The sequence below is a fragment of the Thermobia domestica genome, chromosome 2, assembly GCF_964235325.1.
Source record: "Thermobia domestica chromosome 2, izTheDome1.hap1.1, whole genome shotgun sequence".
In the NCBI taxonomy this organism is placed as follows: Eukaryota; Metazoa; Arthropoda; class Insecta; order Zygentoma; family Lepismatidae; genus Thermobia; species Thermobia domestica.
In genome coordinates this window covers 980,958-1,098,821 of record NC_137455.1, presented here as the reverse complement: position 1 = coordinate 1,098,821, position 117,864 = coordinate 980,958, and the positions used below count along the sequence as shown (strand labels likewise).

General features: G+C 36.2%; 2 protein-coding genes across 6 annotated transcripts; both read right to left on the bottom strand.

The window, feature by feature from the left end:
• Positions 1-20,362: 20,362 nt before the first annotated feature.
• Positions 20,363-39,811, bottom strand: LOC145669771 (PSME3-interacting protein). 4 transcript variants are annotated; one of them, XM_081738115.1, is made up of 6 exons: positions 39,677-39,756; positions 38,722-38,785; positions 35,746-35,845; positions 29,767-29,865; positions 22,704-23,042; positions 20,363-21,003 (listed from the first exon to the last, which is right to left on the bottom strand). In XM_081738115.1, exons 3-6 carry the CDS (start codon positions 35,840-35,842, stop codon positions 20,705-20,707), a joined length of 834 nt encoding a protein of 277 aa, XP_081594241.1. In that variant the 5' UTR covers positions 35,843-35,845; positions 38,722-38,785; positions 39,677-39,756; the 3' UTR covers positions 20,363-20,704. The 4 variants fall into 4 exon arrangements, with proteins under 4 accessions (XP_081594241.1, XP_081594245.1, XP_081594236.1 ...); XM_081738119.1 differs by having other exon boundaries at positions 35,746-35,842; positions 39,677-39,743; XM_081738110.1 differs by lacking the exon at positions 38,722-38,785 and having other exon boundaries at positions 39,677-39,811.
• Positions 39,812-46,332: 6,521 nt separating this feature from the next.
• On the bottom strand, positions 46,333-112,721 carry LOC145669764 (uncharacterized). 2 transcript variants are annotated; one of them, XM_081738103.1, is made up of 10 exons: positions 112,568-112,721; positions 79,351-79,399; positions 74,118-74,241; positions 68,714-68,809; positions 63,186-63,643; positions 62,684-62,860; positions 62,414-62,557; positions 58,180-58,536; positions 56,992-57,151; positions 46,333-50,007 (listed from the first exon to the last, which is right to left on the bottom strand). In XM_081738103.1, exons 2-10 carry the CDS (start codon positions 79,381-79,383, stop codon positions 49,808-49,810), a joined length of 1,749 nt encoding a protein of 582 aa, XP_081594229.1. In that variant the 5' UTR covers positions 79,384-79,399; positions 112,568-112,721; the 3' UTR covers positions 46,333-49,807. The 2 variants fall into 2 exon arrangements, with proteins under 2 accessions (XP_081594229.1, XP_081594233.1); XM_081738107.1 differs by lacking the exon at positions 68,714-68,809.
• Positions 112,722-117,864: the final 5,143 nt, after the last annotated feature.

Below are 117,864 nucleotides of genomic sequence, written 5' to 3'. Positions count from 1 at the left end.
TTAGTTGTTGCTGTGGGTATATCCAACATACTACCTGGTTGTGGCAATTCAGTTACACCGTGAACTTGCGCAAGAAGAGAATGAACATGGGACCTCCACAGAGCGTCATAAGGCCGTGTATGCTGTGCCAGTTCAAACTGGAGTCAAACGCCGCTGCAGTGAGGTGGAAGATATGCCAGGCCTTTGGTGAGGGTGTCGAGACTACGTGGACAGTGCATCGGTGGTTTAACAAGTTTAAGGACGGTGTAACTCGAAACACGAAACACTCGAAGACGCACCACGCCGGAAGGCCAACACATGTACAAAATGAAGATCTTCCGGCAGCAATTGAGGCCAACAGTGGTCTGACACGTGAGGAACTGGGATTAAAATTGAATGTGAGTGGAGAAAGAATTCGGCAGCACCTCCGTCAACTTGGGAAGCACTACAAGTTGGTTCAATGGGTCCCATATGATTTGACTCCGGACCAGAAGCCAACGCGAGTAGACACCTGTTTCTTTGCTCTCCTCTGAGGAAGGAGTCATTTCTGGACAGGGTGTTGACATGTGGTGAGGAGTAGGTCCTGCGCGAAACTCCACAGCGCCGTCATCATTGGTTAGCATTCTATGTACCGGTTCCAAAACAGCCGAAACCAACACTGCATGCACCAGAAGAAGGTCCTCCTGCGTGTTTGGACTGCTCGCGGCATCGTTTATCGGGAGCTACTACCAGCTGGTCAAGCATGAATACAACTGTGTACTGTCAGCAATTGAGCCGTGTTCAAGAAAAACTGAAAACTCTGGATCCAGCACTTCTAAATCGCAAAGGGGTCCTCCTGTTAAAGGACAACGCTAAGCCACGTGACTAGGATGACCCGAGCACTTGATACCTTCGCTTCACTGCCCACCAAGTTCTACCGCGATGCAAGCCATGGCTTTCCAGAACGTTGGCAGAAGGTCGTCGATGCTAATGGGGGCTATTTTTGATCTTCCAGGTACGTCTTAGGTGACATATCGATGTTCGAAGGTGGGGGTGAAAAAGCAACAGAACTTTGTTGGTTACCTTTATACTACATGCTGAATCAATTGAAACCCATTTGTAGACAGTATCTGCGAAATTACTAATGGTACACAATGTAATGGCATACATGTTGAGTGTTTGTGCTTCAGAAGTCGTCACCATGAGCGTTCAAATATTTGCCCCATTGTATGACTAATCAGCGAATGCCATCCTCAAAAATTTAAAAGGTTGGCGTTCGAACTATTTATGGAGCCATCCGACTTTACACTTTCAATCCTAAGCCCAAGTAGAACTCGGAGCACAGTTTTAATGCGAACGGACTAAGCCCGAATATAACTGGCATTACGTATGAGTTTTTTTAGATACCTTCCTCAAGTGGTGGTCTGTTTTCTCTCTGTGAAAAATTTAGTTGGGTTCGCACTTAAAAGAAAATGTTTGCTTGAGATCTATCGATGAAATTGTGAAGATCGTGTGATGGAAACTTTTGTCAGTTCTGTTTTGCGGTTCTTAGAACAAAACATTAGTCTACGTTGGTCAGCGAAGATAGTTTTACTTGTTTTTCCTTCATTTAGTAATATAGAGGAATATAAATAAAGAACCAATAGCAAATATTCAGCATTTTCACACAATGATAGCAATAATAAACAAATTTCGTAACTTCTTAAACAAATTGTAGCACTTCCACTGAAAAACACCGATAAATGTTTTAAAATAGAGGTTTAAAGATTTGTCATGTGTTTCGCATGCCTGTCATTTTCTTCACTACCAAATATACATCTTTTAAAAATACACATCTTTAAAAGATGCATTAATCTGACAGGAAAATGGAAGCCCAAGAAAGGAAGTGACCATTTAGCGCCTTCTTCAGAGAATTAAAAGATGTGAAAGGTCAGGGCTGTAGGATACCTCTTCACAGTTGTCCTCCGTGGTAACATAGCTTGACCAGGACGAGAATAATCACTTGTTCCTTCACATCCTTCACGAAACGTTCTTAACCAATGAATCACTATTGTTTTCGGAACACATGTTTCGCCATACACATCATCATCCAACGAAACTGGATAACAGCACATTGATTTTTGGAGTCGCGCTGGTTCAGTGGTGAAGGATCACCTCGTATGTGGGTTCTCTTGTTTTCTCCCACTTCTTTACTTTAATTCGTCCATTACCATTGCCGTTTCCCTTAGCCTCATAGCATAAGTATGACGTTAAACTTTTTGAAGAAAGAAAAAACACATTGATCTTGTTTGGACGAGCTGTGCATGCGGAATGCCGTCTTTCAACGATTATTCCTGCAACAATAAAAAAATATGAAGCTATTATTTCTAGCGTACATGAACAACAACATGTCATGTTATACAACTATACATTACTTTTCTTGTACACCACATTGTACTGTAGTTACTGTCAATGAACAGGATTCAATTGATCAAGCCTCATACAAGGCGGGCGCTAGTTAGTAATGGAGTTTTAATATATTGAGTCTGTCTGGTATATATCAACCTTGTATATAGCATAAATTACTGTCAAAAACTAATCAATGAATGGACACAATATAGTGAGAGAGATTATAATACTATATCATACAACAATACATTGTGAACAGGGAACATCAATCATTACTGAAAATGACCATCTTTTTTGACGCACGTAAGCCGTAGCTCTTTGTGGCTACGCATCAATTGCATTACACACTGTTTCTAAAAGTAAATCCGGTACTGCCTGGATAAGAGAGAGCTTCAAACTGTTAGTGTTGTGTCTATTGTACTGGTCATCTCCTGCAGTACAACCCACAACTGGTAGTCCAGAAGACTGAAGTCTGATGTTGATACGGAGTCTACCACATTCCTCTCCAACCGCTGCTCTTAGCTTTATGAGTAGATGACAAATCTTGCTGGAAGCTCAAGACCTGGTCATGAAAGAAGGATGTGTTGAGACCCTTCAGCAGTATCCTGATATACTCTGGCTGATATTTGACCCCTTTTTCACAGAAATGGAGCTCGTTCTGGCTTCGTAACTGACTTACGCCATATCATAACTAAAGCAAATTATGACCTTTCAGGAGCGGGAGTCTTTTAGAGAGCTACGTGTAAATTAGCGCCATTAAACCCTTTCATTTTGGGCGTTGAACGCCGCAACTCAAAAGTTTTTCGTTTGTGAAGAGGATTTGTTTGTACCCATTTTCTGCGTAACGCTTCAGCAAGTACTGTGCTTTAACTCATTAGTGAGGATTTGTGCAGTGTGTCTTGTATGCTTGCAATTCCAGGTTACACCTTAACAAATGGACACATATTTTGGAAAATTGCAGTTCATAAGCCATCACAGTCAGTGGTCGAAGTGAGACGGTATGCGGTGGAATGCCATATCACCTCAGGTTTTTCAGTGAAGTAATACCACATCTGTTTTTTTCAGACATAAAGACATACCGTCATTGGAGAGTAGATGCTAAAATACCTTTAATAAATCCATTTTTACACACAGCAATTGATGAATAGCTTTGAACGTAAGATTTTATTTTTTATGTAGAAGTAATTATGTTGACAAAATGGACATTTTTGTTATCTTTTTAAAATGATGTGTCTTGAAAAAAAGATATCTAGTTTATAGTTTGATGTGCCATATTGAATTATTTCTTTCTTATGTATGTGTATGTCTTCTTGCCTTAACGCATATAAATGTCGTGTTTTGACTATAGGCGAATTTAGGGGTTGTCTGCTGTGGGGATGGATCTTCCAGGGATTTGGAATACGCCTCAGTCGAGTGGGGGTCCGAGAGTTTTCCCACAGGAAATCGTTAGTATAAAAGCTTGGTTCCTGAATATTTCCGTGTATAATTCTCTATAATACAGCGTGAGGGGAATTTTTTTCAGAAAGTTGTAGAAATATGCAGGGGATCAAAGTTTCTCCATTTTCCATCCCCCAGTAACTAAAGAGAATCTCTCAAATAGTTTTGAGTCATTATGTAAATAGAAATGCAATCTTTTAGGCAACATACCCTCACTGTATGTCAACATTTCGATATGCGGTATGTCGTGTCAAAATCGTCATAAAACATACCCTAACAGCCCAATTACATAGCAGGCATATGCCTATTATGTTCCCTCAGGTACATGGGAATGTGTCCAGCATGTGCCAGTATGTGCTTAGCAGACAGAAATCACATGGATGGCGCCTAGTATGTTCTAGGTATGTTCCCCATGCCGTAAGCGTCAATGGACCAGAAAATTACTTCCCCAAAATATGTTAACCCAACCTTTAGATTATTGGCCGGGTGCTCTTCCGACTTGGCCACGGAGGCGATGAAGAGAACGTGACTTATAGAGGGATAAATTGTTGAGGTCTTTTGAATTTGGCTAATCAGAGTACTCCTTTAACCGCGTATATTCAATGATAACCGTTAAATAAAATCTGCTCGCCATGTAATTTTATAACAAAATGACGAGTGTCTATTTACTTTATTTCATGGTTCTTCCATATTCGCTTTCAAATGATCGGCGACAGTTGCCATAGAAAAAGAAGCAACAAATGCATCAAATGTGGGAGATGAATTTAGAACACCTAAATGACTCATGCCTAGCACATCTTGTGCTGTTAGGCTATCTTAAACAGTATGTACCGAAAGGACGTACCTAGAACATGACATATATATGTCCCAGTAACGACATAAAAACAAATGAATGTTACAGTGCGAAACTCAGCCAGGTATATAAATGCTACATTTGTGGTAATAGTTGCAAATATCAATTAGATGTAACAAGTATCTAAAAGTGTAGGTAGCTGTAGCACATACTTTGCACATGAATATCATATGTGCCAAGTGTCGGGTACATGAAAGTAGCTGGGACACCTAAATGGCACATGCCTAGAACATCTTGTGCTGTTAGAATACCGCGTCTGACTTGTTTCCATTTCGAACACTGATCACAGTAATTGCCTTCTTACCGGACTTTTTTGCACACGCGCCACCGCCATTGCTTTCATGAGCTTTGGAGTCTGCACTGGTTGCGGTCTTTCTTGTCGAATGCGGTCTTTCACAGTTCCAATCTCTCTGGATATTGTGATAGACGAACTTCTTGGAGAAGTTTGAAAGTATCTTCTATTGCCTTCCCTACCTTATGTAGTACTATTACAGCAACACTGTTTTCGAATTCACCCCACTCGGTGATGACTGTTTATACAAATCACCTTTCATTTTTGCATCTGAACCCGCAATGATTAATGTCTTCCTGCACTCCGCGAGGAGGCGCTGGCCTTATGCACATACTGTTACAGCCTGCCCCAAAGTTGTGACAGTATTTATGGTACTGCTAGGTGTATATACAGAGTGTTAAACGTGCCTTCAAACTAAAAAGTGATTCCTCACATCAAAATAAGTCAAAAAGTATATATAGACCTGTGAGGGAAGAGTGGATAGCTTGAGTTGATTTATGATTGCAGGTTTAATGGCTAGTGCATGTCCGTTTAGTGTACGTGATCCGGAGTTTAGTTCCTAGTAGAAGCACAAAAAATCGTGATAGTGCTTAAGTCTATGAATGCAACACAAACTTACCTGCAAGCATCCAACAGTAGTCAACAGATATAATGTTCTCATGTTCCATGACACTACTTTGCCTCCATGTCACGCAAAGGATGATGGGCAAATTTTTACTTTGACTCAAACAGTGACTTCAACCGATTCATCTGATCCGGTTCCCGGAGCAGTTTAGGAATCATTCCTAAACTGCTCCCGGAACCGGATCAGATGAATCGATTACAATTACTAACACAGTGAAAGTAATGTACGATGTTAAGAATTATACTATAAGTACAAGGGCCACAATGTTACTATACGATGTTAAGAATTATACTATAAGTACAAGGGCCACAATGTTACTATACGAAGTTAAGAATTATACTATAAGTAGGCCTACAAGGGCCACAATGTTAGTAAACATCAATTCAGGTGAAGCGGTGACTATGAATTTTGAGATCTAAATGGGGGGCTACCGCCCCCCAAACCCCCCGCTCAAGTACCATAAAATCATCCAAAATAATAATAAATAATCACACCACTACTATAAAGCTAAGATAAGAAGGGAAAAATTAAAAAAAAAAAACACTCGTCTCTAATCATAAATCAGTGCATGACAAAGAAAAAAAATTACATCTCAACAAAACAATAGGACAAGCAGCAGCAAACCAAATACTTTGCCTAATACTCAAATGCAAAACAAATCAAGAATAAAAATAATATGAATTAAAAAAAAGAAAACACTCACCATTTCGCCATAGGAGAACACTCATGAATAATGAACTCATAACTGCTGATTCCACACACGAAAAAATAAGATACCAAGAACACATGCGCAATACTCAACATTACTGAAAAATGTTCCTTTCTGCACACACGTCGTTTTATTAAACCGAGCACACTTGCTATTATTACAAACAAGAAAAACCAATAAACGTCCACTTTTACCATAAGTCGAAAATATCTTCAGCTTTACACCACAACCATGATAGGTTTTCTCTAACTCAATTCAACCAATTCAATTACGCGCTTCCCGCATGCCACAAACAGCAGCACACATATACATGCACACAGAACATGTGACATCACACTAACAAACTACCATATGACTACACAGACACCTAGTGGGAAAAATGTGAACTAAGACGTCACAGCAAAGGCACGAACAGTTCCAACAAGTGACTCACGCACAAACAGTTCCAGGAAGTGACTGAACCTATAAGAACCGATTAAAGTCACAGTTGGAGTCAAAGTAAAGACTTGCCGGATGATGCAGCCTCTCCATGATTTACAGCATAAAATTTATTCTCACCCATCATATTCTTCCGATTTCACTACTCCCTTCTTGCCAGCGAAGACTTCCCTGATGAACATGCGGTTAAGGATTTCCATGGCAGATTCCAGTAATTTTTCGCCAGGTAATCCCGTCATTGGCTGGGCGGCAATTCCACGTTGATTACCAGATATTGTAGTTTTCTTTTTTGGCCTTTGGAAGTGACGCGCCTGAGGCAGACATCTCTTTGGTAAGATGATAATACGAGGGAGAGTCAAAATATAAAATTTAGCAATAGCGTGTGATTTGATCTCAAAATTAACAGCAATAGGGGAAAGTGGGGTACAGTGAGACATATGTTTTCGTAGTTATTAATTCTTGTATTATATAATACATTAAAATGAACAAAAATTGAACAGAAGGTTAGCGTGTAGGCTATCATACAATATTAGTTATTTTTGTTTAATGCTAATTACTTCTGGCTTACTTACTCAAACAAAATAGAACAATTTGTCACTGTACCCTACTATTGGGGTAGACTGAGACATAGACATAGTTAAATGTTCCTATCTCTATTAGCAAGTTCAACGCAATCCAAAAGATGAAAATCAACAGAAAATGATATATATGACATTTGACGTTTGACTTTCCCGTGTGTTAACCGTTGTGTTAACTTCAGTTTGATGTCATTTTCGTTTACAGTAGCAATATCCTGAAAAACTGGAAAAATAAATTTTCCGTACATTTTCTCCACTTTTTCGCAGAAAGCTAATTATATAATTATTGATCACTATTCAGCTGCAGAACACCCCCAATATAATAAATGTTTTTACAATGAAATTTTGCCCGAACGTAATCTCTATTTTGTTTGAAGGAAGCGTCTCACTGTACCCCAATAGCATGTTATCAATGTCAATCGTATTTCCTCGGAACCACGAAGAAGTTTAACTATTAGCGATATTGTGATAAACATCAACAAATAATAAAGCATCTCATGCTCTGAAATTAATCTCCAATTATTTAATTTACTTTGATACCTTCAGACATAAGTGAAATACAGAAAATTTACTGTGCTTAATTGAAAATCACTGAACTCTCTCACAGCCTGTATCCTCCGAGAAGCCATTTGTCTATTGAGATAATAGAGAATGGTCAACAGACGCATGTCTGTACATCTATCCTTTCCAACTCCTCGTAACAAATAAGCATGATAAGCTCTTGTCTCACTGTACCACACTTTCCCGTATTTATACAAGAAACTCACTGCTAAATCAACTATTCACACTCACTTAATACGCAAAAGAAAAAAAAACGTTTGATATTCCACACCATAGACTCAAGAAAACCACTGCGGCATTTTCAGTATTAGCTCAAAGGCAGGAGCGTACGCAGGGGGTGGGTCCTGGGGGTCCGGACCCCCCGAAATCCCGACTTTTTGTAAATGTAGTCTACTTTTAGGGGCAATTTTAGAAATTTTCATTTAATTTAGCCTCAAATTTTATTTGGACTCCCCGAAACGCTTTAGACCCCTCCTGAAATAAATTCCTGCTTACATCCCTGCTCAAAGTTCATGGAATGCTCTACCAAATGTAGTAAAAGAAGCTAAAAACATTTAATTCCTTCAAGAAAATGTTAAAAATGTATTTACTCAGCCAACAAAATTTAAGTTCAGGTACCAATGATTTGTATTCTATCAGTTCAAGCATGTAAATGAAACCAGACTTGACTTCTTACACTTTTTTCAATATTAAATAATCATGCATTGAAGAAATATTTCATCACCCCCACCCCCACTGTCAATGACAAGCATACCTTATTTTGCTTGTAATTTATCGGTTTGTGTTCATTTTCATGTTTGTATTTGTATGCTTTTTCTTTTATTCTTCACTTACAGTATTTGTGTGTATTTTGTTAAAAGTAACACTTTTCTTTTTTTTTTTTATCATATTAATGTATACTTTTATTTTTTGTATATCACCGTATCTTTTGTGCTCGATTGATTGTATCTTCATTGTATAACGCGAATGTATTTCCTTGACAAGCGTTAGATGGTAGAGCAGCAATATGCTAAACCTCGCCCCTTTTTCAATTCAATTCAATTACCAACAGCACTCAGTAAGAAACAGGGGGCTCTCGATTCAGCATTTCTGCTCTCAATTTTCCCAGGATACTTTGCGGTCGGTGACGTCACGTGGAGATATCGCCAAGGATGTTATAAAATAGAGGATCTGCCCATACGTATCCTATGATTGGTGATTTTCTTATCTGTCCATACGGGAGGGTTACTTCGGGTAATTTCTTCTTACTCCTATTTGTACCCCCATATGTGCAGTATGTAACCACTGTATAATATAAATCTGAAGAAACGACTTAAATAAAAATAAAAGACGGACACACTACATGTTTACATATGAAGATCGCGATGTATTGAGTCAACATAATGGCGGAAACGAGAGTAGACGTGCTAACGTGCCAATGCTAGCTTTTTTTGACTTCTTTTAATTAATAGGATGAAGATAAATATGGACAGACCCTCTATTTTATAACATCCTTGGGTATTGCGAGGTATCGTTCAAGAGAACAAGTGAAATATTGCATACACATTTGTGCTAGTTGGTATACTGTTTCAAGATGGGCAAAAGTCTCTCCACAAGACGTCACGGACAGGGAGCCAATGAGAATGCTAAACGCGAACTGAGGCTACTTGTTATTTTATATACCTTGGTAAGAAACCTCAACGTAAACATTCCAGTAGTTATTGTCTTCCTCAGAACGTATCCTTTACTATGAAAGTAAAGTACACAGTTCCAGAATTAATGTTTTCTCTATTATTATTATTAAACAGCTATTTGTGTAAATATGCCATTCCATATGCTGTGAATGAACCCCTTCCGTGTTAAACTAGCGATTAATAAGTAGACACATTGGGCCTTATGCAGAGTCGTTCTGACTCGTGATTAGTGCTATACTAAAGAGTTCGACTAACATATGTTCCCTGCAGTAGTGAGGCCTTTAGTATGACACTAATCACACGTCAAAACGACTCTGCATAAGGCGGATTGATTTCAAGTTTCGCTTGTGTCTACATTTCACCGCTATTCGGACTTGTGCTAAGCAAATCTGTGCCCTTGAAACCTTGGCTCTTACTAATACCTTTATTTCCTAGATAACAACTGTTTGAATTCGATTCCTTAAATGAACGTACGTTCAGGTTAACACTTCACTAAAGTCTCTGTTGAAAAACCGTTCTCTTTGAATATTACTAACATATCTCATGTATGAATAATCACGTTGTTGAAAAAAAAAAAAAACATAAGTGAACGCCGTATTGTTTTGTATTTATGTAAAATCGTGTCGAGGGTGGTTATGGCAAGTACAGCTTTAGATAGTGTTGAATACACACATTCTAAAGTCAGTAAGTACGTTTGGTTTCAACAGTAACTAGCAGATGGCGGCAATTTCAAAATGGCGACACCACTCTGGAAAGCTAAACCACGTGACGCAGTTATTGAACTTCTTTCTCCACTCGCACATTGGCTGCATCCCTTTCTACTCGACAAATAATGCACGTTACTAATACTGCCCTTGTAGCTTCCAACTTAGTGCTGCCATCTCTCGGGGTCTTTAAAGCATGCCTATCATTCTTGCAAACATTTCTAAATGTCAGCTACTTTTAACGCCCTCATTCGATTCTCCCTCATAATATCAAGGAATAAAAAGGAAGGAACTCAAAGCAGCATGTAATGTTTTTATTTTGATTGTATTCGAATTTTCGAAAGCGATTTTACAGGAATTAAAATCAGTCAGTTACATAACTTGCAAATTTGTAAGCATGCCTTTACACTAGGCACCTCATGTGGGCCAAATGGTCATCACTTTACGAGAGCTAGTCATAGTTTTAATTACCGCTTTTAAAAAAATGAAATCGTTACATGCTTATGCCCTCTAGGCTAAAGGAGACGATGATTAAGGCAAGTGAATGATGGAAAAATTTGTAGAATGAGAATGTGGGAGTACCCGAGAAAACCCATGGACACCAAGCTTACTTGGCCGGGGATCGAATCAGGGACCCCATGCAGTAGAGGTAAGCACTCTACCACAGTCACCGTGCCCCCTATTGCCTCAAAAAAAAAAAAATCAAGCTGCGACCATGAAAGTAAGTGATGGTTAAGTCCTCTGTATACTCACCCTTCAATGCGACGCATCTTTTCTCGACAATGAATGACTTGACGGAGAGCTTGGTTGTAGAAGTCTTCGTTTGACTGTTCACGTGCACCTCGTCGTCATTCTGGAAATGCAATGGTTCCCTCATCCACGGAAATTGAAGGAAGCTTTTGAACAAATAGGTTTTGGACTCTCATAAATTCCCGGATGCAACAACCCCGTATCCCGCAAGAAATAGACCACAACTAAAATATTTTCTATGGGAAGCAGAAATCTGCTACTTTCAATGAGTACTTCATCAATAGCTTTTCTAAGCTTGAGACTCCCCCTCTACTTAAGATCCAATCTGTGTGTTCGCTCTCACTAACTACAATTAAAACCTCTCCGGATGAAGTCAAATCAACAATTTCTTCACTATCTTCTCGCCGTTCTTCCGGTTCAGACAATATCAGTACTATTTTTCTCTGTAATACAGCGCACTCACTTGCCCACCCTTTATCGTTGTTATTCAATACATGTTTCTCGGAAGGTATCTTTCCCAATCTGTGGAAGGCTGCCAATATCATACCTATCCTCAAATCTGGAGACAGAAAACAAGTTTCATTAGACCTATTTCTCTTCTCTCTTCTGTGTCGATTCTTTGTGAGAAAATAGTTGCAGAGTGTACAGCATTGTCAAACCTTTTTTAAGTAGTTCTCAGAATGGTTTCCTACCCGGATGTTCGTGTCTTACAAACTTGTCATTTGCCATGCGGCGCAAACATTCATGGCAAACTCCCAGCTAGATGTAGTTTATTTTGATATGTCAAAGGCATTTGACATCATAAACACCAAGTTGCTTCTTTACAAACTCTCCAATAGATATAACATTCATGGTATGCTCCTCTCTTTCCTAGATTGCTATCTCTCAGGGAGAAAACAATGTGTCACTACCTGGATCCGTGTTTCCATTTATCCGGAGTGCCTCAAGGGAGCGTACTAGGTCCGCTTTTGTTTTAATTGTACATGAACGATTTACCTAGCATCTTCTCGACCTCATCTTCAAATATATTGCTTTTCGCTGATGACTGTAAACCCTTCAGAGTTGTTAACACTGTTGACGATGCTTCTTCACTGCAAGCTGACATAGATATGTTATGTAATTAGTGCTCTATCTGGAATCTGTCTCTAAATCCCAATAAATGTACTACAATCTTTATTTCCTTTACAAAGAATGTTCTTCGACATGTATATAATGTTAACAATCTACACTCATGTCCAAAATTATTGTCGCATGTCTATAAATATGTTGTGGTAGGAATATAATTTGATAATGAATTCGCCCGGTATTTCTTATACTGTTAGTATGTGTATAATCGGCAAAGACATGTATGTGGAAAATTTCATGTCAAAAAAGCAGTAAATAAGAAGAATAAAAAGAAAATACAACTTTCTTGCACATTAAGCAACATTTTGCTTTACTCATTCTAATTTTGGTATGAAAATGACCACATATACATATTTCCCGATTATACACATAGTAACAATATTAAAAGTACCCTGTAAAATCACTATCAAATTATATTCTTACAAGAAGACAGTTATAGATATCCGACAATCATTTTGGACATCAGTGTACCTATCAAATGCGTTTCATCTCAAAAAGATCTAGGTGAAAACCCTCCTTTGCGGATCATATCAGTTGGATCTCATCTAGAGTTATGAAATTACGAGGTCTACTCTATAGATTTCCGGAAATACAAACTCGTCCTGCCCTTATAATGTTTTGTAAGGTTTTTATTGAATATTGTTATTGATTATTGAATATTGTTCACCTGTATGGAACATAGCAGTACCTACTAATTTATCTCGCATTGACTCTGTATTAAACTTCTTTCTTGCTACAGTTAGATTCAGAATTCCCGAGTTACGTAATTACTCGAAACAGGAACTAATGTCTTTAATGAACTTACGTTCAACTGACAAACGACGCCGCGGAGCTGATTTACTTTACCTGTATAAAATAATTTATGGCAAAATTGATTCTGATTTTTTACTATCCGTTTTGTTTCTTAGCGGCGAACTCGCTCTCTCAACTTGCTAACTTATGAGACACATAGGTTTTAGATTGTAAAGCGCTTCTTGTTTTACAGCCTAGCGCACGATTATAATACATTGTTAACAGGATGTAACATTTTTACCTGTGAAAGAAATTTTAGAACTCAGTTGATGAGAACTTTGTATATTGAGAGTTGAACCTTTTTTGTTTTATTCTTTTGTTTTTGTTGTTTATTTTTGCCTTTATGTTGTGCAATTTCAGCTAATTGGCCTAGTGCTATATGAAACCTTGTGAATAAATAAATTATTCTGTTTTATGTGAATAGGAAATAATAAAAAATTACATTTTTTTTGTGTCACAAACAATAACACACAGAAAAAAATGTCATTTGTTTATTTTTGAAAGAAAGTTCTTTGTCGTATAGATTGTAGCTGATTGCAAATATGTTCATGTCGAGTTTTCTATTAAGTACTGAATCCGTAACGCCGTTTCGAAACGCAGAATTGGAATTATGCAGTCTTCGAAGCGATAAGTAAATTTAATTACAAATGTTCATTTTATAACTGATATTTGTAGCCAAATACTACTCGTATCCAGTTTTCACACTTTTCTGCAAGTGGCAAACCATATACTACTACCCTTTCTCTGTTTTCATAGAAAACAGGAGGGTTTAGCAAAAAGGATATTTCTGGAGCAGTATTATGTAACAACAAGATGTGTCATTTTTTGGCGTGAAACTATGAAAAGGTAGGAAACAGAAGAGTGTGCTGCTAAAGTTCCGTGTTTTTGCTAGTGATCTGATTCCGAAACGTCAACGTCAATGGGTCTTGGATCTCGAAATCTCATTAAGATGCTTTATTTCCAGACGCAATATAATATCAAAGTACACAAGATATCTTTGTCATCAACTCTATCACCAATTTCCAGTACTATGGTGTGTAGTCCGTATTGGATTGGTTTGTATTATTGAAAAAAACCTAAAATATACCTAAAAGGGAAAGTATGTGTATTTTAGTGAGGGAATATATATCGCTGAGCGTTTACTAGTATATGAGACGTTGAAAGAGAACCGTTCTGTCTTGAAGGAAAGACAATGACATACTACTACTTTTTTGTGCAAAATAGTCGTATCGCATTTTGTGATACAATATTCGTTTGCATCTCACTTTTATGATTTTGTGTCGCAAACTATGATGCGATACTGTTTTAAAATATTATGATATATATATATATGTATACAGGATGGCCAGAAAGTCCCTTTACACCTGCACTTATTTCTGCTCGACTTGCAGGATGAACGCATCACTGACACACTAACTTCTGGACACATTTTCTTTCGGATTGATGGGCGACCAGAACGAGGAGCATCCAAGCACTACCCAGGCGAAAACCTTTCTTCTTCCATGTGATCGAAGTTTGATGACTTGGTGGCTCCTTACCGAATCGTCCACGAAACCTATCCATCACCTGCGGTTTTTGTGCCTCCATTCATGGACCCACACATTCTCCACTAAGCGCTCGTCCAAAGTGAAGTCTCTGCTATCTACCATTGTTATTCACCAAACACAGAAAGGTGAGACAATGAACTCGTTAACGCACAGACCTTATTCTCCTTTCTCCACAGGAAGTTACACGGTAGTTATGCAGCAATCATGACGCATTGTTTTCATATCAATGATCAGGTTGTGAGGTTTTAATCTTAACTATCGTAACATCTTATGTTGTTACACGCATTTTGTTCTGGTGTAAAGGACTTTCTGGTCATCCTGTATACTGTTATTTTTTCGGTATGAACCGAGGGTCACAGAAAAATGAGTCAAAGGCCGTATGCGACCCGCCACTTTGCCATGTCTGCTTTACACCAACCACTGTTCCCTTAAGTGAAGTATAAGTAAGATGTTTCCTTAACATTCTTGTATTATATTAAATCTCAAGGCTTCTGTCAGCACTCTCTCAATGAATAGTATTCCGCTGCTGCTAAACTTACTTCATTGTGGGAAGTCCGATCACTTGAATAAAACGAAAACCCACCATTCTAAATTATGCAGGACAAAAATGATAAAACGTTCCTCTTGTAAAACCGTTACTATTTGATGTCCTGGAAATGAAATATGCTCCAATTCTACAGGGTTGTAACAGACCGATTACCGGTTGTTTACATTCTGTTTAAGTTGGCTCCCGCAATTTTAATGTTTACCGGTTGAAGTGGAAGTCGGTTCCGTATAGTATTACTGTGCCCAGTTTTGTCATGGGTAGGTTTATATCAATTTTTAATGTTAATTCGTTATTATTGTTAACAAAAGACATGGCACAGAAGAATACATGTACTCAATCTTGATATGAGATATGCACGTAAACACATCCGGAAATTTAATCCAAAATTTCGAACATTTTCCTTTAAACCCAGTTATTACCGATTCACTTCAAACCATGCAACAGTTTCTTTATAGTCTGGACAGCATTCTCAGAACAACTAGCATAAATAAAACTAAATAATACTAGATGTTAGTTTAAAAATTTTACCTCATATACTGCGTGTGATCAGGCTGCTATCTTGTTTACATAATATCAACTGTCATGGCGATTTTTCTGGTTATTACCGCAAGAGGGCATTCGAATCGCTATACGTGAAACTAACATCTCTAAGATGGCGACGATGTAAAAAAATTGGAGGCAATCATTGCTATAGCAACATCAAAGTTTGAAAGAAGTGATTAGGTGAGTTTAAAAATTTTAGCTATGTGATCATTTCCAATAAGTTGAAAATGTCCTTCAATGGATAAAAAGACTGTTTACGTGACTAGATTCTTGTATTGTAGCATAACGGATATAAATTCGTTTTAGTTCGTAGTCGACGATGTAATATTAAAACCGCGTTTATCAAGGCCTGGTTACGAGTGTAAGATGACGCAGTGAATCGCCATAATTGATACGTATAAGACGATGGCTTAGGTCGCTCCTCTAAATGTAGAAATTATGTAACCAAAAGTGAAGATCCGGAAGTTAACCTAGTCTAAATTAATAATTGGAATACCTAAACTATTATTTGGACTAAAGAGACACGGAGGAGTCTGACTGAAGAGAATTTTTTTTTTTTAACCTTCCTTTTTGGACAAAGGCCATCGAGTGTTACTTCCGCCATCATTAGGAACCTAAAGTGATGGGCCAGGAGGTATAAATGGTTGAAGTTAATCTCGTCGGTTTGTTGAGCGTCATCCTACTATGGTAGTATTTGGATCTAACAATTCGGGGATATTGGTGTCGACTCTTCACAGACAGGTTGGATAGCCTAGCTTAACCTGTGGACTATTCTGTGGGACCTTCGCCGCAACGGGTAACATCCATTTCTTATTTTTCATAAACAATATAACAGTTTGCTACATGGATTTCTTAAGAATCAGTATGGGTAACTAAACCGAAGGGCGTTACGCGTCTACATACTCATCATCGTTATCCACTCATATACGTTTACTGCATGCCATAAGCATGTATGATCGAATTATTAAATCTTATGTGTTTGATATGTGAACTTGAAATTTGTATGTTGATACTATGGTGAAGCTTTACTTTGGACGCACATCTCAATAGTAATGTACTCTGAGATTTTTGAATGTTTAGGTTAGGTAGGGTTATTTCAAACATATTGCTAACTTATGTCTCATAATGATGTTTTGTTTTCTGACAGATTTGTTGTAGGTTAGGTTAGATCTGGATTTAAAAATGTGTGTCCTATAATATTTTGGTTAGGTTAGAGAATTTAATTTTGCTTTCAAATCTGATATGTGCTTTTTGTTTTGTCGTGTGATATATTTTGCTTTGCCGGGGAGAACTTTACTTTGAACGCACCTTTGATAATTTGGCGGTTTATGGTAGAATTTTTAAGTGCTCCGTAACGTATGTCATTTGTAAGTGTTAATGATGAAATTTCTTTGAGAGTGCCTCTATATCTATATCTATCTATCTATCTATCTATCTATATATATATATATATATATATATATATATATATATATATATATATCAATGTGTCCTTCTGAAATCATATTTATAATACATTTGTATAGGTTAGGGAGAAGTATGTCGTATGTGTAGAGCCGGTAAAATTGTATTTTGAACGTGTTTTCCCATATTTTGTCGTGTGCCCCTCTGATATTATTTTGTGATATATTTGTGTATACGTGCTTTCCATATTTTATCGTGTGCTCTTTGATATTTTCTCGCAATATATTTCTATATGCTCAATACTTGTAAATTCGGGAAATTTGTACTTTGAACGTGTTTCTACTATTTAGTTATATGCCCTTTCGTAGTGTCTAGTAATATATTAGTAATTTGAAATCTTCTTTCGTGTGTCTTGTCACATTGTTTTTCACCATATATTTAGCCTTGTAGATTAGGGAAAAATCAAAATTAACGTGTTCTTTGATATTGATATCGTATCATGATATAAGTGCGAATAATCGGTCTGTGCTGATCCGGGGAACCTTCATTTTCGACATACCTTCGGATTTTAATATCATTATTTCTAAGAATTATCGCTTCGTGCAATGTTTTTTTTTTTTTTTTTTTTTTTTGTTGTTGTTTAGGTAGATGTTTACTTTGAACGTGCCATGGTTACGGTGCGAAATTAAATGTACGTGCCTACTTATTGAATATATATTTTGCCTCATCGAAAACTGATAACATTAGAATGTGTCTCAGCTTGCTTCGCTCGAGCAGAATATGATTTCTTCTGCGTATCCATCCCTCTTTAAGCTTAACTAGTTATGAACGAAAGCAATAATAAGTTAGAGTGATAATATTTTGAAAGGCGTTCTAATATTTGGACCTGTCGAGTAGATGTAGATTTTTTTTTTTCCGCTCGCTATACATTTGTAGATATTTCATTTTTCATTGATAGTAGTGCCTTTCACGTTATATGTATTATGAGAATGAAGAATAGGCTAATGTAAAGTAATGATGCTACTTATTTACTTTAAATTAAAAAGAATGACGTTGTAGTAGCAATGATATGGCCTATGTTTGTATTTCATTTGATAAACGACAGGGATATCATCATAAGGAACGAACGCCCAATTAAAATTGTTTTTTTTTTATACATAAGTAGAGGGGATGGATCGCCAATTTTGTTTTAATCTTAAGGACTTTCTATATGTACTAACGAAATATGTTTGAGAATATATATATGTTAAACCACTGTGTTAACATAGTTTAATAAGATGTCGATAAAGTGTCTTTGACATACAACGATGGAGGCAAATGTTTAATTTTTTTAAAATCTGTTATGATGTATTTTGTTAACAAATGGCACGAATAAAATAGTCATGAAAATTTAACTCTATGATTTGAAATACAATCTATAAACTTAAACTTATACAGTTCTAGCTGTTCGTTTTTTTTTTTTTTAAATACCATTTAAGTTGAACAATGGTGATTCTTCTTTCATTCTTGGTTGGCCACAAAACAAGAATTTGGAAATCTTCTGATAATAGATAATAATTTCATTTTTTTTTCTTTTCTTTTCTAAAACTAACACAACCCAAACATTTCTTTTATGACCGTAAAATTGGTTTGTTATAAGTGACGACTCCAGTTTCAAGAGTTTTCATTTATTTTGATATTCTCTCATTCCTGAAGAAAAAAAAAAAAAAAAAACGATTTGTTTTAGGGTGATTATAAAGGATTCATCGTGCTTGAAAATAAAAGTATAATGCAGACAATAATGAATGATATATGAAAGTATACAATGTTACAAATGTTCCGATGTGGCTTCCTTTCGTTGCATTACACACATGTATGTATGGGTAGTTTAGTTCGCCCCACACACACTAACATTTCCTACTAATGGTCGTAAATGCAACTGTAATGCAATCCTGGAGCTCACTATAAGTCGTTGGTAGTGGACGCATATACACTGTGTCTTTCACATGCTCTCAAAGGGAAAAAAAATCACAAACTGTTATCGGGAGATCTAAGAGGGCATATGAAAAGCGCAAAGTCATCTTCAGCACCGGCGTGGGAGTTCTTCGTTCAGCTAGTGTCATTAAACTGTCGATATCATCTCAGAATGCTTTGGTGACCTGGCGGTGCGCTTACAAACTGTCTACGGAATGTACGCTGTACGGAAAAGCTCTTCTCATATTCCAAAATACAGAATGCTTTCTACTGCATAGACGCCATTTTCAAAACTAACGCTTGTGCTGCCATCTATCGTCATGAGCAAAGATTATGAATATGAGAAATGAAACTTTGAAATGTGTTCTTTCGTTTCGTCATTAGCACAAACTTATTTTATTAATAATTTTCGACATGTTTCACTTTAAAACCAGATGAATCATTTATAATCACCCCACATTTGTTATTATCAAAAGTTCAGTTTCACACACTGTTAACTATTTTACGAATATAGATCTGAACACTCACTCGCTTCTTCCCGACGACATCTTCCCATGTCTTGCCTTGAAACCGTCTGTGTTAGAATTTAAGGGAAAACTAACTGAACCTGCGCTCTCTACACAGTGCATCAGTCACATACGAGCATGAATCTCCTTGTCATTCCTCTCATCTGTACATGTCCCTTTACAGACACAAGTGAAGGACGTCTTGATAAAAATCGGCAAGGCGTTCCATAAAGGGAAGATTATCTCGATTATTCTTTTCAATATCTCGCACCGTTTGCAAGATTTGAGTCTACTTGTGGTTGGAGTTTCTAATTTATATATGATCAGTGTTTTCTTTCTTCTTGCTTGCAGTATGTAATAAGCAAATACATTACACACACAACTAATTATAATATCAGTGAGATATGGTGTTCGTTGGGCAAAACACTCCAAACAATTAGGATTCATCTTAAGACTGGAGAAATGGTTATCCTTCGTTTTTCATCATCATTTCGCCATGAAACAAACGCTTGAGAGATCTACAACCCCCGTATACAACCATGTTGTGTTGGAATGAGTAACTCGAAGGATATGATGATTTTTTTTTTAATTTCAACACTTCCAGTGCATCCCTAAAAAATGTAATAAAGAATTAACGGTCATTCTTTTGAATATTCAATTAGAATGAAACAATCTTCACAAAATTTGCAATCGATCAGTGAAACCGGCATATTTTTAGAGCCTATGGTTCCCAAGAACTACTGTCGAAAGGACTGGCCACAACATATAAACTTTTCTAGTATTGTAATATATAGACGTTTCTATCTTGTAAATAAAGGAAACAGGATTTATATAAACAGAATGCTCATCGCTTGAATCGAAAATATTTTTAAATATAATTTTCTACATCAAATCCTTACCAAAACACGAAGATTCCTATGGCGTTAATCGCACTCAACAAATACAAGGAAATATTTCACTGATCCAGGAAAAAATATACTACAGTATGTATCATATATATTTATATATATACATAGCAATTGGTCGTTTCCATTGGTGATAATAAACAAGTATAACACGAAGTCGTGAGCAAATGTGCAGAGGAAGCTGGAAACCAGTTCACGGTTGTTTCCTATCACAAAACACAGAGGGCACAGTGAAGAATTAAGATATAAAATACAATGGTAAGAAAAATTTCAACAATATAAAATTTACAACTCCTGTTCTTCACATGCTTCGAATGTGCCCATCGATCGATCGGAAACAAAGAAAGCAATGAAGTGGAATCGGAGAGTTAATCGAATGACAGAAAAGAAACTGGAGTTGGAGAACGAGAAAAACTTTAGCTCTCATCGGAAGTTGTTTTCTTGGCCACCCGAATCACTCGTCGACCACACAAATCGTAATTGTGTTGCTGCGTTTGCAGCTCTTCGTCGGTGTCGGAACTGCGCTCACTGTCACTAGAGTTTGTGTATCCGCCGATGCCCGGGAGGATGCCTATGCACTGCATCCCCGAGGGAATCGATCGGCTGATGGTCTCACTGGGCGCTGGTGTTGGCGCTGATGACGTGTCCATCACTTCGTGGTCACTCGATGCTTCCTCGTGGCCATTCGGTGCACTCGCATCGTGGTTGTCAATGCCTATAAAGGATAACAAATAATTATTTTAACAAACACGTTTAGTTTATTTTATGGTCGCTTTCTTATTTCAAAAGCACTGTTTTTTCTGTCGTGCGTAAGAAGGGTGTGTTTACAACGGCAAATTTAAGCTAGTAAGCATACATATAGTGTAGCCAAACCCAAACTGTCACTTAACTCAGTATGATGTGCTTATTCCGTAAAAAATGCGAAAACTCGATTTAGGGGTCGTTCAAAACTTTTGTGGCCCCTGATCCAAAAACTAATTATTGCTCAAGATCGCAATCTTTTGATCCATTTTTTTGATCATTCCTAAAATTCTTGTTGAAGTATAAATCGTGATTTGTTATTGAGCAGCATTCATTTCAAAACATGGCGTTCTACGTCAGTCTTGTTGATGACGATTTGGGAGATAATTTTAAACGCCTGTCCCATTATGAGCCTACTGCGGGTACCAAATTCGATTCCTGGAGATGAGAACATAATTTTTGGTATTCACCCAGCTACTACTTTAATTAAGAGATATACAAAAACAGAAATAACAGTAACAGGAGTCAATGTGCTCACTACACATAACTCATCTGGTCAGTCATAGCCTTTCGTTGGTTTTTGTCTTCAGAGTTTCAGCGTTGACGTCATATGAGACATGGCAATCTATCCATAGGCTCCTACCTGGAATCGAACCCAGATACGTCGTAGGCGCGAATGCTAATTATAACCCTTCGTGGATTGTAAAGTCACAAAATTCCTTTTTTTAATTTATTTATTTATTTTTTTAAATACTAAAACCTCATTTTGAGCCAGTCATTGCTATATAATAATAATCCACACTTTCGCCATAACTTTCTTTAGATAATCTGCATTACCTTCAGCCCTCACATTTTATAACGTTATACCGTAACGCTATAAAAGTATGTTCTTAATTGCTCCATTTTTCTCCTTTTCTTGCAGAAAGAACATGATCGGTCCTCAAAGAAGAAAGGCAGACATTTTCTGAAGGTGTCATCCGAGACATTTGACACAGTATGGGACAGTGCTCTACTGTGCAGAAGTGTGTACTGATAGAAAGAAAAGTTTAAAAGTGGGAGCAGAATATACGTCAACTCCCATCACAACAATCAAGGCCACCAATTTTTTAGCAGAACGAAAAGTCGGTCTATTATTATGAGGAAGAATCCGAAGAGAAAATATGAAACAATCATTCACGGAAAGAAGTTCGGGATTCAAACTTTCACGGCAACGTTGATGCTGACCATGTTTTATAGGTGAGAAAAGCTTACGCTGGAAGACTACCCGGAAAAGGGGCGTACAGTTAACAGTGGTTCGCTTGCGAACAAACTGAAGATAGCACATCGCACTAAATGGCGAGGATATTACTGTTGTTGGACAATCACTACCTCTGTTCTTCGTTGGTGTACACTACCAGAAAACATGACAGTTCTATTTGGAATAGAAGAAAAAATGGAGAAAGAAAGATCAAACTTTTGCACCATTGCCATCACAGTATAACATATGAAGACAGTGCGCACAATATTAAAACAGAGTTGAGGTAAAGCTAGTATAAATTTGACTTTCCTTTGTATATAAAAAAGATCCATATCTACCATAATAACAACGTATGAAGTTCTGTGTTACAACAACGTTTTAAACAGAAAGAACAATAATTACCATAATCTTATCATTGAATGATTGAACTGACTCACCATTATTTTGGAGTTTCGGCTTCTTTTCGGCGTTCCCATCCGCAGAATCAGCCGGTCTCTTCTTAACAGCGCCTGCCAAGAGCTTTAGCTGCGAGTTCTTCCTCACTCCAATGGAAAGGTCGGAGCCACTGGCCGAGGGCTTCTTTACCTCTGGTCTCTTTACTTCCGTCTTAATTCTCTCCTGAAGGCTCTGTTCGTTGAGAGAAGCCACTGCCTCCCGGAAATCCTGCATTTCCTTCCTTTCCTCCGCCCATTTCCGTTTCTCTTCCTCTATTTTGGTTCGGTCCACCAGGTCCAGGAATTCCACTTCGTCGTCATCCAGGCCTTTGATCATGTTCTCTACGACACACAATAAACATTGCTATTACTATCACATTAATATATTCTATTTAAATAAAGTTGTAACAATGGTCATATTTTATTTATATTTTATAAAGAGAAGAAACGCATATATTGATTCAAATATCCTTCATCCCACAAACATCAGTCTCGAACCTAGCTGAAATATGCAATCTTCAATTTTTGAATGAAATGAGACCAAAACAAACAGTAACAAAGCGAGGTCAACAAGTACAGTGAATGTAGTTGTAGAGTGCCATCTATCGATGTTGTATAGATTTCAACTAGTAAGCCCGGTAGCCTAAACCTTTGATACAATCAAGTTTGAACGAGTTTGATCGAGTTTGAACGAGTTGTGACATGTTAGTTGGCTTCCAGAGGTGGAAGAGTTAGGACGTGTTAAGAGTGTCTAGCGCGCGCCAACACTGAGTTTTGTTCTAAGCTGAAAGAAAGAAAGAAAAAAACTCACGAAATGTCAAAATCAGTGTATGGCGATGAATCGATGGCATTGAAGACTGCTTACAAGTGGCATGAGCGATTCAAAGGCGGCAAGGAGTCGATTCAAAACGAGCAACGATCAAGATATCCTTGAACGTCAAAAACAGATAAAAACGTGGCACAAATGATTTGTTCAAACAGGCGAATCACTATGTGAGAGACTTCCGAGGAACTAAACATCTCGTATAGGTCCGTGAAAAGCATTTTAGCCGCCGATTAAATGAGCAGATGGCTTCTTTTTTCACCTCGAAAACGCGCCACACTTTGGTTTTGATCTGAAGATTTTGGCCGGAAAAACTGTTCCTGTCTATCCACTTCCGCCTCACTCACCAGATTTAGTACCATGCGACTTCTGCCTCTTCCTAAAAATTAAAACCATACTTAAAGGAAAACGTTTTGACACCATTTCTGACACTGATAGAGCCACGACAGAGCAACTGAGTGCCCTTCCAAAAGAAAGCTTCCAGAAATGATTCCAGTCATGGATAGGGTAAGTGCGTTGCTAGCCAAGGACAGTACTTTGAAGAAAATTAAATCAAATTCTATGTAAGCTTATTTCTTTGTTTCTAATAAAATGATTCACCGTACGTTTTGATCGCACCTCGTATTATTATTGTGTTACAGTTTAGGCAGTGTTGCCTTTATTAGATAATGTGTTTGACGAAGGCCAAAACTATAATATACATAAATAATAATGTTTGCTTTGGTCAGATTCTTTTTCTATTTAAGTTACATGTAGTTCCAAAGTTAGAACAAGCAGCATATTCTTACATTTCTGTATGAGAAGCTGCAATCAATTAACACGATTAGAACAATACTGCCCTGCTAAGCGAAAAGGCCTTATCTCCATTTCACGTACTTTCGAGAAAATAGGCAAAAGCGATTTGGCTTAGGCTGTACGTTCAAATTTGTTGTATTTCAGTAAAACTTCATTAAGTATATTTTCACGATCTAAAATTTGTGTGGTAATACAGTTAAATATTTTTGCTTATGAATTGCCACTTAACGTCTTTTTGCTTACTTTCAGTTACAGTTTTGAACATAAGGTAAACACTCATGACGTCATTAACCCCTACCTATTGGTCAAACCACGTCAATTTCACTTTAGATAGATGCAGAATTGTACGACGAACATTCCCATACCAATATCTCGATTTTCGACAAATGTGGAGTTAAGGTCTTTTCGCTTAGGACGGCAAAATACAGGTTGTGTTTCCTCTTTGGTGCAGAAAACCAAGGCTCGATACCCCAGACTCAAAATCCAATAGCTTCAGTAGTGAAAAGGGACAAAAGTGAATGAGAATCTTTATACTTTTCAACTATTTGATTTTTTTTTTTTTTTTTTTTTCAAAACGCAGAAGGCAAGACGTCTATAGAATTTCTATAAAGCATGTGACACATATGTAGTAAGAATACACTCTATTTACTTCTTCTGACATGATATGTATCTAAAGTATTATTTTATCAAATGAGGAGGAAAAAAACAACTGTGATACTGTTACTTTTCATAACTGATTTCAACCTTCTTTCGCAGTCTTCTACAGACCCGATGATGCCTAGTGAGTGCTCCTACAAGTAAATGGCGGATTTTCGAAAGTGAAGAAGAACGTATTCCTCTAAATAATTTATCCATATTTTTCATCAATTTTGAATGTACAGAAATATCCACTGGATGACACATGATTGGAATACAAGCTACGAGCCATCGCACCAAATTTTCTTGCTCCATTACGTCATGTTATACTGCAGTTATTACTGAAACATTTACGAAACACAAACAAAAATATGATTTCGGAATACTTCGGTCGAAGAAGAAAAGATCCAAAAGTAAACTGTTTCCTGGACTTTTCTCGAGAAAATGAATTATGCCATATATTAGGATTATTAATTTAACATTTATGAGGAATCAACACAATCGCATGAGTGGTATTTGAGAAAAATATAAAAAAGTGACTTACCCCTTATGGATATTTTCCTAACAAGTAATCTACGCAAAATTATAATTATTAATGAAACATTTATTACGAAATATGAACAAAATCGACTGAGTCGTTTCTGAGAAAATTCTCCGAAAAACAATCTCACCCCAACAGTACACTCTCTCTTCTGGAATTTATCAGATAAAGGATTGATACCATATTAGCTTGGATTTTGTTAGTTAAGCGTCCCTTTCACCAGCGAGATTGTATGAGACGTGGACTATAATAGCTTAATATGGAATCAGAACCACACGAGCTCCCGCCGGGAATGAAATCCGGCTCTACACTAACCGCTTATGCACAAGAAGCTCGACTGATACCATATTATGGGGTTGTCAATGAAACTTTGATTTATGAAATATGGACAAAATTTTAAAGCTATCTTTGATAAAATTTCAAATTTTGATTTTCACCCTTCAGTAAGCTCTTTATTTTTTGGGGGTGGGGGAAAAAATCGTAAAATGCCCCTAGAGAATCTTCTGAAAACTTTAAGTTTACAAGTTGATCTTAATATGCTGAACGGTATGGGTCTAGGCGAGTCAACGTATTTACATCGGGACAAACAGACGAACAGACATCCAAAAACCCTTTTTCGACATCAGGGCCTATGAAACGTGTAAATCCGTTGAAATCTCGGATTCATTGTCATTTGATGTGTAATGCGCAAAATGCAAACTTATTAAACATTAAAAAGTAAATAGTAACCCCTTCTAAAACAGAATTAATATTATTTCCAAAACAACTATTGTATTAATTTTAAATTTTAACTTATTACTTTACCGATAACATACCATTCATGTAACTAACCTTACAGGGCCAATGTGTTTATTCCAACAAAATGATTTCGAAAGTCACTCTTGCTTTCGTCCTCGGTAGTTCAATATACGAACAATTATAAAAGTCACACATTTATTGGTCCATAATTAACAGTGTATAAAACACAAAATATGGTATGAAAAATAGTGGACCAACTAGCCATCCACCCTACCACTTATGTACAGAAAAAATAAACATAACGAAAACAAGATGTATATCAATTGTCAATATATCACATCACAGATTCAAATCCTAACTCATGTATATTTTACCATTATTTCATTAGTACTGGAAGATTAGTTACGAATAATGACATCAGAAGAGTTTTACAACAAAAGATTTTATTATGAAAAAAGAATTTCAAAATAAACAGGAAACAAACACGCCAAAAACAAATTTTGAAAACTAAAGCATATAATGCACGTTACCAGGCATTTTACTTACATTTCTTCAAAACAGGTTGTCAGCAATTCGACTTTCCGTATCGTTTACTGCAAGTATTCGCTTACAAAGGTATATTAATATGCTGAGGACTAAATTTTCTGACCTTTACAGAACATTCTGTTTTTGATATTAGCATTGTCGCTAACAAAACATTACAGGTTTCAAAAATTGAAGTTCTTAAATGATGATAGCTTATGAGACAACAGTAATTTCGAACGCTAAACGAACGTCTGTCCTCTGAGTATGAAGATGGAAATTTCAAACTGTGGATTCTCTATATCTTGATGTTATAATGTTTTCCTAATATTAAATGTCATTTATTTTGTCTATACAGTAAATCCCCGATTAACGGACTTCTAAGAACAAAATTTCACAAATGCAGCAAATATAGTTGACAGAAAGAAAGTGTACAGGGAAAAATTTTCTACCAGATTTTCAAAAGACGCCGACTGGTGAGGAATATGGCAGTGATCAGGGGCGGACCAAGGCAAAATTTTCACCCGGGCAAATGCCTCCTAGTCTTAGCCTATCTTTTACATTTTATAATAATACAGTAATTTTAATATTTTAAAGCCAGTTTTCAAAATGAAAAATTAATACTTAAATACATGATATAGGCACAATTAATACTTAAAAATATACATATGGTATCAGTTACATTGGGTTTCTATTATTACTATTTATGTACCGATATGTAAAACAAAAACAATATCGAACAACATTTACTGAATACTACTAATGGTGACATGATTACCGCTATATTGTAAATTGGTTTTGTTCTACCAATAATATCAGGAGTCATTCCACATATATCCGACTATGTAACAATCTATTCTAATTACGTGAAATAGCAATAAATACATTTTACATATGTTGAACGTGTTTTACGCATAGCAATATAAACAGCGATACAGCCCCCCTAGTACTATGAAACTCTCTTTTTCCATGGTGGAAAGAGATTATGTAATTGACGCTACTTTACAAGAATATAAACCAAAAAAGTCAGTAGAAAACAAGTTATAAAATTTACTTTTTGAAGCTCATTTTGGCATCCTCCTGACCGTGGCGCTTCGGGCAGTTGCTCGGCCCTTGGTCCACCCCTGGCAGTGATTCGAACAAAAACAACAGTGCCACTACAATTTCCTATTCTTCGGCTTTTTTCACCCTTCTAATACGCTTCAGCTGTAATTATTTGTTACTAATATGGTAAGTATATTGGAAGAAATATATATTTTCTACTACAAAATACGTTTGATAACATTGCATTGGTTAAGGGTAACAGCTACAGAAGATAATGGAAGACAGATGTTGCGTGTTGGTTATGGCTTTATTTGTGCTTACGAGCTAGGTTATACAATGAGTTGTGCCACACCTTCTGTATCCTATCCTGTCTGCCCTGGCTGTTGGCGAAAATACTTTTGTTTGTTTTTCATGTTTTGCATTGAATTTGTCATATTATCAAAGACTTATTTTCATCAAATGGTCATAAAGTAATAAAGTTACTGTCTTCTTTATGATTAAAGTGGTGGATGCTTTCGAGTTTCGTATTTTGATAATTCTGGATGCGAACCTCGCTGGAAATATTGATTTGCTTTCCTCTGAATTTTCTCTCTTTCTTATTGACGTTAAGGCAAATAATGAGATTAACCAAAGTTAGTTCATTAACCATTAGTTCTCAACCAGAATGTACTTTTCCTTTCTGTGCGTTCACGAAACATACACAAAGGAAACGGACTCTTACGAGCTTCCTATGCATTTGCCAGGAAGACGATATTTCTTAGTTATGAATAAATGATAACGGTTACTGCTTAGGAAATAGAAGACTCATCTTTTATAGGTCATTATTTAGTTTAACGTCCCATGGTTGTGTACAAGAGTAAGGGAGACGGTTTTGATTAGATAGAAAAAATGAAATGAAATCTTTAAGAAAAACGCGACACTGCCAACTTCTACATGGAATGCTACGAACTTGAAGCTCTTGATGCGAAACTTTCCTCTTACGTCAGAAACGTTGATAACACTTTTGCTACCTACTCACATGGACTTAAAACACTAAAGAATTTTCTGGAATTTCTCAAAAGTCATTATCCTTCAATCAAATTTACCATGGAATTGAAGGGGAACGGATGCCTCCCTTTTCTCGATATTGTTGTTCGCAGTAAATCTGACGGAACATTAGGACACAGCGTATATATGAAACCGACACACATGGGCCTTTATTTCAATGCAAGTAGCTGTCTTCACAAGTCACGACTTACAGTTTTAAACACTTCCAATTTTACAAATGCCCTTTCGCCCACTCCATTAAATGGAAGGTTTACTATATTTTCACTTTGTACTCACTGTTATTCAACATCTCCTTATCGACAGGGGCAGGGGTATTTCATCAAGATGTAATGAAGCAGCGCATCTCCAAAACTTTCACATAAAGTTTGAAATTATTCGTGTCTCATCATTTCTGAAGCACTTAACACACACGCTCGATTTACTTATTAATTGGATGTGCTTTCTGTGCTCTCTTTTAAGTTATTGTCACTTTTAACTACATAATATGACGGACACACTCGCACTGTAAGGTTAATTATACCAATTAGTTAAGAAAAGATTATCACACTCTTTTTATATTTTGTTACCATTGTTCTTCACATTATTATTTTATTCGTACCCTGTCACACGAAAAAATGGTGTATAGCGGAAATTTTTACCTCACATGGATCCAAAGAAATTACTAATTCCAGAAAATCAGCGTCGACTGTTATGGACGGCTTAACCCGAACAATCTCTACGATATGCTATGAATCTCTTCTGCACAGAACATGTTGAAGAAATTTGGAAATACTGAAATTTACGAACCTGAAGCTTTGCTTTATCATTGTGTGTACTGTAGTGTGAGAAAATAGTAATGATCCGATAGCTAACAATATTACCAGTTACGTACCAGCAGAAGACATACATCCAAACATGATTTAGTAAATAGGGTTACTAACTTAGCCTGTGGGCCTCTTCATATTCCTGGTCGCGCTTCTGTTTCTGTTCCTGCAACCTCTCATACAGCGAGCGATGGTCATATTCCTCTTCTGGGGCCTCTGAAAGGGGAGGATTCAAATTAATAAAATTGCTATTTCTATTATTAGAGATTTAGTTTTAATAGTAATTAAGATAATCATTGTTATCACCCCAAAACAACAAATGTTCCCGTAGACAGTAGTTCTTACGCCACCTTCTGTTGATACGCGGACTTGATTACCTCACGGAAAGGCTGAACAGAGACTAGAGCTTGTTCCTGACGATATAATTACATTTTATCATAAGCAGCGAAGTGCAATTCCATAAACAAAGTAGGACCACTAAAAAATGAAAATCATGTTTCTAGTTAATTTATATGAAACGTGATTGATCATTCATTTACGACCGGATGTTTTATAACGCCATATTCTGATTGTTCCCTTCTCAGCAGTATGGAAGACCAACGTATTGACCAGGAAACTTGATGCAGAGATGACATATAAACAATACAGGGTGTTATAAAAAAAAGTGTCACAATATTTTGGGAACAGATTCTTCACATTAAAATAAGAAAAAAAAAAAAAAAAAACAGTTCATATGGACCTGTGCTCAAAAGTGGATAGTTTCAGAGTTATAGGATGCCGAAAACATGAAACAAGTGAACTTTATGGGACCTATCGTAGTCAGGTCAATGAGGAACTGTTATATGAACTATCCAAATATCCATGTTTAAGAATGCTCTAGTACTTGCACACCAATTTTTGGAGAGTGATCAAGTACTCCGAAACAGCCTCTCTAAAAATGATTGTGCAAGTACCGGAGGTTCTGAAAGGTGGATATTTGGATAGTTAACGTACTAGTTCCTCAATGATGTCTTGACCTGACTATGATCGGTCCTATGGTAGTGGAACTTATGAATGGACCTTTAAAGTTCATTCTTATGTTTTCTGCACCCTATAACTACGAAAGTATGCACTTGCGACCAGAAATCTATATGAACTTTTTTATTTTATTTTGATGTTAAGAATCTAAATATTCCGAAAATATTGTCACAAATTTTTGTAACACCCTATATAATCGATCCTCTTGCATGTAATCTCCTCGTGGAAGCCGTGACTATCCTGATAATAAACGTCAAAAGTCTCAGTCTGTGCGTCACGCTAATGCTAACAATAAACTTTTCATATCTGCGTTATCGCTTGCCTGTATAAAGAATTCATGGAATAAGTGCATAAATATAGTAGTTGGTGGGTAAATGAAAATTATTTTTTGAGCAATTATAGCTTTTAATTAAACACGATGTCAACCTATAGTGTAGAATGAGCCAAAGGCCCGTGCCTCAGAACAACTAATGGACTAAAATAGTGTGACGTCATATTCCTTCGTTACCATGGCGAGTGCGTAAACAACATGTAATAAGAAGCGTAAATACAAAGCGAAAATTCCGAAGCAAGGTATTTCCGGATTGTGCTACGAAGAAATGAACTTTGACTATGCTACAAAGTTACTGCGTGCTACCTTAATAATCACTCACTACTCTAGATACCTTGTAAAGGGATTCAGTGAATTCCAAATGATAGACAAATAACTGTACATTCCTGCAACGAATTTTCCGTTCAATATTGCACAGCTACTATCGATCTAAAAAGCTTCAACACTGGAAGAAGCCTCCACATCTCTGAGTAATTAACATGTTGTCAAGTTTTGGTAACCAGTTGGTGCGAACAGCATTGCAGTTCCTATTCCTGGATGTCAGAGATATAATAAAAACGAATACTCTGAAGTTTGCTTTGGGGGAAGGTGAGAGAGGGTTAATCAGTTTCAACAAAAGTTCTTTCACTTGTCGGTTCCAAAAAATTCAAAAATAAGAAATTAAATGCTTAGGTCAGATCTACCTCTACACAGAGAAAAAGTCGCAACGGGCAATGAAATGCTTCTAATCAGCACTTGACAAATTAAAGCAAAGAATTTTTTCATTTTTTAATGTGATAAATAACATGAATTGACAACTTGGAAGAATATCTTGTTATCGTGTGCAGAAAATACTGTAGACCGTCTGCAAAAAATTATCAAGCATGCTTTAAACACTATTTAAGAATTAAACTTTTCGTGTGTAATTGAATATTTGTCTTCCACTATTTCTACTTACTGTTAGTGGGATCCATGGTTCGATCCCAGGTCGCGCCAAGTCAACTTTGTGGTAGACAAACACTGTGTGCGTGGGTTTCCTCTAGGTTCTCTGATTTCCTCTGACTTTCTTTATTCCGCCATTTCATTCATTTCATAACCGTGGGACGTAAAACTCAAAGATTTCATTTCCTTTCACTTCAATATTTCTACCTAGATTTTGGATTATAAATGTCTACTTTCCATGTTTGTAATGTCTAAATATTCGAACTCTACTGATCACAATGAAGTAAACAATATAGCTAGGTTCATTCATGTCCAAAATTATTGCCGCATGTCTATAAATATGTTGTAGGAATATCATTTGTTAACGAATTCGCTCGGTATTTCTTATAATGTTAGTATGTGTATAATCGACAAAGACATGTACGTGGCAAATTTCATGTTAAAAGAGCAGTAAATAAGAACAATAAAACGAAAATAAAATGTTCTTGTCCATTTACCAACATTTTGTTTTACTTTTTCTAATTTTCATATTGATGATTCTTTTCCTATGAAATTTACCGCAAATATACATTTTCCGATTATACACATAGTATCAGTATTAAAAGTACCCTGCAAAATCATTATTAAATTATATTCTTACCAGAAGACAGTTATAGATATGCGACAGTCATTTTGGACATGAGTATACATTACAACGGATAGTCCCAAGACCTTATACTTTTCTTCACTACTAGTTCACATTCACTAAAATGAGAAAAACCCTGCCAGAACGAATGACCAATGTATATAAAACAGGGATGCAAATAACCACTCGCCCGGGCGAGTATTTAATATCATACCGAAGGTAAGTAAGTGATTTCTATTGTGGGATGTAGGTTAGTAGCTTTTTTCTTGGGCGGGTAAAATGCTGTTCCTTATTTGCATTCATGATATACAAGTATTAACAGCAACATCACATATTAATCTCTCAGGTGCAGTAGCTATCGATCTTCTTATGAAACATTAATGATTTCATTATCTTATACTCTATGAATAAATATAAAATTAAACATGAATAAATATAAAATTAAATTATTTTACCTTATGATTGTGTGTTCAGTTCCTTTTCGGAATCAATTTTGTTCCCGCCCAATTTCACTCGATGCGACTGCTGTGAATTACTTCTGGGCAAATGCAGAACTGCAATACTAAAATGTGCTTTTCGTTTGAAGTCTAAAGTAATTTTACTGTTGCCAGATACCTTTTCCTTGCTCATACTTAGAATTCTAATTTGAACAAATAATTTTCTTTCTCTTTTCAGTGTTCATAGTGGATTCGAAGTATTTTCAAAAATAGAAGTATTAAATAAAATTTACGAAATTTCCCATGTTTCTGCTACTTGAAACTGCATTTGTCCAGTTCACATAAAAAAAAAAAAAAAAAAAAAAAAAAAAAAAAAAAAACCGAAGAGGAACTGAATAAACAATATTAAGGTAAAATAATTTCGTTGAAAGAAATGCTTCTTTTTATACATTAATTTTAAGGTATAACCGACAACACCTTTCAATAATTTGCGATGTATCTATATTCCTATACGCACGATAATACGAAGTCGGAGCCAGACAAATACCCAGCAGATCGTAAACAGTCAAGTGACGAATGTAGCAGCAATTGCAAAGAGTAAACATGACACTTTAAAAGTCAGCTACAGAAAAAAAATTCGAGGGTCATGCACACAGCGCATGCGCGATTATTTGAGTGGTGTGATCAGAGTGGACTGATTTAAATCACTTGATTTTTAAAAATAAAAATCGTTGATTTAATTTAAATTTCGAAACAAATTAATTTAAAGTGAAACAAGTAAAATTTCGTTTCTGTTCTGTTATTTCGATTATGGAAGATAATAATCATAATACAATGAGACTCAAATCTATGTACAGCACAATATGACAACGAGTGTCATACAGAAGATGATTAGGGAAAATCCCGTTTTGAACGAGTAACTGGGGAATCTTGCTTTCTTCTCTTCGTAACATAAGATTTTTAAATCGTTAACTATTGAAACGGGAAAATCACTATGTGCATTTAAGACGAAAATTCTTGTGTGTGTGCGTCTGTTTGTTTGTTCCCAGATAATAGCGGCGTATATAGAGGGATACGATCACCTCTCCAAAGTTTTTTTTTTAACTTTAGGTAAAATTTATGTATTTCGTGCCGCAAGCTAGTTCCGATTTTTTTTTTTTTTTTAAATATGCCACTGTCAGACATCAGTAACTTTTGTGGAAAAAAGGTGTCATGTTGATAAACGTTGCTGTATTTTTTCCTCAATACTTAAGAAACACTGTTTGGTATTGAAATAGGTTAACGATTGGGGATTAATTCAAAATTCAACCCCAATACTTTTACTTAAATTGTATAATGAACATATAAAAAATTAAATGAAATGAAATCTTTAGCTTTACGTCCTACGATTATGCCGGTTTGGCTAAAGGAGACGGTGATAATGAGAAATGAGTGAAATGGTGGAATGAAGAAAGTGGGAGGAAACGGGAGATCCCCGAGAAAACCCACGAGCACGGTGTTTGTCCACCACAAAGTCCACACGGCGCAAGCTGGGATCGAACCAGGGATCCCAAGCACCGGAGGTGAACGCTCTACCACTGAGCCACCGCGCCCCCCAATGAACATATAGTAATCTCTAAAGTATTTTCTTCAGTTCGCGACTTGTATTATAAGAGAAGAAAGATTTGTTTTAAATGAAAAAATCGATTTAAATTTTAAAAAACAACAAAAATTATTTTTTAAAAAAAAATCATGAATTTTTGCACCCTGTGTGTGATCAGGTTCAATTTTATGTTAGTTGTGAGTCAGAGTTTGGGCTTGATGGTTGTGTCTGTGTTTGCTAGTTTGCGTGGCTGTGCTGTGAGAAGTTCAGTGTTAAAATGGAAGATGAACCAGATTCAGGTCCGATTACACAGTGACCAGCGTTTCTATATCAAAATCGAAACTCTCTACACGGAAAGAATGCAACTGAAATTTACAATGCTTTGTGAGAGGTTTGTAGAAATAGTGTAGTGGATCGTAGCACTATATCATGGTGGTCAGCTCGTTTCCGTGAAGGTCGTGTAAAGATAATTGTAAATGACATTTTCAGAGAGGATCGACGAAAAACATGTGAGGAAGTTGCATAATGTCTGTCACTTCAGTTTACACAATCATTACTGAAAAGTTAACGATGGGAAAAATTGTTGCCAGATGTGTTCCGCATGATTTCAGTGATGAGCACAAAGCACGTCGCGGAAGAATTGCTTCAATGTTATTAAATGGAAGGAGATAAGTCAAAGGAGTTTTGCAATTGATGGAACCTGGATACGAGATTTTGAACCAGAACTGAAGTCTCAGTTGTCACAATGTAAAAGTTCCGGCTCTCCACGCCCGAAGAAAACGTTGCGATCCAATTAACGAAGCTTCCAATGAGGCGTCAAGTGATCAGATAGATCAATAATGAAGATGCCTGCCCTATCTGGAATACAGAATTTTCGAAACGTTGGGAAGCTGTCATAAGCAAGAATGGACATATATATTGAAGGGCTGTACAGGTATTTTGTACAATAAATCATTTACTTTCATAATATCTTTCAGTGTGCAGAACTTTTGAAATGACCCTTGCACTTTTTTTTTTAAATAAAATATTAATTTCATAACTTAAAAAAACAATAATGCAATTTTAGAGTTAAAACATAGACCTGAGAAATAACTTTCAACTCTGGGATGTAACAGAGAAAAATTAGTATAATAACAATAAACACATAAGCATATGAAAGCGATAAAGTAAGTTATATACTCACGCAATGGTTGATCGGGCTTTCTTACTTTCTCCCATTCTTGTTGCCTGATTCGCCTTCTCTCTTCCAACGCCGACTCCGAAATGAAACCGGAACTCATCTGCTACCAAAAGATTAAAGATTTCTCAGTTTCAATTCTTTATATAATAGATGAGACACGACATTTTTAGTTTAACGACTCAAGTATATCTTCGGGAAGCTAAACGGACAAATGATACAATAAATGTCAGTGATGATGAAAGAGTTGATAAAACAAGAGAATAGAAGGAAACGAGAATATCCAAGCACGGACATGATGATGGCTTGGAATGGAAGCAAGGAACCGAACACTAACATGTTGCTATCAATGAATTGCTTCATAATTATATTCTTGATTTGATTCCAGGCTAAAAGATATCTGTATTCACCTTGTTATTTTGACGCATCATGCGATTCGCTTCTTGGTATTCTTATTTGGACCTTAACATATTTCGTTCCAAGCCATTAAATACATAACTCAAAACCAAATCACTTTTATTTATTTTTTTATTTGTAAAGAAAGTCAAAGTTCATTATTATTATTATTATTATTTAACTTCAACACAGAAATGCTATTAATTAAAATAAAGAAAATCTCTTCACCTTTATGAAATACTAAATACAATAAGGTGCTACGCGCATAGGAGTAAATGTGCCAAGTCTAACACATAACGATCACGTTATTCGCGCACGAGATGCAAGGCGCCAACTATTAATACAATTTTAGTACATAACCACAGGAGTATATATTAGAAAACAACACACTCGACATAAGCGTCACACAAAGCTTGAAATGCTGAAGTATTTCAACTGCCCAATGAGTGAATAATGATGTTCCGAAAGTCTTTATTGTTCTTAATCTTTGAAGATACAAGTAATGAATGATAAAAGTATCTTTTTAAATCCTTTGCAAAGGTAATCCTTGAATTTAACATCCGACGCTTATTCCGTTCAGGCTAACGGAGACGACCATTAAACCAAAAGAATGATCATGGGAGAATTGTTGTATTGTGAAAGTGGGAGGAAACAGGCGTACCACGAGAAAACCAATGGATACTATGTTGTTCACCACAAGCTTACTTGGTCGAGGATCGAACCAGGGACCTCATGCACCAGAGGTTAGGTGCTTTACCACTGAGTCACCTCTTTTTGAAAGCCATTAACCCCATAGCAGAACATGCCGCGGTCTGCGATGTGATCGCAGAAAATTTGCCGTGCCTGTGCCGAAAAAAAAAAAAAGCAAACAGAAAAGTATAAAAACATGCCTGCTATGTGTAGATGTCTTAAATTCACGGAAGACTCGCATAAATATAGTTTGAACTGTTTTATACGTCGCGTAAAGTGTATTTTTAAGAATCACAAATGTTTCTTCTCCAGAAAAATTTTGACTTACAAAAGCTCATCACAGAAAGACAAAGAAAGTTTTGCCATCTGGGCCATTACCGTAAAGGTAAGCAGAGTGTAACTTAAACCTAATCAAAATTGGGTTATAGTTATGAACAAAATGTGAACTTTTAGTGTATATATATATATATATATAAAAATAGAATTTGTTCCAAAATTCTTGTACCGATGTAATCCTGTCATTGAGATCTATAATACAGTAATTGTGAAAAACATCCGTGATGCAAGAAATCTTGGATAAATTCTTATGACGCGGGTCACATATTTTTTCCTAAGAATTCATACTCTTTTGATAACTATAGCCTAATTTTGGTTAGGTTAGGTTACATTACGTTGTATTTACCTTCATGGTTTGTATTCGCCCTCTGCAATTAGAATTAACCCCTGATCTAAATCCTAACCAGATAATTTTTTATCTCGACCATACTTCAGTGAATTTCCATGTACAACTCCTTAATTTCTGCTAGTTTGCAATAATGTTAACCTGGACCAGATTTTTGTCTTCCATTGAAAAATTTTATTATTTTTGTTTGTTTGTTTGTAGAGTGTATTTTGAGCAGAACAAGTGATTTTGTCACAGGATGTGGCATTATTGACATAAGGTAATGTAGGGTAGGATCGGGTTAGCTTAGTATTCGGGAAGTTAGAACCTATTTTGTTAAAATCAATAGACTATAATTTCTCGTATTGCTATTTATTGTGAATCAGTTCCTATTAATGTTCTGCTCAAAGTGCACTTTTGACGAATTTTTCAACGTAAAATGGTAGTTTTATAATGGTACTAATTTTCTTTATCACCGCAGATTTAGATAACTCATCAGCATTCTTACAATATTATATACTCACATGAGCTCTCATAAAGTATTTTTAATTTGCGTACAAGTTTGCTTTTGGCACATCACTAGAAAGAATTGTTGAAAAATAACAATTCTTTCACTATTTCCTTCTTATTATCCCCTGAAAGGTTTTCATTGGGCGATATGAAAATATCTCACTTGGCATAGGTAAAATTCAACGAGGCCACCATTCGCGACTTGCGTACAAATACGGCTTTAGGATGTGTACGATAAAAACTATAGTGCAAAAACACAAACCAAGTTGCGCTAGGTGGACACTAAGAGCACAAATGCCATCTAATCGAGTCAGAGCAGGGAGAAATTGATCGGACCGCGCGAATGTGCGTCCAAAGGCAGCAAGCGCGTCAGCAATGGTGGGTATGAGGAAGCGAGAGTACTAGACAGAAGTGGTTTTTGGCAATGATACGAGTTTTAATAACACTTGTCACGGTTTCAAACCATTAACGCTCCACTTGTAAACATAAAATACAGGTTCCGTACACTGTGCATAAATATGCCGCCGGTGGAAAACAGTATTTAATAGAGCCATTTTTATATGCACTCACTTATTTTATTCGGTCTTAAGGCACTTGTAATGAATTTACACTAGAAACCCTACACTGTAAACCTAAAATACAACTGTATTAATTTGTATTTAATTCTGTCGCTTGCTGAAATTTGTTCTTATAAATGTCTTTCCATGCAATGAATTGAATTTTACCTGTAAATCTTCCAAAATGTGGTACGCCAAAAGTACACCTGCACCTTAGTTTGAAGTTACTAATCTGTAATGTATAACAGACCTTTTAGATTAAACTTTAAGTTCAAAGATGGGCTTGTGTATAGCCCGCTCCCCCCAGTTCTTTGTCACCGGAACTGGAAGTCACTACTACTACTACTGCTACTGCTGCTACTACTACTACTGCTGCTGCTACTACTACTACTACTACTATTACTACTACTACTACTACTTATATCGAGAACAGAACCCAACCAACCCCTGCGGGGCTTCTAACCCGTTCCTACTACTACTACTACTACTACTACTACTATTGCTACTAACTACTACTACTATTGCTACTAACTACTACTACTACTACTGCTACTACTACTACTACTACTACTTATACTAAAGCTTCCTTACCGCAAGATTTACATCTTAAATCTTTATAACATGCGATTCCGGTTCATTATGAACTAGTATGAATCGTTAGAATCACTATGATTCATTAAAAATCACTGGGGGGAGCGGGCTATACTCAATCCCAAAGGTGTTTTAGATGACTACAAGTGATTATTTAATGCTGCAATGACATTTTCATTAGCGAATATAGCACTTCTGTAAATTCACTAAAATCTTGGCTCTTTAACTTGTACCGTTTTAATTGCTGTTATTTTGCACAAAACGCATGTTTCATTTAAATTTATTTAAATTTTCCAAATTTCCACGGCCCTAAAGTACACTTACACTAGGACAATAATGTAATTAAAATATAATGTAGGTCTATTGCATCAACAATGACTAACAACGTAAAATAAATGAGTTTACGTGTAATTTTACTAAACTCATGGTTTTAAAACAGAGAAAAACAAAATGATTTATCAATTAATTTTCCTTAATCAAAGAATTAACTTCACCTGACAGCAAGTTACAGAATGAAAATATTGTAACCTACCACAGCTTATTTATAAACAAGACGTCGTACTATTTGTCTTATGCTGTCGCCCACTTTTCTGGACAACACTCAAAACAAATTATTTTGATAGATGGACAGCTTTGGGACAGCTTTTGAGAATAGAACAAATGGCGGAGAAACAGCCGCAATAACGTGTATTTCTAAATTCACCTGTACTTCGATTCATGTCATCTGGGGCCTTATTTCATAACAGCTTTTGCAAAATTTGCGTATGCAATAAAAATTCAAAGAGCAATAAAATAATTGTTAGAACGGCTACTTTATCTTGATATACATATAAGACGCATGTCAAGACAAAAATCCACACTAACAATAATTATCGAAAATAGTCTCAATCGTTTTTACTGAATTGTGCTACTCAAATTTTTGTTTGTGCTATCGACCGGAATAAAATTAATCGGGCCATGACTCCAATGATAAAGTGACTGTATCACCTTTTCAACGAACTTTAAAAGTTCATTACTGAATTTTCTCTGTGTGTGTGACCATCTATTATTTGCGATTTTTTTTTTTTTTTTAATTTTGAGCCCTGTGTTCGATAGAGCATCAAAAACTATCTGAGAAAGTGATAGAATTTTTCGCGTCACTCTTGCCGTTCCGGAGATATTGGCGAAAAAAGTACCGGTTTCGGGAGATTTAAGGATCCATATCTTGGGAACTGTAGGTCGCAGAGATATTATATTGGCTTTGATCAATATTTAAGAGAATGGAGACCATTTTGGTACCAAATAGTAACCGGTGATAAATGGCCAACTGGCCACCGTTCCCCAAATATTGGCCAAAAAGTTCCGATTTCAGAAGATTTAAGAAGTCACATCTTGGGAACCGTAAGTAATCGAAAGATGATATTGGCGTTGATCAATACTTAAGAGGATAGTGATCATTTTGGTACTAAATAGTAACCGGTGGCCACTGGCAAGTAGCTTCCGGAGAAGACTTTATCAAGGTTAGTGTCACGTCTTATATTTTATCGAAGGTTTTCATTGTTACTGTTATTATTAGCTACTATTATTTGGATGTTATTATACAGGAAGGAATTAAAACACAAAATTGTTAGTTTTATAGATCAACTGGATAGATCGACGCAAAATGGCGCATTTCTTTCTGAGAGGATATCAAAGCGTTTTGAAGGTCGATGGCTGGGATATTTCAATTGCTTAAAACCTTGTTCTCTGCTGAAGAGAACCAAACTTAATTGTTGATTTTCAGTTTAACGTCCCTTTCAGCAGCGAGGCTATATGAAACGGGACCTACTGATTAACGTGAAATCCGAGCCATATGAGCTCCCGCCGGGAATCAAACCCGGGTCTCCCACGCCAAGAACCAAACATTCGATAGTTTTAAACTAAGGTATGAATATTTTCAATATCACACCAATAATAATACGTAACTTTGAGCAATACAGAAGCTATCAATTTAAAAAAATCATGTCTTAATGGTTTTATAGAATTAAATTTGGGTACAATTTTCTTACTTCTGGCATATCGGCGTGATTTTTTTCTGTTCTTTCTCGGAGTGAGTTGGTTTCTTCTCCATACCTACACTCATTCATGTTATTAATAGTGTGATTTAAGTAAGGAGTGTCATCAAGAAAATAACATAAAATGCTTTTAGAGTATAAAGCAGTAATAGCAAACAAGCGTGGTACCCCCTGAAAATTTTAGGACTACAGCATTGATATAAACTATTCATTTACTTGATAGGGAGAGCCCATATACTTCCTTGTGAAGTCCATGGAGATACCTGTATTCAGGCTCGTACTGGGAGGTATAGGGCCTCGGCAGGAGCTTCACTTGCAGGGCCCCATCTTCCCTTTCCATGTAGTATGTAGGAGCCTCACAAAGTATATTAAGTTTTATCATATTAATTTTGTTATTCTGCTTGTTGTAATGACACTCTATTTCCAAGTGGTTTGATAAAATGCTAACTGAAACATTATCAATATAACCTGAAATTAGAGTTAATACTGACAGATCGAGAATTATGAATAGTTGTAACACAAAGACAATTGAGATGGTTAGCTTTAACCTTGAGAATTTTCCGGAATTACTAAAGCTCCCTACTGATGAAAGGAGCCGATATAGCTAATGGTTTTACCAAAACAGACAGGATAAACAAATACGTACAACCATTTCCTGAATTCCTGTACGTGCTTTTCCTTATTCACATCTTCCTTCACCACCCCTTTGTCAGGGCAGTGTTCTGGCCATTGACCTCCAAGAACAAATCGTGCGAATCTATGCTTCTCTGTCTCCAGTCACAAATACAGAGCACATACCTCTCATATGAAAATACGAAACAATTAAGAAAAATAACAAAACGGCATTTTGCGTGGCCAAGATACGCAGGTAAATTTATCATTATCATCATAGGATAAACATTGCTTCAATGCGGCCAACTTCCAAGATAGACAGGTGGCCAACTTATAGAGTAATTAGTAGCGAATGTCTTATGGGGAAAATGCAGGTTCAAGACGAATCAGGCCAAGATAAGCAGGTGCCCAACTTAGAGAGGTGGCCAAGTTGACAGGTTTTACTGTAGTTTATTATAAGTATTAAAGTATATAAGACATATTACTGAATGGCACTTCTGGTAGACTCAAAGCAAACACAAGACTCAACACTTTCTAAGTTAACAGCGCAACAACCTCTCCAGTTCTACAGAAGATTCACAGACCTCTTTTAACACCTTTTTATCGATAATACTAGAACCATCATATTCCATGCTGATTAACATAAACCTTTCCAATAAATGCCTTGAGACACAGACAGGAGAGGGCACAATTTTGTTTTAATTAATTTCAGTTTTGAGAATACTCGTTCGCAGCACACTTGTGTACATGGTAATGTTAAGGCATATTTATAGGCAACATAGAGTGCATTTAATGAACTCGTCTCTTGTATAAAGTTAAAAAGAATACCTGATGCACAGGACAAGCATGTGCCACAAGCCCTATCAGTTTTCACACTGTCTTGTCCTTCCTTTTCTTCGGAGTCTTCATTATTGAAATCATCTTCGATGTATCCTTGTTTTGTAGTTTGTCCACATTTTTTTGAAAGTTACAACAGATAACAACATTTTTGCGAACTGTACAATTTCTTTCTATAGTTGAGCCTTATCGAGGTTTAACTTGGTTGCAAATGCGTTCTCTGGAAGTTGTTCTTTTATTTCGTTGAAACATTTAGGATCTAGCAACAGCAAATCCTTAAGTAATTGAGAAGGAGGTTCAAACCTTTCCTCCACACTGTTTACTGCTAAATTCAAAATCTCATAATAATGTTCCACTGTAAAGAGGTCTGATGGACTTGTCTTTGCCTCTCTCATCAGTTGACTTTTCATCAGCCATTCTTTTCTTCTTTGATAGCCGACGAAGAAGAAATCTTCTTCAATCTCAGTGTCAGTATATTTCTTTAATTGTGATTCGTTGCTTTGCAAAAGTCTTTCGCTTTGTCATATATTTTGGCAAATTCTTCATTCTGGTGTTAAGTTTTCCGTGTAGCTGTTCACATAATTTTGCTGTTAAATTCCAAACATTATTGTAATTCAGAGCTTGCGACTGTAAACATTTTGAGACTGAGGTTGTTAACGTGAATAGGTCATCGTATACAGCCACCATTTATGCAACAAAGTCTGGGCTTGAAACTTCATTTGCATCGAACTGTCTGCTGGTTTTAACGTCGTTCAGGAACAGTAGAAAAGTCAGAAATCGGTCGCTTTGGAATTCTGTTGCATCTTGGTCTTTCCCTTGACAAATGTTGGTATCAATGATCGCATTTAAAGCTCTGTGTTTATTCCACCAACGAGTAGCACCAATTTGTTGAAATCTTCAAAGCTTGTCACTTCCAGTATAATTCTGCTTTACTTGTTCTGTCCACCCATCCATGCGCTTATGTGATTCAGACAGAAACACTGCAGTCGTCTGAATGAGATCAAATAGATTTACTGGTGCTTCCTCTTGCTCTGTAGAATCTACCATTACCAAATTAAGGACATGAATCATACAATGTGTGCACATATTTTCAGGATTGTCCTGTTTCAAATAACTCTGCACGCCTTCGTATAATAGCAACCCTTCATATTCGACGCCCGATCACACGAACAGCCCATCACATTTGCCAAGCTTATCGAACTGTCTTTCACCAGCTGTTCACCGATATATATCCAATTCGATCTATCATGAGCCAAAACAAGACTCAGAAGAAGTTCAAATGTTTTTCTATTGATTACATAGCGAACAACCACACTAAGCTGTTCCACTGACGATACATCTTGACTTGAGCCAATCATTATACTAAATATTTGAGTTTTTTTTTTTTTTTTTTACGTCAGATAGAATGTACTGCTGAATGGTATGTCCTATAATGCGACTTGACTAACGAACCATGTCTTTTCCGTTTCTTTCTTCTAATCCTTTCCTACATTTGCTTAATTTTATGGATTCTTGAACATGTTCGTTCAGAATGTTATCGTATTTGCTGACGAGTAGAACAAGCTCAAGGAAGTTTCCATGATTACCCTCTCTGTTTTGAAGCATCCATTTTAATTCGAAACCACCCCTACATGGAAGGTTCTGGCGCCCAATGAAGACAGTGATGTCGATGTTGACTAGTCCTTTTATCATCAAACGTCTTATTTCAATCTGCTTTTGCCTCAGGTTCCTTGCATCGATGAAACTCATACCAGAAACATCACGATTTACTCTGACAATAATGACTGCCTCTGCCTCATCGGTATGGAATTTTGATTATTCGTGTCACTTAATGTCCTGATAAAGGCGTTGCACATTATTCCATTAGGATCCTGACGCCTACAGTCGGACAATTTGTCCATGCCGACCAGATACCGCGGTCGGATTGCCTGCGCCGGACATAGGCGTCTTTCCGCGCGATTTTCGACCGCGACGAATAGTTGCCTTGCCGAGCAGTCGGCAAACAGCCGGAAATGAACATTAAATGCGCCGACGACGCCGTCGAAAAGAGGCCGGCATAAGGAGTCAGCAGAGGGTCGGAAAGAGGGCTTTCCAACTGTTTTGCCGACTCTGGTAGTCGGCAACAGTCGGCAAAGGGGATTTTATTTTACGATTTTCGACCGCTTGCCACCTCGGCAAAAGGTCGGCAACTTTGAACAAGTAGATCGTCGTCCCGCCGCGGATGGGTGCCGGCTGCCTCCGGCGGCCCGCCACTGTCGATGGCGGCAATCCTTCTTTCCGACCGCGACTTCCTGATGGGGTAACTTCATAACCTGTAACAAATAGATTGCCAAGCGGAAAAGTGCCACGTCATTCTGCTTTTGCTATGCTGTTTATCAATGATAGTAAGGTATGTGAAGAAACTCAAACGACCTTTGTCGACCTACCTTCCAACTCCCATCTTTCTGCTGCAAATGTTACATTGTTTGATTCAGCTGAAGCTCCCGTCTCTTTTTCACTAGAACTTGTAAGTTGAGATCCCACCAAAGCCAGGGTTTTAGAGCTTCTGTAAATCAGTTTTCGCTGCTTCAAATCTGATGCACAATCACGTAATTTCTTCGCTAGTCATATTTCGTTTGGAGCAGAAAAGCACATCACTGACTCTAGGACAAAATCACAGACACACATTCAACCACAGCAGCAAATGAATAATGTTCTTTTCCTATTATTTTATGTGAAGCAGTCAACCTGTGACATGATTCATACTTCACATGCAGACGAAAATAATCTTTAGTCTGGCTTGCTCAACCTTTCTGCTACGCACCTTCAAATGAATACCTACTTATTATTATTAATACAAGTTTAACAGAGTCCTGTAAAACCTTTGCGACGTGGGAGGGCTTTTCTTCATAAAGTTGTTGGCTTCACTTACGCGTGGTAATGGGATCCCAGGGTGGGAACCTGTTCTGTTTCTTTATGGTGTTGCAATAACTTGTCAAACGACTAACAGAGGGCCACAGCAGGAGTTTAAAAAGTTTCATTTCGGCATTCATGGGACCACAATACACCTTTAAACAACATGATGCTGGGGCCCCATTCTTCATATTGTTGAAATATATTCTTACTAGGCCCCAAACAAGACTATAATATTGTTAGTTTTATTCCAATAATGAAACCCCAAGATTACACTCAATGTTGGGGGCCCCTGAGAACTCTGAGAACAGAACAAACCACAACGAGTAACTATGCTCCAACACAGCAGACATGTTTTATCTTACTTTCCTTGTTATTCAATATTCATTATGATATATTTATAGAGGGCCCCGGCAGGGATCCCTGCCCTCGCCAGTCCCATCCTGCCTGTATTGCAATATGTTGTTGTGTGCCAGATTTGCCGACAACTCGTCACTTGCCTCTGTAGACATATAGTTTCTCTTGAATATCCCGTTTACTGAAACGAGGCACTAATCGTTCCACTCAATCATTTAACTTTCTTAAATGTTGATAATTGTTGGCGCCTACCCATCACACGCTAATTCTCACTACTCAGTGATTACCTAGGAATGCAGCTATATATTAGATCGGTGCGCCCTGCGTCATCGCTAAACTCACATAAGGAAATATTATTTGAAGGGGTGGTCACACAATTCAGTGATCGGTCGCATATAAAAGTTAGTTTCACTGAGAGTAAATGCAGGGTGAAATTACAAAGAAGAGAAAATTAAGATAATTTTGTACACAATGTTTTATTAATAATGATTATTAAAATAATACAATTCCTTCTTTTAAAAACATATATACACAAAGTAATCATTGCAATTATCAACATTTTGTTTTTATGCATTGCTTAATCCAAATTCATGGTAGGCAACGTCAAACACACCTCATAACTGCCTTACTCTACATTTCAGAGAGCCCCTTTGAGACGCAAGACAACGCCAATAAAATACGTGCATTTGACTGAAATATGTTATTTCGTCTATTAATATTGTTGTTCATTATAATAATTTCCATTTGAATGTAATGTTAGATCATGTGACACATAATACTATGCTCACTTTGTTTTCAGTTTTAAATAAAACTTCTTTTTTTTTAAAAAAAATACTAATAGTTTGAGTGAGATATTCAAGAATTACAATTTCGAGAGTTGATGATGGACACAAATTATATACAGTATACCCTTATAATCAGTCTTAGGAACGAAGAACATATTAAGATATCGACTAGCACATACATGCTAAGAAGTTCAGTTTTAATACAGAAGAATGAATTGGAAAATAACGTAGTATTTTTTTAAATTTACATATTTGGATTATTTCTCAATAGGAAGAAGATATTAAAATTAGATTAAGGTGATGCCAGGATATTTGAAGATGTGAAAATTTCAAGTGTGGTGAGGACATTAAATGAAATTTTAAAGAAAATACTGTACCTTACAAATACAAGACATAGCTATAATTTATTTATAAGATACAGCATTTACTTTAAAATTAAACTTTTTATCTTTACCGCACTTGAGATTTTTACATCTGCACATACCCTGGCATCATCTTAATTTAATTTTAAAATTATATATTTTCTTTGATTAATTTACTAGCTCATTTCATTAACACAAATTGGAATTAATGAATATCGAGATTCCTCCACCTTTTTTCATGATCACCCATCATTTTCATAATCTTTACATTCAAATTACTATATTACAAAACAATCATAACAAAGCTCAGTGATACAGATAACTGGCATCTAGGTCTGCACTTGAAAATATAAAACTTCAATTTAAGTTAAGAAAGAAGAAACATCCCTCCTATACCTAATTTGTTCATTTACTTGCGGGATCAAGATGGCTGCCGGACAGATGAGTACATGAATATTAAGCTCTCACTTCTTTCAATTTTCATTTTAAAACAATTTTACTTTTAGACATTTTTAATAGATTGATACAATCTTTAAGATATTTAGAACAATTTCTATATGTCTGGCGCCACTATCTCCCGTTATTTTCTTAATAATTATTAGTGTTAGGAATTTTACTTCCAACTGGCCATTCGTTCTCTTTGACGGGCCATTTTAGTTACAGCTCATACTGTAAGTTTTAAAGCAATTCCACAGAAACAATTGTAGTGTTAGAGACGACATGACTTTATAGCTGCGACTATAACAATAAACACCCGAAAGTAGAATAGAATAATTTACTTTGGAGGCAGAACTTCATGGAACTCTAGCTAAAGAAAGAAAGAGAAATTATTCAGGGGAAATTATCAATATAGTTATTTAATCTAGGATTTGTTTTCAGATTATATTATTTCGAATTGGAATGTTAACATTCCTGTAATGAATGAGTCTCAAGATAGAATGCTAGATGTAAGTAAATGCTATATCTATAGTATGTTTGGATAATAGTCGATTTCAGAGTTTAGTTACTGGAGAAATAAAAATAATGTTATTATAAGTTCTTTTTCTCTTATTTAATTTTGTACAATATTTAAATAAGACGCTATAATACCGAATATAATTATTTCGACACATTAACGACGAAAACTAGAATTACTGATAGAATTCTGGTAAGTTCGGAGTAGCATTCAGTGTTGTCAGATTCATTTATTCAATATACGTACAAAACATTTCTTGAATACAGTATTTTTTAACTTATTACGGAAGATGAATTGCGAATTTGAAGTGCAGGAAAGTTAATTTTTAATCCATTAATTAGATAAAAGACGAGAAATGGGAAGATGTGAGGGAATTGTCTTATTTTGATACCTGACAAAGAAGATAATCACGTATAGGGCTCCGAGATACCCCCGTTTAGCAGAGGTAGTCCCAGATTTACATAATCTGTCCCCCCAAAATAGTAAAAAATTCCAAAGTGTTTAGGTTTTTCTTCAAAACAATGTTATTTGTGCGATATGTAATGAAGTCCGATTATTTTCAGTCTGAAAATCTGGGAATCCTAATCATGTATGATGCTTATCGTTTTCGTATAGTATATACTGTTTATATTTTCATTGGTATAAGCTTATAAATCAGATTATAAAATACAATGGCACTTGTTCAGTAAAACATAACTAGGTTGAAAGCATTTATGTTTGTGATCATGAATTCCGTTTATTTTCAAAATTAACAATATTCAACACATTGTACTTTTGTTCAATTTTTAAGATCGATACAAACTATAGGAAAATGAGAAGTATTGTAGGAATAAAAGTATAAAATTACAAAGAAAACAAGATTATTTCTTTGTTCAATATGACGTAATAAGTTCAACGAATTAAGTTTATGTAGCGTATCAGACATGAGAGAAAAACTCTGGAACACTGCACTGAACTCTGGAAACTTATAAAAGATTTTATTCTTTACCGATAGTTGCAAACAACTTGTAATGAATCTCAATAGGTTTACATAACATTTGTAATTGTTTAATGTCCATTCAAATAAAAAATACGATCCATTTGGCTTTTTTCTTTAAAAAATATAAAAAACCGTAACACTAAAAGTTTAAAAGTAATCAACATTTAAAAAAAAATCAACTATAAAAGAAAACAATATAAAAATTTGGAAGATGTAGCATCCTAGAAGATAAAACGTATTTTGAGATAGTATAGGAAGATTTTTGAAAAGATTACTTTCAGTTGAGAAACAGGGTGTAATATCTTTATGATGACATTTTTTCAACTGAAGATAACTTTTTTTAATTTCCTTGTATTCCATTTTATAATGCCTTAGGTTCTAGTGAGCTGCTTTTCAAATTTTAATATTATTTGTTGTTTAAGTAATTTTGAAAAACGTAAATATGAGTCGAATTTACATTGTAGTAACTTACAAAATTCTCTGTTAGAGACAACATTTAGTGTTTGATAATCTTTTTGTTTTTCATGGAATGATTAATTCATTGTTCATTTAGTACAATCTCATATCAGGATATTTGACAAAAATTCTAGGAAATCGTCAACGAATATTATTCACTTGTTTTGTCGAAGCATCCGTAAAAATTATTTACCACCACTTTTGAAAATATCACTTCTTTTCACAAAAGACGAGTTAAAACCCTGAAGTCTAAACTTCGTAAGTCGCGTATTTGCACATTTCTCTTCTGGATTCAGTTTCTACAAAATGTGCGATACGCAAGCAAAATCTTTTCAGTCGAGTCTTGATGGAAATTTGTTTCTTTATGATAAAAAAAAAAATGTTTTATGCATCACTCATGCCTTTGATGATGACGTCGTGACGGGGAAATTGTGGATGGATAGGGATTTCGCAGAGTTGCCAGTCAATGCACGGTTTTTGAGATATAAAGAAGCACTGAGTAGACAGGACCCGACAAGCACAGTGAGGAGGAACACAGCAGCGATTACAAATCCAGACATGGACATACACACGTCATCACCCTGGAGTCGATCAGCTGGAAGACAAAAGAAAGTTTTGTTACTTATTTTATTAAATATCCTTAAGAATGTATAAGAGCGACTTCATTACGAGTCATAAAGTAGAGAACATCAATTGTTAATGAATGCAAGTACATGTAGGAAAGAGACTGAAGCAGTAGAGTCATTGAGGTTTTGCAAGGGGATGGTAGTGAGCAAGATGGTCTACCGACATAAGAGTTTCAATTTTTTATTAGTGTATTAGTATACAATTTATTAAAGTATATGTTTGTAAAACTCAGGGGGATAGCGCGATTACCTTCCCAAACGACGCCCCTATAAGCTTCTCAAATCATATGCCAATACTCAATGTCTGATATGGCCACAAAAACTTGTATCTAATATTTGAGTTTTAAGTTAGTATTTAATTATAATGTGAGGCAATTTATCATAAGTTTTTAAATTAAGATATTCAGCATAATTTAGAAAATATTTTTATTTGTTATTTTTAATGAACTTTTCAACATGTAAATATCTAAATAGTGATACATTTACTGCTTGAAAGGGAAAAATAATTTTTCCTTATTGAAATTACAGAATTTGGAGAAAAGGAAAGTGAGAAGATGCCTCAGATTCTTCTTGCCCCTTTTAATTCGTACACTTACTACAAAAATTTCCTAAATACAATACAACATAAACGAATTAAAAACAAGTAAAATACTGTTAACTGGCTATTATCTGGGGCCACGGTGGCTCAGTGACAGAGCGTTTACTTCTGATGAGTGAGGCTCTGGTTCAATTCCTGGCCAAATAAGTTTGTGGAGGGCAACATGGTGTCCGTGGATTTTCTCGCGGTACTTTCGTTTCCTCCAACATTCTTAATCCACCAATTCTTCCTTAATCATTCACTTGCCTTAATTATCTGCCTCCCTTACTCCAAAGTGCATAATAGTCAAACGTTAAACTGAAATATTTCATTTTTACTAGCTGTTATCAAATTTTATCTCCACAATCTTTTAATGATCCGTTGCAACTATAAAAAAATCCTTAAAATCTTTTTCCAAAACGTAAGGTTAAGGATATCTCTTTTAACCTAACTCATATACGATATTTTTCCTCTGATGTATAGGGACTCTGATTTCTTACGATTTTGTAAAGTCTGATGTTTGACAGAAAGCTCTGTCTAAATATCGTAAGTGATACAGTTATATACCAGATTGAACTTTCGAATAGATTTTCGGTTTTAGAAGACTCGGAGTACTAGTGTTTAGGATACTTGCATTGAAATTAGAGATAGGATTAAAAGTTCAGCAATAGAAAAATTGGGACACGCGGAAATGCGTAGGAACAAACCATGGTTCGGCCAGGAATGCATAAAACTAGCAGAGAAGAAAAAACCGGCAAAATTACGCTGGCTACAAAATCCGAATGAAATAACTACACAAAATTTCGCAGATATCATGCGGGAAACTTCCAAAACTTTTAGAACAAAGAAACGCGATTTTTTAAAGCTAAAATTAAGGAACTCGAAGATAATATTAAAAATAAAAACATTCGGGACATGTATAAGGGGATCAGTGAATTTAAGAAAGGCTATCGATCTCATGCTTATATATTAAAGAAAGCTGACGGAACAGTTCTCACTGATACAGATAGCCTCTTAAATAGATGGAGAGATTTCTTTGACGATTTGCTGAACACGCAGCCAAAAACTAATGTGCGTGGAGAAAAGGAGATACACACCGCATGTTACAGCCTGCTTTTCATCAATCTGTACCATTTAAATAATTATTCGTTTGAATATACATTAACAAACCATTTTGTTATTTTCGTGGGTTGTCAGGGCCTGTATTTTGTAAAACTGTGCCATTAACGCAGATAGTGGTTAGTATGTAGGGCGTTGTTGTTTGTTTACCTTTGTATTAAATAAATACCGATTTGAATTATTACTTATTAGTAATGTAGATTACGGTATTTTAGTAGGGTAAAGTATTGTTATTTATATGTAATAATATTCACTTTTTCAGTTCGTTTGATATTTATAAGAGTAAATGAAGATTGAAATAAACGATATACTATAGGCATGCAGACGGCAACATAAATATTGATAACTGTGAATGAAAGTTAATTATAAATCAAATATATTTCATAAAATTTTGTATAAAAAAAAAACTCCACAATAAGTGGCATTGAATAGGGTATTTCAGTACATTGATTAGATCGTCAATATCTAATACCACGTAAAAAAAATGAGCTTACCTAGTATCAACGATATTATCATTGGAGGCTGCCATGTAGGACTACGTGGATGGAGATGATAAACAATTTTATATCGAACTATAGGAGTGTAATTGAAGGTTAGAAAAAAATGTTTTCTTTTAATGAGGAAGAAAATGTTGGCATAAAATGATAAAAGAATTAGAATTTTATAAATTTACATTTAATAGTATATAGTTAATGAAATTTCGAGGGAGCCGAGAATACACGTAGTATTGTGACGTAATGTGAAGTTAGGTTGACGACGAGGATACAAACTGGACAAAATCCCGTTACCTAACCATCTAAATTAATTCCCAAATTGGAAACTGGTACGTAACCTATCTAAAATATATATTAAAAGGAATTCTAGATTTGGAGAAATCAATTGGTAATCGTGGATATACAGGTAACTTTCTCGTTTACTAACTAGAGTGAAAAAAAACATGAAAGTGAAGCCATTTTTGGTGATTGAGACTGGTTTAGCATATTTGTGAAATTAACATTAATCAAACATTGAGCTTGGAACGAATCATTCATCCGGAGTATTCATGAGTGATTTCCTCAATAATGAAAGCGATGTGTGAGTAGATTTTCCACAGTTCCGTCACATAAGACCAGGTAAGCTATAAAAGGGGATGTATTCTAAATTGTTCGTGATGCATGCGTTAGGCCTATAAATGATACTCTATGAGTGCTGTGGGCATGCTTTTAGTAGGTCGTTTATCATGTAACTTCCGAAACACATTCAAGCCACAGATGAATCAGTTGCCAGTTGGGTACTGATAATATCAATATACATTGAATAGTCAAATTTCTTATTCGGTTGAATACAGTGTCATTTAGCTATAATAGCCATTGTATAATAACGAGATAATATGAGCATTTAAAACATCGTCGGTCGTTTACATATCTCATTTGCTACCTTATAATGCTGACTAGTCTGGGACATTTCTATGCTGAGCGTTTATCAACCTGCGTGAATCCTATGATTAATATTGTTAAATAATTAATTTATATAATAGAAATGTTATTAATATTGAAAAATATATACTTCAATGATGCACCTGTTTCCATTGGCAGTGAGAGTTAAGTCATTCGTGTATTTAGTTAGGCTAGGTTAGTTAGGTTAGGTAGATTAGGTTAGATTAGCTAAAATAGGTTAGGCTTTATGTTTACTGATGTCATGTACATGTTACATTGTATTTAATGAATATATGTGCCAACAATGATGAAAATGAGTAATAAGAGGCTTAGTTGCCAGTAAATGCTAATAATTGTTAAATGTTGAGAAATAAAACTGTATATTTGAGATGAGTTTGAAAGCAGTATGGCTTGCGTATGATAGAATAATTTATGGTGATGAAATAATAATTCTTTATTTATCCTCTTTCTAATTGTGTGATTGGGAATGACTGCCAAAGCTACGTTACAAGTGTATAACTGAAAGTGCATAAAAAAATTAGTGGAATAAAACTAACGATAGTAGAAAAAACTCAGCATAGATTACAATATTTTTTTCAACAATCCAGACTAGCTGCTTAAGATTTCTCGCTATTTTGTTAAATTTCAAAACAAATGAATAAGCATTTGTTCAACTTAAAATAATTTTATTAAATATAAATATGAAATCTATTAATACAAAATGTCATATAATAACTTATACAATAGATCATTGTGTCCAAAGTAGTAAATGGAACCGTGACAATGGCTATTATGTTGTTCCAGCGGTTTTATTGATACCGTCGCAACTCCATAGAATTCTACTTGTGTTATTTAACTGGTGCTGTTAAAAAAAGGATGCAATAAAATTTAGTGGATTGGAAATTACTTAATTATTTCTATGATTAGCAATAAATGGATTAGTATTTAAATGTTATATAAATGATACAAAACCAAACATATTTTTCTCTTTAAAAAAATCTAAAACCCTCTTGCTCGGAATGACACCACCGCAAGAATCTGGAACATTCATAACCTGATAGAAGTATCAATCCCGTTGCGCTTACTAGATTATTTTCCTCTGTTGATAATCCGTTGAATATCAATACTAATTTGTTCCCAAATTAACTCATATTTATTTATTTATTATATTTTTTTTATATTTAACAAATTGGCGACCCAGCCAGGATTTATTTGATTTACTTAAGTTACTGTTTAAGTAAAAGCAGTGAAGTAAATAAGTGACATTGTTGGGGTGTGCATTTCTGGTAAGGGGTTTATTAGAACCGTTAAGGAAGCAAATGAGGTTTTCTTGCTAGTTTCTTATCCCCTTTTGGAAGCTTACTTGAGATTGTGTGACGGACTAATATGTGATGAAATAATGTTTTTGGATTTTAGTGTGAGTGAGGTTGAACCTCAGATTCATTTATGTTGTAATCGCAAAGATGCTCTAAACTCTGATGGATCTGTAGGGTGTGATAAATGTCGTCAATTCTTTCATGTGACTTGTATAGAGCTGTCAAAAGAAGAAATTGAATTAATGAAACAAAACGATGGTAATTGGATGTGTCATGCTTGTATTGCGAGTGCTGAAATAATTGAGAGTTCAAGTGACAGTGCTGAAAGCTGCGAAACAGGTTTAACAGCGAATGAAAGTTCTATGGGCTCCGGTCAAAATCATAGTGAGACAAATATGGTTAGAAATATGAATGCTGAAAAGGATGATCCTAGAGTTGATCAATCTAAGGGTGGATGTGTTCAGAGACCAATACCTGAAATTGAGATTGGTGGGGGACCACTTCTTGAGAGCCTTAAGAGTTTGATGGAATCATTCCAACAGAAAATGATTAATTCAGTGAATTCAGTAAACTTGCGTATTGATGAAGTGAAATCAGATATTAAGTCGGTGAAAGCGGAAGTAAATTCAAACATTGACTCGATGAGATCTTCTATTTTAGATTTGGATAAAAAGGTATCAAATGAATTGTTAGCGGTTAAGTCGGAACTTCAATTGGTTAAAACTCAGTGGACTGAAAGTTTGGATGAAGTAAAATCTAGGTGCGCCGAAGAGACCAAATATGTGACAGAGGATTTAAATAAAACGAAAGAGAACTTATTAAAGATAGAAAAGGAACTGAAGGATAATATAGGGTCAGTATCAGAAAATGTGGAAACTAAAATAGGCTTGTTGACAGTTGACTTCTATAATTTGAAAGTAGATGTAAGTAATGTTAGAGAAACCTGTAAGATGAATTCGGATCGAATTAGAGATGAATGTAACCAATTGAAGGAAGCAAATGAGAGAATTACGAATAAGGTTAAACTCCTAGAGCAGGATACAATTAGCACAATAAGAAAAAACTCGGAAATGTGTATTGAAAGAGAAAGAAAGGTAGATAGGCTAGTGGAACAAAAGTTACGGGAAGTACATGAACGATTGGAAAACTGTATTAAGGATAATGTTAATCAATTAGATAAAAAGGTTGAGAAATTCTTATCACAGCAGGATAGTCAGGAAAATCGAAATATATTATTTGATAGAGATGCTCCATCTAGTAACACGCAGAACTGTATATTCCAGAACCCAATCAGAACCCAAGTGGGAATGCAATACCTCAGTACATCAATTATTTATTGATTTTAGAAAGGCGTACGACCCGGTTAGAAGAGAAACATTATACAACGTTCTTACAGAACTTGGAATACCGAGAAAGCTAATTAGATTAACTAAGATATGTTTAAATGAATCCCAAAGTAAAGTCCGGGTAGGAAAATTTTTGTCCACGAGCTTTCACGTCGAAAATGGGCTGAAACAAGGAGATGCGTTGTCGCCATTATTATTTAACTTTGTGCTGGAATACGCCATAAGGAAAATCAAAGATAGCAACCAGGGCCTACAGTTGAACGGTATTCACCAGGTTATGGCATATGCTGATGATGTAAATTTAATAGGTGATGATAGGAGAACAATAGAAAGAAATGCAAAGATCTTATTAAACGCTTGCAGGGACATGGGTTTAGAAGTAAATGCAGAGAAAACTAAATATATGGAAGTGCGTCGGGATCGTAATACGGCAAATTGTGGAGGCGTTAAAATATTAAATAATACTTTTGATAAAGTGGATACTTTCAAATATTTAGGATCAATATTAACAGAGGAAAATCATATTCACGAAGAAATAAATGTCGACTGAAAGCAGAGAATTCGTGTTACTATTCGGTTGAAAATACCTTGTCGTCACGAATTCTGTCGAAGAATTTGAAGCTTAAAATATATAAAACGATAATCATGCCTGTTGTTCTGTATGGTTGCGAAACATGGTCGCTTACTCTGAGGGAAGAACATAGACTGAAAGTATTTGAGAACAACATCTTGAGACGAATATTCGGACCCAAGAGGAATGGGGAATGGCGGAAACTTCATAACGAGGAACTACATACTTTATATGGTTTACCCAACATTGTTAAGGTCGTCAAGTCTAAGAGGCTTAGATGGGCAGGTCATGTAGCTAGAATGGAAGAAAGTAGGAACGCTTTCAAAGTCTTAACTGGAAGACCAATCGGAAAACGACCTTTGGGAAGACCTAGGAGCAGATGGGAGGACAATATTAAGATCGATCTGGTAGAGATTGGAATACAAAGTAGAAACTGGATGCAGTTAGCTAAGGATAGAAGTCAGTGGAGAGCTTTTGTGAACGCTGCATTGAACCTCCGGGTTCCATAAGCCATAGAGTTAGTTAGTTAATTGATAGGATCTTGAAGTCTTTACAGTAGATGTATAATACGTTTCAACTACTCTGATACAAGTGGACACCATTTCTTACCTGCCGAGACGTTGATTATGGTCGATCTTGCGTCATCAATCAAAGCTAAATCATCTGGAGTCACCACACGCACAAGGCGACCCACCTTCAGAGGTTCTAGAAGTTCGTTGGTGGAGTTGCTAGAAACGTCTCGCCTTCTTCTTTTCGATGGGATCGTGTTCTGAAGAATAGAAAACATTAGGTATCACTATTAGCACCGCAACTGACTTTTCTAATAGAATTATTAGAAGAAAAAGGAGTAACCTTTACATAGAAAGTTTTCTCTTTGTTCCTTGACATTAATTATGAGAACTTCAGAGTAGAGTTTTGGAACTCAGAAATCATCCCCTCATTACCAATAGATGTACCGTACGTAATATGAATTACGATTATTTAGTGGAAAATTAATAGTTTAAATTATCATGTAATTATACAATTGTTTGTCCAGTTCTCTCAAAACGATGTAATTATTATGTAATCAGCTAGAATAGTTTATGTAATCGGAACAATTCAGATTTAAAATAGTATATGCAAATATTTTTATTATTCTTGTATATCTACAAAACTAAACTTGGCAACATCTCAATGTATCCTTTAATGAAAACAGATTCTCAACAATGTATTTTGGATAAATCCGCTATGCTATATGATCTTATCTAAACTTAATTTTAAATATTGAAATCTAGTCAGAGATAAAGTAATATTTCTATATTACTTGATAAACCGAGAGGTTGATTAACGTTCTTTATTCTAATTCGTAATGTCCAGTCTTCGAATTCAGACGTCAGTCATTTGCCTAACTGAAGATTTCTCAAGGATTTTCCTAAGTTCCACCGGGAGAATGACTGAATGGTACACTTAAGAGCATGCCGTGTTGGCTTCCTTTCTCGTTCTTGTTGATCTTATTCATTCTAATATAAATTGTCTCTTAGGCAATTTTGGAAGCTTAATTATAAATAAATAAATAAATAAATAAATAAATAAATGATCAACTTTTGATAGTAACTCAATTCCTGGCTCTGATCTCGACCTGCAATGCCAACATTGCACCAATTTCAAAATAATGTTTTGAATCATACATAACTTTGGGCTAACTTTTATACAACTTGAGTATTTGTTAGGTTTTAAAATAATAAACATAATTTTTAATATCTACCGCTAAGATGTTTGATTAAAAATAATCCCCCCAAGAAAACAGGGGTTGCTTACTCCTTGCTCTGGACATTCATCGCATTGTCCCTTGCACAGCTCCACATTACACTCTAAGTAGACTTCCATCTCATCTGGGAACTTGAATGCCTGGAATATGGAGTAAGCGATTATGGAGGCTCCAGTGTTTCCAGTTTGTCTTGTTTTCTGGAAGGCACCGAGCAATTTGGTCTTGAGAACACAGCCTCTTTCGTCTGTGAGACGGACGCTGTTTTGTCGGTTGCCGTCGTGGGCGATGCATTCCTGCACGTGGATGTCGAAGTCCGAGGCAGCGCCCTCTGCGTACACCACCATCGTCATTGTTTCACCTATTTTTACGAGGCCTGACACTGACGGAGCGAACGGGCCTTGGCCAACCTGAAAAGAAAGAAACAAATCAAACTCTAACATTGCCTCCCAGTAGTCTGCGTACAACATACAGTAGTCTGCGTAAAGTCAAAATATAGATAGATATACATTCAATCATTTTGTATAAGATGTAAAAACAATAGCAAAGATTTCTGTCAGTTTTCAACTTTGTTTTCAGTTTTTGGCTTAAATCTCAATAACTATAAGGCGACCATACATCCCGTTTTGACCGGGACAGTCCCGTTTTAGGGTGTGACCCATCTGTCCTGTCTGTACATGCAAAAAAGTAGTATTTGTCCCGTTTTATGTAGTAGTATTTGTAGGTAAAGGAAATTTAAACGCGAAATATTTTAACGTCAAATTTCTTATGAACATGGCGAGAGATACTGGCAGCTTGGGTCTTAAGTATTAAGTATTGTTAAGGTACACAGGAACTAACTTACGCACTGACATGTTTCTCATTTCTCATGATTAAAAAAAAAAAAAAAAAAAACCGAAACCTGTCCCGTTTTCAGCTAGTGATGTCAACCGGTTCGGCTCAGCTTGGTTCAACTAAGCCAACAGCTCGAGCCGAGCCACCGACTTGGTTCGGCTCGGCTCGAGCCTGCTTGGTTGCGATGAGCCATTGGCTCGGTTCAGCTCCGCTCAGGTGAGCCATCGGTTCGAGCCGGCTCGGTTTGGTTCGGCCCAACTGAGCCAAGGTGAGCTGTTCGCTCGGCTCACTTCTCGGTTCCGCCCGGTGATGACCGCCGTGAGCTAAGCCGCTCGAGCCGCTTCTTATCTATATTTTTATATATCTAAAATATATGTATGTGTGTGTGTTTGAGCATGAGTTTGAACACTTGGAGCAATTTTAAGCAAATATCCTACACATATTACTTACAGTCTGGAAGAGTACTGTTGAGAAAATTCCTTATAGCTAGTGATGTCAACTGGTTCGGCTCGAGCCCTGAGCCACCGGCTCAGTTCGGCTCGGCTAGATTGGAATGAGCCATTGACTCGGTTTGGCTCGGCTCAGATGAGCCATTGGCTTAAACCGGCTCGGTTGGAATGAGCCATCGGCTCGGCTGAAGTGAGCTGCCGGCTCAAGTGGAGTGAGCCATCGGCGTGGCTCGGTTCGGTGCAACTGAACCGAGGGCTCAAGCTAAACCGAGGGTTGGGAGGGCTGCAGGCGCAGCTCGCTTCTCGGTTCAGCTCGGTGGCGATTGAGCCGTGAGCCGAGCCGCTCGAGTCTTTAACAACACTATTTTCAGCTGAAAAATGTATGGTCGCTCTGAGGAGATTTAATTGTTTCATTAATGGATTTATATATTTTCATAAAAGATTTCAATACCATCCGGCACGTAGCCAAGAGGTGGGTCCGGGGAGTCCGGACCCTTCCCCCTTCGGATCCAGAAATGAAAAATATTAAGGAAACGAGAAAGGAACGAGAAAAAGATGAATCACCGTCAAAAATATAAAGCTACAGCAAGCGTTTGGTTACTCTTTCTTATGAGGAGCTTTGTGTGGAGGAAACGGTAGCGGGGGGAGGAGTCAAGTTGAAAATGGATACTATTGTAACGGAACATTCCGAATTCCATCTGTCTCCATGCTAATCTTATGGACTACAAATGACAATCGATAAACCAGTTCGATGAGATAGACTCTCAGGTAGAACTTAAGAAATGCTCGAGTCACCAATAAAGAGCCTGGCAAAATAATTCTAGTTACACTTAGTAAAGAGATTTGCAATTCCGCAGCAACACTAATCTTTTTTATAGGATATATTTACTGCCAAAAGAGATTTCGTTATTATCCTTGACGGCATTAAACGAAGATAAGAAAAAGAAGAAAAAATAAGAACTGAGTTCGACTGACCTCGGAAGACTATATCTTTTTCAATACTTTTTTATATTCTTTTACTCAAGATTTTTTCATAGTTTTTTTATTAAAATAATTACTAACATATTCTCATTTCATTGTCCTAACAAACCAATATGGGTATGTTGCCAATAAAATAGTTTAGATTGATAGATCCCCTGGTGTGTAACCACAGTATTTCATATCACGCCCCTCCCCCTCCCTATTACAAAATCGTGGCTAAACGAACGAGTATATGTTGCCAGTAAAATAGTTTAGAATGATCAAGCCTCTTCTATGATAACCACAATATTTCGTCACGGACCCTCCTATTGCGAAATCCTGGCTACTCGCCTGATACCATTATTACTAAAATTATCAGATAAACGTATCAAAGAAGGGAAAACTGAGAGAAACACACAGTACACAGAGAAACGTATTATACGGTGTTTCATTGTTGCGCGTATGTTCTGTCTATGAAATCAAGATAAGGAAACGTAGCCACAGACTTCTCTGTTTAAATGCCTCGTCACGGGGGTTTTAAAGCAAAGACTTCAGCAACCAAAGATGTTTTAAATTTGCTTCTTTTAATTCCACCTAATCTTACATAATTAATAAAAGTGTAGGGCTTTACACACAAAAGTAGTGGCGAGATTTCTTTTTCTAAAATATGGCAATATACATGATGTCCGAGAAGTCCTTCCCTGATTACAGACATTGATAACTCAGGCTAGAAATACGATAGAAATATGAAACTGGTGTTGAATTGTTTACAAACTATAAAATTTTTGGTCGCATTAGTACACTTCCACATGAGCACCCTTGGTAGCACGTAGCACATCTAGGCGATATTCAATTTCCATCCATACATTAGCCAACGTCACTGGAGGGATCGATGCAACGACTGTGGTTATTCGTTGCTGCAGGGTTTCAAGCACGAAACAATAAACGTTTGTGTAAAATGTCATGGATAGAGCTTTTTGGCATCTGTGATTCACGTGAGGCCCTGCGCACCGATTTCTTAGGATTCTCAGAAAAGACTGCCGCACAGCCTCCACCGTGCCTGCTGAGGTTCTTGGTTGACCAGACCTCGGAAGGTCAGCAACCGACCCTGTGTTCTTGAACTTCTCATACCAGGCTTTAATGCTCTTGACATCAGGTGGAGTCCTCCCAAATGTTGTCTGGAATTGTCTCTGCATCGTGGTTGGTGATCGTGTCTCATGGTACCACAGAACACACTGCGCCTTCTCCTGGTTGGTTGGCATGGCTTCTTGGGCTTCTTACTTACGTACTACAAACCTAAAACAAACAAAATTGAGACTTGGTAAAACAGAACAAACCTAACACAGACAAAAACTTTTATAGTTTGTAAACAATTCAACACCAGTTTCATATTTCTATCTTATTTCTAGCCTGAGTTATCAATTTCTGTAATCAGGGAAGGACTTCTCGGACACCATGTACATTAATCAGTAAGGGGGAGTGATTAGAGCGTTGGACTCTTGTCTGCGTGGTCCCGGATTCGATTTCCGGTCTGTCCTTCGTAATTTTCGGTGTCCACTCAGCGTCGTGAGGCAAACTGGGAAGTTTAGAATGTTAAAGACAAGGTGACGTAGCACGCTGATCACGTGTTCGTCGCTAGGCTGGACTTAGTTCAACCGATCGCTAACAGATGGCGTTGGAGCGGCTCAGGCCTATAAAAGTTGTCATGCCAGTCCTTAAATTAAAAATATTAATCAGCGTACATTTTGAAAATAATAAAATAAATCATGGTTTATAAGCTGTTTAAATTATAATAAATTTAGGTTTATATCTTCAACCACGATAAAAGATAATTAACTAAGTCTCATCTAAATAGAAAAGTGTTTTAGGAAAATGGAAAGCATATTGAGGACATGCATAAACGATGAGTCGAGGCTCTAAGTACCCTAAGCACTTAAGAGATTTTTTAAAATTTATATACGTTAATTCTTATAGAGAACAGATAGAGTAATTCTATGATATTGCTTTTGACTAAAAGTGAAAAATTTATAAATACTGTATTTACCTGAACATCCAAACGTGCATTAGCAGTATCTCCACTGAAAGTGACCACCTGTTGATCTAGCATATCAACGTTGAAAGCATACGTCACAGATTTCGATATATTGCCTTGCCATAAGCAGCGGACTCGGCGGATTGTGTCCCACACCTACGATAAAAATAATAAATAAATAAAATAACTTTTACATGTCATTTCAATATAATATTCATGTTAATTATAACATTTAAAGAGATGTTATTGCATTCGAATGAAGTGCAATGAGAGGCAACTCACCTCCTGAATTCCGGCTTCGTTCTGAAGAACCAGAACATTTTCCAAGTAAGCCTGTCCTTCAGTGTTGAACTGGTCAATAAACTGCGTTCCACAGGAGTCAAGACGAACCGTGAACTCGTATTGGGTTTGTCCACTGTTGGCGCTCACGTATCGGCAATTGGGTTGGTTGTAGAAGCCCTGAAACAAACGAACAATGGAAACAGTTTTAGTTACATTAGAAGTAGCATTTAAAGGAAAAAGAACTATATGTTGATAATTAACTTAATTACATAGAACAGTTGGACAGATAGATCAATAGAGACCTCTCATTTTATCAGTGTACTCTTTCTCGAAATGTTAGTTACGTACTGCAACTGTAAAGCTAATTTTAGTGAATGTATCTATCAATTTAACACAAAGAATAAATGGAAGCTGAAGGTGACCGTTAACTGTGCACTTTTCAAATTTATCTTCAGAGACACCTCAGACGTTGAACATTGATTTAGAAAGGAAAGGGAACTACCTTAGAGTAGATAACTCCATTGAACGGGTTGTCGAATTGAATCCTGATGACCATTTGATCCTTGGAGCAGGCGACGTCGATGGCCTGGATGTGGGGTGCATGGTGATGCGTCTCCAGGACTTGCTGCCCTCCACCTACTTCCTCGTATTCATCAGGATACTCAGGCTGTGGGGGTGGAGTTTGAGGTGGCCTCAAAGTGGATTCTGGTCTTTGAGGAGGAACTGAGGGCTGCGGTCGCTGATGGCCAGTTGTTGGTTGAGGAGAAGGCGATTGAGTTGGGTAAGTCTGGAATGGTCTGGGCTTCTGAGGAGCTTGTGTTGGGAAGGGTTGCTGAGGTTGTGGTTGAGGTTGAGGTTGCTGAGGCTGAGGGGATGGCGCTGGAAGGTATTGTCTAGAGGGAGGAGACAGGGACTGCTGTGTTGGACGTAGCTGAACGAAGGAGTCGGGCTGTCTGGACGCTGAAATTTCGAAAGAAATTACAGTCAAACAACCTAGGATAGCACAATTCTAATCTAGATGTATACTACTACGCAAGAAAACTCGTCCACCGTTATAAATTAAACATTTCCCCGATGAAAGAGGATGTACAAATCTACAAAATCATATGGTTTTAGTGGAAGAGGATCAACCACAGGATTTTGTTAGGCTACTCGTTTGGGAAGAAACCAATAATAATAATAATAATAATAATAATAATAATAATAATAATAATGTAATGTTTGTATTTAAACATTATTTGTAGGTTTAGAGGATAAAGGATGCAAGAAGAATGGCAGCTAAGTGGAAGAATGCTCATTTCTAATGAGAAGGGTCCCTGGTTCGATCGAAGGTTATGTAAATTTTTGGTGGACAACATTGTGTTCGTTGGAGTTCTTGGAATTCTCCAGATCTGTTCCATTTCCTTCACTTCACCATCTGTTCCATCATAATCATTTATATTTATTCATCTCCTAGCGACAGGCCATTATCGTGGGACGTTAAACTAAATATCCCATTTGATGTTTTATCCTAAGGTCATTGTTACTGACAAAGGTCATTGTTAGTAAACATTTTCTAATTTTATGCTCAACTAAACATTTATATAACATGATTAGTGATGAGAAACCTCAAACGACTGCTTCTGTTTCACTCTAGCGGGCTCCAAGAATGAATGAAAACAAGTTATAATTCATTATAACTTCTAATAATACTCTACATGGCAAGTTTGTAGATGATGGCATGTAAGTTACCTAAAATTATTTTATTATATGTGACTTTAAAATTAAGTATTGTAATAAATAGTTTCCATCTCATGTTGTGCTAAGATTCACAAGAGACCTAATCCCTGCGAAATTAAAATGCCGCTAATTTTAGTAATTATGTGATATCTTCAAATAGATAAAAGATAATCAAAATGTGAAACAAGAGCGCGCTAGATAATATTGTTTTGCATGAAGTACCGTTATCACAAGTCACCTAGTAGCTTCTCATTTGCAGCCATTTCTAAACGCGAAAATAAATGCCAATTTTCTAAATGGCTGGAAATCGAATGCAGATAAGTGAGTCATGATAACGGTATCTCATGTAAAATAATATTGTCTAGCGAGCTCTTGCTCCACTTTTCGATTATCTTTTATCTATTTGAAGATATCACATAATTACTGTAAAATTAGCAGTATTTTAATTTCGCCGTGATGGGGCCTCTTAAGTTAAATTTTAAATTCTCGAGAATTCTTATATGGAATACAGTTTATGGTCATGCTGCTTGATGAGCTTGTTCAATCACAGAGCCATTAAATCAAACCTATATTTCCTATACGAAGGCTGATTAAGACCATTTGATTTAAGAATTACACGTGATTGAATAACACAGATAAGATTATGTAATATTCATTTTAGTAACTGATCAGTATATCCTTGTTGGTATTGTTCCTCATGAGTTTCGAAAACCAGTAGTCCGATCCCGATTTTATTTTAGCACCTCATGCAGTGTTGCATTTCAATTCAGTAGGAAATTGAGTTTAACACTACGTAAACATTTAAAACACTAGTCAAACATTTCCTAAAACATGTGAAATTATATTTCTAAGTAAGAAACTAACTAAGTGAAGCAAATGCATTAGTGAGAAGCTCCCAGCTCCCATTAGAAGCCACTTCCATTGCAGAAAGCAGCATGCTTCAGTGGAAAGAATTAGATTGTCTTGGAAGCAAATCCAACACCATACAATGTGATAAAAGAGGAAATTTGTCATTTGAGAAATTAATTTCCTTTGATCTTATTCGTGCAAACCATGCTGCCTGGGTCTATCAAAAAGATTTCTAATGGGAAATGAAACTGAAGTGGGAAACAATGGAAGTTGCTTCTACAAGGGTCTGGACAACTTTGTTTTATATCTTCGGTACGCTTTCCCAAGTTTTATTTATTTATTTATTTATTTATTTATTTATTTATGATAATTTAGGAAAATAAGTCATGGAATACAAAATGATATTAAATGAACTAAGGTTCCGTTCAAGTCATTATGTAGTACAGAAATTTTGAGTCTCCAAGCATAATGACGTCATAAATGACGCATCCCGATTTCTGTCCTATAAGAGAAGATCTTGAAGTGTTTATTAATTCATTTACTAGCGTTTTGGGAGCAGTGGTAGAGCAGTTATATTTAGTGCGTGGGGTCCCTGGTTCGATCCCCGTTCCAAGTAAGTTTGTGGTGGACAACATTGTGTCCGTGGGTTTTCTGGAGGTACTCCCATTTCCTCACCAATTCTTCCATCATCATTGACTTGAGATAATCATTTATCTCCCTTAGCCTACAGGGCATACACGTTGGACATTACGCTGAAAAGATTTACTAGCGTTTGCACATATCTGACTCATTTTATAATGCTTAATGTTCTTTAATATTTTTGTTATTTACTAAAACTCAAAACAGTGGTTTTAGTAATTAGTAGTAGAAGATAATTAAATTGCAAAATCTTCAACAATTCAGTGGTCACATAAACAATATAAAATTTTAAACAAGATCACAAAGAAACCCAAGATAAAATTTAATTGTAAGCTCTCATGAAGTTTGTTGTATCGTTATTGCAAGGTATGGAAAAAAAACTTAAAAGTCGGTGCCTAATATTGTACAAATTTTATAAATACATTTCATAATTCTTTCGCTGATAAATACGAGAGCTCTTATTATTATATTTTCCTGTTACATTCTTTTACTGGAGCAGTGAGCACTTAAGAGTCCCTATCACTGCGAAATTAAAATACCACTAATTTTACAGTAATTATGTAATATCTTCAAATAGATAAAAGATAATCGAAAAGTGGATCAAGACCTCTCTAGACGATGTTATTTTGCATGACGTACCGTTATCACGAGTCACCTAGTAGCTTTCCGTTTGCAGTTATTTAGAAACGCGAAAATAAATGCCGATTTTCTAAATGTCTGGAAATCGAAAGCAGATAAATGAGTCATGATAACGGTATCTCAAGCAGAATAATATTGTCTAGGGAGGTCTTGTTCCACTTTTTGATTATATTTTATCTATTTGAAGATATCACATAATTACTGCAAAATTAGCGGTATTTTAATTTCGCAGTGATGAGGCCTCTTAACAGCCCTATTGATAATATCTTACGTAGCATGAGAGACAATAATGTGATTTTGATATTCGATTTTAAATTTGTCTTCTACCAAAACAACATTAACTAGAACTCAAATTCACATTTTAAAAAAAGAGGACATTCATTTTGCTCGTTCAGAAATTTTGGTTTTGACTACGTAGGGTCATACTATAACAATAAACGTTGGCTCAGAACACGATTTTCGAGAACTTCATATCTTTACGAGTTTTTCAAATTTCTGATTTTTTTTTTTTTTATCTTGAGCCCTTTATTCTCATGAAACGATGCAGATATTTCACATATGTTACTAATTCATTTCATTTAAGACAGATAAAACACAAAGTTAAACAGCTATTGGAGAATTAATATAGGATATATATATACAAAAAGTGTGAATCAATGCGAATTATTGATAGGAATAATTTTTCTGAAGTTTGAAAAACGATAGTACGGTTAATCTATGAGTTATTCAGCGTTTTTGAACATGAATAATTTTCCTAGCGTGACATATGTCCGTCTTTCTAGATGTACGAAATATATTATGTAGTTAAAAAATGAAATGAAATCTTTAAGTTTTACGTCCCACGGTTATGCCGGTTAGGCTAAAGGAGACGGTGATGATGAGAGATGAGTGAAATGGTGGAATGAAGAAAGTGGGAGGAAACGGGAGAACCCCGAGAAAACCCACGAGCACGATGTTTGTCCACCACAAAGTTCACTTGGCGGGGGCTGGGATCGAACCCGGGACCCCAAGCACCAGAGGTGAACGCTCTACCACTGAGCCACCGCGCCCCCCATATTATGTAGTTAAGTGACCTATTGAGCTTGAAATATGTAAGATATACGAGGGTAAATCAAGAATTATCCTCAATGTAGCTATAACTTTTCTTACATTGTTCAGACTGACCTATGCCCCCGTTTATTTTATTGTTATACTGTTGTGGTCATGCTATGAAAGTTTGATCCTAATTCCTTCATTTGTCTTCCTTGGGTTGCAGATTGATCATGCCCGCTCCATTAGAAGTTTGCTCCAAAGAGTAACAACGTGCAATGATCCGGGTTTTGTGGTCGGAAAATGGACTTGCGTCTGGGGCCACAATCCATTCATGAAATCATTGAAAAATTCAAAAATGAACGCACAAGAGTTACGCACGAGGAAGAAGCCGGACGACCATCTATGGCTCCTTCTTTGTGCGTAACATTTGTGCCACCATTTTTGAATTTTTCAACCCGTTCGTAGACACTCCGCTTCGGCAAGACACTGTTCCCGTATAGTGCCGTAAGTCTTTGATGGATTGAGGCCACTGATTCAACTTGCGGCCACAAAAACCGAATCACTGTGTGTTCTTCCTCTTTGGTGCAAACTCCTAATGGAGCGGCCATAATCAATCTGCAACAAAAGGAAGACAAATGGAGGAAACGTAGCATAATAAAATAAACGAGGACAGAGGTAATGTAAGACAATGTAAGAAAAGTAATAGCTACATAGCAGATATTTTCTTTATTTACCCTCATATATTGCTGTTTCATGTAAATGAGTACTGCAGAATTATCATGACAAACTTAAATTCACAATTACGGTAGTCTGTACTGTAAAGTACGTATTACGGTATAATTTACGTAAAAATATGCCATTCTTCAAATAGTATTCCTATCAATAATATTGCATCGTGATTGTTGTTTGTTAATAGTTCTATCTATTTCCCCCGTCGTGCGCTGTAAGAGAAGTTGACTAAAAATGATCTAAAATATACAAAAGAACTAAGAATATTATCCGTTGCTCTTCATGCCAGGCTTCTATCCATTCATTGGAACTAGAAAGCTAAACTATGCTCAGATTAAAGTGAAATCTGTAAAAGAAAAATAAGTAAAAGCTGGAGGGAAAAGAAGAAAAAAAAGAAAATAATTGAATAGTCTGTGACTGCACCTCTGCGTGATTCACCAGAGAACTGGCTACGGAACCATTGCAAAAGATTTTGCAATGAAACACTCTGCGTTGGTGCCACTTCTTTTGTTTGCCTATCTGAAAGAAACAAGAACAAAACAACAATAGGTCGTAGGACTTATGATAATAACAAAATGTTAATTATATAAAATCTATTTTCTTTATAATTAAAACTTAGGGATGGTTATTGAACAGATACACAACAGGTAAAATTTCTATAGATGACAGAACTCTTTCTAATAAGGCATGTGGCTACATTACTAATTGAGCGCATGATTTTGAGCTGGGCAGTATTTTCCAAATCATTCAGAACTTTTATACTTTATTCGAGATAGCTCATATGACTGAAATGAAAGATGGTCGTAAGAATGATCGTAAATCAAAGATTTTAAGGTAACAGTTCTTAGAACATGCGTACCAGAACAAGCTGTTCTTTGGATAGAGAGTGTTGATTAAGCAAATACCGATTTTAGTCTGTTTTCAAATATGAATATCACAATCTATAACTATCGAAATCGCTTTTATTAGCTATACTAGTTTTATTTATTTATTTATTTATATCGTCTCTATATTTAGAGGAAAACAAGCCCTAGCAGATATGTCTTTGTGTGGAAGGACGGATGTTATTAAACAGATCAAGATAATTGCAAGTATATTAGTGGGCATATCGGAATATGTCAATCTTCATTATTGCTTATTGACATGTCTTAGTAACAATGTACTTTAGTACGAAAGATTTAAACATGCAAGTACTTTGTAAGAATGAACATCTGTATAAAAAGAACTGACTATTGTCTTTTTTCCATTCTTTTAGCTAATATGACAGTCGATATAACATCTAGAATATATCACTTGATGGAATGAGGAAAAATTCATAGTAGCCTATGATATTTCGACATTGTCATGATACTTTTTATCAGCACAGACAAAGAAGTTTTCATTAAACATTTACATCTAATAGTGGAAAATATCTTAAAATTTCTGTTAAAAGTGTTCAGTGTCAGAGAGAAATATGAAATCAGATGTAAACGTTTCATTGGATTTGAATATAAAATACAAGGTTTATTTCTTTGACGCTTGCATCAGCCGTTATATTCTCATTCCATTCATTCTTCAATGATTCAACGTATGGCGAACTAAATATTCAGTTGACCATTTTGGAAAGATTGTTTGTTCGACGTGATGTGGGCAATTATGTCTAAAGTCAGTAAAGTAATTTTGATAAAATTTTCACATACTTTTTTCGTAATAACCGAAACGTTTTTAGGTATGACTATTCGGTAAATAGATTCACCCGTATCGACCCAAAGTAAATGCAAATTCATGTTAATGATGTTAACGAATAAACATTTAAATCACATGAGATATTCTACGTTATTTTATGAAGAAATCAGTATTGTATATAAAAATGAAAAAGAAAAACTGAAATTCGCGTTTTTTTTTTAAAATAAAAAAGCCAATAGAACACGATCTTCACTTTTGTCTATTTCTCTACTATTTCATATATATTATTAGTGAATCATAGCATTCTGTAATTTGGCAATAACCTATTGTATTCTTCTTAGAATAAATAAATGTTTAACTCTCACAACGTACAGGATAACGGAGAGTGGAATCGGTTAAAGATATACCACATTGACTTGAGACCTAGTCTTCCGATCCGAGCGCTGCTATCGGCTGAAGGAGTTTCACTCCCACTGCTGCAAGGCTCGTTCGCTTAGCAACAGCTGAACCCTCATTGGCTCAACGCGTGGGTGTGAGATTTAGTTTTTACATTTTTGCCACGGCTCAGGACATGTTGGCAGCACTATAGTACTCCCTCACTTTTACTTATGTCTATTGTACGGTTACTCAATGGGGTCGTTTAAGTAATTCCTTCTTTACAAAATGTTGGTTTGCTCTGGTAATAAATTGTTCCTTTTCTCTGAGCCTCCTTCACAGTGTAATTATTACGTAAGAAACAGCCTCCAGTATGTTTGTTCATATAACATCATGGTATATTGCTTTAGTTTGTATTTAGCTTTCAGTTTTACTTCACTTTGATTCGGTCACCTGTAATTGCAACTCGAGGCTAATTGTTCCTGCAGCGTGGTAAGTTTAACCCTTTGACGACGACTTTCTCGTGATTTCCTTGAATATTGCTTCAGCCGTCGTAGCTGCATGAGTAATTGCAATAGAGTAATCCTGTCTATTTGATCTATAATCGATAGTCTTTCAAACGTCGGTTCATGCCTTCAAAAATTCCCATAAAATTCACATATAGATGTAGACCTATATTGTTCTTGAGTGATTCAGCTTTTATTAAGCCTTTTTCAGGGGTTGAAAACATGAAACCATGTAACGCTTGAAATGGACACATTTGTGTTCATTACTATACAAGAAACACAAATCATAGTGCATTTTAATCGTAACTAAACCTTCTCTTAACAGGAAGAAAAAAGAAGTGACCACATTTATGGATACCTATTCTCTATAAATTGAGTTGAGTTGATTTTTGAGTTTAACGTCCCGTTCAGCAGCGAGGATATTATGAGACGTGGACCTACTGATTAACCGTTTAACGGTTTTACCCGAATTATTACGTTCAAGGGTAATATGTAAATCTGTATTATCCCGAGTTATTACGTTGAAACTATATTTTTCCGTTCGAATCTGTATTTAAGCGAAATGTTTCGTTGTGAGAAGAAAAGGTGCAGGCAGCAAATCTTAACAAGCAAATTAACCGTCTTTTGTTTTGGTTTATTGACTTTTAAAATAGATCGTGTTAGCACGCATTTATGATAGATTTAAAATATGAAATAAAAAAAATGACCTTTTCGGGACATTTCTCTAAAATAAATTCGACCGTTAAGCGGTTAACGTGGAATCCGAACCACATGAGCTTCCGCCGGGAATCGAACTCGGGTCTCCGACGCCAAAGACGTGTACGCTAACCGCTTATCTCTTTAAATTGAGTTTTTATTACCTTCATAAGCGTAAGGCCCTTCATACGTAAAAATGTTGATATATATTTTCCTCGTGATCTTGTTTTACCATAAACATATATGAAAAAAAGCAGTTTTAGTAATTTCTTGAAACTCTAAGATTCAAACACCACACGCTTTGCGATATCAACAGTAGAACTTAGCTAGCCATGCATGAGCCTAGCAATTAAATGACGGCGTAGACCCTTTATTCATTGCAAGATGCTGACTGGCCATGTAACATGCAAGTGCCATGATAAACAAATGAAACAAGCAAACAAAGCATATTTTAACACTTTCATGCTTGAAATACAATATTTTCATATTAACAACACATGTTTAAATCGAGGTTTTAAGTGTTAAATGTGCTGGAAATGTATTTATGCGTAAGTTCTATCAAATTTTCTTACAAAAAATAAAGAAATCTAAAATGTAAGGATTATTTTATTTTATACAGAGTGTCTGAATATAGTTGCAACATTGAACAGCAGCAAATCGTCGATTTTCGTGCAATTTTTCCTGGTGTATTCATAAACTATGACAAAGTGGTCTGAAACTGTGAAATTAGATTTATTAACAGAAATACGCGATATTTGTCAATTAAAAATAAGTTAACATTGAACTAAGAATGTTATATTGTGCTACGTAAATGATTATTTACAGCAAACCGTATTTTTTAGTGTTATCGCTATCGAGAATATTCTAGGTTCTTGTGTACAGTATCATATTTCCCTAAAAGGCTTCCGGACACAACGAAAGAATAACCAACACATGGGAGAACAAATAAGTTTATTATTACATATAAACTCCTAAGAAGCTTTTGCAGAGCACCACAAATATGCGATGTGTTCTTCCCCTCACCTCGACCCTTGTAAACACGGCAATTGCAAATCTGGTTCCTCCTACACGTTTTGTGACATCTTTTGACCAATGGTACGAGCTCCAGACACAATACTTTGTTAAACTTCTAATAGTGACGTGGCATAGGGATTAAGCCAGGTGATCTTGGTGGGAATGGTAGAACGCTTCCTGTACATGTAATAACCACTGGTGTCTCTGGCATGTAAAATTTGGGGGGGGGGAGTACAAAATACTTACAATTGAATATTTTGTACTTCAAAATATTGGGGGGATGCGTCCCGTTTCTTCCCCGTCAGAGACGACAGTGGTACTAACTGAGACGCGGCAACTATAGATATATCACATTGACTTGATACCTAGTTTTCCGCTCCAGGCGCGGCTGTCGGCTGAAGGAATTTCACTCCCTTTCGCTAAGGCTCTCTCGCTTAGCAACAGCTAAATCCTTATTGGCTCAACATATAGGTGTGTTGAGGGTCTGAGTTCGCATTTTTTGTCACGGCTCAAGACATTTTGGCAGCACTATAGTAGCATTTCTGCTGCGGGAGAAGTTACCGTAGTTTGTATTGGCAGCCCACCTATTAATACGGTAAAGCGGATTCACTTGCTGATTAGTTCGGCAACTATTGGATTCGTAAGTGGCTAGTGCGATCCATTGCTACGTTTGTTGCGGAAGAACAGTCGAATTAACTTTCGATTTTCGGAATTGCTCTTCATCAGGCATGAAAAGTTAGTTTTAGTTTAAATAAATAAATAAATAAAACATTTCCAGGATTTGGCATTTCTTAGATTCTTGGTTACTTATATTGCTTTGGTATCAACGTATCACAATGACAAAGGAACGGTGCTTATCCGGAGAGTAATTGGCAATTAAAGCATGTGGGATGCCATCTAAACATCCAATAAATTTTCCAAATTCCCACGAGAATACATCTGAGCAAGCGTAAGGTAGTGGTTAATGTTTTATTTAAGATACACTGAGTTCGAATCCGGTATCCAATTATTCTGACTGATATTTCCTGAATTTTACAAGATCAATATCGGGATGATACCTTTATATATAACCCCAAAAGACGACTTTATTTTGTTGTTGTTGTATGTTTATTGCTATTGATTGCACTGCAAATCGGCCTTCCACGCTGCATCCAAAAATCGTTAAAGAAATAAGTGAAAATAAGAACCCTAACGAAAAAGAAACTTTTTAAAAATATTCATATATGTACAGAGAAAACTAATAAGTTTTATTTTTTTAAAAAAAATGTTTGTAAATTTGATGGAAAACTGACAACGAAAAGGTACCAGTTGCTTTGACATATTTTCACAATATTCACAGAAATGGAAAAAGAAAAAAAAAAGAATATAAAAAATTGTGCCTCACAGCTATCTAGTCCTGTGAAATAGAGTATTCAGTGTGTTCAAAACAAAATTTACTGTCTTTTAATTTAACCTTTCCTTCAGTAACATATGAATAATTAAGAATTACTCTACTGTAGTTATTCCTTTGATTAATTGCACTTTCTCTTAATTTTAGGGCAAATCCTAAAATGCGTAGTGTGTGTACTCACTGGTTCTTCCAGGTTCATGCACGAGGGGGTTGTCTGGCCTTGTGAGGTGATAGGATGGCTGTTGGCGCTGGGTTCTCACAAACAGAGCTTGTGCTGGACGTTCATTGTTGGCTGCTTCACAACTCTGAAACACAGACAATTAATTTAATAAGAATTCCAACAGAACAACTAAAGTAGAATTTCAATCGCAAAACTGTATTATAAAAAACTGTTGACTTTGTTAGAAGAAAACTGTCTGACACCAAAGCTCACGAAGGGCTATAGTAAGCCACGTGACGTATGTTTAACTGACTGACAGCTTATTAATTCCCAGCGACGTTATTTCTAACAGAAGCATGCCTACTCTTAATTCAGGTAGTTTCTAAATTCTATTTTGGTGCTGTGAATCGAATCTAGGATTACGCATATTAAGGACATGTATGCCTATCATTCGGCTTCAGACTGACAGACCTTTTCCTTAGCATTGCAATGCAACAATGCATTGTTGTAGTTTGGGACCTGTCCTGATTCGAATCTCAGACCATCGTAGGCACGGACTTACATTGTTACACCCGGAAGCTCGATAGAGGACAGCACAACATATCAGACTATCGTTGGAAAACGCATATCCATGTACCGGGTGTTCCAAAATGATCTTTCCAATTTTGGTCACGTATAAGTCAGAAATGGAAATAGATAGAAAGCTTGCGGTTTGGGATTTAATGTTCACACATCGAAAGTTTTGTTCTATACCAAAATTTCCAACAAATCTTCTCTTCTATAATTTCTATTGGTTTTGTTTTTGTCTTTGCAGGAGAGGCATTCACAAAAATGGCCACTGCCAGGAGATAGCACAGTGTATTGAATGATGGATAGAAACCAAATCTGCCACCCAGATCCAGCGGAACTTCTGAACGCGTTACAGACTCATATATACATTAAGTACAACCATCCGGCAGTGATGCACTAGGTTCAAAGAAACCGCAAATGTCATGGAGAGGACGAGTTCTGGACGTCTGAGTACGAGTGAAGTAGATGTGGAACGGATGAAACAGGAATTCTCCGGAGCCCTACCAAATCAATCTGTAAAGCGTCTTGATAGTTACAACCACCAATGACCACGATGCACAGGGTGCTACACAAGTGACTGAAGCTACATGCCTACAAGTTACAGCTCCTGCATGCGCTTCAGTCTGACATCAAATCAAAACGTAAAGCATTTTCAATTAAGATTCTGAAGCGCATCGACGAGGATCCACACTTTCTGACAAAGGTGATGTTCTCGGACGAAGCGTGCTTACATGCGTCCGGTATCTAAACCGACATCATATACTGATATGGGTCTTGGAGAACCCCCACGTAAGCTGGGAAATTGTGCACGAAAGTCCAAAGGTAAACGGGGGTGGTGCGGTCTGCTTCATGTCCGTGTGGCGGACCGTTTTATTTTATTTTATTTTATTTATTTATTTATTTTGCAGAGGTGTTAATCATTGCGACTGTTTATCTGGGCATGGTGGAACAGTTTGCATTTCCACAAGCCGAATACCTGCCATCTGACATTCTGCTGCAGCAGGACAGTACCCTTCCTCACTGGGCTGCGATAGTTAGAAGGATTTTGGACGACACCTTTTCAGGTCACTGGATAGGTCGAGAAGACACATTGTCCGACCTCCAAGGTCTGCGGACGTCATCCCACTAGATTTTTTCTGGGAGCTTGCATCGGCGTAGCACTCCAACATGTTACGGAGAACATGTATTCCGGACGTGGGCGGAACTGGAATATCGCTTAGATATCCTACGTGCTACAGATGATGCCCAGATTAAACTCTGTTAAACGGCTAGTGCAAATTTAGGTGTATGTGAATATTATGCGCAAACCATACCTTTCTATGTACCCCTTTTCTGATTTATACGCGATCAAAGTGGAAAGATAATTTTGGAACACTCTGTATTTGTTGTGTATTATAAACTCAATAAACAGCAGAAACAATTGCTTTCCTTTTCACTATCGCTTTGCCAGCTTTTGTTTAGCAAACTTTTTTTGTTGATGAAAATTTCTCTGTCTCAGCATCTTGTACAGACACCTATGACTAGAGAACCCCGTTTTATGGAACCTTTCAAGTTTTGTGAAGAAATAACAGTAGTTCAACTTTCTTTTCGCATTAGAACGTGATAAAAAAAAAAGCATTAGTAACTGTATTGCGGAGAAAAAGTAACGACAAGGTGAATAGTAAGGGTAATCAGTCACTTGATGGAAAAGAAAAAGAGGAAATCGGTGGACGTAATGTATTTTTTTTTTTTTTAATCAGAGGTATCAGAGTAATGTTCCTCGATTAAAATGATTTAGTGAAAATTTAGTATATTGTTAACAGTAACTGTTCTAAATATAATTGTTAAACTAAGTAGAACAAAATTACCATTTAGAATTTACGTATAAATTAAACTTATAACACTAAAGAATTAATTAATTCTATGCATAATGTACTTTTACTATCATTAAACTAAGATAAAACCTAAAGTGGCACTTTATGAATTTGATTTAGTAAACTAAACTTAGGTTTTAATAGAATATATGAAGTTCACAATAAAATGTTTCCCGAACGGAGGACGAGATATAACGAAAGGCAAAAATGTGTCTGACCTGTTTCTTGGCTTATTATAGTTTTTCTTATGTGCCAGCTTGAGTTTAGGTTTGATTCGATTGAGTTTAACATGCCTTTCATCAGCGAGGCTATATAAGACGTGAACCTAGGGCTTAATGTGGGATCCAAACCACATGAGCTCCCACCGGGAATCGAATTCGAGTCTCCCATGCCAAAGGAGCGTACGTTATCCAGTCATGAGGTAGCTGAGTTTGAGTTTAGGGAACCAGTACAACACATATGTAAGAAAAATGTATAACTTTCAGGCACTTTGTAAGGTGCATAGGCAACCAACATGACCGTTGTAGTATGTTGGGTGCATAACTTACACTAGCTGAACAACAAAATGCTAGTTCGGAAACCAATAAATGTAACTAGCCCCGAACTGAACATAGAACTCCTTAATAATGAATGTTGTAAACCCATTTTCTTAATTACAGAATCCATTACAGGAAAACAAAAGATGGTAATTGAATGACAAAATCATAACATTTTAAAAAAGCCAACATTTCGGACTCCACCCCCAAAAAGCCAGCTTTCATGAGGAAAAATATTCCTCTCCGCCCCCCTCCCCCAAAAAAGCAGGCTCTGTATCTCAACCTATGACCCACAATTAGGAAGAAACATTCGCGAAATCTTAGAGAGAAGCCAGATCTTGTGCTGGTACAGTACTTCGTCTGCAGATCCTTAATTTAGAATCAAAAGCCTGGATAACACCATTAGAGACGCCACAAGCTGACCGGACTACTATTTCTCAAACTTCATCGTATCCAAGGACTGCAGTGGAAGCCAGGCAACCTAAATGGTATAATTGACCCAGCATTCAAACATCAAAGATAGGACGCTACTGAGACTGTAGATCCTCAACGTCAAGTGCCAAGGCACCCCTTTAACCTAGACTCATCTTTTCTGTTTTGGTTTATGGACTATTCTGTTGTCTTTTATTTTATATAACTGAACTGTCTTGCAAACATGTCCACATCTAGTTTAAGTTTCTGAATAATTACAGATATATGTTGTTTGTTGTTTTCTTGCATCCTAGATATGGTATAGTGCTGGTTCAATCCACGAATCTAGTATTATAGCACTTGGTACTAGTGTTTAGTATTAGAAAAGTATCACATTTGAAATCATCTATACGTTATAGGCATTTATTAGTTCCGGACTTACAAAACTTATTTCTCACTCCAGTGGCACGTCAATGTAAATAAAATCAACTAAACATACATTTTTTTTATCGGACACATGCAAAGGCATCGTCACAGAAGGAAATGCATTTGTCTTTGGTCCTATTAATTGCAATATTTGAGTCATTGCAATCAACGTTAAACTGATAATAACATACTAATATTGATAAGATATATTAATAGTTAGGTAGGGATACCAAAATTTCATTTTACTCTGACAATCTCGTTTTTATGGATTTTGTCTCGGTGTACTAGCCCTATTCAACCTGGAAACGAAATGTACATGATGTGACGGCAGACGGACATCGAGAAGACAAATGTAGTATCTTAGATACATATTTTTAAATTCCCTCCTATGTTTAGTAATAGTCGGTGATTTTTCTTCCATATCCTCCTTTAATGAAGGGGTCATAATAATTCGTAATGTTGTAAAAATGATACAATGTATTTTTTATCTACGCTTTCTCCAGCTGTACTTCCTGTGATGGGAATGAAAATTTAAGTATCAATAATTAGAACCACTGAGTCCATGGATCTACGCTTGAAGTACTTAACAAGGGTACGTTGTTGTCAGAACTACTGTAGACTAAGTCTATCTCATTTTTTTCTTTTTTGATTTTTATCACTTATTTGGCCAATTCCACTACATTCCATCCGCTGTTGAATATAAACAAATTAGCATGTCCTGATACCTACTTATATTGGTCAGTAGTTTAGTCAGTAGCATGCTTTCAGAAAAATAATTTTATTTTTTTTTTTAAATTTTTTAATCATAATTAATTACATTTGCTATCGCTATAGAATTTTGTTGAAGGATCAAATGAAGAAATGACAGTAAGACTAAAGTTTTAAGAACTCTTAAGTGGTTCTCCATAATCCTTTGCAATCAACTTACCCAATCTTTTATAATCTTACACATATTTCTTCATATTACCCACAAAAAATCCATATAGAACCATTAATTTAATTATTTTCTACGCTTATTACATTTTACTGTGTTTGGTAAAATGTTTTGTAAGATGTTTGTAGAATGTGAGATCTATTTGTTCTTGAAATCAATCGTACTTTTACAATCTGCGACATAATTTACGTGCATCTCCTGGATGCTATACTGTACATGCCAACTTCAAAGCATTTTGGGTTGCATAACCAAGTAGGATATATAGTTAGTAGATCCTATTCTAGTCTATTAATAAGAATAAAAGTATAGAACTATTGTAGAAATGCTGTATATACACAAAGAGATATAATGGGCCATTGTATTACCAACCAACTTATGTCGCTGATAAATTTCGTGGTTGTATGACGCCGAGAAGTGAGTTAATCTAAGGTTGCAAGACACCGTTAAACCATTTAGTAAATCCAAGAAAGCATGTGAAAACGAGGAGTTTTAGTTTAGTGGTAGTCTGGCGTGTCAATACTTACCCAAAAGAGGACTAGAAAAACAAAAATCCTCATCTTGACTCAGAAGGATCTGCAATGACAAAAAGAAACAATAGAATTAGTAACTGATATGCACAAGAAATATAAAATTTCCGATACTGCTTATGTTATAATCCAGTTACAATGAAGTAAGCTGTCTGTTGCTTAATTTGTATGTATAATAGTCGTGGTTGGTTATTGAAGTCCATGTTAATTATAAGCCGTGTTTCGTAACCTCGGTATTACATAGGGATGAAACACAAGAATTTTAAAAAATCTCGTACTCTGTTACACTTATGTTTGCAACCTTCATGGAATGAAAATGAAGTGAAATCTTGTAGTTTAACGTCCCACGATTACGTCCTTAAGGCTAAGGGAGACGGTTGATTAAGGCAAGTGAATGATGATGGTAAAATGGTGGAATGAGAATGTGGGAGGATGAGAATGGAGAAAACCCACTGACAGGATGTTGTTCACAAATAATTTATTTGGGAGGGCATCGAAACAGGGACTCCACGCACCACTCTAACACTGATCCACCGTGCCCCACTCCAGTCTGCATGCCCCTAATAGATGATTGGAATTTACTCTTCAGTATCAGTAAGCCCTTCGTCGTTGTCGCTTACTTGGCTGCATCGTCAGCATCAAGAGCACGTAGCTACTTCCTTCTTATAATAACATATTTTCCCAGTTATATTTAAAGGCATTCTCCTTCATTCTTTTTCCTTTCGGGGCCACGGTGGCTCAGTGGTAGAGCGTTCACCTCTTCTGCACGGGATCCCTAGTTCGATCTCAGTTCGCGCGAAGTGAACTTTGTGGTGCGCAAACACCGTGTGCGTGGGTTTTCTCGGGGTTCTCCCACTTTCTTCATTCCATCATTTTTCTTCATTTCTCATCATCACTGTCTCCTTTAGCCTTGCTGGCATAACCGTGGGACGTAAAACTTAAAGATTTTTCTTTTCCCTTTCTTACAAGTAGTATAGGGTCACTGTTAGGGTTATATTGTTCAATGTTAAAAATATGTGTATCGCCATATAAGGAGTTTGTACGCCACTGTTAGGAGATATTAAATAACAATAGATTCAATCTGATTAATAAATAAATAAATAAAATATTCCAGCAAAATATAAAATATCAAGTACAGCGAACGACTTAATTTTTAGCGCCATAGAAATTCATAAGAAATTACCCCGAAGCACGCCATTTCGTTTAATTCAATGTAATGTCTTATCTTTGGACAATATTAAAATTGAACAAGAATTATGTTTCAATAGTTGATCGTAATGTTAGGTCATATCCATATCTCATTAACCGTTTGTATGTAGCGTCGTCTTACAACTATCAGAATGGAAACCTTGCTCAGATTCATCTTTAATAGATGGCGTGGTAATCGTAAAGTATCAATTTTTAGGTTTAGAGAAAAATAGTTTTCTCTCGAAAACTATGCCAGAATTTGCAGTCATCAATTTATGAAAAAGAAACAAACACAGAAGGCAGAATGACGCTATCAATGATGAAAGTAGAACGGGATACCTGGGTAGTATTAGATACCTGGGTAGTAGTATTAGTATTAGTAGCATTAGAAAGGACGAACGTAGTATAAAGAGTCAAGTAATAGAGCTATAAAATGTGTCGTGTAGAGCATTGTACTTTATGGTTCAAGAACAGATAAAAGCGATTAGAAAAGACTGTTAGTGTTTGAAATGTAGGTATAGAGAAGAATGAAGACAATTAACTGGATCGAGATGAAAACGAAGGAGAAAAAATGAGGAACAGTAGACCAGAAAACAAGAATTCCAGATGTAATTGAAAAAAAAAAACGGAGAGAAACTATGGGACATTGGCTGAGAAGGAACTGTCATAAAAGACATGCTAGAACAATGATTGCCAAACCATCGACCGCGAGCTATTAGTAGCTCGCGGGGACATGTTAAGTAGATCACAGTTGGATTTTAAAACGGTACGGTAGCTCAGAAGCTTCATAAATTTGGCAGTCACTGTGCTAGAAGGTATGGTGGCAGGAAAGAGAGGGAGAGGGCGAAGGAGGTTACAATTGATTATCGGTATTGAAACAGAAGATGGCTACGTGAATACAAACAGTTTAGCTGAAAACTGTAAAGGATAAAAGTTTCTGACTTGCTGTAAGTGGAGTATCAATAATGGTAGAATACCTATGTTGTTGATGATGATGATGGTCCTATAATTTTGTTGAGCGTCATGAGATCTATCGGTTGTTACGTCACATCTTTAGAAAATCTCCCCCTCGTTAAATGCTACACTCAGAAAAAAATATGTGGCGTACGTAAAAACTTAGGGTACATGAGTAAAGCTTGTAGTTTTTAGACTTAACGTACAGCAAACGTATAACTGAATGAGTATACTTTATATGTGCTTTCCATATAAGTGTTCCAAATAAACGTACTTTCCGTACGAACGAAAGAACTGTATATAGGTGTCAGGATCTCACATACAGATTAATGTATGTAACATAATAGCTGACGTATGTAACTAGTATATGTATATAATATGCGGAAGACTGTTAGATGCCATACATCCCAGAACGCATGGGCGTCTCTGGCGGGGGGATGGGGGGGACGCGTCAACCCAATATTTTGAAATACGAAATATTCAATATTTTATTTTATTTTAATTTATTTAGATACTCACTAGCAGTTAGATCATTTCCTTTGGTGTCCCTCCCAACTTTTACATGCCAGAGACGCCAATGCCAGAACGGCATGATGTAACATCTTAGCGAGAAAAGTATGTAGCATATGGATAAAGTATGCTCCATGCAGATTTCCGTAGCAAACTTAGGGATTCCGTATATTTGTACAATATACTGCTGTCCGGATAACGGATTTTTCTCAATGTAATAAAATGGTAGACTTTCCTACTTATTTGTCCTTCCTTTCTTCTGAGATTTAAGACTAATGATCTGTGAATCTCCATCGTAGTCCGGCTGTAAAAACTTGTAGGAAACATACGTCACCACTAGCGACATAAACGGAAAAGAAAATGTATGATCCCAAACATTTATCGCTACTTTCATCAGGTAAAAAATAGTCGTGACTGCTCGTTTGTTGTTGTGTATTTGTTGAGTAATGAGCAGGTTTCCCTTCCTCGTCCATTCGGATGAGAACGACGTGCATTATGCTGTTCCTTTCTTTGTCGAGTGATGATAGGGTGTTACAGAAGCCCTGGCCATGTAATAGCAGACTGCAGATGGCGATAAGCATTCACAGATAAAAAAAAATAAGAAATTTCCCTTTCTTTCACCTATTACCTTTCTTTACTTTCCCTTCGGACCACAATGCTTAGTCTTTCGTTACATCGGAGTTAAAAACCGATAATTAAGGATAAATTCACATTCACAAACACATTTCTAACAGGATTTGCAGCTTCGTGGAAGATTTTTTATATTTTTAATTTTCTTCAATTTATCTTATGTACTTCCGTCACATTTTGCCATAAAATTTCTGATATTCATTTTCTTTCCAGTTTGCTCATATGTAATGGCTAAACAATATTTCATCCAGCAGAAGCCAGGTTTCAAAACTAACTTTTCTGAATTGGATGTGTCTAGTCGGAATCTGTTGATGATTCTTGTCATGGTGGACACGCAAGGAGTTCTAACTTCCAACGGAAGATGTCACTACTAGTTCAATTTCAGTAGCTTTGACGCGATTCACAAACACTTTTGATGATGATAAACTATTTTGCGACTTCTTTGTATTTAAACAGAACTAATGAAACCTATATGGTAACATACAGTAATCTCTCTCTCAATCCGTTTCATTTCCTTTGAAATAAATGGCATGCACTTCACTGTTTCTTTGAAATTCCACTTACATTGTTTTCCCTCAACTCTAAAATTGGCTCCTATCGTACTCATATTTTAGCTGTTGCTGACCATAGCAGGGCATATTTACTTATAGACATAGGCCACTGCAAGTTTTTTTTTTTTTTTTTTTTTTTTTTTTTGTTAGGGCAACAACTTTCTGGAACCATATTTCTCATGCTTCAGCTCTGGAAATTCAAGAAATTTGTTATGCACGCCCTCATGGAAATTAAGTTTTAAAAAAGATCGTAAAAATAAGGTTCACTTCGTGGATTGTGTAATTCCATCTCTACGTTTCAAGAATTCTTTACACATGCAAAACTTAATAAAAACCTTCATACGGACACGCTCAAAACCAATTACCAGCTTAGATAAATTGTAAATTGTCAAAGTCAACAACTTTATAAAAATATACATAATTGTTATTATTTTTCTCCTTCTTCGTTATTTTCAAACTACTTTTTATTATCATGTTAGTTTGTGATACATTTCATGTCTACGTAAAAATATAAAAAATAAATAAATATAATAATAATGTTTTCCTTCCCTTTCGAAAATGCGATACGAAACATAAATTGGGATTCAAATTTAAATTGGTTTCTCAGTTTGCTGTCCAAAAAGGAAAATCTAAAAATAAATAAATAAATAGATAAATAACATAAAATAATTAATTAAGTGCTGCTATATATACAGGGATGTACGTGCAGGGGTATCCGGACCCTACTTCCCGAAATCCCGACGTTTCTTTGTGTTTAGTGTAATTATAGAGATGATTTTTAAAAATTTTAATATAATTCATCCCCAATTTGAATTTGGACGCCCCAAAAGCTTTAGACTCCCCCCGAAATAAATTTATGGGTGCGTGCTAGGCCTAGATATAAATAAATTTACTTTAATTTGCCACTTTTTTGTACTTTCCATGGTAACTTTATCATTGTGTTTGACTTGGCATAGACTTCAAATAGTTTTATCAATAGGGCCTAATAGTAACTTTTTAAAGCGCTTTTTAATTATTATTTTTTCTTAAAAAAGGTCCAATTTTTGAAATCTACTAGTTATTTTTAACAATTTAATTTCGTTTCACCTTTTATTATTATTATTATTATTATTATTATTATTATTATTATTATTATTATTATTATTATTATTATTATTATTATTATTATTATTATTATTATTATTATTATTATTGATGATGAGTTGATTTGATTTGATTTCAGTTTAATGTTTCTTTCAACAGCGAGGCTATATAAGACGTGGACCTACAACTTAATGTGGGAACTAAACCACGTGATCTCTCACCGGGAATCGACCCCGAGTCTCCCACGCCAAAGGTGTGCTCGCTAACCTCTTTACCACGAGGAAGCTTCTAATTTTTTGAAAATGAGACAAAAGAAGTTTTATATTTTTTATGTTTTAGCAAATTGTCTCTCTTTGTTGCGAATCAATGAAACCTTAAAACCTGGCCAAACACAGAAGTGGAAACAAAAGTTTCAGAGAACAAAACGCGCAGTTAGTGAGTTCCGAGTTCGAAGCCTCGATTTCATTTGCTCCTAAATCCAAAATGGGTCACAAGTTTTACGTAGCTTCCAGCTATCGTTGTTAGGGCTTCAATTATTAGAAATGGTCCACTCTTTTGGGACACGAATCGCAGAAGCTAGTATTGTAAATCTAATGCTGCTGCGATTTCGTATCTCGGGGAATTTTAAAACGAAAGGACCGAATCTTAGTCAAGAGAGTTCATGAGAAATGATTTAAAATGCATTATTATATTCTATGTGCTTTGGTAAGCCCTAATCTCACCGGATGATATTGGCCTTGTAAGTCAGAATTACTCCCGTGGAAAGGGGAATAATTGTACGATCATGGAAAACGTGAGTCTCTTCAAAGCATCTCTGTTCTATGGCGCTTTCTTCTTTGATGCGTGAGCTGGGCTAATGACAAATAACAGAGTAAAAGAAGGAATATTTACATAATTGAGAATCAAAGCTAACACAGCATGTGCCTTCTTCTTCATGATATTGTATTTCAAAGATTCCCTCTCTCTCTCTCTCTCTCTCTCTCCTCCATTGATTGCACAGAACCTAATCTAATTTAAACGAGTGAAAGTGATTGATTGCCAAGTTCATGGACAAAGAAAGGAAATTTATTGCTGAATGGAAAGAAATGATATACGAATTAGGAATAATCTCCGCTCACAAGAATAACAAGCATTTCTTAGAAGGGAATTTTACCGCAAAAGTCTGAAAGTATAAAGTAATCCTTATAGTTCATTTATTTGATTATTTGTGTAATTGATGCCTGTCTTCAGCACCGAGGCTAAATAAAACGTGAAACTATAGTTTAAAGTGCACTTCGAAAAATCCATTATCCAGACAGCGGTATATTGCACAAATATACGGAATCCATATGTTTACTACGGAAAATTGTACTGAGCATACGTTATCCATATGCTACTACGTATTGCCTTTTTTCTGCTTAGATGTTACATCAAGCTGCTGCGGAAGGTCTGACATCAATAACAATCTTCCGTATATTATAGACGTGCACGTATGTTACATACGTCAGCTATATGTTATATACGTCAATCTGTATGTGAGATCCTTACCGCCTATGTGCAGTTCTTTCTTTCATAAGGAAAGATGTAACACTTATACGGGAAATACGTAAAGATGAAACACTTATACGGGAAATACGTAAAGATGGAACACTTATACGGAAAGTGCGTAAAGATGGAGCACTTATACGGGAAATACGTAAAGATGGAACACTTATACGGGAAATACGTAAAGATGGAACACTTATACGGAAAGTACGGAAAGATGGAACACTTATACGGAAAGTACGGAAAGATGGAACACTTATACGGGAAATACGTAAAGATGGAACACTTATACGGAAAGTACGGAAAGATGGAACACTTATACGGGAAATACGTAAAGATGGAACACTTATACGGAAAGTACGTAAAGATGGAACATAAAGGGGAGATTTTTTCGATTATTTTTTCTCAATATCTCGCACCGTTTGCAAGATTTGAGCCTACCTCCGGTTGCTGTTTCTAATTCATGTATGACCAGTGTTTTCTTTCTTTCTGCTTGCAGTATGTAATAAGCAAATACATTACATAAACAATTAATTATAATGTCAGTTATATATGGTGTTCATTGGGCAAAGCACTCAAAAAATAAAGATTTATCTTAAGACTCGAGAAATGGTTATCCTTCCTTTTTCACTATTATTTGGTCATGGAACAAACGCCTGAGACACATACAACCCCAATATACAACATTGTGGTGTTGGAATGTATAACGCATAGGATATGATGCTTTAGTTTTTTTCTTTTAATTTCAACGCTTCCAGTGTACCGTAAAAAATGTAATAAAGAAATAATGGCCATTTTTTTTAAAAAATATTCAATTAGAACTGGACAATTTACGCAAAATTTCCAATCGATCAGTGAAAACGTCATCTTTCTAGAGCCTGTAGTTTCTGAGATCTCATTGTCGAAAGGATTGACCACAAACATATAAACATAGTTTAAAAGAACTCGGAAGATGGAAGCACAATTCACATGCATTGATTTTAGAGAAGGATTATTAAAATACAAAGGCTTTGAACAATAATTTTATATCATAAACTTTATGAAAAAGATATAGTTAACTAATTTAGACTATTTAAAGTACAAATACTTAAAATGTTTGTCTCTGTTAAACGTGAAATCACACATAACCGTAAATGAAAGATTTGAAAGCCAAAAAAGTTATAGGTTGGAGCTCAGGCGCTTTTAATTGCTATTGTAGCATTTTAATAGATAGACGAATTTTTACTTCATATTATTTACAAAATACAAATCATTTCGGAGATAATAGATAATTAGTTACTGGAATAGAAATTAATGTGTTACAATCTATAACATTTTTGGTTCAAGACACACTTGTCTTCTGTAAGGTGGTCATCTGTTTGAGTTGGCTACTTTTGAGGTTTCACCTGATAATATGAAACAAGAATGATAGAATATGCTACAGGTGTCCCGCATTAAACAAGATCCCACTTAGAGTTAACGTTCTGCACTATATGGTTAACTTTCTTTGCTTTGATACGGGAGGTTTGGGTTTGATTCCCAGCACAAGTTCATCTAGTTCTGATTCCAAGTTAACTCAGCGTTGAAAGAGGACAATCCCCAACGAAATGAATTGTATAATTAGGCCAAGACATAGCTATGAAAATAATCTCATTTTTAATAAATTATGTTACACTTTAAACCCTGATAATGAAAGGGGGATATTTGTCTCTGTGTCACGGTAATTCTAATAATAAACAGCAGCTAATAGCTGTCTTTATAAGAAATGCTTCAAAAACTCTGAAGAAACTAGAAGTAAATGTAAGTAATTAGAGATTTTAAGTTTTAACTCTTTAAGAACTTAATGATCAGGAGATTTTCTGACAAAAAAAATACCCATAATTTTTTTTATTACTTGTTTGAATATAGAAGAGTACATAATAAAAATATCTCTTCATAAATCTTTTCCAGTGCTTATTTCTTAATATTTCAGTTGCGTATTTCTTTAAATGTAGTAGCACATGCTTGTAGTATTTACTGTCTTTCATTTTGTAAGAGCAATAACGTACATTTAATGGCATGTGTGGAATTAAAAATATAAGTTGTCCATTAATCTCCAGTTTCAATATAACTTCTACAAAACAAGACTCGTTATTCATTACTATGTTTAATATTATCCTTTCTATTTACTTGTTTTGTAAATTTATTATTAAATAATCTGATCACACAATTTTTCAGATAGAATTTTAAGATGTTCATGAGCAAGGAATCAAATCTCTTCTTACACTTCCGTTGTTTAAGAATACAAAGGACTAGTACCTACTTGCGTTGCTTTTGTCAATTTACTTAATAAAATATGAAATACGATATACGGTATTTTTAACTGAAAAATATAGTATCCTATCAGTTCTAAATCCTTTCGTCAAACAAAATGTTAGAAATAACCCGAGAAACTTACATTGATATACAATTATTCAGATCGTCTTGCCTCGCCCCCCTCTACACACACACTTTTAACATCCAATCGCCGCCTCTGTATGTCACTCACTCTTGTGGAGATCACGTTCTTTAGCAAATAACGACCCAGTGCAACCCCCTCACATTTTGATTTGAGTTTTTCATTGTTTGTAAACGAAAATCAATAATTTCCGAATCTACTCTAAGAACCTAACGTTTGATAAAATCTCACTTGATTTTTTTTTAATCGAAAGAAACTCACAAAGCAGATAAGGAAGGAAGCTCAATTTTCTAAGTTTTCGTTCGAAACAAAAGCATACAGAAGGGAAGTGTAATGTGACATCACAACCACACATGTCAATACATGTCACTTTCACCTGTCTGCATCCGAGCTTTCTCATGAGCAACGGAGAACATGTGTCACATACTACAGGTGGGAACACCTCCCAATGGAAAACACAGAACTGCATTTATTTAACTCTTTTTTGCCATATATTGCAAAAATTTCCAAGAAAATCGCAACTTTTACCTCGTCAATTATTCAAGATAAGCAGAATGCAAAATCTGAACGATCAGCCGTAATCAAAGAACAACACGTGTGACACGTTAGCGTGAATAAAATAAGAGAAATAAGGCGTGAAATGCCTTGAGTGAAATGCTTAACTTATTAGAATACAATTGAAACTGCTCGAACGGATAAAGGCATTTATGTAGATATATAATGTCAATATATTACAAACTATATGCTTTAGTTGGAAATATTTCTTTGCATATTTATTACCCTTTGTCACCCTCACTATTTCTAAGAATTTGAAATTAAAAGACAGGACAGGTGAACACGTTAAATTTGGTTCCAAAAAAGGAATGAAATTAAATCTAATATAGACAAACTAAAGAGTTTTTGTGTGCTTGTCTATCTGTCTGTGTGCGGCCTGGGTACCAGACGATTGGACCGAGAGTTACTAAAATTTGGTCACGGGTACCTTGGTCCATGCCCCAGACCAAGACGAAGCGTTTTTTTTTTAATCGAACCAGGGAGGTCTCAGGTGAGGCATTTACCGGGACCGGCCTGAGGACCAGACAAATTGACCAAGAGATAGCCAAATTTTGGTCACGGATATGTTAGTCCAGACCCCACACCAAGCGTTTTTTTTTTCAAATTCGATCTAGGGGGATCTCAGGGGGGCTTTTACCGGAACATGTAAAAGTAGTAGAAAATGACTGATATTAGTGTCAAATTCATAGTTTTCGCGGTCGCTGAGATCAATGGTGACACTTCCATTAGCGATGATTTGCAAATTCAGCTACCATTATATGCGAGCCGGGGGTCTGCGGGGAAGATACCGAGACATATAAAAATAACCCAAAATGACCGATATTAGTGTCAAATCCATAGTTTTCGCGGTCGCTGAAATGAATAGTGATACTCCTACAGGCGTTGACTTCCAAATACAGCCTCCATGCAAAGAATGGGTATATTCAGCTAGTGAAATCATAAAATCAATCAATCAATCAATCATAGTATCTACAGTAGACCTATATAGAACTATATGAACTGATTCACTGGCATAAAATAAAGGATAGTTCTGGTTGACGTGGAAAGTTGAAATTTGGCATGATTGTAGCTTTCTGAGACTAACCCTCAAGAACATTGTCAAAAGTGAATATTTTTAATTTTTATGGGGTCTAAAGGGGGTGTGAAGAAATTCCCAATGTAATTTAAACGGATTTTTTGACCTATTATCTCAAGTTTTAGGTACTTGCAATTGGAATAAAAACGTAAATTACGTATGTTTGTATGTTTTCGTTAGCGTTACCGAAGTAAATTACAAAAATAAATAAATAAATAAAAAAATCCAACTTTACAGTGGTTCTATGGACAACCGAAAAATGTTTCCCATGTTATTTATATGAGACATCTTCTACATCCCCAAAATGTTCACGCACTTCGGGCAGGGTTAGAATGATGAAATTTGGCATGATTGTAGCCTTCTGGAACTAACCCACAGGAAAATTGCCCAAAGTGAATATTGTTAGTTTTTAAGATTTCTAAAGGGACAATGAGTAAATTCTCATTTAAATAATCGATTTTTTGGAATACAAAATCTTATCTTTTAGATAGTTGAAATACGAAAAGAAACTTGAAACTTGGAAGAATTGTGGATTTAAGAGGTGCGAGGCCGTAGGCCGAGCAGATGCAGGGTCTGGGGGAGGAGTCCCAGCTAACCAAAGTCTACTTTTAATATGAAGCCTCATATTTATGACCTTTAGCATAAAGGAGACGGGTGATTAATGAAAACGAATGAATATAGAAGAATTAGTGAAATGAAAATGTTGAAGGAAACAAGAGAATCTCAAGAAAATCCACGAACATGATGTTATTCACCATAAACTCGTATGGTCTGGGATCGAACCACGAACTATTCGCACCTGATGAGAACGCTCTATCACTGGGCTACCATCCCCCCTCCCGCACACACAATAATTTGACGTTAGAAATCTTATACATTTTGGTCATCTCGAGGTTAAGAGGTTCGATTGCTGGAGGCTAAATTTCTTAAAGACATTGCACTCCATAGTCATTTTTTTGTCTTCATTTATAGACTCTCTTATTCAATTTGTAAACTGAAATGGCTGTAATCTTTAGTCGAGAATCAATGCTCACATTTACATTAAAAAAACAAATAAATAAAAGTGTTTTTTTAAATGTAAATTATGTGTGGTGTCATGAACATTTCTCCGATATACGAGTAAAATATTCTTTCCGCTGTATCTCTCTCTTCAGTTTTAGAATAAAATCATGTATTAAGGAAGGTAGAGTAGAAATATTTAGAGCTTCGAAATGTGGTGTTGGAGGAAGATAAAGAAGATAAAATGGACAGAGAGAGCAACAAACGAAGATGTTTTGAAACAGATAGGAAAGAAGAGGACGCTTCCAGCCACCATCCTTTGTAGAAAGGCCAATTGAATTGGACACTTCTTGCGAAGAAATTGTCTTCTTCATACCGCCATAGCAAGAAAGATGAAAGGAAAGCGAGGAACAGGAAGAAGAAGAAAATTCATGCATAATTTGAAAAATAGAAAAAAATATTGGAAATTGAAAGAGGAAGCTGAAAATGGAGAAACATGGAAGAAACATTTCCAGGCTCAAATTGAAAATTAAGAAGAAAAAAACCCTCATTAGTCCCAGGACCAGCCAAAAGGTACAATACTTTATAATAATCATGGAGACCAATGCGATATGACATATAGTTACAACTCTACATACAGGCTTTAGTCGTACACAATGTTGTTGTACATTCCTTTCTTTTCACTTGTCAAGAAGTGTGGCTTAACGAGAGAAAATTTGTTTACAACAGCAAACACTCATCCTCACTTCAGGAGCAAAGAGATGACCAACATGCACACACTTACACATATTCATATCAATGGACATTGCTTTTCCTAAGACGTAGAAAACTTTCTGTTTGTTAAGCGTGAAAGTGTTTTTTTCTTCATGTTCATGTATTATTAATTAGTGTATATGTTGAAAAAAAAAAAACAGTTATGGAGAAGAGTTAATTAATTGCTTCCATGGTCAAAGAAATCTTGACTCAAATAAGGGCAGCTCATCTTGATTAACATTTTCATCTCTTAACATTTATCGCTCCGTTAATAGTCATACCTATAATACAAAAAAAAAAAAAAAAAAGGTAAAAAATAAGTTTAAATATGTTTGTCCGGTCGTGTCAGAGAAGATGTGTGGTGACCCGAATCAGCCATTGTAAAGAGTATAGACGTAGTGGCTGGACAAGAAGCAACGAAAGTGAAATAGAAAATATGTTTCGCAAGCTTAAAATATTACAAACTGGAAGAAGAGGAAAATCATATTACATGTTCTTTTTGTTCTGTGGACTAACTATTTTGACAGAAGAAAATAATACTAATAATAAAAAAAAATCGTTGGACGAAAGTGAAAGTAACGGTCGGTGCATATGATAATCAAGATAAACATAAATCTTTCTTTTTTTTTATTTCATTTGTTAAAGTGCTGTTTAGTGATTGAGGAAGATCTTGAGGCTAAGGAAGACGAGCAACTTTATTATTTAGAAGGAAAGTGACAAACACTTAAAGACAGACAGCGCTCCTGTAGAACAACACCGGATATATTTCGCCTTCAGCATGGCGAATCATTACATATATATTTTTTAAGATATCATTGTAGAGATGTACAGAAAGAGATTGGACTACGCTCAATGAACCAACTTTGCATAATCTCTGCGACGACTAGAATTTGCGGATAAAACCTGGAACAGTGTGACTGGTCTGTAAACTGCTTGAACAGAGCTATTAACGAAAGACTCGTATAGCAACATCTGAAAAAGATTTAAACAAGGGACAATGAAACGAAATGAAATCTTTGAGTTTTACGTCACACGCTGATGCCGGCTAGGCCAAAGGAAATGGTGATGATGAGAAATGAATAAAATGGTGCAATGAAGAAAGTAGAAGAACCCCGATGAAACCGACGCACACGGTGTTTGCCCACCACTAAGCTTACTTGGCGCAAGCTGGGGTCAAACCAAGAATCCTATGCACCAGAAGTGAACGCTCTACCACTGAGCCACCGTGACTTCTTAAACCAGGGAATATTTGTTCACAAAGTTTTCCAGAATATAAAATTTCTTTTAGTACAATTCATGAGTAGCACAATTGTTAATGTTCACGGCTGTAAATGGATGAATCCGAATTCGATTCTCAGTAGAGGTCATTCCATTGCCTTCTATAGTAGAATTATATAAAAAACTAAACTCCACGCATAGCAGCCCTTAAGGGAGCCAGGGTTTATAGCATTAATGTGCACATTGTATCCCCTTGGCGTTAATGCTGGCTTTCTAGATCGGAATTCCCAACTTCTTTCTTTTCAAGTTGCTTCCCAATTGTACTCACGACAACTCACACTGAAATGCAATCAGCCAAAGATAATCCTAAGTTAAATTACGTCTGTTCATCGAAGAAATTGTTAAAACGGCGTAATGATACATTTGAAAAGTAATAGGTGCGCATGCACTTTATTTCTATGCATTAGTTTTTCTTTCTAAATAATTGGAGGCTCTCAAGAATATTTTACGACAATGTATGTATACAAGCTATTAGAATTTGTATACTTTTTTTTTTACGTTATTAAATTATACCTGTTTGAGTTTCTGATCTACAATTTATTTCAATTTTATTTGTTCCATGTGTAAGATAACTGCAGGGACATACGTCCAAGGAACATAGCTCAGAAACGTTAGTCTAGAGTGACTAGTGTTGTAAAATTTCCGGAAATTTTGAACCCGTTGGTTAAAAAAAAAGTTTTTTCCAGTTTCTTTCCGGAAAAATTGGGAAAATAACAAAAATCTTTGTTATAGGTTAATTTTACTAGTAATGGGACTTTTTTTTTTTTTTTTGAAATGCATGAAAAGTATAAGTTGAGACATTTCAATATAGCGAATATTTAAAAAAGAAACATTCGAAAATAAAACTGTTGTAATTATTCTTGAAAATTAACAGTCTGCACTCATTTCCTCTATGTGTTTTTTAGTCGTTTATTTGTGGTTATACATTAATTACAGAACTTTTACAATTGCATACACATCTACCATCATGAAGCGTTTCTGTTGCAACAAATAGGGCTCTTGAATGAAACTGAGTTCTTAATGTGCTCTTTGATCTGGTGAAATTTTGTTAATTTTAACCAAATTACTTCTTAAAGGAAAGAGCAGTATACAAATGTCACTAATACTCATGCACTAAGACATGATTACTATTATTTAATATTCAAATACAGATTTTATGTACAAAATTTTGCATGTAAACAGATATCTATTTTCTAGTCCGATAAATTATCTATAAGATGAAAATGACTATGAGTGTAACTTAACAACTCTTGAACCACCAGACCTGTCTCGATACAATTTTCAACATAGATAAGGTCCGGGCCTGGGATGGGTTTTATCATTTCACTTTGAAGGTTCCACTTGGAGGAAGGAAGGGGGATATATATTGAAAGTGACCGATATTAGTATCGAATCCATAGTTTTCAGGGTTGCTGAGATGAACGGTGACACTTCCAATGCAGCCTAAATCCAAATTCACCACTGCACTTGAGATGAACAGTGACACTTCCGATACCGTTTAAATCCAAATTCAGCGCTATAACTTCAGAGAAGGGGAAAGGGGTGATATATAAAAAATGATCAAAATGACCGATATTAGTGTCGAATCCATGGTCTTTGGGATCGCTGAGATGAACAGTTACACTTCCGATGCCGTTTAAATCAAAATTCAGCACCGTGACTTGGGGGCGGAGGAGGGAGAAGATATATAAAAATGATTGAAAATGCACGATATTAGTGTCGAATCCATAGTTTTCGGGGTCGTTCAGATGAACAGTGACATTTCCGATTCAATTTCGATTTTTCCCAAATTTTCCGTTTTCTTTTTCAAGCTCGGGAAAAAACGGTAAAAAACTGTTTTTTACAGAAAATTTCCGTTTTTTTCCAGGCCTTCACAACACTAAGAGGGACTAAGGAAAAATGAAAAATATCAGGATTCCCAGTGCGGGATTAGAGCCTGGGACTGCAGCCAGGGCCACCCATAAGGGGAAATTCACCAAAAATGTCGGACAAAAGGAAATGAAAATAATCTCTTTTAAAATGTCTTCGTTCAAGTCTGAAATTCCCGACAGCAACAAAACATTTATAACTTTTCTAGAGACTTAATTAAATAAAATTAGGTTTAAAATTATGAATTTATTGATTTTCTAAACTTGGTTTAGAACATAATAAAATTTAGTATTGATAAAATATAATACAAATTTAGAGACATTTGCATGTTACTAGGCTATTTTTGATTAAAAACCATAGTTGGCAACAGTTGCAGCCCAACATCTATGGGCGGCCCTGCTGCAATGCGATAGTGTCAACTGTTTATCTATATTTACTCTGTGTATTCAGTTGGTTGATTGGTTGATATAGTTTTAGCGTCCCTTTGCAGCACTGAGACTATATGGTACGTGGGCGAACAATTTAAAGGGATCCGAACCACACGAGCTGCCAGCGGGAATCGAACCTGGGTCTCTCGCATTAAAACGATGTTCGCTAACCATATAGACAAGATAGAGCTCGTATTCAATTGTCAACAATTTTTTTTTCATTTGTAATTATTTCTTTGGTGTTTAATCAGGGACGTCACTTAGGGGGCAGGTGGGGGCAATACCCCCCAAGAGTTTGAGGAATATATATAGTTTAATCGATTATCTACTAATATACTAGTACAAAACGTGAAAATCTTATGTCGGTGGTGCTCTTGACCCCCTCAAGCGAAGTCTGAAATGATGCCCCTGTGTTTAATCCCCCTTCACCCTGTTGCATGTTTCCTGTTTCTTTATTTCTAAATATGTTTATACTACGTATTATAGAAATGCAATATAAAAGTACAGTATAATGAAATATTACCTCGATATTAAAAATACGCACTCCTATTCTCTGCTTTCAACATTCCGAATGAGGTCAGAATGCTATTCTGTGCAATTGGCAGGATTCGTGTTTTTATGTAAACATTCTTAAGATGAAAAAGAAGAAACGAACTGGTGTTAATGGTTCAAGGGCTTTGAATATGGCAAAAGAAAAGGCTTGCTTAGTTTTATATCCCACGGACATATTCTCTAGCTAATGGAGACTCTACTCACCAAAGAAAAGGTAAACGAAATGACGGCTTCCGATCATTAAGGATAAATGGAAACTGACACGAAAGCAAAGATTCTTCGCTTTTTCTGGACGCGAGTTTCACTTCCAAACAAATCATCGTAAAAGCTTTAATATAAAGAAAATTGTTGGAGGAACAAATTTCTCATCATTGCAGAGCTGTAAAGTAATTTGAATGTATGGACATGCAACGTAATACATTATGTATTTTTTAAAAAAGGAAATAGATATAGAAAAAATCGCTTTACAAGAAATCTCAAGTTGCACTTTCACTTTTTTATCTCATGCACTTTTTGTTTTTAAGGAAAACATTGATGATTTCCGATCAGTACATGTGCAGCGTGCATCATCTATTGTTCCTGACGACCTCACGCAATGAGTTTGTCACTTGTCACCTCAAACTCTTTCCGGAATTTTTTATATATATATTTCCAGTTACGATTTTTTTCTGTCATACATACATCAAAGACACATGCATCCGCGAAGTGTGAGCTTGTCTTTATTAAAATGCAGAATAACAAAAAGAAAGCGGTTTTAAGAATTCATATCCATTATGAGAGTGCGATGCATGCAAGCCATTCGTGGAGAACTCTTCAAGGAATTTCTCAGCAAATGTTGCTTATGAGGTTTTCAATACTTCAGCAATTACTTCACATCAATATTACGTCACTTGATTAAGGTCTTGCTTCAAATGCATTTTCACACTTGATTATGCAATTCCAGAATGCATATTCTCCATAGAAAACGACAAGGTCTTCGTACTGAGAATCATTTCACAGAACGAAAAGTTAATTTGTTTTTTTTAAAAATGTCTCGATTAGGTTTGTTTTTTGGATTGGAGTTCAGCGTTCCTTGTCAGCACCGAGGGCATATGAGACCTGAACTTACAGCTTAAGGTGGAATTTGAAGCACAGAAATGCGTTCCATTTTCAAGGCTTCCTATTAGGAATCCAACCCGTGACTCTGTGAACCAAAGGCGTACGTTAGCCACTGAATCAGCAGATATAACTGTTTCATTTAGGGATTCAATTTGTTTAAAAAAATATTTAATGAAATTCTAAATTAGCACTTGAGTCATCTGCAAAGTAACTCTCCTTGTCGAATGGGATCATGCGTTAAATCATATCAGTGCTTAGAAGGACTCTTTCTTCCATGACATTTGCTATGGAAAAAGAAATTAAATATTTAAAGTTTTATGTACCACTGTTAGGCTAAAGGGAACGGTGGTGATGATAAATTAATGAAATGGTGGAATGAAGACAGCGGAAGAAACGGGAGATTCCCAAGAATACCCACGCACACTGTGTTTCTACCACAAAGCTCACTTGGCGCGAGCTGGAATTGAACCAAGGACCCCATGCACCAGAGTTGAACGCTCTACCACTGAACCACGCGGCTTCACGTTTGTTATGGAATAAATTTGAAGTATAATTGGAGTTCCATTCCTCCTTTCTTCCTGCAACGAAGAATCGAATCCAATTCTTCACTAATTACGTAAGAATATAGAAACTACGAGTAATATAGTACATGCGTTCCTCTCATATAGTTCAGGGTTCATGTCTTGTAAAATTTATGTTAGAAAAGGAGTTTGTATTTTGTGAAATTGGTCAGAGAGTCAATCGTTGCATTTTCTTTCCTTCTAGTCAGAGACGTTGTAAACAACAACTAATTACATGGACTGAGATGTGCCAAACAAAATAAGCTAATTACAACTGACTACAGCGATCTACGATCAATTAATATTAAAGGCTGATGCGGTAAAGAAAAATATCATTAGAAAAAAAAAACACGATTTAAGATACCATTTACTGCCATTTTTCGTTTTTACCTTCTTTAGTATTTCACCTTTGCTCGTAACAGTTTTATAGCTCATTTCTTCTAAGAAGCGTAAATCATTAAAAAAATTAATGGAAGTAAGAGACTCAGTAATCGTTGTATTCATATGTTGTTATCAATAGTTTGTGAATTCTGTGAGGAGGGAACTTTTATAGCCTAGTTTATCTCCACCAGCAGTTTTTGGTTATGATGTGGTATTAATTATAGAACCGAATCATGTGTATTGCTCTGTACTATTTCTATATAGTAAAGTACAGAGAGCAAAAGTTTAGGTTTATAGCAGAAATAGACTATCAAACTGTCAGTTCAAGAATTTATACAATGTAGACCTTTACAATAGCCACAGAATACCATTCGCATTAGAACGTTGATACTTAAGAGATAGACTGGATAGGTTGGTTGGATGGCAAATATTTCTGAAGGGAGAGAGTAGGGAAGTCTCTGCGTGGAGTACGAAGGCAAGGACCTAATATTGAGTTTGTTTCAATAAAAACTTAATAATGTTATTTGGATTTATATCGCACAGGTTGGAATTTAATTGCAAGATTTTCTTCTGCGGCGATAACCCTTTTGGCTTCTTAAGGTATGAAACTACTTAGTTGTATGAGAAGCATGCGTAAAGACAAATCCATTAAACTCTAAACAACTTTTCAGGTGGATCAAGGTGAAAGAAAACAGCCCAACGAACACATTGTTTTGGTCTAATATAGAAATATATTAAAGAACTTTCTGTTGTTTTTTTTCCATATTATATAATGACTACTCTCTCACTTTCATTCAATATGAATTGTAAGAGAATTGCTCCTAATTCTATAATTTTATAGGATATTACAAAGAATATCTATTGGCCAGCATAACTATAATCTTACTCCATTAGACATAAATAAAATATATGAAATATTTAGTTTAACTACAAATAATAATAATAATAATAATAATAATAATAATAATAATAATAATAATAATAATAATAATAATAATAATAATAATAATAATAATAATAATAATAATAAATTAAATTGTAGTATAAAAATATACTATGTCATATAACGTGGATTTTAATGATTTTTTTTTCATTTCTTACTTCTCACACAATGGAAGGTCAAAACAATTCTTGACTCCTATAAGGAATGTTGACCACGGATAAATATTTATCATGGCAAGTTTACAGTTTAAAGAAAGGAAAATAAATAAATAAATAAAAGTACAGTCAAAACGGTCACTCTTGCACCGTGCAGAAAAAGTAGGAAAAATTCGTGAAAGACGCGTTTGTAATAAAACTCAGTCTTTAACATCTACGATTATGCCCTTGATTTTATTTGATTTGATTTTGAGCTTAGCGTCCCTTTCAGCAGCGAGGCTATATGAGACGCTTAACGTGGAATGCGAACCACATGAGGTCCCGCAGTTAATCGAACCCGGGTCTCCAACGCCAACGTTAACTGCTTAGCCAGGTGGGAGGTCACGATTACGCCCTTGAGGTTAAGGAGACGGATGATTCATGAAATGGAATGGTGATGAAATAATTAGTGGAATAAGAATGTAGGAGAATCACAAGGAAACCCATAGATACCATGTTGTCTACCATAACGTCACTTGGTCCGGGATCGAACCAAGGCCTTTCTTAAGCGCTTTAAATCGATCGTAAACAGGTTCGTCTGTCATCCTTCGGGGAAAGGAACATTTGAAGATGACCTCTCGAAAGCTCTGTTTACCTATCTTCAGGTCACTTGATCACTGAAGCGTTAAAAGGGAATTTAAACAATGCGATCTTCTCCTCTCATCTAATTGAATATCGAACTGCTCTTGGTGAAGTGCAAGGCTCTTCTTTTAATTGAAAGTGGTTGCCGAGTCTTTAGGCCCTACAAGTTTACACTTCGATATGTGATCCTTGGCTATGGGTAACCACACAAGAGAGAGACAAATTTGCATTGCGAATGGAAGGCAAATAGACATTGAATTCCAAGGAGAGAGACGCACTTTGGCGCAATTAGGTCATCTTCTCTCATTTTCACTTTCTTTCGATTCTCCATTCAAATAAATAACTTTAATATTTTGTTCTGTGACATATTTTGTTCTGTGAAAAGAATAGGAGAAATATTTTAAATAATATTTCAATGATCACAAGAGAAAAGTCAGTCTTAAAAGTAATATTCTTTATTTTATTTCTTTATTATAATCATGACTTATAAGACTGTAATGTTAATACGTTCATCCGTCCCTACGTCCGTCTGTTACTCCACACGATAACTCTTCAATGAAAGCGAATTTTTAAAATTCTGTTTCTTGCAATAGGTACCTCCAGCAATTATCTAGATCAAGTTCATTAACATGTTCACGAACTTTAACGGTGGCTATATACAGGGTGTTTCAAAACAACACCGACAACGTTTGGGAGGTGATTCCTGATACCAAGATAAAACAAAAAAGTATAGACCAACTTGGGTGCACAAATGCTTCCTTTCGGAGTTATAGGCTGCCGAAATCATGCAAAAATGAACTCTAGAGGTCCATAGCTCCAAAACTATGGGACCTACTGTAGTCGGTTCAAGACATCACTTAGGAACTAGCGTGAGCTCTAACCAAATATCCAACTTTCAGAATCCTAAGGTACTAACACAACAATTTTTAGGGAGGGAGTTTGGCATATAATCTGAAGTACTCACAAACTACCTCTATAAAAATAGTTGCGGAAGTACCACAGGATTATGAAAGTCGGATATTTGGATAGGCACATACCTGTTCCTAAGTGAAGTCTTGACCCGACTACGTTAGGTTTCTTAGTTTTAGAGTTATGGACCTTTAAAGTTCAGTTTTTCGTGTTTTCGGCAGTCGATAACTAGGAAAGGAAGCATTTGAGCACCCAGGTTGGTCTATCTTTTTGTCCTATCTTGGTGTTAGGAATCACCTCTCAAACGTTTTCAGCGTTGTTTTGAAATACCCTGTATATCCCATTCATTCTTTACTTTCACATAGTCCTCTTTATTGTCTTCAGCAGAGTTTATTTTTATGTTAGACAAAGAACAATTCAAATGCAACAACGCGTATAGAAAATCAATGTAATTGAAAAGACGAGCAGAAAGAAAATAGTTTGGAACAAGGCAGAAGGCATTTGTATCGAATAGTGTGGAAGTTTTAGTCTAAAAAAGAAGAATGTGACAACAGAGATGCTGGGAATACTCCTCGGATATTTCATTCGGCATTTAATCGCAATTAAAATGATAACACCTGTATTTTTCAAATAAAGTTTGTCTTTCATTAAAAAAATCAAATCTTGTGTTTTTATTGTGTTAACCTTTAGAAGTTTTCGTGGAAACCATCACTTTAGCATTCTCAGTGATTGTTTTACGAAAAAAAAATGGGAAAAAATTTACAAAAGAAAGTTTTTCTCAGTTATTTTCCGTAGATTCGCATTTCCTATTAGAAATAGTAGAGTGATGTTGGCAGGTGATTCTTCCAGGTGTAGGATCTACATACATTACAGTTGGTTATTTGCATGTACGTTATATTTGGTCTAGGAATTAATTCGTGCGGTTGGTACGCACACATTGAAGCTGTAGTACAAACACAAAATACATAAATACCTTAAGAAAAATATTGTCCATCGCTAGCCACTACTTTCGCCCATCTGTCAGGCAATGTACGGATTCCGTGGCGAAAGAAGTCCTCATCCTTGGAAGCGATCCAGTCAGAGACCCATGTTTCGATATCTTCTGAAGAAGTAAACCGCTGTCCAATCAAATCGTTGTTCATGCAATCGAACAAGTAGTAGTCCGAAGGAGCAACGTCTGGTGAATACGGCGGGTGGGGTAAAATTTCCCATCCGACATTTTCTAAATAGGTTTTGACCGGTTTTGCGACATGTGGGCGAGCGTTATCATGTTGAACAATAAGTTTATCATGTCTGTTCTCCCATTCTGGTCGTGTTCTTGCCAGAGCTTGCTTCAAACGCATTAATTGTCGTCGATAACGTTCTCCATTCATAGTTTCACCCGGTTGCAGCAGCTCATAGTACACCACACCTTTCATATCCCACCATATGCACAGCATAACCTTTGCACAGTGAATATCTCGTTTTGGTTGTGATGGACCTGGTTCAAATGGTTTCACCCAGGCCTTTTTTTGTTTAGGGTTCTCGTAATGGATCCACTTCTCATCACCCGTAATAATTCGATGCAGAAACCCCTTTCTGCTCTGTCGTTGAAGCAGCAATTCGCAAATGGTTTTTCGTCTTTCAACGTCTCTGTCTTTCAATTCATGTGGAACCCAATGTGACATCTTTTGAATCATTCCCATGGCTTTCAAGCGTTTGGAGACTGTTGTTTGATCAACGCCTAATGCTGCTGCAAGTTGTTCCTGCGTTTGACACGAATCCTGCTCGAGCAATGCTGTAAATTCTTCGTCTTGAAATTTTTTTGGCTGTCCAGCTCGCTCTTGGTCTGCCAAGCCGAAATCACCACTTCTAAACCGTGCAAACCACTTCTGACACGTTCGCTCAGCTAGAGCATGGTCACCATACACTTCCACCGAAATACGATGACTTTCAGTCGCACTTTTCTGCATGTTAAAGTAATGCAGCAGGACATCCCGCAAAAACACTTTATCAGGCACAAATTGCGCCATTTTCACTTAACTACAAACTGGTGTTGTTGACGCTTTAATCCACTGCCCTATACTACGAACGATACGCGATGACAGGGGTTTGCAACACATGTGTGGATACACGGAACTGTGGGACGCTCCGTTCGTTGCGCCATCTCTTGTCCACCCGCACGAATTAATTCCTAGACCAAATAATAAAATTCTAAATTGAAAAATGTTAAAAATTTAAAGGTGTACATGATGTTTCACACATTCTAGCAACGGAATTTAAAATTAGTTCATTGTGAGGAAATGATTGAACCCCTCTCGTCTGGATTAAAATAATTATGTTCTTTGATAACTTTTATAATAAGTACTGTATATGGCTTATATCTTCTCTCAGGTTTACCAAGCAAACAAATTGAAATAGATCAATACAAAAGGAAGGAATTTAACTCTACCTCTACTGATGTTAACAATATACGCTCCGTGAAGATTTTGCACAAATGCTGTGATTTTATGAAGCATAGGATGCGTTTTATTTTAGATTCAAAGGTTCAAAGGTTTGGTTCTTATTGATTTATTTACAAAAGATACAACAGTAGATCAGTGCCAGAGCTTTCACCTTTGGTGCGTGGCGTCCCAGATTCGATCCCAGCTCACGCCAAATGGTCCTCGCGGTGCACAAGTATCTCGCATGTGGGTTTTCTCGGGGTTCTCCCACTCTCTTCATCCCACCATTTCATTCATTCTAATCATAATCGTCTTCTTCAGCGTAGACGGCATAACTGTGGAATGTAAATGCGAAATATTTCATTTCATTTAGCTACAAAAATAATAAAAATATGGAGGAGTGTAATGACGGCATTTAAAAAATTAAAATGAATATTTAGGATTGATTTAGGATTGAGATTTTTGGGTTTCAGCATCTATGGCTATTTAGCCCGTCACATTTGAAGGATGACGTCCCTCGGCTAGCACACTATTCGGGGAAAGAGAAGGAAGAAAGGATTGGGGAAGGAAGGGAGCGGCCTGGGACCTATAAGTTAGGTACCACCCCGGCATTTGCCTGGTGTGAATGAGGAAAACCTCATTCAGAATCGCTGGCCAGAAAAAGCGTTTAAATTTTTTCGACCGTGCCCCCACCGGGAATCGAACCCGGGACAAAAAATGAATATTTAAAAATAGCTAGGTTATCCGTATTTATCATTCTTCATTTTTCAAAAAATAATTTTATGACACTTAAAATAACACAATTATGTTTCATTTGAATTAAAGGTACTGGTAATATTACAAAAAACTTAAACAGTGACCATAATTAACGGTCAGCGAGAGGCCTGCTCCTACAAGGAAATTAGAACAAGACTTGACCACTAATATTATTAATTTTCTCATCCCCTTCCAAACTAGAAATCTTTCTTTCTGTTTTAAGTTTTACGTCCCACGTTTATGCCACGGATAGGCAAAAGGAGACGGTGTTGATGAGAAATGAAAGAAATGGTGGAATGAACAAAGTAAAAGGAAAAGGGAAAACTCCGAGGAAACCCACGCACACCATATTTGTCCACTACAAAGTTCACTTGGCGCAAGCTGGGATCGTACCAAGGACCCCATGCACCAGAGATGTACGCTCTACCACTTTTTTTTTAAAGTTAACTGATTCACCGAAAGTTCCTCATTAACTTACTTATTAGTAGGTTTGAACTTGATTTTTTTTTTTTTACTTGTTTTACTCGCTTAACTCGTTTTTCCAGTAACCTAGAACGACAGGGACACGAACACAGAAACATCGACGGCAGTTAAAATTCCAAAGGCTCTCCCAACAGGAATCGAACCCGGGCCCCGTACACCAAAGGCGTAAGTGTTAGCCAGTAGACTAGCGGGGAAGGCACAACTGAGCCAATGCTCTGAATCACAGCTACGCCATTGAATTACTATGATAATTCCTTATGAAACCTCCTGAAATTTAAACTCTATTTTTATGACAGAATGCTATATCTTGAGAATTAATCCTTTGATCTACAATATTATTGATGGGCGCATGTCAAAGAAAGAAAGTCTTTTTTTTTTTTCAATGTGTTTTCCCATTTCATTTCATTGACTTGTATTCGGGAGTGACAAAACCCGTGTTCTTCGTTATTACGTGTTAGTTACAGGTGAAACTTCTTTCAAACGGAGATGAATACAATCCATTATCGTCGCCGTTGTTACACATCATAAAATTGCAATTGAGTGTTACATCTTCCATTGCGTTACTCACGCACTTTAACCCCTTTGTCTTTGGCATTGACATAGGCTCCACCACTAATTCATCTCCTTCGAAGTTCACGACCAACAAATTTATTCTTCTGCCACAATTCGAATTAAATACAGAATTAAAATACTGCAATTTATAAACTGCGGAGATGGATTATTAGAGTTTTTCTTTGCAATCGGTGCAATTGGTCTTTTCCAGTTCCAATGACCTTTGGATGTTAGCTTCACAACTTTCTTAAATATCGACTGGTTGGTTTCAAGCTTAACACGCCTTTCAGCCTTGAGGTTATATGAGACATGGACGTACAGATTACAAGTTAATGGGGAATCCGAACCACCACCAGGAATTTGTATGTCAAAGGGTCGTCTGTTAATCATATAGCAATTCTTTTAAATATAGACCCCAGGGTGACTTCCTTGCTAACTTTCTTCCAATGTTTGTTTGTTAATACTTTAGTTTCCTTTGTTAAATGGCTCAGCCATAGATCGCTTACATCTGGTATATGGGATTTGTGGTTCGATCCCACTCTTGGCAAATGGACTTTGCTGCGAACAAACATATAGTGTTTTCTTTTAGGTTCTTCCATTTCCTCCCCACCTTTTTCACTTCAACATTTCGTTGGTTACCATTATCGCTGTCTGCGTTAGCCTCAGGAGATAATCCTGGAACGATAAAAAAAAATTGCGCTCCCTAATCGTAGCTGGAACTCCGTTAACAAATAAAATTACATAACTGTTCCAACGAAGATAGGTTCTTACCCATTTACCAAACCTATATAATGGTACTATTAGGCTAGTAGGGAAAAGTGATATTGCCAGTTTCTGTATAGTTTAAAAATTATGGAATGGAGCGAGGGAATACATTGAGAATTAGGATAAATGATACCACATAATTACTTCATTAACAAGATAGATGTGCTTGTGAAAGTCAATTGATCTCTCCCCACTGACCCTTGACAAACCCAGATGAGAAATAAATAATTGTGCCAATTATTCTGTTAGTTTGTACAGAGTAAATTTTCTCAGCTATCCTGGTATTGTTTCTTTAAAAAATAAAAGAAGACACTCTGATCTAAAGACGACTAAAAGGCAAGAAAGAATCATCCTTGCAAACGTTTATGTTTAATAGAGCCTTAACTCACTATTAGAAGAGGGAGGAATGGCGCGGTGGGTGATTGAGCGCTCACCTCTGATACAGGGAGCTCGTGATACTATCCCCGGCCACGTAAGTTTCTGTAACATTCTTTTATTTATAATTTTCAGATACTTTTATTTATAATTTTCATGTAGTCTGTCATTTTCTTCCAAGTTTATGGCGTGAAATTTGCACTGGAAAGCTGGACACCTGAATTTGATGTGCTTAATGTAGCAATGCGAAGATAGTACAGAGGAAGCATTAGAGTAACTACTTTTTCTGTCACAAGGGAGACTCTTATGTTCTTCTCTTCCCAACTTCTTCAACTTAGCATGGAAAGATATACGTACTAACTAACTAACTAACTAACTCTATGGCCTATGGAACCCGGAGGTTCAGTGCCGCGTTCACAAAAGCTCTCCACTGACTTCTATCCTTAGCTAATTGCATCCAGTTTCTACTTTGTATTCCTATCTCTGCGAGATCCATCTTAATATTGTCCTCCCATCTGCGCCTAGGTCTTCCTAACGGTCGCCTTCCTATGGGTCTACCAGTCAAGACTTTGAAAGCGTTTCTACTTTCTTCCATTCTAGCTACATGACCTGCCCACCTAAGCCTCCTAGACTTGACGACCCTAACAATGTTGGGTAAACCGTATAAACTATGTAGTTCCTCGTTATGAAGCTTCCGCCATTCCCCATTCTCGTTCCTCTTGGGTCCGAATATTCTTCTCAGGATCCTGTTCTCAAATACTTTCAGTCTATGTTCTTCCCTCAAAGTAAGCGACCATGTTTCACAACCACACAGAACAACAGGCATGATTATCGTTTTATATATTTTAAGCTTCGAATTCCTCGACAGAATTCGCGACGACAAGAGATTTTGAACCGAATAGTAACATGAATTCCCTGCTTTTAGTCGACATTTAATTTCTTCGTGAATATGATTTTCGTCTGTTAATATTGATCCTAAATATTTGAAAGATATACGTACACGTAGACGTATTGTTTAAGAAATATATATTACAATTTTCAACTGCAATTTCAGGTTTGATTAAATTTTGGTTTTCTTTTTGAGGCACATGATTTAAACCGAAAGCGCAACACTTGGGTTATCGACATGCGGTACTTCGAGTATTTACATTTGCAGTACTATTCAAAATAACTTATTCTCCAACCTGAGAGAGGATATTTTTGAGTGTTAAGTTGGAGGACAAGCAAACAGTATCAACTGCTACGAAAACACCAAGTTTTATCAAGCAGTTGTTCTAGGGGGAAATAACATGACTTTCAAGGGAACTTGGGCTTTTTGGATACTAAAAGCAGACTAAAAATCTTCTTTAAGAATATAAATCATTTTTAACTCAACATACATACATACTAACCTTTCTTACAGCACCGAAGAGCACGAAAATGCAAATATAAGGATCAATTATACAGAAAACGGAAAAAACAATTACTAGGGTACATGGCAAGCATATCTTAAATATATGAACAAATGCTTGTTTATGATTGGCTAAAACTGAAAAATGTAAATAAATCCTTATCCCTGATTGGTCGAACGCCTGCCTGATATTTAAAGAGAACTTCTACAAATATATTTGCTTTCTTTTATAGTTTTTCAATAACTATTTGCCAATGGATAATCAGAGTTTAAATATAATATTCTTCCTTTTTAAGATATTGAGATATTTGTAATTACGTGTAAGTATTACGGGATTATCCGAAGAACAGTTTGGTTGCGGAGTGATTTGTTACAAGTTGCGGAGTGACTTTTGATCAGTTTTTGCTCGGAATAAGTATTTATATAAGCAACAAAGTCAAAACAACTTTCAATGAATTATTAATTAATTTTTCTGATTTATAATAGACTTCAGTTAATACATTACTAGATAGTTTCTCTTCTGGAACAAACAAAAAATTACTCCAATTTTTGAATGTGTGCCATTTTTCTCAAGAATTTCTTGACATCTTTCGAGGCTACATATTCAGTTAATACGTTTTCTATTCTTCTGTCGATCTTATGTACTGACGTCGTGTAAGTTTGCCTTCAATGTGTTAAAGTTCTGCTTTTATATAGGTAGTCGTTGTACACACGTTTTACGTTTTATATAGGATACGAGTACTTCACCAAATAGTACACATTAGGAGTAGACTTACTTAATGATCTGAGTCTGTGGTTTCACCGTTTAATAATATTCGTAATGTGTTGTTGATTCGAGCAGTTGCACATGGAGATGTCAATACTGAAAGTGTTTAACTATAGTTCTACAAAATAATCTAAAAACCTTCTCAAATCTTTCGTGATGTGGTGCATCTTCCATAATAGAAAACCACCAACCATCGACATCATCTACAAGGAGACATGCTAGAGCAGAACACATTCTAAAGAGATCCTCATCTCTGGAACTGATTTATAGCGATTTGTGAGTAATAATTCCTGAACCTTACTCCACAAGTACTGATTAAAATGGAATTACGCCCCCACTAATGTGCGTTTCCCGGAACAGTGTTCTTAATTATCGCAGCTTGATCGAAATCCAATTTGATTAATTTCGGATTCCAATCATTAATATTAGCCTTCACCAAACTGAAAAAAAAAATTCTGATACGTTTTACTATCTTTGCTGGTAAGAGGCCGAAGATTAAAGAGGCAACATTTGCTTCCTCCAAGTTACTTTCGATGTCTGCTTGTGTTGTCTATAATTTTGCAAACTGCTGAATACAACACTTAAATGTTTGATCCATTAAAAGCGTAGAGTGCTCAGTTGTACACTGTCTTCCATTTGCAGTGAAAATATTAGCATTCTTCCTTCTGCTTTGTCTCATAATCTATTGTCAGAATATATACTCACATTCCACGGTGGTACCGCAAATGTCCCACTATCTAACGGAAAATTTTGAACAGTACCGCAAATGTCCCAGAAAAATGTTTTCTCATTGCATCGCAAGTGTCCAGTACCGCAAATGTCCTAATACCGGTTTAAACCAGATTGAGGTTTGAATTTAATTTAATCAGACCATTGATTTATAGTATGTAAGTGATAAAATAGGTATTCACTAATAGCACAAGTTAACAATAATTTTAAGGATATACAAAATGTGGTGCTTGAGCTTAAACTTCAAAACTGGAATATAAGTTCAAATTTTGGAAACATTTAAACTCTATTAAAATAAGTTTAATTCTTTACTTCGTTGATATAAACAAGTGTTATAGGCTAATACTTAATTTTGATGATCTATAGTAGGACTTGTGCAAAAATATTTCTTTTTCTTAATGAAACATGATTTTATTCAAAGTGTAACTTATAGGAAGCAAAGAACATATTTTTGTTTCTTGCTTTCTATGATGTTCGTTGGTTATAAAATTGCCCATTGAGTACCATTTCAATTTTTCTCTTCAACAATATGTTGGGAGGGATGCTCCAGAAAAAGGGAAACGCTGAGTATGAAATGATTTTTTTTTTTTTTAAGTTTACATCCCACGGTTATGAGGAGCTGATGAGAGGCGTAAAGTAGATACATAATTAATGAAGGGGGGAATATGGGAGGAAACGGGAGAATCCCAAAGAATACTTATGAACACGATCTCGACTAATAATAATATCAAAACGGAAATTGCTCACACTAGAGGTGAGTGTTCTACCACTGAGCCACCTTTATTATTAATAATAGAAAATAAGTTTTCTTTCTACAAAAATGCTCTTTCTGCTACAACCCTACGAAATATTGGCACCCTCTAAGGGCACATCACGATTTTATTATGAACAGTATTGCGTAATATGAATACCCTATGATCAACGGTTTAGTGAGTGTTATACAGAAATTCTGCTGAAGAAGTATATATTATCCCCTGTTTGTGTGTTCGTCCAGGAGACATGAAATCTCAAAAACTAGTTGATGGGTCACCATCAATTTTTGCCAGCGTATAAGGGATCAAAACTTAGAAATCAAAATGAAATGAAATCTTTTAGTTTAATATTACATGATTATACACGGTAGGCGAAGGGAGACGGATGATAAAATGCAAGTGAATGAAGATGGAAGAATTGGTGGAATGAAAATATTGGAGAAAACAGGAGTATCCCGAGAAACCTCACGGACCCGAATATAAACTTACTTGATTGGGGATCGAACTAGGGACCCCACGGACAAGAGGTAAGCCCTCTACCACTGCACCACTATGTCTCCTAGGTTAGAAATCGACGTCGTTGACGGAAGTGATCCATCCAATTGATCTGAAGCTACAGACAACTAGAAGGCATTCCACTAAGAGCTTATGGGCATTATCCTTGCTTCATAGACTACCCGCAGTGATGTTGAGATTAGCGGGATAGTATAACGCTCAGGATGCTACATACTAATTTGTTCATGGTAGAGAATGCTAAGTTGAAACAAAATTACTTTGTACTCGACAAATGTAAAGAATTATTTATAAATATTTTCTTCCTCAAATATTCCTTCATGTTACTAAACATTTTGAGTGGAAAATGAAGGCTGAGGGGATATACAAAAATTAAAACTGTGTACGCTGTGTGTACGCTGTGATATTCCTACTTATTTAACTATTTTTTATTTCCATTTGTTGATTGAAAACTAGCCTTCGCCATCAGAGATGGGGTTCGTTTGTCAGTCACATGAGCGGCATTAAAGTTAAACTATTAGTGACCCTTTGCTCAAGAGATAAAGACTACTTATGTTACAATCATTTGTGAACACAGTTCAGACTTCGATTAATTCAGCCCTCAAAAAATAATTCAGTTGAGTTGATTTTGAGTTTAACGTCCCGTTCAACAGCGAGGCTATATGAGACGTGGACCTACTGATTAACGTGGAATACGAACCACATGAGCTCCCGCCGGGAATCGAACCCGGGTCTCCCACGCCACTTCAAAAAATAAATAAATAAAAATGAACTATTTATAAAGTTGGACGAAATTAATGTTCATAATTGACCAAATCTTGTATTGTCATTGCAGATAAGCATGAACGTAAAATTGAAAGAAAACAAGGGCATAACAAGGAATTGCAGGATTGAAGAAGAATTTTGATGTATTTTCGATTCAAATACTTGTTTCTACGATTAAAATCCTGCCTGCGGTAAGTCATAAGGGAAAGCAATTTTCTCGATTTTGTGTTTTTGGATCAAAAGATCCAATATATTTCAGGCAAAAATTTTCTTGTACGCTTTACATCTATTACTTAACTCAGTATGATGTACTTATTCCACAGAAAATACGAAAACTCGATTTAGAGGCCGTTCAAAAATTTTGTAGGCTTCTGATCCGAAACTAATTTTTGGCCAAGATTGCAATCTTTTCATCCATTTTTGGTTTTCCTAAAATTCCTTTTCCTGATTTATTCAAATATGATTGACTTGTTAAGAAAATATTTTTTTCGAAGGAGAGAAAATGCTTTCTTAGCAATAAAAATCATTTCTTGAATTTAAAAAATCAAATAAACTCACTGTTTTGTATTCTATGCATTTTCATTTATTTTATTTGAACTCACATTTCAAAGTACTGACTGCATTTATAATCAAAGCTTTAACGTTTCAAACATAAGTTAAAATAACATTAAAAAAAAAAAACAGGTGCAGATATCTCCGGGAAAATTATGTGGAATATATCAAATCAGGATTGTTTACAAAATATTTGGAAATTTCCCGATAGATGCAATCCTGAATTTGTTAAGAGTATTACAAAAATGGAATAGTACTCTTTCGTCCATCGGAGCCGCAGTGGCTCAGTGGTAGATCATTCACTTCTGATGCCTGGGTCCTTAGTTCGATCCCAGCTCGCGCCAAGTGAACTTCGTGGTGGACAAACACCGTGTGCGTGGGGTTCTTCCGTTTCCTCCCACTTTCTTCATTCCATCATTTCATTCATTTCTCATCATCACCATCTCCTTTAGTCTAGCCGGCATAACCGTAAAACCAAACATTTCATTTCATTTCATTTCATTTTTCTTTCGTCCATCTTTTCTACTTTTGATTGCCCGTTTTTATTTTTTAAAAGCTCACGGAAGACATAAAGGGCCTTTGATTATGACAATGAGCATCGTTATTGAGCTGCAATCTTCCTTAGCATGGCCATTTTGAACTTAAGGGTCTTCACTACAGCGAATTAAACTACCGCTAATTTTAGAGTTTTTCTATAATATCTTCAAAACAAATAAAAATATTCGAAAAGTAGAAACGCAGTGAGCTAGACAATGCGATTTTGCATATGATACCTTTACCACAATTCACCTATCTGCTTTTGGTATGACGCTATTTACAGAACCCGCCAAAAATGCTGATTCTACCTACAGTTGCAAATCGAAAGCAGATAGAGGAGGTTGTGATAACGGTATCACATGCAAAATCGTATTGCCTAGTTCACTACGTTTCTGCTTTTTGAATATTTTTATTTGTTTTGAAGATATTACAGAAAAGCTCTAAAATTAGCGGTAGTTTAATTTCGCTGTAGTTAAGATCCTTAAGTTCATCCAGCCACACGTGATGAATGTCAGAATGGTACCTCAGACATAAAACGTCCTCCGATTTTCAAAAGAGCTCATTCAATCCTCCCTAACCCTAAGAAAAACTGTGTTCGTGAGTATGATGCGATAACACTAAAGTTCACAGATTCTTAACACTGTTCACTGACCAACACAGAATTCGTTGCCAAAGATTTTTCTTTTTCTTCTTTTTTTATTTTAAATCAACATTGTTGGTTATGTCACAGCCGTCCAGTAATCACAGATTTCACACTTGAAAAAAAATCTCACAAAAAATAAATACAAATGAGAGGTAACTTGGCTTTAATTTTGTTTACTTACAAGAAATTGTCACTTGTCGGGGGTAACTAAGGACGCGTGTCACACACACACACTACCACAAGCACCGGCGTCTCTTATCCAGAGAGAATCTGAAGCAGATGCTGATAAGAGAACACACGCACCAACTGAGTCCGACTGTCTCCAGGAGTTTCCCATTTATATCTCAACGCAGGCTCTGGTGACCCACTCTTGGAATCGGAGATCATCTTCAGCCGAAAGGGATGCCTCTGTTGTGGAAACCCCCCTCCCAATAAATGTCTCTTCCGATTCACCCCTCCCACTATCCTTTCTCGAGCGGGCAATTTCACTCTCACCTTTTCCCATGAGCCTGTGCGTCGCTCAGAGAAAGGGAGAGTGTAATGTGTAATGTGTAATGGGAGGGGAGGATACATACACACAGCTAAGAAGAAGATACATTGTTAAGAAAATAACAAATACAGTCAGCGTCTTTCTCCAATGGTGTGTGGAGCTCCCATTGCCATAACGCTCTCTGCCAGTCACAAGCACACGAGTTCACAACTAACAATTCTTGAACGTTCGAGCTGTGATTTGCACACTTACATATTAATAATATCTCCATAAATGAATCTACATTAGTAATTTGATTTGTTTGTATTACTCAGATGATGCTATACTATATTGGATGCACTCTTACTTTTACTGAGCAATGAGGAGAGTCCGCAAAGAAAACCTGTGAATATAAAGAATGTCATTTACTAAGATGACTTTGTGCTTTATGTTATACTGCAGAGCAGGTTAACAGCGAGAATCCCCTGTCCCTTCCTGATACACATTATCTTGTCAGGAATTGGAGTTTAGCGTCCGTTTTCAGCAGCGAAACTGTGTAAGACTTGAATCTGTCTACAATTAAAGTGGAATCTGAACCATCATAAGGCGTTCATATTTCAAGTGTCTCTCACCGGGAATCGAACCCGAAGCTCCATGCACGAAAGGCTCGCGTTCTAGCCACCAGACCAGAACAACTCATACAGTCTGCGACGAAGGAGGTAGCATATTTCATATAAATTTGAATGAGGATTCGTATTTTCGTCGCCAAGTGAACTTTGTGGGGGACAAACACCATGTGCGTGGGTTTTCTCGGGGTTCCCACGTTTCCTCCCACTTTCACCATTCCACCATTTCTTTCATTCCTGAACATCACCCTCTCCTTTAGCCTAACCGGCATAATCGTGCGACGTTAAACTTAAAGATTTCATTCATTTTTATTTATTTTTTTCATTCATGGTTCTTTCAATCCAGGTCTGTTGAAGACAAGATATAGGATATGGGGAATGGTATATTCTGTGAGAATTGATCTTACATTATGGTTTGTGCGGGCGCCAGCTGCACCGGACTCAACCCAGTCGTAGTTGAGTGCACACGTTACTAGTAGGTTCTGTTCTTCAAAACCTGGCCGGGTTCGATTCCCGGTATTGACACTCGGTGGAAAATGTGTAACAGCTTTTTCATTCCAGCCATCTTGAGTGAGGTTTTTCGTGGTTTTTCCTCATTCACACCAGGCAAATGCCGGGATGGTACGTAACATAATGGTTCAGGCCGCTTCCTTCCTTTCCTTTCCCCAGGTAGTGTGATCGCCGAGGGATGTCATCCCTCATACGTAACGGCCTAAGTGGCCTTAGATGCAGAAAGCTCAGAAATCTAATTCCTAATCCTAATCCTCATCTTCATAACCTGGCCGTTGGAGCAGGGCGTAAAAAAGGTAGATGAATAACCAAGAGACATTGATAAACACACATTAATTACTTAAAGATATATACAATGTTGTAAAACATTATTTAGTGCATTTGGTGAAACAGACAGAAGGTCTTATAATTACAAAGCACCGCAACTGACATTTGAACTCCCCTCTACAGGTGTCCCGAACTTCTCTCCAATTACTTGAGCCTCTCTTTCCCGCTGAATTAAGATGAGCATCACCTTGTGCCACCATGTCTCATAAAAGATAACGCTACCAGATGATTTATGTGTTTTTAACCACAAAGAAGCAAGCTTGCATGATCTAGAGAGGCAGTCAATTAATTTCCCATCAATATCGAAAGAGAGAGAAGTAAGAAAGAATCGTTTAACCCCCTGAAACGAAATCAGATCGACAATGATATTGAGCAAGGTAGAGCAAACTACAAGTTAGTCAAAAGGCTATTTATTGTAAGTTACACGATCTCCTTTTTTTTCTCGGGGCCTCTTGGCTCAGTGGAAGAGCATTCATATCTGATGCATGGGGTTCTTGGTTCGATCCCAGCTCCCGCCAAGTGAACTTCGTGGTGGACAAACACCGTGTGTGTAATTTTCCTCGGGGTTCTCCCGTTTCCTCCCAGCATTTCATTGATTTCTCATAATCACCATCTCCTTTAGCCTAACCGGCATAATCGTGGGATGTTAAACTCAAAGATTCCATTTCATTTCATTTTTCCTTCTTTTCTCCGTTTGTTGCCTTATATAATATATCATAAATTAGACAACGTGGTGAATATGATAGCTCTTTTTCCAATAACTTTGAAATTTTTGAAAATGAAATCTTTCAATTTAAGGTCCCACGATTATGCCTGTTAGATTAAGGGAGACGATGATTAAAGCAAGTGAATGATGATGGAAGAATTGGTGGAATGATAAACTAGGAGGAAACGGGAGTATCCTGAGAAACAATATGGACATGATGTCGATCACAAACTTACTTGGGCTTGGCGATCGATCCAGAGACCCCATGCACCAGAGGCAAGCGCTCTAGCACTGAGCTACCGGCCTCTCCCTTTTGAAATAAATGAACCAATGGAAACATTCTTTACGTTGGTCTTTTGGGCTGGAAGAATTAAGTAAGCCAATAGACTATAGATGTGATAATTCCCCCCCCCCACACACACCTACGCTGTGATTATGAAGATACACCGCTTGCCTGGAGGGGTGGCTCAAGAATTAGGACCTAGTTTACAAGAACTGAACAAACATAGTTTCAATCAGGGGCGGATCCAGGACAGACTTTTAGGGGGAGGGGTGGTGGGTTGTCATACTGCTACTTTTAAGGGCTCCAAACTTTGGGATGGGTTTTATTAATATATATAAAATAAAAAAGTTTGCTCTTCCTGGACCCGTTCCTGGTTTCAATACACATATATTCACTTTATACTTCAATTAATACTCCTTAGATGACCAAATTCTTGACTGAGCCACGTGTTTTATGTAGCTACTTAAGGTTTTGTGTTTTAGTATAACTTACAGGGTAAAGGTCTGAAATAATACCTTATGTTCGTTCTTATGCTGACCTATTTTTATATTTCTTGGTTTTGCTGCAGAATAACGTAGAAGTTCCAATCCGTTTAGATTCAACTAAAGAAATTTTCTTTCCTAGTCGTAGGTCAGAGTCCGTGTTAACTGTTGATTCTGTCAATCATAATCTCGCTGTTGTATAAGAATGAAAAAGACAATAACTCACCTCAATTAAAGATACGAATGAGGAGAAATCTCGAGGAAATAGCAAACAGAAGAGCAAAATGAATTAAACTTTATTTGATTACCCTTTCCTTGTTGCTAATTAATATTGTCTGCCATCCCACCAAGCATGGAAAGACAAAGAGTCCCTAATGAAGCGGGCGATTGGGACTCGTGTGGCCAATGGCATCCACGGATAAAAGCTAGCGAAAGCGTTATGTCAAAGAGATGAATATATCTATTGTGACATACAGCCAACTAATAAAGGGAAATTCTGATAATGTAGGTAAAGTATTGTAATCACAAAAGCTTTCTTTTATACATTTACTATCACAACAGAAGGTGGATAATCATTTCCTGGAGGAGATAGGGGCTTCCACGATTCAATGAGAAGAATCTTAAACAAGTCTTTGAAAAATTAATTCACTGTCACATATAGCACGTTCAGTGCATAACGGAATTAAATCCACTTTTCATCATTTTTTGACATATTTTGTCTTTAAGATCCTTATCTGCATCTCCTTCTAGAGCTTCAAAGCTTTATCTCTAAATAGCTCTTAAAATTTACGAGGATGATTCAAAAAGTAATGGCTCCAAGCCCATTACTTGGCCAATGGCCCATTACTACTGCATATATTCTGAATTGTTTATCATTAATCCACTGATGTTTAAGTTATACAATGTCACTTGTTTCACCTTCCTGTCTCTCCTTGTTCTATAGAGTAATGGAGCAATCGATGGCATCCAGTGGTGACGTCCTGTTGAAACAGTGGGTTGTCGTTGAATTTCTGACTGCGGAAGGTTGTGCGCTCAGGAACATTCATCACCGGCGACTAGTCGTAGATACATCATTATGACATCATTATTATGAAACGAATAGTCAGTCAATGGAGTATCGCCACAGGTCCTCTCCTCCGCCAAAAATTCAAAATTGTCCCATCTACCTGCAAAGTGTTGTTGACATTCTGTCTCACCCTGCCTATAGTCCGGATCTTGCGCCTGTGACTTTTGGCTCTTTCTCAAACTTAAGGATCACCTTCAGGGCCAACGTTACAGTTGTGACGTGGAGGTGAAAGCAGCACTTCGGCAATGGTGACGCCAGCAGCCACCACAATTCTTCGGCGACAGCACGAAAAACCTTGTTTCGCGTTAGCACAAATATGTTGCCCGTTGACTATGTTGAAAAATGATGCTACCATTTGTATCTGACATTGCAAGCTTTCCACTGATACCTGTATTAGTGTTATCTGCAGTGGTGCTATTCTAATCTTTTAAAAAACGGTTCTCTCTCTCTTTATATATATATATATATATATATATATATATATATATATATACAGGGTGTCCCACCAGCAAAGTGCCATATTTTGAGGAATGCAATCGATCGAGATATCGATGAAAAAACCACTTTATGTTGTTCACATTGTTTCGAAGGTACATATCTCGAGAAATAATGAAAACATTCAAAAACGTGTTGCATATAGGTAGAACATGTAACAGGCATCAGGGGCCGTTCACATATTACGTAAAACTGTTTACGATCAATTTTACCCTCTCCCTCTCCCTTGTCACACTTCGTAATACAAGGCTGAACTCCTCCCTTTGAAACGTAACGCTTTTTGATTTTTGTTTTTCACCAATTTTGCTTATTTTGGGGATTATCATAATAAAATAAAAAAAAAATTTAATGGCAGAACTGCATTACAAAATGCTTGTATTTTGAATATATTTGAAGTGTTGTTTCGCCAAGAAATCAAAGTATTAGAAAGTGGTTGTACCGTATTTTAACCCCTAAGGTTGTTTAATTAACCAGTCTTAATTCTTTGAAATTCCATACTGTCGTTTTCCCAAGG

What these genes read in the sequence shown, in the direction of transcription:
- LOC145669771 (XM_081738110.1), bottom strand. Translation starts at nt 35,842, where the DNA reads ATGAGTTCCGGTTTCATTTCGGAGTCGGCGTTGGAAGAGAGAAGGCGA. An exon ending in AAAGCCCGATCAACCATTGC is followed by an intron (nt 29,866 to 35,745) that starts GTGAGTATATAA and finishes CTCCCCTTTCAG; the next exon opens with AGGCCCCAGAAGAGGAATAT. An exon ending in TGAAGAGGCCCACAGGCTAA is followed by an intron (nt 23,043 to 29,766) that starts GTTAGTAACCCT and finishes TGTGTGTCGTAG; the next exon opens with AGAACATGATCAAAGGCCTG.
- LOC145669764 (XM_081738103.1), bottom strand. Translation starts at nt 79,383, where the DNA reads ATGAGGATTTTTGTTTTTCTAGTCCTCTTTTGG. An exon ending in TTTTTCTAGTCCTCTTTTGG is followed by an intron (nt 74,242 to 79,350) that starts GTAAGTATTGAC and finishes TCTGTGTTTCAG; the next exon opens with AGTTGTGAAGCAGCCAACAA. An exon ending in ACGAAGCCGGAATTCAGGAG is followed by an intron (nt 62,558 to 62,683) that starts GTGAGTTGCCTC and finishes TTTTTATCGTAG; the next exon opens with GTGTGGGACACAATCCGCCG.